The 143,717-nt window shown below is 42.5% G+C and overlaps 3 protein-coding genes across 19 annotated transcripts; 1 reads left to right on the forward strand and 2 right to left on the reverse strand.

Moving 5' to 3' along the window:
* Positions 1 to 8,329: 8,329 nt before the first annotated feature.
* Ppig (peptidylprolyl isomerase G) lies at positions 8,330 to 34,544 on the reverse strand. 9 transcript variants are annotated; one of them, XM_038336252.1, is made up of 15 exons: positions 34,351 to 34,544; positions 33,979 to 34,078; positions 25,963 to 25,991; positions 25,297 to 25,408; positions 25,133 to 25,207; positions 24,640 to 24,747; positions 22,797 to 22,841; positions 21,280 to 21,367; positions 19,855 to 19,884; positions 19,611 to 19,750; positions 17,193 to 17,400; positions 15,148 to 15,315; positions 13,456 to 13,543; positions 9,833 to 9,969; positions 8,330 to 9,668 (listed from the first exon to the last, which is right to left on the reverse strand). In XM_038336252.1, the coding sequence occupies exons 4-15, from the start codon at positions 25,355 to 25,357 to the stop codon at positions 8,567 to 8,569; spliced, it is 2,250 nt and encodes a 749-aa protein (XP_038192180.1). In that variant the 5' UTR covers positions 25,358 to 25,408; positions 25,963 to 25,991; positions 33,979 to 34,078; positions 34,351 to 34,544; the 3' UTR covers positions 8,330 to 8,566. The 9 variants fall into 9 exon arrangements, with proteins under 9 accessions (XP_038192180.1, XP_038192187.1, XP_038192181.1 ...); XM_038336259.1 differs by lacking the exon at positions 33,979 to 34,078 and having other exon boundaries at positions 25,297 to 25,374; XM_038336253.1 differs by lacking the exon at positions 33,979 to 34,078.
* A 6,495-nt stretch (positions 34,545 to 41,039) lies between these two features.
* Positions 41,040 to 63,997, forward strand: Fastkd1 (FAST kinase domains 1). 7 transcript variants are annotated; one of them, XM_038337828.1, is made up of 15 exons: positions 41,040 to 41,140; positions 41,980 to 42,390; positions 42,713 to 42,781; positions 47,190 to 47,315; positions 47,933 to 48,334; positions 49,887 to 49,997; positions 51,162 to 51,293; positions 52,422 to 52,908; positions 54,557 to 54,671; positions 58,098 to 58,226; positions 59,654 to 59,785; positions 60,306 to 60,419; positions 60,928 to 61,066; positions 62,165 to 62,279; positions 63,803 to 63,997. In XM_038337828.1, exons 2-15 carry the CDS (start codon positions 42,056 to 42,058, stop codon positions 63,896 to 63,898), a joined length of 2,502 nt encoding a protein of 833 aa, XP_038193756.1. In that variant the 5' UTR covers positions 41,040 to 41,140; positions 41,980 to 42,055; the 3' UTR covers positions 63,899 to 63,997. The 7 variants fall into 7 exon arrangements, with proteins under 7 accessions (XP_038193756.1, XP_038193753.1, XP_038193754.1 ...); XM_038337825.1 differs by having other exon boundaries at positions 41,046 to 41,140; positions 41,875 to 42,390; XM_038337826.1 differs by having other exon boundaries at positions 41,046 to 41,140; positions 41,886 to 42,390.
* A 3,033-nt stretch (positions 63,998 to 67,030) lies between these two features.
* Bbs5 (Bardet-Biedl syndrome 5) lies at positions 67,031 to 101,721 on the reverse strand. 3 transcript variants are annotated; one of them, XM_038338203.1, is made up of 18 exons: positions 101,592 to 101,714; positions 100,705 to 100,855; positions 98,762 to 98,844; positions 96,565 to 96,630; positions 96,173 to 96,222; positions 95,922 to 96,049; positions 93,963 to 94,098; positions 92,142 to 92,237; positions 88,655 to 88,717; positions 86,718 to 86,852; positions 86,005 to 86,088; positions 83,673 to 83,696; positions 79,242 to 80,363; positions 75,707 to 75,864; positions 75,492 to 75,599; positions 73,124 to 73,309; positions 71,241 to 71,387; positions 67,031 to 67,593 (listed from the first exon to the last, which is right to left on the reverse strand). In XM_038338203.1, the coding sequence occupies exons 3-18, from the start codon at positions 98,838 to 98,840 to the stop codon at positions 67,482 to 67,484; spliced, it is 2,694 nt and encodes an 897-aa protein (XP_038194131.1). In that variant the 5' UTR covers positions 98,841 to 98,844; positions 100,705 to 100,855; positions 101,592 to 101,714; the 3' UTR covers positions 67,031 to 67,481. The 3 variants fall into 3 exon arrangements, with proteins under 3 accessions (XP_038194131.1, XP_038194130.1, XP_038194133.1); XM_038338202.1 differs by lacking the exon at positions 100,705 to 100,855 and having other exon boundaries at positions 101,592 to 101,721; XM_038338205.1 differs by lacking the exons at positions 67,031 to 67,593; positions 71,241 to 71,387; positions 73,124 to 73,309; ... (2 more) ...; positions 79,242 to 80,363; positions 100,705 to 100,855 and adding an exon at positions 83,101 to 83,515 and having other exon boundaries at positions 101,592 to 101,721.
* Between the last annotated feature and the right edge of the window lie 41,996 nt (positions 101,722 to 143,717).

Here is a 143,717-nt window from a genome sequence, read left to right on the forward strand (position 1 = left end):
CTTCTGTGTTGGCTACCATATTGTCAGTACCTTGTCCTTATGGCTCAGTCAGAGATAGCTCTTTCCTTAACAGAAATTCATATGCTTATTTGATGTCATTCAGTTCTTAAAGGCCTTCAGAATTTCATTGTTACTAATATGATTACTATAGGGTTTGGATTTCTCTGTCATTTATTGTGTAGAGTATACTTCCTAGACATGAAATTATTTAAAATAATCCTATATGTAGTTTTGTCAACTTGATACACAAGTTCAATGGAATTTTTAGGAATTGTGGTAAAAAATAAAATAGAAGATGAGCTACCATTTTAGCCATTTCTAAGGATGACTTAATAGTGTTAAGTATATTTATGCCCAAGGCAGTGGTTGTGCATGCCATTAATCCCAGCACTCAGGAAGAATAGACAGGGGAATCTCTGTGAGTTAGAGGTTAGTCTGGCCTACAGAGTGAGTTCCAGGACATCCAGAGCTATACAGAGAAACCCTGTCTTGAAAAACAGAACAACAAAAAAGTGTTAAGTATATTTATATTGCTATGCAATTTCTGGACTTTTTCATTCTTTACAACTGAAACTCCATACCCACGTAAAGTGTGCTCCATCCCTCCTTCCCTCAACTCTGTGAACAATTGTTGTTTGCACCTACAAACCTGGCTAGATACCTAATATACCTCCTGTAAGTAGAATCCTACAGTATGTGCTTTTAAAAAGTGACTCAGTTTCCATCTGGAGTCATTTGAGTTTAAGCTTTCCTGCTCTGCCTGCTCCAGTATCTTTGAGTATGTTCTGGTTATGCCCACGAGAAAGAGCATTTTGTCCATGAGAAAGAACACATCTCCTAAGACACAGGGTGGTGAATGCCAGCCGAGGGCACATCCTGATAGAAAAAGAAACTGCTTGCTGCTAGCAGGACTCACATGATAGATGATGAGCCTGCTGCGCTTTCTCCCGAGCACAGTGCAGGGAGGTGTTTGACTGTACTGCCCTTTGTTGTGCCTTCTGCCTTTATATAAAACCAAGTCTGAGGGCTGGAGAGATGGCTCAGAGGTTAAGAGCAATGCCTGCTCTTCCAAAGGTCCTGAGTTCAATTCCCAGCAACCACATGGTGGCTCACAACCATCTGTAATGGGGTCTGGTGTACTCTTCTTGCCTGCAGGCATACACACAGACAGAATATTGTATACGTAATAAATAAATAAATAAATAATAAATATTAAAAAAAACCCAAGTCTGAAATAAACTCTGGGCTGTGCATTATGAGCTGGCAGTCCTCCCAAATCTATCTTGTTTTTTTTTTTATTTTTAAAACATTTTATTGAGCTATACATGTTTCTCTGGTCTCCTCCCTTCCTCTCCCTTCCCCTTCTACCCTCTCCCATGGCCTCCATGCTTCCAGTTTACTCAGGAGGTCTTGTCTTTTTCTACTTCCCATGTCAATTAGATCCATGTATGTCTCTCTTATGGTCCTCATTGTTGTCTAGGTTCTCTGGGATTGTGAATTGTAGGCTGGTTTTCTTTGCTTTATGTCTAAAAGCCATTTTCTCAATCCTCATGCTCCCTCCCAGGTACCCTAGCTGATTTGTTGGAGCAGGCTCTAACAGTGTATGTTTTGCCTGCATGTACATATATGTACAGTGCATGAGTTCTGCCCACAAAGGCTAGAAAATGGTGTTGGATTCCCTGGAACTGGAGTTACAGATAGTTGCAAACTACTGTGTGGGTGCTGGGAACCAAATCTGGGTCCTCTGCAAGAGCAGAAAGTGCTTTTAACGACCAAACCATGTTTCCAGTTCAGCATGTCTTGAAAACTTTTTTCTTATTCCTCTTGAGACAGTGACTATATAGCCATCTGTTCTCAAGCTCTAAACTCTCCTACCTCTCTCTCTTATGGATTACAAGTGTAGCCTAGCATGTCTGGCTGCCCTGCTTTCTGAAATGGTAGGACCATTTTGTATTCCCATTAAAGGTCCATGTTCTTACTATCTTTTTTTAAACAACATTCTGACTGTGAGGTTTTGTGTTTATGACTAGTATGTGCTGGAATTTAGCCCAGGACCTTGCAACCTTGGTGGTTGTTATTGCATGTGTGCACGTGTGTGATTTCCTTACGTGACTCAGGCTGGTCTCAAACCCATAGACCCTCCACCCAATCTCTTCAGCCTCCCAACCATGAGGATTATATTTGATGACCCTTTCATATTTTTGTATGTGTGTGCCAAAGCTGAACCTTAGATGTTCCTCAAGAGCACTTCAATTTTTTTTTGAGACATTGTCTCACTGGGACCTGGCCCTTCTCTCTTCATTCCTCCTCCTCCTGATGCTGGGATTACAAACACATGCCACCATGCTCAGCTTTTTAAATGGATGCTAGGGACTCAATGCAGGTCTTTATGCTCGTACAAGAAAGTACCTTACAGACTGAGCTATTTCTCCAGCACCTGTTTCTTTTTAAAATCAAAGGTGTATCGCCGGGCGGTGGTGGCGCACGCCTTTAATCCCAGCACTTGGGAGGCAGAGGCAGGCGATCTCTGAGTTCGAGGCCAGCCTGGTCTACAAGAGCTAGTTCCAGGACAGGCTCTAGAAACTACAGGGAAACCCTGTCTCGAAAAAACCAAAAAAAAAAAAAAAAAAAAAAAAAAAAAAAAAAAAAAAGGTGTATCATTTTTCCTTTTCTCCCTGACAGCCTCAGTTGTATGAGTGTCCCTAGTTCATTCAACAAAGGCATATTTGGGTGATTTCTTGTCCTTTGCTATTACAAATCTCTGCAATAGCTTTGTGAATGTTTCATGTTTTTGCCAGACTAATTGCTACAAAGGGGAAAATCCAGTAAAGATCTAAGTTATACATCATTCAGAGATAGAAATTTATAGCAAAAATTAATGTATATGGCAGTTTTGTGTGCATGTATGTCTGTGTACCACCTATGTGCCTGATGTCTTTGGAGGCCAGAAGAGGATGTTGGGACTCTTGGGACTGGAGTTACAGACAGTTGTGAGAGAACTATGTTCACGTCCTCTGGAAAGCAGCCAGTGCTTTTTATTTTTTTAAACTTTTTAATCTTCATTTTTTTTATCCTGACCAGTTCCCCCCCATCCACCTCCCTTCTGTACGCTGCCCCTACCACTTCTCTTCCTCCATTTCTTTCTTTTTTTGTTTTCTTTTTTTAAAAGATTTATTTATTAATCATGTATATAGCAACTGCCTGCATGTATCCTTGCAGGCCAGAAGGCACCAGATATCATTATAGATGGTTGTGAGCCACCATGTGGTTGCTGGGAATTGAACTCAGGACCTCTGGAAGAACAGTCAGTACTCAACCTCTGAGCCATCTCTCAGCCCTCCATTTCTCTTTCAAAAAGGGCAGGCCTCCCATGGATATCAACCAAACACAGCAGCCAGTGCTCTTAACTCCTGAGCCATCTTTCCAAACCCTGAAGCAAAATTTGATGTCACAATCTTCTGGGTGGCAGCAGGGGTGGGTGGGATTACACATCTTCTTTACCAGTAAAGCAAAGTAAGAAAATCTGCATGTATCAGGACTTCATAACATCCAGACTGCACAATACAGTAACTCCCATACTAAAGTCTCCAGTTCTGTGTATGTGGATGACAATAGCCACCTATATTGTGAAAAATGTTAGATTCACCTAGAATCACTGTGACGTTTATTGTAGTAATATTTATGTTTTAATAAAGCTTGCCTAGAGATCAGAAGGGCAAAGCCAAGCTAGTAGAGGTCAGGCATTGGTGACACACCTTTAATCAATCCCAGGCTTTGGGAGACAGAGGCAGGTAGACCTCTGTGAGTTCAAGGCCACCATGGGCTACACTAGATCAAAGCAGAAACAAATCTTACACCGTTATTCCCAGTACTAGGGAGTCATACACCCTTAATTTCAGCACTAGAGGAAATATAAAATGAGTTTAATCTGCTTAGTCTGCAGTTGCTCAGCCTTGGTAGAGGTAAACCTTCTCTAGTGGTTTGGCTACTTTGCTTTTCTTGTGTTTTGGCTTGAACTCCAATATCTGTCTCTGGGTTTTTATTATTTGTGCTATTTATCCCAAACTCGGCTAGGCATGGTGGCAGAAATCTTGGGAGCACTTGGGAGACAGAAGCAGAGGGTTCTTTGGGAGTTTAAAGTCTGTCTGATCTACATAGTGAATTCCAGGACACCCAGAGCTATTTGAGAGACCAGATTCTGCCACTAAATAAAAATTAAAATGCCTTAAAAATCTTTAAAAAAAGCAAACGGCATAATTTTAAGATAGTAATACAAATCCAAAATTTGTATTAAAACTGGCTAAAAGTTACTAAACTGAACCATTATGGTTAAACATCTGAACTAGAATTTACTTAGACTTGGAAATCACTACTGTTCACTAAATCCTATCTTTTGTTTATGTTTTGGTAAAGTACTTGTGTGCCTAAGACACCTGCAGGGATCAGTTCTCTCCTTGCACCATGTGGATCCCAGGAGTTCAGCTCAAATTTTCAGGTTTGGCAGCAATCACCTTTACTCACTGCGCCATCTTAAAACCCTGTAATTCTCAGGGTCTCAGTATTCAGCCCTGGCCGGCCTCGAATTCAGACATCCACTTGCTCCTGCCTCCCAAGTGCTGGACTTAAAAGTGTGAGCCACTATGTCCAATAAATTCTTAAAGATCCATTTTGCCAATTATCTGTTTTTCTCAAAAGACAAATGACTCTGCATTTCTATTATATAATATTTCATAGGCTGATTGTCATTTCATTTTTAATAAGATACTAACAATTAAAAATTAAAAAAATACGATTCTGAATTGTTTATTATAGTATACTTTATTTAATACAATGTTAACTATAAAAGTTAATACAGTTTTGAAGTTTAAATTTTGTAAAATGCAGTTTGCAGGAAACAGTCCAACATTTACTAGACTAATGCTAAGAGAAGCAGCATTTGTAAACTAATTTTACAATTGAGGAAACAAGTTTTCTAAATTCCATTAAAAAAATATACATCACAGTGACTTTGGAGCTAGGAAAAGAAGTGCATTAACTTAATTATGCTTTCCCCTTCCACAGAGAACAGCCACGACTTACGATCCCATAGAAATACCCAATTTATTTATCAATCTTTCAAAAATACTATAAACACAAGGGACATAGGGGGGAATCAGAGACTACAGGGCATGTGCTTTTAGTAACATGGAATTGTCTAAAAAGAGAAATAAAAGCAAACAAAAACAAACCAATACTCTTACACCCTCTGGCACTGGGGGAAAAAAGGAAGTGAACAAAGCCATTAACACTTCCCTCTATGGCCTGGACAGCCTTCTTGTTTTTAGTGTGATTTGTTGTTTGTCAGATAGCAGGTGAATCCCTTTAAGGCAGCTGATAACCCCCCTGCAGGCAGTGATGGCAACCAGCACTTGCCATATACTTTATTTTGTAAAACAAGAATTAGTTTAAAAAAATTTTAACAATGAAAGTTTATCAAACTACAGTTTGCCAACTATAAATGTATAAATCATACAAGGAATACTTACAGTGAATAGAAACAAAAGACATAAAAATGCTCATTTAGTTCTTTATATCTATCAATTACGTGTAAGTCCCTTCTGGGGAAATAAGAGAAACCCAACCAATTTCTACAGAGACCTGTTGTAAAAAGTTCAGTGATTAAAACTACCACCACGTGGAACAGATACGACCAATCACGATCATACTAACTGCTCAAAATATGCACTAGAAAATTAATGAGACTCATCAGTTAATACTATTACCCCAAATGCCAGAAACCCAGCAAGTGCCTATCCAGAACATGAAGCAGTCTTTTGTGGTTAGCTTAACACCTTCCATTAGGAAACAAGAAGCAAAGGCCACCTGGCAGAGCCAGTGAGCATCTGGACCACACTGGGGCAAACAAAGAGCCGACGGATTAATTCTTGACAAATTCTAAAGGTTCCAAATAAGGGATTTAAAAGAAACTAGTTCTGTTATAAGTCAATGTTTTTAAAACAACCAGTGGCTTCCTTCCTGACACAAATCTATTGTGGGTATCTGTTGAGACATTCAGATCGGTCTCATCCATTGGCACTACCCATTCAGTACCAGCTATGAGCAAAAACTATCTTTACTTTCACTAACAATCTCTTTGTAGTGTTAATTTCTGTAGTAGACAGTTTACCCAGAAAAATAATTCAAACAATAATCATTGAAGTCTTACATAGTGAAACAATTTCCTCAGCTTTGGAATCAAGCAATAAAAGCAACTACTTTTAAAAGGTATAAAGACAAAATTACAAATTAACTGTAAATTCGAATATTTCTATAAAGCAAATTTGACTGGAAAACAAAATAGGAAATAGTTTTGAGGAAACAATGTGTAAGAAAGAACTAAAAATCTACTAGCACAACTACTAAAACAAAGGCTTGCGCTTTGTGCAATCAGATTAACTGTGAATCTTGAGGTACAATTAATGATAGTTTTCTAAACGCTCTTTATATTCTGAAAATAAAGTCTAGATGATTGTCTTCTCAACTCACTTCTGTTCTATTGAAAAAAAAAAACCTAACTAAGCAGAGGTGGGGGAGCCCATAAATGCTCCGCATGGAGCCATTCTTTCTTTTTTTTCTTTTTTGCTCCTTGATCTTTCTCATTCCTTCGGAGCCATTCTTTTGATAACCCAAACAGCATGTTACAGACATTACTAATTTTCTCCCATGTCTTTTTTTTTTTTTTTTAAAGAACAGGAAAGTCCTTGTACATATATGCTAACAGATAAAAGCTCTAGGACCAGAAAAAAAAGTATTTTTACTTAGTATGCATTTTTAAATATTAGGAGAAATTTTCTTCTTAAAGATCAGATAGTTTGGGATGTATTTTAAAACACAACTGAATTTAAGACATAATCAACTCATTTTCAGACATGTAACACACACATATATATACTAGTTCTTCCCATCAGGAGAAACAATTTGTAAAGATGCCACCATGGGTATTTGTTTCAGAATATTCCAAAGAGCTTCAAAATCACCGCACCCTTCACTCTATACCAGCTACTCTGCCAGTACCTTACTGGAATAACAATGGGAAGTATATTAGGAATCGCTTTATTCAGTACAAATAGCATTGAGTAGCTACTGGGTTTACCAAGAAGCTACCTTGGTAAGAGTTGAGACTATACTGACAAATATTAAAGTACAAAACTTTCTAAAGGCTACTATTAATTGGAGTTTTGAAATACTTTTCAAATGAGGCAGGTTTTGTGTTTGCCGGATGTTCAATGTTTTATTTAGAAGGATGTTACAGAATAAAAGGCCACACATCACAAAAATAGCAAAATACAACACACAAAATTCTGAATGGACTTTGGATAGGTTTAGTGTTTAACTCTGTAAGGTATCATATTTTGCAACTTTCTACTCTACTCTATATGGCAATGTTATACATGCCAAGTTAAAATTATGTTAACAGTAAAGTGGTCTAAAGCCATCTGAACAGAAAGAAACCAGAGTTACAAACATGCTGCAGCCTATCGTGGTACATACACAGAAAGATGCATCTTCTTGACATTTCATAGTCACAGCTATGAGAATTAGAGAAGTTAGTCCAAGTTTAAAAAAACCCAAACCATGCAGAATTAACACTCAATGTGATATAGGCTAATAGCCAAAATAGTGAAATCTTATTTCCAATACTAACACTTTTTAGAATCAGTCTAGCTTAAGTACCTACACAAGTAGTGTTTTAATGAGAAATGTATTTTTTAAATTGTTAGAAAACGGTAATAACATGTTCTTAAAAAGCAACAATTTCAGTTCTTCACACCAAAAGCAACAAAGAATTGAAAACATAGTCTGATCTTCCAAGGTAAAATTTCTGTCAAATGCTGTATAACAGCAACTCAAGCTCAACCAGCACCTACACTGAAAACAGCATTCATCTCATTTTGATAGCTCAGAGACATGGACAGTACTAAGAAACACGCTACCGCTGGAATTGTAAAGTATAAGGTACAAAGCACAAGGAAACTAAATAAAGTACAAATAACTGTAAAATCAAGTGATGATTTACAATCCCATAAAGATCCTGCTTCTGTGTAATTGAAAGAAATTGCTGTAAGTCTATTATAAATGCAAAACAAAAACTATACAAAACTACTTCTAGTGGTTTCTCAAGGGATTTTTATTAAAAAGCAAACTTGTCTAACAATGTACTGCAACCAACAGATAAGCTTGTTTCCAAATGGCTGATTAAGCAAAGTAGGCTGCTATTGACTAATTGTTGCAACACAAAAATGAATACATAAAATAGTTTAACATAGCACACAATATTACACAAAAGTGGTTTGTTTTCATTTCAAGTTTATTAAAACTTTGCAGTACAAATTATCCAGGTAGCAGATTATCAAAAGATCATCAACTCAATGAAGTCCACATTTAAAAAAAAAAAGGGGGGAGACAAACATAAAAACCCCAAAACAATGAGAACAACAACAACAACAAAAAAAAAAAAAGAGATATAACAGTTAAGTCTCGAAAACTTAAAATTTGAGATAGGGAGGAAACAGTATACACAGCTCACTCATCCACTTTTGTCTTCATCTGTCCCGGGGCTTGACTCATGATCACACTTCTTAGTTTTGTCATGTACATGGTCATTTTCTTGACCCTTTGATTTTTGGTTTTCTTTTTCCACTGGAGATCTGGTCTTCTCATCATCCTGACTTTTCAATTCATTGTCTTGACTGCTCTGTTTTGGTTTCGACACTACTGGACTTTGATCTCTATCCGCCTTTTTTTCCCTGTTATTACTTGAGCTATTATGATCACGGTTTTTAGAGTACATTCTTTTTTCACCCTCAGAATTTTCTTTTCTGTGTGAACTTTTACTTTCTTGGCCTCTGTATTTTTCTTTGTTTCGGCTTTGACTTTCTTCTCTTTCTGAGCTCCGGGAATCCCTCCTCCTCCTCCTCCTGTCTTTACTTCTCGATCGTCCTGGAGTTCTTCGATCCCGGCTCCGCGATCTTCCTCTCCTCCTATGCTCCTGTTCTCTGTACCTGTGGTACTCCTTGCTTCTGCTGCGATCTCTGTCATGGCTTCTAGAGCGCACTCTTCTGCTCCTGTCCCTGCTTCTGCTTCGCTCCCTCGTTCTACTGTTGTAACTGTGTTTACTTTTAGTTAGGTCACGTTCTCTACTCCTAGACTGTGCACGTCTATCCTTTTCTTTACTTTTGCTATGATCATGCTCATTGCTTTTTGATTCTACCTGTTTAGAATTCTCCTTGCTTCTACTCCTTTCCTGATCTTTCCCTTTAGTAGAATCCAACTGTTTTTCTTTTTCTTTAATAGTCTCATGATCCCTGTCTTTACTTCTTGACCTCATCCTCTTGTCTTCGTGTCTGTTATGCTTTGATTCTCTTTCCTTACTCTTGGATCTCTCTTTGCTCTTACTCCTGCTTTTGGATTTGCCTCTTTTCTTCACTTTGTTTTTATTATATTTATCATCTTTTTCTGAATTTCTTCTGATCTCTCTCTCTTTGCTTTCAGATTTATGGTCTTTAACTTTCTTTTCCTTTTCTATTTTTCTGTTTGGACTCTCAGACATGTGTCTGTGATCCGTTACTTTTTTCTCTTTTACTCTAACTGGGCTCCTCTGATTTTCTTTTACTTCATTTAACTCGCTCCTAAAAAGTAAAGGAAGAAAAGATATTTGGAAATATTAGGAAAAGAACAGCATAATTATAAGCTACAATGCTACTGTGCTTTCTGTACAGTCTACAGAAATAAAAGTGCTCCTGTATTTGTACAGAAAAATAAGTCACTCATCTGAAACAACACTGAATCTTACTTATCCCCTTTGATCCATCTTTCGCCACTTGACACCCTCATTCTCTGAGCTCTCTGCATTTCTTGTCTCCAATGTGGAGGAGTCTCACTTCGTCTGAAACGATCCCTTGATCTGGATCTGGAAGGAGTTCGATAACGCTTAAGAAAATAAAAGGGGGGAAAAAGACCATATAAAAATTTAAACGATACCATAGCTAAGATACATACTTATTTCTAGGTTGAAATAAAACGAATGAGGTTTCTCTGCTTTCTGAAATTGTTAAAATTATGAATGAGGGCCGGGCGGTGGTGGCGCACACCTTTAATCCCAGCACTCGGGAGGCAGAGGCAGGCAGCTCTCTGTGAGTTTGAGGCCACCCTGGTTTACAGATTGAGTTCCAGGACAAGTCAGGACTGTTTCACAGAGAAACCCTGTCTCGAAAAACAAAAAAACAAAACAAAAATGAGGAATGTGTAAGAATGTGTGTTTAGTATACATCAGACTCTACAATCCAATCCTGAGCATAATCAACTGTCTCAGCTTTCAGGCAGAAAACAGGCAGAGAACCCTAAAATCGTCTTACCATAAATTCTAGGTTAGAAACATTACCACACCTTGCTAGGAACAGTCCCGCTCATCTAGGGCTAGAATACCAGGTATAATAACTCCTACAAATTCCCAAGTTCCTATTTGAATGTTACTTTCCAAGGCAAATATCACGAGAAGTAGAATAAACACAAAAGTCCCCTTTTACAAACCAACATTTACTCAGTTCTTTCAATGGCTAACCACATTACCAAAGAAATAACAGTGAGCCAAGATATAGCAGATTTTGACCTCTGGGAACTTATAGAGTAACAGGAACAAATTAGTGGATACATAATCACATACATTAAACTACAACAGAATGATTACAGAAGGAGAAATGGTGCTTAAATAATTGAAGAGAGACCTGACACAGTTATAGGAATGAAGGATTGTGATCATGTAAAATAATAAAACCTGAAAAATGAAGGAATGTTTTTGCTAAGTTACCTAGTATGAAAATGAAACAAAACATGGAAAATTATAAAAAACCCTCTATACTAAAAGTTCTGGGACAGAAACAAACAGCATTATTTTAGAAATGATCACAAGACAGGTGAAGTACGGCTAAAGAGAACAATGCCAAGAGAAAGTAAAACTAGATCATACTGATATAAAGTAAACAAAGGTCGATTTGTGAGGACTCAGTCCGTGGTTGACTAGTTTTTATTTATCCTAAAGTCAATACTACATCAGTAACAGACTTGCCCAATGCTCAAAGTGCTAGAAGAGATTAAACTTAAGGCCTTCCGCATACTAGGCAAATACGCTACCACTGGAACTACACCACAGCCCAGATGTGCACTTTCTGACTAACCTGACCTGATTAAATACACCATATGCCTTTTCCACTTCTGCCTCTTCATGATCATCCAGTACGATCACTCAGAAACCAAAAAACACACTTTTTGATTGAACTACTTTCTCTTTTATTTCCGAGACAGGGTTTCTCTGTAACTTTGGAGCCTGTCCTGGAACTAGCTCTTGTAGACCAGGCTGGCCTTGAACTCACAGAGATCCACCTGCCTCTGCCTCCCGAGTGCTGGGATTAAAGGCGTGCGCCACCACCGCCTGGCTGGCACACGCTTTTAATCCCAGCACACGCTTTTAATCCCAGCACTCGGGAGGCAGAGGCAGGTGGATCTCTCTGAGTTCGAGGCCAGCCTGGTCTACAAGAGCTAGTTCCAGGACAGGCTCTAGAAACTACAGGGAAACCCTGTCTCAAAAAACAAAAACAAAAACAACAACAACAAAAAAAGTGTGTGCCACCATGGCCTGGCTGATTTAACTACTTTCATAGCTTATACTTGTGATGAGTATTTTGTAGTTTTAATTATTTATTTATTTATTATTTATTTATTATGTATACAATATTCTGTCTGTGTGTATGCCTGCAGGCCAGAAGAGGGCACCAGACCTCATTACAGATGGTTGTGAGCCACCATGTGGTTGCCGGGAATTGAACTCAGGACCTTTGGAACAGCAGGCAATGCTCTTAACCACTGAGCCATCTCTCCAGCCCCTGTAGTTTTAATTTCTAAAAGAACTAATATTGGTGAATATAACTCATGAACAGAAGTACTTTAGGATCTGCAATCATTTAAGCTTTAAGTTTAAACTAGTACTGATGAATAAAACAAAAACAAAACAAAACCTACCAAATATAAGTTTGGAAGCCATTTATGTTTGAGACAGCATTACGAGTAAAGTTTTATATAAGCACATGCATACAAGAGTAGTGAGGGAAAGAAATGACAGGTGCTGGCATAAAAAGTTATATAAAATATAAAAGGAAGGAGAATGTCAATGATTTTGGGCTTTTGGGTGAAACAGGCAAACAGGCGGTGGTCCTAGTCACTGTGAACAACAGCCTAAAAGAGACACAAGATCTGAAGAGTAAATGTTTGTGCTGAGATTTCTTGATGGTAAGTCTGAGGTGCTCGTTAGCCAAATAGACCTTTGGTGCCAAGAACAGATGGAACTATGAATTATCTGCCACCCATGAGACTAAAGAGCCTGTCCAAGAAGTATGCATTTTAAAATGAGCTAGAGCCTTGACACTAATTTATAAAGGTCATGCACATGTAGTCTGAATTTAAGATAGATTGAGAGATAGGAAAAGACAAGATTAAAACATTATGGAGAGAATATTAGAAGGTGAGATTAAGTAATAACTGAAAAGATTCAATGGACTTTGTAAATAGAACCAACCAGAAAAGAGGTGCTGTTTTCAACAGACTACAAAAGCTGGGTGGGCGGGGAGACGGAGGACAGGACGGGACTGGGTAAGAAGCAAAGATCTAAGATATAAAGTATAGCCAAACTTCTAAAAAAAGTTGTGAAAGTTATTTAAATCCCAATGGGAAAATTCATAGTTAAAAAAAAAAAAGAATTGCAACGGTCAATTTTTATTTAGTGAGAGATAAGAAAGAAGAAAGGAAGGAAACAAAAATGCAACAATCAATTTTTACTTGAGAGAGAGGGGGGGAGGAAAGAAGGATGGAGGGAGGAGGGAAGACGGAGGAAGGAGAAAGGAAGAAAGAAATGCAACGATTAATTTTTAGTTTTTGGCAAGAATAGACATATGATAGGTAAGAATTATCAAAAAGACCCTTAATGTTCTGATTTCATTTTAATGTTATACATTTCTGAGACAGGGTCTCATGCTGCATCCCAAGTTGGCCTGGAATTCACTATGCAGAGCAGGCTGGCCTCAAACAGACATAGTCGTCCTGCCTTAGTTTTCTAAGGTATAAGCCACCACACCCATTTCAATCCATTTTAAAATATGTCAATTTATAATCTTTTTTCAATTCAGAAGTACCAAGATATAAAAGTTACTGTAAGAAAGAGATATGATTCAAAACATGCATGTCTTCTATAGTTTTAGTAACTTAAATAGTAACTATATTTTTTAAAACATTCAATTTCTTTTCCCTTGTCGTGCTAGAGATCTGAAACTCAGCGCTGTAAACATGTTCTGTAAGCACTCCAGCACTGAGCACTCTAAATTCTAAGAAAGGTAAATGCAGTATTATTTTTGACAAAGAATCACCTACCCTTGGTCCTCTTCCTTTAATTTTCCTGCCAGATCTAGTAACTAAGAATCGTCGCTGGTATGAAGCAGGCTGGGAGTTAGGTGGATTACTAGAAGCAAGCAAAGGGAAACATATTACTTTTATAAAGAGGATATCCTAAAAACATAGCTTTACTGATCTAAATGAATATTTAATTTATAACTGAAAATGCTATCAGATCCCAGTAAGCATTACCAACCTGAATGTTAATGTTCTTGGAAAGAAACAATTATTACTAAAGTGAAACTAATTTGATAGTGCTAAGGAAACTAATATATAATATCCCAGAGGGGTTCCAAAAGAGAGAAATTAAGACTATTTTATTCCAAAATGCTTTAAAATCTCCTATGAGCAGTTGTGCATTAGTAAGATAACTTTGGAGAAATTAAACAATGTAAATTAGGCCGAGACAAGTTGGTCTGAATTGGCCAAATATTACAGTTCTGTAAACTGAACTGATTTTAAATTATATATAGAATCAGCTCATTAATAATATCCATGTAAGTGATACTTGAAAGGTTGAACTTTAGTCATTCAAATAGTTTTTCTTTACTCTTTGTTTCCTTAAAATCACTCAGCACTCGGGAGGCAGAGGCAGGCAGATCTCAAGGCCAGCCTGTTATACAGAGTAAGCTCCAAGACAGCCAGGACGGTTACATAGAGAAACCAAAACAAAAATTCTCTTCCTAACTAGTAAAAAAAAACTCAACGAATCAAAATTATCTCAGCTTCCAAACTTTTATTTTTGTATACTATGAAAAGCATGGCATATTTTTGTACCATACTTGGAATTTTGTTATTTTAAAATTGTCTTACTCATCATGATTAAGAAAGATTTCAATTTCTTTTTAATTTTTACATGTAATTATTTAAATGACTCATAAAAACCAATAGAATTGGTAATAAGATAGATTTATGTAGAAAAATATTCAAAATACTTGAACTTCCCAACGAAAGTATAAAGTCAGTATAAATTACAGTATAAAGTCAGGTTAGAAAAAACAAGCCTTTCCCCTTTAGACAAATTTATAAAACAAAGCTAATTTTTCTTTTTCAGTGTGTTTGTCAATGCATGTGCATGTAAATTCAGTTGCACCCATTTGTGTGGGTAGGTCTGAGGTCAACCTTGGGAGACATTCAACTTGTTTTTTGAAAGAGGGTCTCTAATTGACCAGTAGTTTAGCAAGTATGCTAAGTTGATTGGTAAGCAAAACCCAAGGGTTCATCCACCTTCACCTCCTCACAACTGGCATCACAAGCATGCTTCTGTAACCAGCTTTTTTGTGGAGGTGTCGGTGACGACACTAAGCTTCTCATGCCTATACGACTTGCAGGAGTCAATCTCTCCTTAAGCCAGAAAGGCCCAGGAGAAAACACTCACAACCACTCTCCTTCTGTTTCCTTTTCCTTGTCAAGAGCTTCAGGAAAGTCTTTACTTGTAGAACTTATTTCCTCAAAATCTACCAGAGTCTTTTTTTTAAAATTTATGTATGGATTTGGAAAAAAAAAAAAAAAAAAAAAAAAAAAAAAAAAAAAAAATGAGCTTTGCTAGCATCTTTTTTTCCTAATTAAAAGAGGATTTCATTGGGATAAGGCCACCATTTCAATACTGTCAAAAAAGAAAACTTGTATGATACTGTATAACAATACTATAAAATAGACACATTCACATACCACTCTCGTTCCCTTTCTCTCTCTCTGTTTTTTCTTTCCTTGTCATCAGCTTTAGGAGGGCTTTTTCTCATTAGGAATCTATTTTCTGGTATGGGAGGGATCTCTTCTGGACGGACGGTAGACTGGGGCTGTGCATCAAGATTTTCCGCTTCACTTTCACTAGATGGGCTTAACAGGTAAAATCAAAGTAAGTTACATTTGGCCATTATGAACCTACCTAAAATTTCCAGTTGTTAGCATTTCTCCTTTACAATTACATTTTCAGTTAGTGTGTGTATAAGCATGCATGTCATGGTGCCCACATGGAGTTGAAAACAACCTGCAGGAGTCAGTCCTCCCTTTCACTCTGAGTCCAGAATAAATTCAGGTCAACAGGTTTGGTGGCAAATGCTTTAACATAAGCCATCTCATCAGTCCAGCAGTTCTTTAATATCAAAATATGTATATCTGCCCCTCAAAATAAATAAATAAAAAAATTCTTCCTCATTCCCCAACAAATCAACCAGCAAACTCAACTGAACAAAAACCCATTTGCTATCAAACTCTATCTTTCTAAAAGAAAGATCTAAACTATGGGACCCTGTAGGCAATATATTCTTTTTTTTATATTTATTTATTATATACACAATACTCTCTCTGCATGTATGCCTGAAGGCCAGAAGAGGGCACCAGACCTCATTACAGATGGTTGTGAGCCACCATGTGGTTGCTGGGAATTGAACTCAGGACCTTTGGAAAGCAGGCAATGCTCTTAACCGCTGAGCCATCTCTCCAGCCCCTAGGCAATATATTCTGATAAATTTAAAACACAGGGTAGGGGCTGGTCATGTGGTTCAGTGGTGAACAGCACTGGCTGCTCTTCTAGAGGGCACAGGTTCAATAGGCAGTACCCACATGGCAATTCATAACCATCTGTAACTCTAGTTCCAGGGGATCTGAGCCCCTCTCCTGACATTCATGGGCACAGCATGCAAACACCTACAGACATACAAATAACAAAATTTTTTATATAAAATAATACAGGCTAAAGAAATCAGTCACTTTAGAAATAACAGGTATAATTAAGTTTTAATATAAACACATTTCAAACAAAGCAGAAAATAAAGTAGTGACGGAGTCATCCGCTCTCAATCTATATACACTGCTATTAGGACAGAGATATAAAAAGGACCTGTATATGTACTGCTACAAAGTAAGGGACATAACTGCTGGTTTACTGTAATTCAAAACTAGCTCACAAACCTCTTCAAAATAAAAAATCCAAACCCAGAATGATGTTGTGCATCTGCCACCATTGCTACTTGGGAGGATGGAGTGTAACAGTTTCCTCTGAGATTCAAACATTCCATCCTGTGGGAAGCTCCTTAAGCAGGAAAGTAACCACCAACTCAAAATAGCTTCAGGAAGTCTCTGAAACTGACAAGATTGCCTGGGCCCTCCCTGCATGAGTAAGCAGAGCCTTGCTACAAGGAAGACTCTGAGAAAAGACAAGTTACAAAAGATTCTCAGACCATACCAGCTGCCACAAGCAGCAAAAACTGGCCGAGAGGCCTGATGAGGTTAGATCAACTGAGGCACCTGGAAAGGACGCTCTCCATTACTGAGCTGCCTGCAGGCTGTGCAGTGTGCTTCACATCCCCAGCTTTGGGAACTGTCACCTACGCTGGGGTGGGTTTTGGGGATATGGCTGTCTCTAGGTAATTTCTGCTTAAGTAACCGCAACACCACTCACTAGTTCACCAAGTTGGTCTGCTGTGGGCTCCCTATGTGGGGTGTGCAGGTGTTCGTGTTGCATCTCCCCAGGAAAGTTCTTTCACACAACAGTGGAGAGGAGAAGGTAGAGGACTATGAATTTGAGGCCAGACTAAAATAAAAAATAAAAGCCCTGTAACAAAAAAAACAAAAGCTTCATTCCACTGGGAGAACATAAAATTAACTGAGAGCTATTGCTGCATGATCTCATGACACTGGTATAAAACCTATTTTCATGCTCTTATATAAAATAACCTAAAAATCTTTATAGACAATATTAGCATTGTAAAGACCTCTTCTTGCTTTTCTTTCGCTTCTTCTTTTCCTTCTTATGTTTTCGGGAGTTTTTCCTATGTTTCTTTTTTCTTTTTCGGGATTTTTCTTCAGAAGCGCTTTCAGAATCTGAAGACTCCGAGGAGGACTGAGCATCACTTGAGCTATCTGAATCACTGGATGACGACGACGACGACGACTTATGCCTTTTCTTTTCTTCTTTCTTAACTTTAAAAACAAGAATATTCCACTGAGTAACTTTTAGGCAAACTTACTAAAAAAAGTTTTCTACAGATTTTTATTAAGGCCAATATTAGGTTATTCTGTTCATCCAGTCTTCTCAACTCAGTCAGGACTCAGTGTTAGAATCCAGATTTTCAGATTCATGAGCCAAAATTCTATTAAGCCAAAGTATTTCTGAAAATAAACAAGCTCCAAAGTCAAAACCAAGCTAATTTTAAGAAACATCTGAATAGAAAATGTTTCGGCAGAGTAACGCCCAAGACCCCAGTTTCTAATGTTATCGTTTTCCACTTCCGTTTGGAGACTGGAGGTACCAGAAAAACACCACTGTGTCAGCATAGGAAGGGGCGTTTCACTGGCACTAGGCTTTTAGAAACATCCATGACTGAAAATTCCTCAAATAAATAGAAACACAACTTCAAATGAAGCACAATCTTATAATCAGAAATAATTTATCAATAAAAAAAATATGTTTTAAAAGTCTCTACAAAAAAGTCTCAAGTTGAAATTTTAATTTAATTAGGGAATCTTTTTTTTTTTTTGAGACACTACATAGTCCTGGAACTCACTATGTAGACCAGGCTGGCCTCAATCACAGAAATCTACCCACTTCTACCTCTGTACTGGGATTAAAGGTGTGTGCCATTACACCTGGCTAGAATGGATAAGGAAAACGTGGTACATTTACACAATGGAGTACTACACAGCAGAAAAAAAATGACATCTTGAATTCTGCAGAAAAATGGATGAAGCTAGAAAACATTATTTTGAGTGAGGTAACCCAGACACAGAAAGACAAGTATCACATGTACTCACTCATAAGTGGTTTTTAAACATAAAACAAAGAAAACCAGACCACAAATTATAATCCCAGAGAATTTAAGACAACAATGAGGACACTAAGAGAGATATACATAGATCTAATCTACATGTAGTAGAAAAAACCAAGATCTCCTGAATAAATTGGGAGCATGGGGACCTTGGGATAGGGTTGAAGGGGGAAGGGGAGAGGCAGGAGGGGAGCAGAGAGAAATGTAGAGCTCAATAAATATCAATTTTAAAAAAGTTAAAAAAAAAAAAAAGAAAGAAAACCACATGAGAAAAAAAGGCAGAACGAGGATAGGAAGATAACAAATTTTAGGCCAATCTGACTGCAGAGTGAGTCCTCATCTCAAAAAACAGAGCAAAACATGGCCAAAGGGAAATACCAACACTCAAACTTTCATTGGTGATATATCAAAAAAGAAAACCAAAGTGGTGATTTTTACTTAGACTAAATTGTTAAGAAATAAAAAATAAGTACTAACACTGAAAAATACCAGGAGTTTGCTCATGAAAATACCAGGAGTTTTTGCTCATGAAATTATCAGAAGTAGTATAGCTTATACTTTTTGTATGTGCCTATAAAGGTATTCAGTCAAGTAAGGTTCACTTAGTATGCAGACAAGATTACGCATAAGCAAAATTTCCTAAAACATCACGTGCACTAGAACAAATGCACATTTTTAAAACAAGCATTCTAGCAGATGTGACCTATATTAGAATGTAAAACAGAGGTTGAACAGGGCGTGTTGATGCTTATCCTTAAACCCATCACCTGTGTGTGTAAATCTCTGTGAATTACAGGCCAGCCAGGGCTACACAGAGAGATCTAACCTCAACCCCACACACACCCAAAGAGGTTGAAGAAAGTAGTAGAGAGGGGCTGGAGAGATGGCTCAGTGGTTAAGAGCACTGCCTGCTCTTCCAAAAGGTCCTGAGTTCAATTCCCGGCAACCACATGGTGGCTCACAACCATCTGTAATGAGGTCTGCTGCCCTCTTCTGGCCTGCAGAATATTGTATACATGACAAATAAAAAAAAAAGAAAGTAGTAGAGAATAATTATCTGCAGAGCACATACAAAATGATAAACATTGTGCAAAATTCTTTCCAAGTATAATGTACTTACTGTATACTGTGGTTATGGTACCTTGTATACGGCTTCTGAGGAATCATAACTGAAGTTGTGCTGACATAGACACATATGTGCAGGAACACACGCACACAAATTAGAAAAAAGTAACAGCACAAAATATAACTAATCCCACAAAACCTTCATGCTTTATATACACTTCATTAAAAATTTTATGCCGAAGATTTAGAATCTTTCTGCTTATTTGAACAAGAATTCCTTAAAAATGGACCTGCTCTTACCTTTAGACTTCGGGATCAGCTCCCCACAGCTGAGTATCCGCACCTCAGCAAACGGTTTGCTAGCAGCGTCTGTCTTCTGGTTTTCAATCTCTCTGACAACTTCTTGACCAGAGATTACTTGCCCAAAAACAACATGATGCCTAGAGTGGTAAGTAAAGATGTCTAAATAAAAACTTCTTACTTTAATAGCAACAAAGTTGTTGTGAAATATTAAAATTTGTAAAATATTAAAAAAAAACTTTACCCATCTAAATGAGGAGTTGGTTTCGTTGTTCTTTCGGAAGTCATCAGATATAAGAATAAAAAACAGAGAGACAAAGTTAGCATCTCTAAAAAGAAAAACTGCATGGAAACAAGAAATTGTGTAGAACCTCATGAGTGCAAAGGATTTTCCACACAATTAAAAAAAACACTTGTTTTGAATATAAAAGCGGTGACTACTTATTATTAACCTGCATGTAGTTAACATTTGGTATTATTTTCTTCCACCCACATTTCTTAAATATAACTGGGTTTCTTAAATATTCCTGGTTTATTTATGATGTTCTACTGTTATTACCAAAATTTACCAGATCATTCTACTAGCTTGCGGGTTTAACAACAGTGCTTTTCACCCTAACATTTAAACAGTTAAAGGGGAGGGTATTAGAGGAATTAAGATGAACAGTCACTGTTTGTGGCCCTGAAATGTATCTGTTGAACTGGTATAGAAGCAGTCCACTTAAGTCTTAACTGCCAATATTTAACTGTGGATTCTTTTGCATGAAAACCCGAGTTCCAGACCTCTTGGAGTACCTAAAAATCCAACAGAGTAAGTGACTAGTGCTCAGTGTTCCTGCTTAGAGTCCATGTGCAAACAAGTTTACTTATGGAACTTGCCTTCACCAGGCAATCTGTGATATAAAGAAAAATTCTGTGTTGAAGAAAAGTAGCGTTAAAACAGGTCAGGTCCAAATAAGAACATAATGGTACATGTACTGGGGGAAGCTAAGATGGAGGATAAATTGAACCCAGAAGTTCAAAGAGCCTTGAGCATGAGATTCTTTCAAACCAAACTCACCTAAAACTAAAGCATTTTTTGTTCAATAAAATTTTTGTAAGCACTGACCTCAGCTCCTTTTTATTCCCAAAGTCAATCTTAAAATGATGTATTTAGAAGCCTGGTATGTGGTTATGTACCAAAGACGTGGCACAAAATCTCTCACAACTACAGAAAGTCCTTGGTGTACAGCATGAGTTTGATCCCTAGCACCCATACAAAAAGCTGGGTATAGCTGGGTGGTAGTGACGCACACCTGGGGGGCAGAGAGAGGCTGAATTCTGTGAGTTTGAGGCCAGGCTGGTCTACAGAGCGAGTTCCAGGACAGCAGGGCTACACAGAGAAACCCTGTCTTAAAAAACAAAACAAAACAAAAAACCCCAAAACAACAAAACAAAACAAATGAAAGCCAGGTACAGTGGTAGATGGTGCCCAAGAGACCCAAGTTTGTCCTCTGACAGGAGAAATGCCGTTAAGCCACCTCTCCTACTTTCTTGGCAAGCTCTACCATCTGAGATCTTTAGCAACTGGTTCTACTATCCCCCTTAGTAATGCTTTGTTTCACCTCTCTTACAATCTTTCTCTTATAAGGGCAACGGGGAAGGTTAGAAGGGATATTTTAATACTCACATGAAGAACTGTGAGCCATTTGTATCCTTCCCTCTGTTGGCCATTGATAAGAGAAATTCTTTGTTGTGTTTAACAGCAAAGCTTTCATCTACAGAAAAGAAAAATGTTCAGTTATGTTAGAAGCATAAGCTCCAAAACACTTTAGAGGCTGGCGAGATGGCTCAGTGGTTAAGAGGTTTGTTGTACAAACATGAGGACCCAACTTCAGATCTCAGGACCCAACCATGTAGAAAACCAAACTGACTATCGAACACCTATAACCTCAGTGCTGTTGAGGCAGTAATAGAACTGCTGGGCTTGCTGGCTGGTAGTTTAGCTAAGTGACAGACCCTGTCTAAAGGAATAAGGCAGAATGACAGCACCTGATGTCTTCCTCTATTCTGTATACATGTGCAAATGTTCCTATTTGTTACACTTGTACACATACATCACACTCAAAAAAATTCATTTCTCAGGGCTGGAGAGATGGTTCAGTGGTTAAGAGCATTGCCTGCTCTTCCAAAGGTCCTGAGTTCAATTCCCAGCAACCACATGGTGGCTCACAACCATCTGTAATTAGGTCTGGTGCCCTTTTCTGGCCTGCAGGAATACACACAGACAGAATATTGTATACATAATAAATAAATATTTTTAAAAAATTCATTTTTCACTCCTGTTCACAATAGAAATGTTCCTGTTTATTTGATACAAGGTCTTGTTATTTAAGCCAATTTGGTCTCCAAATCCTTCCTCAGCCTCCCCAGTGCTGGTATTACAACCATTGCTACCATGCCTGGCTGGAAGTGTTCATTACTGTCAAACACAACACAAACAACAAAGGTTACGAAGGAAGAAAGAACCAATTATGAACCTAAGCTTTTCCTCTATATATTTTTAGATTTAATACTAATTTTCCCTCCCTGGCATAAAGGACTGAACTCAGTGTCCCATGCATGCTAATCAAGCACACTATCACTGAGTCTAAAGTACTTAAAATTTCTATGCCTTGCTTGCCTATCATGCACAAGGCCTGGGATTTGATCCCAGCACTGTACTAAAAATAAACAGCAATACAGTAAGAGAGTCCAGATAGGAGTCCTTTACAGTTTATCCATTTCATTGTGAGCATGGATAAACATCAGTCTAGACTCATTAACTTCAACTTCACCACAGTATTATTTACTTCAATGGAAGGAATTTGTCTTCCAATCCCTGATTAGAGAATGCAAAAACGTAAGCGAAATTAGAGACAATATGGTCTCCCGAATGAATACCAAAAGTGAAACATAAAACCATTAAGTTATTTCTATTTATGTGCCTTTAGTCATATGAAAACTCAAGCTCCAGACCTACTGTAACTTATAATGAGTGAAAAATACTAAAAACAATTTAGTGCTCTTCCAGAGGACCCAGGTTCAATTCCCAGCACCCATATGGCAGCTCACAACTGCCTGTTACAGGGGATCTGACAACTTCACACCAAATCACATAAAATAAAAGTTAAATAAAAGAAAAAAATTTAGATGTAAAAATTTTACCTTCAAAGAATCCTCCATAAATAGATTCTCCTCCTCTTCCATTCCCTAGAAATGAAAAGAAAAATCACTCTTAGATCTCAGGATAGTAAATTCAGTCAAATACTTCTCATCAATTCTGAATCAACAACACTCAAAGGACTACAACAAATTATAAGACATCAATATAATGTCAATAACAAGATTGGAAACTGCCTTTCTCCTATGATACTACCGTAAGAATGTGACAAGTTGCCAGGCTGTGGTGGTAACACCTTCAGTAAGTTCCAGGACCCCTACAGAGAAACCCTGCTCCCCCCCACAAAAAAAAGTCAGGTGGTGGTAGCACACGCCTTTAATTCCAGCACTCAGGAGGCAGAGGCAGGAGGATCTCTGTGAATTCAGAGGCCAGTCTGGTCTACAAGAGCTAGTATCCAGGGCAAGCTCCAAAGCCACAGAGAAACCCTGTCTCAAAAACTGAGGGGAAAAAGGGGGACTGCTGAAGAGAGAGCTCCAGTGGTTAAGAGCACTGGGTTCAATCCCCAGCACCCACATGGCAGTTTATAACTGCCTTTTTAACACCAGTTCCAGGGGATCTGACACCCTCACAAAGACATGCAGGAAAAAAACAATGTACATAAATAAAAATTTAAAAAAAATAGTATGTTCTTTAAAACAAACCAAAACTGATAAGCCTATTAAGAGTCATGGGCAAAGACCAGGGAGATGGCTCAGGGTAAAGGTGCCTACCATCAATCTGACAGTCAGAGTTCAGTCTGTGGAACCCACATGGTAGAAGGAGAAACTTTACCCTGCAAACTGTTTTCTAATCCACACACCATAGCACACCAGCACCCACAATAAATAAATGTTAAAAAAAAAAAAAAAAAAAACCTATGGGGAAAAGATCTGTCAAGTGAGTATACAAGTCTCTTAATAAAATGACACTTTTTCAAAGTGACCTTAAAAATAATATTGTTTTTCCAGGTGATGGTGGTGCACACCAGGACACAGGAGGCAGAGGCAGGCAGATCTTCATGAGTTCAAGGCCAGTCTGGTCTACAGAGCTAGTTCCAGGACAGGCTCCAAAGCTACAGAGAAACATAAATAAAATTAAAAAAAAAAAAAAAAAAAAACAAACAAAAAACTAGAGAGAGTACTTCAAGCTGTGTAAAAGTTAAATCCATGACAGATTTAGAGACTATAATGTTTGTTTTGTGTTCAGAAGCAAACCAGTGAAATTAATTCATGCACAGATAAAACTGGTCCCGAGGCACAGCTGAACGGCACCTAACTAGTACGGACAAGGCCCTGGGCTTATTCCCTAGCACTGGAGTAAAAGGTGAAATTCCCTTCTCTTTCATCTTTTCTGTATTTCTGTGAGTATTCCTACGTACTTCACCAAAGACTTCAATGGAGTAAGAAGAAAAACAAACTAAAACTTCCATATGGAGCTGAAAAAATTGGCTTGGCAGTTAAAAGCATACTGTTTTCACAGAATCCCTGAGTTCGGTTCCCGGCTCCCATGTCAGGCACCTTACAGCAGTCTATAACGCCTTTGGTCACTTGCACTCAGGTGCACATGCCACCTGTACAAACACAGTTAAAAACTAGTAAAGAAGTCATAAAAATAAAGATCCTTTATGGGCTGCAAAACTGCTTAGTGGGTAAAGGGCACTCACACTTCCAAGTACGACAACCTGAGTTCGATCCTTAGAACCCATATAGTGGAGAGAACTGACTCTTAATATAAATTGTTTCCTGATTTCCATGTCCTGTTCAACATGCACAACAAAAAAACACCCAAAACCTTTATGTTAACCAAAACATAAACATGTCTTTTCTTCTGTGGGACTCAAAGTCTCACCTTCACTGAAGTCACCACCCTGAACCATGAAATCCTTGACAACTCTGTGGAAGAGACAGCTCTTGTAATGTAATGGCTTCTGAGTTGATTTCCCTGTCCCCTTTTCACCTGGAGAAAGAAACATTCATAGGTCAACGAGAAGAAAAGACTGAAGTACTACAAAAGCTTATATTTTTCTGGAGAACACAGAAATCAATCACAAATAAATCCTATTACAGCTAATATTTATTTTTAATTGGTTAGTTAACTTGGATTTTTGAACCCAGGTCTCAGTATATAACTCAAGCTGGCATTACACTCACAACACTCATCTCAGCTTCCCAAGGGCTGGGTCTACAGGAGCACAAATCACACCTTGCATATGGCCTAGACTGGCCTTGAATTCATGCTCTTGATTCAGCCTGGGTTCTGGCATTTTATGTATTCGTCCACATGCAGGTCTCACAGCTAATATTTCTAGGAATTATTAGGGCAATTGAAAATGAGAACAAACCTGTACAAAGACAACGAAAATTCTCACACGTTTTGGGACATACATCAGAAAATAATTCAAAGACAACTCTTCCAGCTGAAAGAGAAGGTAATTGGTTTAAATTTCTTGATTACAATTTTAAAGACTAGTATGAAAATGTTAATTAAAAACATTAATATTCTTACCAGGTTGATTATTAATGGCAATGTCAAAAAAACATCGAGGACGCTGGACCTTTATTCCCATGGTTCCAACACTTCAGTCTGTAAGTGTATATGATAGTTTCAGGCAAGCAGACTAAAATAGCAAAGATTTTCCATTAATATATAAAAGTCAATTCTACTGCACATAAGTTACAAATGTTATCTGAATTTATTTTCCATTTGTTTCCATTGAGTAACTCATGACTTTTAGAGATTAGACTGTACTTTGAGGAAAATAAAAAAGACTTTAAAAGATTAAGGCATAGTAATTACTGGACAGGAGTCATGCTAATCTCTATTATTCCAATTTTAGTAAATGTGCTCCTGAAGAGAGTCATTATAATATAATAAATTTCTTTTTTTGGTTTTTCAAGACAGTTTCTCTGTAGCTTTGGAGCCTGTCCTGGAACTCTGTAGACCAAACTGGTCTCAAACTCACAGATATCCATCTGCCTTTGCCTCATGAGTGCTGGGATTAAAGGCGTGTGTCACTACCACTAGCCATCATTATAATAAATCTCTATTTTACCAACCAAAGCAAGAGTGACACCCCATAGAGAAAACTGTATTAAGTATGTATAACTCGTGAACAGAATATGAACATTGCCTTTAGGTTGGGGGAAGCAAACAATAAAAAACAAAACCCACCAAGGACAATTGAGTCAATCCTTTTGCTCCTAGGAAACAAAAAATGAGAGCTCTAATTAAAATGTGAGATATTAAGGAAAAATATTCAAATTTCCCAACAAAACCAAAATAAATCCTCTACGACGAAAAGGAAGGTTTTTGTTTCTGAGGCAAAATCTTACTCTGTAGCTCTGGCTAACTTGGTACTCACTATGTAGTTCAGGCTGGCCTCAAATTTGAGGCAATCCACCTGCCTCAGTCTCCCCAGTGCTGGGATGACAGGTATGCACCACTACACCTGATCTGGAAGGGTAGTATTTCAATGATACTAATATATGGTAGATAAAATTCTGACCAAAAGCACATTAAATTTTACATGAGGCAACTTGTGGTCAAGAGGAACAAACAGCCTATGACAGGTACATACTAATGTGTGAGATACCATGTAGAAGCTTTACCTACATAGCAGGTACATTTTACTTGACATTCTTCTTGTAAACCATTGATGTTAAGGACTTAAAATGTCCAAATATATATAATATTTGGTGGGGAATGACACAGTAAGGTGAAGAGCAGATAAAACAAAGCCAGCAAGTACTGAATAACAGCCAAGCACACAGACCACAAAACGACCATTTCATCTGCTCAAAAAAGACTAAAACACATTTGCTTTTATTTAAATTATCACAACTAGATTTCTAAGGTGCCTCAGCAAACAATCTATTACAATTCATAGTAAGCAGAACCCTGAAAGATCTGTATTCTTCACTATGATTTTCTTCTTTTTTTTTTTTTTTTTTTTTTTTTTTTTTTTTTTTTTTTGGTGCTAGGTACATGCAACCCAGGGCCTCACACATAGTACTTGTATTCTACCACTGAGTTATACCTCTGCATACCTTGGCTGAAATTTTTAATTGAGACAATAGTAGATTCACATCTATTACAGAAAATAACTGAAGGATGGGCATGCATGGTGACACAAGCCTTTAGTCCAAACACTGGGGGACTAAAGTCAGGATAACATAGTGATAGTCTTTTTACTATCCTATAATTCCAGAACTCAGGAGGAAAAGACACGTGGATCTCTGTGAGTTTAGGGCTAGCATAGTCTACATGGTTTTGCAAGACACCCAAAGCTACATAATGAGACCATTTCTCAAAATAAGACAAAAACACTTAATGAACAATGGTGACACAAAAGATGGCTTATATCCTATGTCTCTAAAGTTATTAAATGGAGTTGAGAGATGGTACAGTGGTTAAGAGCACTTAGTTACTTTTCAAGAGAACCAACATTTGAATTCCAGAATTCATATGGTGGCTCACGACCACCTGTTAACTCCAGTTCAAGGGGACCTAATGCCCTCTGTGACCTCTACGGACACTGCACACACATGGTGAACACACATATTTGCAGGCAAAACACCCACACATATAAAATAATGTTTAAAATAAATAAAATTACTAAGACGCTATTACTAATCATCACTAAAGACTTAACAATTGCTAGACATAAATAGGATATGTTTCCTCTATATTTATGACTCTCAAATATTAATTAATAACACCTACAGTCTGAAACAGTAAGACAAATATTTAATCAATATCTCATTTATTCGAGAAAAAGATGACTAAGATAGAAATTTTAAATTAAATTAGAAATTAAAGAAAAGTTGAGTCTATAAAAATTTCAAAAATTGGTTATTCATTCCTATGCTCCCGGCATTCCAGAGGGTCTTCCGTCTAAACAAATAGCAAGATCCATTTCAGGAGGGAACAACTGTCACCAGTTGTCTCAGAATATGATCAAATCTTTTGTGAATATATATTTGCCACAAATTTGCTTAGCCTAAATGAATTATAGCTAATATCATAAACCCAGATTTGAATTTTTCTGAAAAATAATTATCACACCTGGCACAGTGTCCCATTTTTGTACAGCAGTCAGCATATACTGTTCCCATTAGATGGAATGGATGTTCTAGTTTCACCTTGTTTCCATTATTGCTTATGAACTGTAACCATTTATCATCTACTTGATGTTATAAACTCACTTCGCCTACCTGACTTCCACAGAAACTTGAGTAACACTGAATTTACTTATTTATTTTCTAATTAGAGATTTTTTTTTTTCTTAAGGCAGGGTCTCCCAATGAAGCTCAGGCTAAACTTCAACTTTCAATCCTCCTGCTTCCACCTCCTGAGTACTGTGATTACAAGAGTGCACCATGAGACCTGGCATGGAAATACTTTTAAAATAAAAAAAAAGTCAGTAAGCTCACACACACACAAAACCTAGTTATACAAATACAAGCAAAATCCTAACTATAACTGCTACCATTTGTTTTACACTTTACTTTCCATGCAAATGATTAAAATATTAGTGTTTATTAATCATTTTGCATGTCACCAATAAATATTTATAAAACAAAATGCTAAACTTCCTCAAATATATTTCAGAAAAATCAGTGAGTGATCACAAATTCATTTTGCAGTTTCATATGCAAACAGATTCCCATATTCACCCTAATGGGTCTTTAAGCTGAAAGTATATAGACAACCAATTATTAACCAGTATTTTAATTAGGTAATAAGTAATGTAGTGAGTCAGCATTACATTGAGTCACACTCTTTAAAGGATCAGACAGTGGATTTTCTAAAATGATTAGTATGTCAACCAAGTCTTTCTTTGCACCTTCTCATTCTTCTGGTTATGTGTTCCTTAAGATTCAATTTGGCGGGGCTGGAGAGATGGCTCAGTAGCTAAGAGCACCAGCTGCTCTTCCAGAAGACCTGGGTTCAATCCCCAGCACCCACAAGGCAGCTGACAACTGTCTGTAACTCTAGTTCCAGGGGATCTGGCATCCTCACACAAACATATGCAAGCAAAATACCAATGCACATTAAAAAAAAAAGATTCAGTTCAGCCACAGTACGCTGGAAACTCACTCTACAAGTTGAATTGAATGGTCCTTCCTCGGTGAAAATTATAAACTCATCTATAAATTCCACTAAATCAAAATTTTCTTTTTTTTGGACTGGTTTCACAAATTTTTTTTCTTAAAAATTTTGAGACACAATCTCCCATAGTTGTCAAAGATGGCCTGGAATACACTCTTTGGCCTATGCAAGCCACAAACTTAGAATCCTCCTGACTCAGTTTTTCAAGTACTTGAAATTATAGGCTTGTGCTACAAGTCCCTGCTAAAACTTTGTCTTCTAAACAAAGCACAATGCCTGGGCCAGGAACTTCATCATCAAATAAATGTTAGTTAATGCAAATATACCTGAAAGCACTTGTGTTCTGTTGTTAGCTTTTACTTTTTGTTTTCATTTTTAAAAATAATTTATTTAATTTTATGTGCATTATTGTGAGGGTATCAGATTCCCTGGAGCTGAGTTACAGACAGGTATGAGCCATGTGGGTGCTAGGAATGCTTGAACCCGGGTCCTCTGGAAAGACAGCCAGTGCTCTTAACCACTGAGCCATCTCTCCAGCCTTTTGTTTTTATTTTTTATTTTATTTTTTATTTTTTGGTTTTTTGAGACAGGGTTTCCCTGTAGTTTCTAGGGCCTGTCCTGGAACTAGCTCTTGTAGACCAGGCTGGCCTCGAACTCAGAGATCTGCCTGCCTCTGCCTCCCGAGTGCTGGGATTAAAGGCGTGCGCCATTGTTTTTATTTTTTAAAGATCGTTTTATGTAACCTGGGCTGGCATCTAATTTACTATGTAGCTTGAGAATGACTTTCAACTCTTGATCCTCCTGCCTCCACCTCTTAACTGCTGGAGGGACAAGTGTGTACCAAAACACCCAGACAGAGGTTGTGTTTTCTATAGCCTGCACTGCTTTCTCCTTATACGTGCGCTTCTCACAAGAGGTACCGCTATTACTGACTCCCCAGGGTCCACCAGTAATAGCGCTATCCGTCTGCTCCCTGCACCTTCTATCGGGATGTCTCTGTTAACGTGCTTTGTTGTTGTTTTACCATTTCTTTCCTTTTTCATTTCTTCAGCTCAAACCTGATAATAAGAAAAATAATATGTTTTTTATCAGATAGGCTTATTTTTTTAAATTTATTATTTGTTGTTGTTTTGAGACAGGGTCTCTTTATGCAACTCTGACTATCCTGGAACTTGAGTTGACCCACATGCCTCTGTTGGGATTAAAGGTGTGCAACAGCACACCTGCATCTGCTATGTTTGTTGACAAGTAACAACTTTCTTATAGGACTCAGGTAAGTTAAATTAATTAAAACTATTTCAGATCTTTAAGACGGTGTCTCTTATATATGCACTTTTTAAAAATTATGGCACTTTAGAAACCAAAAAGAAAAACAACACACTATTTCATTTACAATGACAATATAATTGTGGAAGTGCAACCACTCTGTTACCACGTTCTGTAAGCCCTTAATGGCATACAACATTGCATTTACAAGCAGTACACTTAAAACTACTATCTCCTTTTTTTTTTGACATTCTAAAAGAAAAATATGTTAAATGTGGTGGGTGGGATACATGAAAATGAAATGTCATTCATAGAAAAATTCCGGATATCAATGTAATGACCTAGAAATTTTTAATGTTTTTAAAGTAAAATTTAAAATAACTTAAATAACTCACTAAAATAACTCACTAAAAATAACTGAACAACTTTTTAACTGTAGCACCTTTAAAGAACTTTATCTTGTTTAATCTATAGTGTATAAATTATGGTATTTGTGAAAAATATGTACAGGGACTTCTTGTGGGATAATAGTCTTGTACACTGCAAAGATTTGTCACTCATATTGGTTTAATAAAACGTTGATTGTCCAGTAGCCAGGCAGGGAGTACGGGCAGGGCAACCAGACTAAGAATTCTGGGAAGAGGAAAGACAGAGACACAGACACAACACAGATGCAGAGGACACAAGAAGAAAATGTTTTACTGAGAAAAGGTACCAAGCCACATGACTAAACATAGACAAGCATTATGGGTGAATTTAAGTCATAAGAGTTAGCTAGTAATAAGCCTGAGCAATAGGATTAATATAAGCCTCTGTGTGTTTACTTGGGACTGAACGGCTGCAGGACCGGGTGGAACAGAAACTTCTGTCTATAGGGACTAGTGAGTTGACTCAGCCATTACGGGCACTTGTTGCTCTTACAGGAGGACTAGGTTCAATTCGCAGCACCCACATGGTGGTTGATCCAGGGGATCTGGAGTGCCAGGTAACCTGATATACTCTTCTGGGGCACACATATATACATGCAGGCAAAACACTCAAAGCACATAAAAATTCTAAAAAAGAAAATTATGTGCATATAAACATAAAGCCAATACTGTAACTGCTGATTAGTGCCACGTTGTAAACGAGTTTTCAGAAACATTAACATCTAGTAATGAGTACCATTATTTTGTGTTTTCCACATTGATTTGACATTTTTACTGCATTTATTTGTTTAGTAGGGGGAGGGCACATGCCACACACGTGTGTAGATCAGAGGACAACTTAAGGGAATTGGTTTTTCTCCTTCTACTATGTAGGTCCCAGGGATAGAACTCAGGTCCTTAGATTTGGAGGTTTTTACCTGCTGAACCATTTTCAGTCTTCTAAATTACTTCTAGGATTACTTCCAAGGAGGATTAAGTTTTGAATACAAAGAGAAGGGAACCTTTGGTACAGTTTTGATATTTTTTAAAAATTTAACTAATTTTTTTGAGAATCCTATACGTAAGTATTGTATTTAAAAGTTTCTATCTCTCCCTTTCCATGTCCTCCCAAAATTTCTCTCAAACCATAACTTCTGTATTATTGTTTGTACACACATACACACACCTCACTGAGTACGTTCAGCGTCGCTCATACGTGCATATGTTTCAGGACTATTTGGGGCTCATCTCTGAGGACAACTTACTCTCCCTCTCTCAGCAGTCATCAATTGTTAGTAATTCTTCATCTAGGGTTAGTCTTCTGAAATTTCCCATCCACACTGGCATGTCAGTTGGTGCTGCTACTATGCAGGTCTTAGTTAGACAGTAATACTGGAGATTTCTTGTTGTTTCTTGCATTAATCTTTCCTATCAGGTCTAGAAGACACTATCTTAAATTAAATATTAATTGTCCTCCAAAGACCAAATGTTAAAGGTTTAGTTGCCAGTCTTTAGGATTACTGGGAGATGGTGGATCTTTTAGGAGATTGGGACTAACAAAATAAAGTTGGGTAACTGGAAGGGAGTCCCTGAAAGTAGTATTGGGACAGCCCCTTCACCCTCTGTTTCCTGGACTCCAAGAGGAAGACATTTTGCTCTACTGTGTATTCCCCCACCATGTAATGCCTTGTCACAAGCCCAAAAACAATCGGTCAGCCATGGACTGAAACCTCCACAACTGGGTAAAAATATATCTCTTTCTTAAAAAGGATACCTGCAAGGGAATTAATCTATCATCATATTGGCTTCTTTAGCTCCCTCTTAAAGTATTTACATGGATCAAATAATAAATGAAAATTAACTCAAAACATTTGCATACACTTATGAATGTATGCAAGGCTGATGAATTAAGTAAAACAAGTCAACAACTTGTCAGAAAAGACATCTATGTTCTTCCAAATAGTACTGCTCTCTTTAATGTCTTTGTTATACTCAAACCACTGGCAGTTGAAACACAACACTTAAACAGGCATCTAGAAACTGGGGGCTTAGTGTGTGGCCAGTGATCCTGCACTTGCCTCACTGATGGTTATTGGATCCGTACACACAAACACAAGGACAAGGGCTAGGAATACAGCTCAGTGTGGCAGAGTACGTGCCAACAATGCCACCAATCCAAAACAAAGCACGAAATTTTCCCTATCAGTAAAACACAAAGTTCCAATTAAAGTAGCTTTCTCTGAATATTTAAGTACAAAATACTGCCTGCAAATCTCAAGGTACAAATTTTGGCTTATAGGAAGAAAAGCAGTTTTTGCAGAAGCCACATTCACCCCAACCCAACAAGGGAGCAAGTGCGACAATCCAATCAATTCAAATAAGCATTAAAGCAACTGGTAAGCCATTAAACAGGAACGTAAACTCTTGCAGAAATAATTACAACCCACGTATTAAAATTAAAGAGTGGGGTCCCTCAGTCCCTAAGAAAATGATTTGTTTGTCTGAGGTAAGAGTCTCATCAAGTTGTTCAGGCTGGCCTTGAATGATGACCCCTTTCATCTTGAGGGTGGAATTATGGGCATTTTGACGCTCTATCTCAGAAGTTAAACTTTTTAAGTTTTTTTTTTAAGAGAAAAAAAAAAACTATAGAAGCAGCAGCCATTCTAAGTATCTGTGCAATTTCTGGATTTGATGGCAGTCTTTTAAAACTTGTAAGACGTTTACTCTTCCAGTAACTCTTACAAAAGGGCAATTACTCGTCAGCATTCTTTACACAATGCGGGTGACACAAACGCAAGCATGTATTTTATCCTTTCCTATTTTAGCTTCTAAAAGTTAATATGGAACTTCCGTAGTTCCAAAACATTCTATTATTTTTTTAAACACAAGGGTGACCAACACAAACAAAAAGACCCTCGCAGTGCACCGAATGCGCTCGTGCTAAGAGGGGAAAGCAAGCGGGGTGCGCAAGGTCGTGCTTGTCAGGTTCCCCAAAACGATCAGACACGGCCGGTGGCTAACGTTGCCTCTCTTCGACATCAGAGTGAAAAACAGCAGGACGTTTCTCCGAAAGGCGAAGCGGCTCAGAAACCATCTTCTAAACGGAACGCTCCTCCCCAAAGGCCCGGCCGCTGCCAGCTGCTCGGGAACGTGGGAAAACTTCTAGAGAGCCCAGGTTAAGAGCCCGCGCTTGAGTTTTAGGAAAATCCTTAACATCAGGGGCCTGTGTCACTTAGGCACGCACGACCGCCGCTGTCCCTACCGGAGGAGAAGGTCGGAGGACGGCAGCTCGCTGTCGATTTTATTCCCGGGGACTCTGGCTCTGCTCCCGTCCCTCCCTAACCCTAACCTGACAGGCCCTCGCGCGGCGCCTCCCCGTCCCCCACGCAGATGTCCCACCTACCGTAGCGCAGCAGCGCTCAGTCTCCCGGTGGGGAAGCAGCATCCAAAACGCACCTAGCTCCCGGGAGCCGAGGCCGCCGTCGCTGCCGCCATATTACAGCCTGTGCGGCAAAATGCGTCAGGGAGGAGGTGTGCGCCGGGCGGGGAGGGCGGGGGCTGGAGAGGAAGAGCGCTTTCTTGCGTCCCCGGGGCTCGACTGCCAGTCGTCCCGGGCGCCACGGGACCGCAGGCCGCGCCGCTGTCCCCGGGGCCACCCCTCGGCGCCCCAACAGCCCGGAGTCCTCGGCGGAAAGACGGTTACCTCGGCCCGGCCGCCCGCCCGCCCGCCCGCCGCGGCTCCGCCCCTCGCCCTGGGCCCTTCCCGCTCTCGTACCCGGGGACCGCCGCGAGTGACGCCACGCCGACGGACGCCTTCACGCCTCTCACCCGCACCGCCACCGACGTCTCGTTTCCCGGCCCGGCCCCCGTAAAGCGCTTCAAATCTACCGCCGTCAGGAAAGGCGCTAAAGCCCACTAACCGCCTCCCTCCCCCACGGCCCAGTCCAGGCGTGGAGGGAAAGCGTCGCGCCGGAAGTGCGTCAGGGGTGGGTTGAAGGCGTCTCCCGGCGTTCCCTGCCTTACGTCACCATCTTCTCCTTGAGAGTGTAGGCTCTTTCTGCCTTTTTAAATACATCATCCCTGACAGGTAGCATAAGGTTCTCTGCGAGTTGATTGGGTAAGTGTGTCTCCGTCAGACTGTCACAGCGCTCTCGAAATGAAGCACTTCACTTTATAAACCTTGGCATGCGCTGTCAGGTTATTTAGAAAGACGGTCTGCCTTCCAGGAGCTTCCGATTTTCACTTTCAGCAAGTGCTCAAAAGCCAGTAACAAAAAAGAGCTACTTTCGGGGCGTGGTAGCGCACACCTTTAATCCCAGCTCTCGGGGAATTGTATTTTCTGAGACAGTGTCTTACCATATAGCCTTGGCTGGCCTGGACCTCTATGTAGATCATCTGACTTCAAACTCACAGAGCTTCGCATGTCTCCGCCTCTGATCCCAGATTCTGGGATTATAGATGTGCGCCATATCGCCTGGTTTTTTTTTTTTTTTTTTTTTTTTTTTTTTTTTTTGTATATATGTGTTTTTGCCTGTCTGTATGCACCGTGTGTGTAGCTGTCTGCAGAGAAGTCAGAAGAGGGTTTCAAATAACCCTTGAAATGGAATGAAAAGTGGTTATGAGCTACCCAATATGGTGCTCCTTCAAGATCCGCAAGTGTTCTTAATGACTAAACCATCTAGCCAGCCCTTGACCATTTGATTTAGTTCTCGATGATGGAATTAAGAATCAAAGTGGCATACTGGTTCAGGCCTTAAAACATTACCTCTTGCTGGGCAGTGGTGGCGCACGCCTTTAATCCCAGCACTCGAGAGGCAGGCGGATCTCTGCGAGTTCGAGGCCAGCCTGGTCTACAAGCGCTAGTTCCAGGACAGGCTCTAAAACTACAGCGAAATCCTGTCTCAAAAAATAAAACAAACACTTTACCTCTTATTTTCATCTACCATCTGTAATCCAGTGCATCATATTCTAATCATCCAACGACATGGACCTGGCAGATGTTAGAATAACATGATAGAAAGAATTCAGATTCCTGACTAATTAAAAGACTTGCCTTTCAACAGACCCATTCACCTAAAATCTTACTTTGTAACAGAAATATATCCTTAGTACATATACCATAGTACTAGGACAAAAAGGAAGAAAGAAATTCCAGTGGAAAAAGTTAAGTCTAGGAAGCTGGGAGATGGTAGTACATGCCTTTAATTCCAGCATTTGGGAGGCAGAGGCCAACTGGGTCTACAGAGTGAGTTCTAGGATTGCCAGGCTGTTACACAGAGAAACCCTGTCTTGAAAAAAACAAACAAAAAAAAGATGTGTCCTCTACTAGATTGAGAGCAAGAACATGTCAGGATTCCAGAAGCTATATCCTTTCCTACTAATTCTGTCACCTCACCCCATTGTGTGACTAAACTATTCCTGGGAGATGCAACACACATGCCTACTCACCTCAGATAGGGAGCCCACGACAGACCAGAGTCTGGAAACCACCAGAGTCCAACTTGGTGAACCAATGAGTATTACTGGGGTTGTTTACAGGAGCAGAATGTACCCAAGGGCAGCTATATCACCAAAGCCCACCCCAGCATGAGTGACAGCTCCCAAAATCTGGGAACGTGAAGTACAGCCTACAGGCTGCTCAACAGTTGGGAGAGTGTCCTTTCCAGGTGCCTTGGTTGGTTTAAACCTCTTCCAGGCAGCTTGACTGGTCTCTGCATCTTCAAAAGTAGGCAGCTGGTCTGGTCTCAGAGCGACTTGGCTGAAAGTCCCCAAGTCATCTTTGCAGCTTGGCTTCCCTTCCTGTTTGAGGCAATCTCTTTTATTGCTGACTCTGGCAGCAAGGGGGGGGGGGGTTAGTGAATCTGATCACTTTCAGGAACTTCCTGAAGCTATTTTGAGTTAGTTCCTCTCCTGTTAAGGAACTTTCTGTTCAGGATGGGATGTTTAAATCTTGGAGGAAATTCTTGCCCTGCTTCTGTCCCAGCTCAGGGCTTTGTCCTGCAGCCCTGGTCGATCAGCGACTCTGCTTATGTGGTGAGTTATTAAAGTCTTTGGAACCCATACGTGCTGTCTCTCTCCTTCCTTGTGGCGCACAATGGATCAGGTGTAACACTGACTTACTCCATGTCCTTCCTATGTGTGTATAGTAAGGCATGTGTACCTGTGTGCATGTTTATGGTGCTGGACAGTGATTCAGGATCTTGTTCTTGCTAGTCAGGTCATCTACCACTGAGCATTGTCTCCAGGCAGTGTTTAATTTTTAGTGTGTTTTACATTATTGGTAGCATACTACTGGGAGTTGAGTAAGTATTAAAGAAAGGGACTTTATTTTGGCTTATGGTTCTGTACGTCTTATCTTCTCACAGGTCCTCACAGTCTCTTTGACTCTTGGCCCACCCTTCACCTCTCCTCTTTCTTGTCACTGGAGCTTGGACCATACAGTTTCCTAGGATGGTCTCAAGTTCATGGGCTCAAGAGATCCTCATGCCTCAGAGACAAGCAGCTATGGCTAACAATACCTAACTAATTGTAAAAATTTGAACATTCTGTACAGGATTTTTGTTTTTTGAGACAGGGTCTCATATAACCCAGACTGGCCTCATCACTATATAGCCAAGGATACAGTCAAATACCTGGTTCTCCTCTTGTACCCCCCAAATTCTGGAATCACAGGCATACACCAGTACACCTGGCCCCTTAAAGGTCTTGTTATTTTGGTTTGATTCTTATAGCATTAAGAATTGAGCCCAAGGCTTCATACATGATAGACAAATGTTCTAGCATTGGACTATATCCCCAGCACTCCATAGATGTCTAAAGTCTAACAACTTCAAGAAAACCAGCCTACAAATCACAATCCCAGAGAACCTAGACAACAATGAGAACCCTAAGAGAGACATACATGGATCTAATCTACATGGGAAGTAGAAAAGACAAGATCTCCTGAGTAAATTGGAAGCATGGGGACCACAGGAGAGGGTTGAAGGGGAGGGGAGAGGAAGGGAGGAGAGCAGAGAAAAATTTATAGCTCAATAAATTCAATAAAAAATTTTATTCAAATCCACAAAAAAGAAAAAGAAAATCTAACAACTTTCCAATCCCTCCCAATCCCATGTATCCTAAAGTATAAATTTGCTGTGAGTGCTACCACTAAAATAGGTTTTTAACTTTGGTGACTACACAGACCTATATAGAACTCAGAAGATTGAAGTAAGGGAGAGTGTTGTGTAGTTATTTCATCTGGATGGGAAAACATTCCATCCTGGAGGGAAGTGAGGAACAGACTCACAGGCAGGTTAAGAACTTGGGGGCTGGAGAGAGAGCTCAGCAAACTGGAGCTCGTGCTGTGCCGCCCTGAGGTCAGAGTGCAGATCCTGACATCACATGACAAGAGAGAGACTTCCTGGGTAAGCCTGTATGCCCAGCTCTGAGTAGAGGGTAGAGATAGGAAAGTTTTTGGGACTCACTACTGGCTTCCAGCCTAACTGAGAAAATACAAACTCCAAATACAAACTTACACACGTAGACATAGGCACACACAAATAAACATTTTTTTCCTGTTTTAAATTTTTTTTTTGAGATAGGGTTTCTCTATGTAACAGTCCTGGCTGTCCTAGAACCAGCACAATTCACATATGCTATTGTAACCCCATTCATCAGTGAGGCTTGCCATCCTATACCACATAAGAAAGCCATTATGAAAGTCTCTCCACAAGAATGCACCACCCTCAGATGGCTCAGCCTCAGTTGCTCATCTTATCATCCACAACAGGGAGCATGCAACCGCTCCTCTCAAACACATCCTTGGTTCTTTCAGACCCTACCTTGGCTCCTAGAGTGTTGTTCCTTTTCCTGGGGATACCTGAAGAAATGTCTATCCACTTCAGTGAGGACATTGAGCAAAGGAACAGTTCCACTCACGTCTACCTTAGTGAACCCATGAGTTTGCTGGGGTTACATAAAGGATAATGAGTGCCTCACCAAGCAACTCCCTCAGCCTAGGTGACAACTTGCAAAAGCTGCTTTGGGGCAGCTCAGCGGTCTCCTCTCCCCCAGCAGCTGTTTAGCTCATCTAACCTCAGAGAGCGGTCCTGTAAGTTTCATAGCTCTCTTACCAATCTTTGCAATTTTTAAAAGATGTATTTGAAGTCGAGCAGTGATGGCGCACGCCTTTAATCCCAGCACTTGGTAGGCAGAGGCAGGCGGATCCCTGTGAGTTCGAGACCAGCCTGGTCTACAGTTCTAGGATAGGCTCCAAAGCTATGTAGAGAAACCCTGTCTTTAACCCCCCCCCCCCCACACACACACAAAGAATCCAAGGAATTTGCATGGGACAAGAAGCGAGCCTGTGGCAGATCTGAATGATTTAGACTAGTATATATGTTGGGTTCGTGATGCACTAAAGCATTCAGGAGAGAATGAGGAGAAAGGTGGGGGGGAGGGTGGAAAGCAGTTGGGAACTGTCTGAATCACTCAAAAGCAAATGTGGCAGAATTGGTTTTAGCTGGAGTTCCGAGGGGAAAGAAGTGACAAGAAGCCAAATTCAGTGCTTCTAATCAGTAGGAAGATAACCAAGACTGAGGGCTGTCCAAGAGATCCCAAACATTATAGGCTATTGCTGCCCTACTTGGCTGCCCCCGAGAGGTGGAAAGTAAGTGTCTATTGTTGATATACCTTCGCTTCAGACAAAGGATTCAGAGGCCCTTGACCTGAAAGCCTCTTCTCTGGGGACTAGCCAAAAGGCCCCATGCCAGTTTCCAAAGGCAGGAAGGAAGCAAACACATCCTACCCACCTGTGATGCCTATGAGCCACAAGAAGTTGGTGTAGCAGTAGCATGCTTATCTTGGTGGTGTCCAACAGCTCTCTAATTGGACTTAAAACCCGTCAGGTGCCTGTACAGGTCAGAAGAGGGCATCAGATTCCCTGGAACCAGAGTGACAAGTGGTTATAAGGGGCCATGTGCGTGCTGGGAATTGAGCCCTGATCCTCTGGAAAACAGCTCATGATCTTAACTGCTGAGCCTTCTCTCCAGCCCCCATAACAGCCTTAAAAAAAATAAAACAGCCGGGCGGTGGTGGCGCACGCCTTTAATCCCAGCACTCGGGAGGCAGAGGCAGGCGGATCTCTTTGAGTTCGAGACCAGCCTGGTCTACAAGAGCTAGCTCCAGGACAGGCTCTAAAGCTGCAGAGAAACCCTGTCTCGAAAAACCAATAAATAAATAAATAAATAAATAAATAAATAAATAAAACAGATTTATACAACATTTCATAGTATGTAATTCTGATGCGGCGGTCGGAGGAGATTGGAAATAACCAAAATAGCCTTTTTTTTTTTTAAATGAATCAGTTTTATTAAAAGGAGAAAGCGGGGGACACTTACAAAGCTGAGGTTCCAGCGACGCAGAGAACCAAGCGGAAGAAGCAGGGTTCGGCCTATCCCAAACCCCGTTCTTTTAAAGGTATCTTTTGCCCCTGAAGCGGCCACGCCCCTCAGACAAGGGATTGGTCAGCCGCCCCAACATAATTCTGTTTCATTCTTTCAAAAATATATACATATGTTGGCCAAGGAATGCTTTTTGTGAAATTACCAGTATTAAATTTGCTGGGCTGCAGTGGCACATGCCTTTAATCCCAGCACTCAGGAGGCAGAGGCAGGCGGATTTCTGTGAGTTCGAGACCAGCTTGGTCTACAAGAGCTAGTTCCAGGACAGGCTCCAAAGCTACAGAGAAACCCTGTCTTGAAAAACCATAAATAAATAAATAAATAAATAAATAAATAGATTTGCTTAACCACCAGGTACAGATAATCAAAGTAGTTATTAATTTGTAAGCATTTTAAAAAGTAAAACATATATTGTGCACATAAGGGAAATGTTTGATGAACATGTAAAACTATGTATATACATCTGTATATGTGTGTACATGGGGTCAAAGGATAAACTGAAAGATTGGCTTCCTTCTTACATGTAGGTCCCTGGTAGGGAACTCACACCATCAGGCTTGGTAGCAAGCGCATTTACCTCTTAAGACATCTAGAATCATCAAATGTGTGTGTGTGTGTGTGTGTGTGTGTGTGTGCGTATATATATATATATATATATATATATATATATATATATGCCAGGCCTTTAATCCCAGCACTCAGGAGGCAGAGGCAGGCGGATCTCTGTGAGTTCGAGGCCAGCCAGGTCTACAGGAGCTAGTTCCAGGACAGAGGCTCCAAAGCCAAGGAGAAACCCAGTCTTGAAAACAAAACCAAAAAAAAATATTTCGTTGTGTATATTACAAATATGTCAGTGCTTAAGAAACTTCGTCGTAGAGATGCACTTAAGGGACACGTGTTTCCTCCAATCACTAAGAACGCCTCAGTCAGTGTGAATGAAACTACCAAGCCCAGAATTCTCTGTGCACATAGATCCGCCTGTGCCTCTCGCGGTGCCCTTTGGGACATGTAGTTTAAACTTCTGTGGTGCATGCCGCCTTGGGGCTGCGTTTCTTCCGCTCTGGGACACTCTTAAACAAAGATGTCTCACCAGGAAAGGCTAAACACCCCAGGACGCGACTGGTGAGCTTAAGACGCCAGCCTCCTCCTGCTGCTGTCGGGGCCTTTGATGATCCCTGCCTTCTGAGCCGTCGGGAGCAGCCCTGTCGGGTCCGTGGAAGGCGTGGGGAAGGACTTGCGGGTTTGTCAGCGGTTCTGCCTTCCGCACCCGGCATGGTTCCGCCCGGGACGCCTGGTTTAGTTTAGCAGTCGCGGTCTCCTTGTGGGTTTGGGTCTCCGCAGGAGACCGGGGCAGGCCGAGCCCATTGCCGTCTGGTGCTGGCCACCTAGGCTCAGGGTCAGCTCTCCTGCCGGCCAGGTGCACGGGTTACCTGTCACCTGTGGACCGTGTGCCGCTCACGCCTGCTCACCGCAAAGCCAACCTGTCACACTCTCCCGGCCTCTCCTACAGTTAAATGGTTTCCTCAAGGTCACCTTTTTGTAATCGTGGATCGGCTACTCGGTGAGACCCTATCTCCACAAACAAGCAAGCAAACACCCTTAAACAAACACACAAAAAACGATTTTGATTTTTTTTCTTCTTCTGCCGCGTTTGTGGTCAGAATTGAACCTTTTAAAAATCGGGGGCCGGAAGAAACCCCTTTTTCCTTGATGTTTCATTTTGGATCAAATCTAGCTGGTTCAGATCAAGAACAAAGTTTGTAGTCCAAACAGAAAAAGGAAAATCCTTGTTGATTGAAGTTTGACGTTAGGGGGGTAATTTGATATTAATGAAATGAGTAACCGAGGTAAGCCAGTTGTTTTGCAGATTCTATTGGAATGGATTTAGAGCCATCAGGATGGAAATAAAACACATTAGTGAAAGCCAGTTTTTATGCCATCACATAATACCCGACTTCTAGCTGCAGATGGACCAAAGAAAATCTGTGCTAACAAAGGAACAGAAGCCTGTATTTTGGAGACCCATCCGTTATAAATATGTTCTGTCTCAGAGGCCTCGCTCTACTCTCTCGGAGAGCGGTTCAGTTCCGCCCCTTCAGTTGTGAGCCATTAATTATTCAAATGCAGAACTGTACAGATGAAGAACAAGTCTTTGATCTTATCGAAAGAAGCTCGGCCACGCTTTCAGAGCCGCAAGTGGGTTGTGCGTTTAATATGCTCCGGCAGTTTCAGAAGCAGAAGACTAACTTGGAAAAAAACACCGAGTTTGTTAGAAACCATCCCCAGTTTCTTAGTCTTTGCAACACAACGGCGAATCACATCCAAGCAATGGGTGATGCCACCCTGGTGGATGTGCTATACAGCGTAAGACAGTAAGTTGCTTTTCAATTTATGAAAACAATTCTAGTTCATATCTTACTTTGCTGAGAATCTCTTAAATAGAAAAACCATTCTTCCAGAAAACAGTTTTTCTTATACTATAGTATCTTAAGAATATTTGAAGACTATTTATTTGGTACCAGTTAGTGATATAGTTTAGAAAGCTAGGAAAGTACAAATGCTGGCTTTCTGTATGTGAGAAGTCAGATTAATGTCTGCCAACAAGCCAGCAGTTACTGAGTTCTATTTTTATTGATCCATTTGCAGTCTCTTGGCTTTCATAATTAAAAATTGCTTTGCCTTGTTTTTATTGAGGTTTGGTGTTGAATCCCATCACCCTCTGGTTGAAGCACTGGTTACAGAAGCATGGAAAAGGCTGGAAAGGCAAGTACTCTGGGCTTATCATATAAGATCAGGGTTATCTGGTGGGGGGATGTATCAAAACGAAATAGAGGAAAAGAATGAAGTTTCATAGGGAAAGAATGCACTGGGCCTGGGGATGTAGCTGACTTGATAGAATGTGTGTGCACATACACGAGGCTGAGGACTCCATCCCCAGCGCCACAGCACTGGGCACAGGGCACTGTAGGGGTGGAGGCTTCTCTTAGTTAGGGCTCCTGTTGCTCTGAAGAGACACGGTGACCCTGGTAACTCTTACAAAGGGAGACATTTAATTGGGGGTGACATAAAATTTCAGAGGTGAAGCCGGGCGGTGGTGTCGCACGCCTTTAATCCCAGCACTCGGGAGACAGAGGCAGGCGGATCTCTGTGAGTTCGAGACCAGCCTGGTCTGTAAGAGCTAGTTCCAGGAAAGGCTCCAAAGCTACAGAGAAACCCTGTCTCGAAAAACAAAAAAAAAAAACAAAAAAAAAATTTCAGAGGTATACTCCATTATTATCATAGGAGACCCACACCCACAGTGACACACTTCTTCCAATAAAGTCACACCTACTCCAACAGAGCCACACCTCCTAATAGTGCCACTCTCTATAGGGGCCTGTAGCACAAATAATAAAAACCCAGAGACAGATATTAGGATTCAAGATGAAGATCAGAAAAGCAAAGTGGTCAGCCACTGGTTCTTACCTCTACCTCAAACCGAAGTGGGCGACCCTGCCTCCACGAATCCTCAGGCTGAGACTAAGTATGAGACCTGTCTCCCTGGTTTTATATTCTTCTCTAGTGCTAGGATTAAAGGCGTGTACCACCACTGCCCGGCCTCTAAGGCTAACTAGTGTGGCTGCTGGGATTTAAGGTGTGTGCCTCCACTGCCTGGCCTGTATGGCTGACTAGTGTGGCTGCTTTGCACTCTGATCTTCAGGCAAGCTTTATTTATTAAAACACTAAGTAGTACACCACTATAAACGCCATTTTCTTTCATACCACCACAAGGCTGAGGATCAGAAATTCAAAATCACCCTTGGCTTCACAGCATGTTTGAGGCCAGCCTGGGCTACATGAAACCCTGTCTCAAAAGAAAAGAAAAAAAGTTTGAAATTCAATTCATTTGAGGATTTTTAATTGTGTAAAAAACATTCTTTCTTTAATAAAGAAAGGGAACTATTTCAACTGTTCCCTATTTCATTCAGAGCAGGCTTCAGTATGCTTTTCCATAGACATATTAATCAGAACGTAAGTGTGGCAGAGTCACAGGTAGTCACTAGTTGCTTGCACTCTTGAAGAGTTCTGCTTTAGAAACAGAAGATTCTGACTGACTCCAGAAAACAAACAAGCAAATGAGTAAACTTAAATTTCGGGGCTTGGGAGATGGCCTGGCAGTGGATCCCTAGCGCCCATCTGGATGCTCATGTTATCTGTCGCTCCAGTTCCAGAGAGTCTCCTCTGGCCTCCAGGCCATGGGTGCAACACGTGGTACGCAGACATACACTCAGACGAAAACACCCATACACGTTAAATAAAAGCAACAACAACAACAAAATACCCCTAGATTGCAAGGGCTATGAAAGGAAATAAAGGAAGACACGAGTTTGGTGGACCCGGAGGGCTGTGTGACGCTTGAGCATGTCTGGCTTTCCTGCTCCTCCATTTCTGTGAGACAGCAGTGGCCGCACGTTACAGTTGGCTTCAAAGCTTCTGGAAGAGTGAGCTTTACACCAGTAACTGTATTCGTTAGATGGCACCTTTCAGTCTTAGCTTGCTTTGTGTTGCTGTCAATCAATTTTGACTTCACCCAAAAGAAGGATAGAAAAGAAAGGAAGCTTCAGGTCCACCGCTGTTGACGGTGGACAACTGTGTTTTCATGTGACCGTAACCGATTGTTATCAAGAGGAATGTGAACTCTGTTCAGGATTTTCTTGTGATTATACAGCATGCTCTGCAAGCATGTGTAGGAAGTCCTCCGTGTATGAGAGCCGAGGCAGGAACAGAACCAGTTTAGGAACAGAACCAGTTTAGGACGTCTTTCTACCCAGGAATCTGTGGTAGCCAAAGCCACTGCTAGTGGGATTAAGGCAGATGGAAGTCAAGGGAAGAAAACTCAAAGTAGAGAGATGAAGGATTCTGAAAGCAACCCCAAGGACCAGCAAGATGCTCTGTGTTGATGAAGATGGCTGTCCCTAAGCCTGGTTGAGAAACAGGACTGATGTCTCAGAGGTTAAGAGCACTGACTGCTCTTCCAAAGGTCCTGAGTTCAATTCCCAGCAACCACATGGTGGCTCCCAACTATTTGTAATGAGATCTGGCATCCTCTTCTGGCCTGCAGGCAGAACACTATACATAACAAAAAAAATAATTTGAGAAACAGTATCATGCTAGGCAGTTTATGCTTGGAATCCCTGCACTGGGAAGGTCTGAGGCAAGAGGATTTCTATGCATTCTAGGCCAACCTGAGCTACATAGTGAATTCCAGGCTATCCAGGTCTGCAGAGGAAGACCTTGTCTCAAAAAAACAAAACAAAACAAAACAAAACAAAAAACCACCACAGGCACTATCACCACTTCCCCTAAATTCTCCTTATAATTGCCAACTCCACTTTGTTATCCCCAAAGACTTCTTAGTTGTTCCCCCTCCCACCCCGTGTTTATTTATTCGTTTTGTTGGGGCCATGGGAAGGGTGGGGCATGCACGGGTCACTGGTTGTGGAGGTCAGAACAACTAGCAGCAGTTGTATGGGATCAAGGTCATTGAACCTACTCACTGAGCAATCTTGTGGTCCTGCTAAAGGATTTTCACCCTCGCCAGAAGTTAGGGTTTTTTGTTTTGTTTTGTTTTGTTTTTGTTTCTCAAGACAGGGTTTCTCTGTAGCTTTGGAGCCTGTCCTGGAACTAGCTCTTGTAGACCAGGCTGGCCTCAAACTCACAGAGATCCGTCTGCCTCTGCCTCCTGAGTGCTGTGATTAAAGATGTGTGCCACCACCGCCTGGCTAATTTAGGAGTTTTTCGTTATTGCTGTTGTTTGTTTTTTATAAAAATGAATTCTTATAGTACATACCCATGTATCTAGTTCTCATTGTGTTTTGAGGAGTCTTCCATAATATATGATTCAGTGGCTCTTTATAATTTATTTTTGGGCTTTTAATTTTTTGAGACAGGGTTTCCCTGTGTAACAAGAGAAATCTGGCTGTCCTGGAATTTACTTTGTAGACCAGGATGGCCTTGAACTCATAGAAATCTGCCTCCTGAGTGCTGGGGTTAAAGGTATTTGTTACCACCACCCAGCTCAGTGGTTTCTTCTGTTTATTGCTCTGTTATGTTGTTCAGTGGCTATGTGGGATTTATCCATAATACTGGAAATTTTGGCTCTTATGTGTTGTGCTGCTATGAACTTCCTTAGGCTTAAAAATAGATTTTTTTGTTTTATTTTTTTAAAAAATTATGTGTATATGTATGTGTCCAGTGGGGGGATGTGTGTGCTCGTGCGCAGGTGCCTGCAGAGGCCAGAGGAGGGTGCTGAATTCTGGTGCTATCCCTAGCTGCAAGCCGCCTGATGTAAGTGTGAGGCAGCCCACTGGGGTCCTCTGGAAGAGCAGTATACACTCTTAACCACTGAGCCGTCTCTCTAGCCCCAACCCTGATGCTTTTAATAAACAAAACAAACAATAGTAACAAATTAAAATGCAGTGACTGGGGAGGTAGCTCAGTGGTAGTGTGCTAGCAAGGATAGTGTATTCAAGCCCTGTTGGATCTCCAGAACTAACAAAAAAGAGAAGAAAGGGAAAGGAAAGCATTGAACTGTGTAACAGTTCCTTTTTGTCTTGCCAGTCACTTGAAATTGGATCGTTTTTCCTATCTAGAGATTTTTACTCATTGGCTAATATGCAAATGAATCAACATTCCATGTTACCTCAAAAAGTTAGTAAGTGAAACTCAAATTGAGTGATTCTCTTTTAAATCTTTCTGCAGTACTGGACTTTAAAAGTCTGATCATTTGGTACTTTTGTAATAATAAATAATCAGCTCACCTTGGAAAATTTGATGGGTTTTAGTTTTTTGTTTGTCTGTTTTGAGACAGGGTTTCTCTGTGTAGCCCTGGCTGTCCAGGACCTTGCTCTGTAGACCAGGCTGGCCTAGAACTCAGAGAGCTCTGACTGCCTCTGCCTCCCACGTGTTGGGATTAAAGGTGTGCACCTGGCTTGAAATTACTTGGTTTTTTTGTTTTGTTTAGTTTTGTTTTTAGTGTTGAGGAGCAAACCCAGAACCAGGGCCTGACACATGCTGGGCACGCAACCAACCGCTGAGTTATTGACCAGTCCTTGAAAAACCTTCATCTTATTTTATAACTACATCATGTTTTCTAATGGATTAATGATCTAATTTGAATTTCTTTTAACAGGTTTGATACTAATGTGCTCTCAATATTTTCTACTTGCCTGGCCGATCAGCATTTGCATTTCAGTCCATTAATGGGAAAAATAGCTGATATTGTAAATAGGAACTTTGAAACCATACAGGACTTAAGGTACATTTATTTGGGGCCTGTGGGGGTGCGAGGATGCCGGGCTTTGGGTACAGATAGAGATGTGTCAGGTGTCACTATAACCGCATCTCTTGTGAGGTTGTCATCCTCATCTACACAACAGCGACGGCAAGAGCTGCCTGGTGCTGTGGAGTTCTCTGAGGAGCTAAGAGTTTTAACTTGCCGAGTTTGCCTGCTGTGTCCGCAGACATCTGTCACGTTCTCACGTGTGGCGGCAGATAATGTGGGATTGCCAAGTCAGAGCCAGAGGATTGTTTCTCACGATGCTAGAAAAAAAGTAAAATAGGGGGCTGGAGAGATGGCTCAGAGGTTAAGAGCACTGACTGCTCTTCCAGAGGACCTGAGTTCAATTCCCAGCATCCACATGCTGGCTCACAGCCATCTGTAATGAGATCTGGTGCCCTCTTCTGTCAAGCATACATGGAAGGAGTGATGTATACATAATAAATAAATCTTTAAAAAGAAAAAAAAGTAAAATAAGTGAAACAATTTATGGCCTGAAGCAGTATGCTTGTCAACTTCTTTCCATATCTAGTCATTTAATTTAGAACTGGTTTGCTAGGAGTATAAAAATCTGTGTATCTTCTTTTCTCCTTCAGGGCCTTGTCTGTCTTGATGGTCAGCATTTCTTCTGTAATATCCCACTGTTTCCAAGAAAGACTTGTGAACAAAACAGAACTGCTTTTTGACGGTGTCGACTCTTCCAAGGTCAACAGTGCTAGACGGATATTACTGTTCCTCCGCAATGTCAAGTGGAGTTCTTACCCGCTCTTGGAGCGGTGTAACAGAGTGTTTATAAGCAGTATGAGCGATCTTGACTTGGAGGCCATCTGTAGAATCTTCAGCCTGTATCAGTCTCTGCAGTTCCACAGTTTTGAATTTATTGAAGTGGCTCGAAGGAGGCTAGTCGAGATGATCCCCTGGTCATCTGGCCACCCCGCAAGTTTTGTCAGATTGTTTGCCATGTTGGGACCGGTGGCAGGGCCTGAAATAAGGAAACAGTAAGTTTACTTTCAAATGTTCTATTTTTATGTTGGATTCTTCATGCTTAGCTCTCCTTGGAGTTCGTAAACTCACCAGAATTACCCCACTCGGCTATGGAAAGGAAATAATCTGTTACAGTCTGTTTCTTCAGATGACTGGTATCCTCCACAGTGGACTAGACAGAAGATGAGGGGCCCCACCTAAGTATTTTCATTAGCCCTTCCTGGGTTTGCACAGAGGCATGAGACTCCTGTTTAGGTTGCGGTAGTCTAAACATTGGGTTCTCTATCCCATTATCTTCATCCCACTCACGTGATGTCAAAATTCCCAGGTTGCTTCTGGTCATGCTGTTTTATCACAGAAAAAGAAAACCTAATTAAGACAATGTTAATGATAATTATGTGTTACAGATATTTATTCCAATTTCAGAACAAATAGTTCTGTTATTAAAATTGATTTTACACACACAAAAAAAGATTGGTGGTAATTAAAAATAAATAAGAAAGCACACTCTGTGTTGGGTACAATGGTGCCTGGCTGTGATCCCAGCCTTGGAGGGAGTATAGTGAGTTTGAGGCCACTTTGGGTTACACATGGAGTCCCAGCCTAACCCGAACTGCGACTCCTCCCCTCAGAACACTCAGATGCACAGGAACAGGTGCACCTACAGCTTGAGTGAGTTTGGTCTTGCTCATCTTTTTTAAGAAGTTCTGATTTCATAGACTATTGATATAGATATAAATATCTGGAATGGTGAGTTGTATTTTTTGTTATTTTGTTGTGAGTTGAACACAAAAAGGGTCTTTCATAAATTAGACAAGAGCTCTTATTTATTTACTTTTTATTTGGAGACAATCTCACTCAGTTTCTCAGGTGAGTCTTGAACACTTGCAATTCTGTATCAGCCTCTCAAACTGCTGAATTATGGGTCAGTACCTGGCATTTGGTTAGATATGATATATATATATATATATATATATATATATATATATATATGTTAGATCTTGCTCCATTTAAAATATTTAGGTATTTCTAGGAGATATGTAAATATTAAATTAATACACAAATATCATTTGGTTATCTCTTCCTAGACTATGAGGCTAGAGTTCTGCAATAATAACTCTAATCCCTAATCAGCGTAACTATATGGAATATTCAGAATTATAGTAGTCTTTTTAAAATATTTATTTTAAATTATTTGTATATGTGTGTGCATGAGTGTGCGTGTGTGCATGTTTGCGTATGAGTGCAGGTGCCCTGGGAGTTCTGTAGAGTGTTGGAGTCCTTGGAGCTGGAGTTTCAGGTGGCTGTAAACCACCTGAAATGGATGCTGGAAACCAAACTCAGGTCTTCTGCAAGAGTAGTACACATTCTTACCTGCTGAGCCATTTCTTCAGCCCAGGAATTCATAGTAATCTGTAGATGCGTGGTGAAGAGTTTTCTTTAAGCAGGATTTCCAAGAACTCCATAGTAGAGAGATGTGTAGTTTTCTGTTACCCAAAAACTGTTCATTAAAACAAATTGAAAGCCAGTTTTCCAACATTAAAAAACCTATATTTTTGTTTCTAGGCTTAAATCAACTCTGCTGTTGATGTCAGAGGAGCTGTCCAGCCAGCAAGTGCTGACAGTGTTGACAGCCATGGAAGATATGGAGAGCAGAAACGCACGCTTGATTAAAAAGTAGTCTTTCCTGAAGTTCATGGCGCTGAGTTTAGTTGTCACTCATAAGTATCTGCTTTTTTTTCTGACAAATACTTGTGTCTAATTGCTTTGAAGTAATAAAAAATGAACATTGTTTATGTTCCCAAATGTTTGTGACTTCAGGACAGAGATGGGGTTCTTTACAGAGGTTTTCATTTCCTTTCCTGCTACTGCTAGACCAAAGCAGAGCATCGTAGTGCAGGCATCGTAGCGCAGGCACGTAGTGCAGGCATCGTAGCGCAGGCACGTAGTGCAGGCATCCTAGCGCAGGCATCGTAGTGCAGGCATCGTAGGGCAGGCATCGTAGCGAAGGCATCATAGGGCAGGCATCGTAGCGCAGGCATCGTAGCGCAGGCATTGTAGTGCAGGCATCGTAGTGCATGCGTAGAGCAAGGGCTGTGCTTTCCAGAACACTTGGCTTCCATAAGGACTTGTCTCACTGTTGCCTCTAACTTATTGATAGTGTGAGATTTAAGATGGGAAAAAAAGCCATTCAAATTGCATATGCTTAATTTTTCTTTATCGTATGTTCCTTTAGTTAAGGTTCCACTGTCTCATTTCTCATTATGTTTCCCTCTTTCTCCTTTTCTTTCAATTGCTTTTAGCTTATCCCCCTGAGGGCCAGAAGGTTATGGGAGAAAATGAGATTAGTTTTGCTAATTGCTAGTAATTTATATAAAAACTATTCTTGGCAACAGGATGTTGCCAGGGAATTTGATGTCTGCTCCATGAACGTTCTTTCTGTTTTTCTGTTTTGTAATTTGGGAAGTAAAGCTATGCCCTTCTTTAGAAAAATATTCTGTAAAAAATGTATTTCTGAGTATTTATCCTGCATTTATGTATTTGTACCATGTGCCCACCTGGTACCTGCAGACACCAGAAGAGGTTGTTGGGCTCCTCGGAACTGGAGTCACAGATGTGGGTGCTCCTCACTGATGAGTGACCTTTCCAGCCCCTAAAGCCATGCTTTTCTTCCCCTTTCAGATTCACACTTCATGATTTCCCCTTAGTTATGTTTCTGTCGGAAGAGAGGAGGAGGCGTTTTTACTGATCCTCCACAAAGCAGTGTGTGTGGCCTGCAGTCTGTCTAGTGATTGTTCAATAAACAAGGGAATGACCGCGCTATAACAATGTTCTTTTTAGGATTGCTTCGGTGCTGTATAAACATTTGGATAACTATAAATCGATAGAGCTATTGAAGATAACACAAGCCTTGAGTTGTCTACATTTCCAAAATAAGGAGCTTTTTATGAAACTTCGAGAATTAATTCTCAGGTAAGATTTAAGTATTTAAAGAATAAAATTTTCAATTAGTGTTTCATTTAGAAATCTATCCTTGTTTGCTTTATAGTGTATAAAATAGCTAGAATTTTCTAGACAAACCTGAATGGCTTATTATTGTCGTTCTGAGACCTGGGTTTTATCTACTGTGCCGTACTACCGTGTGCCCCTCATGTGATCCCAGTACCACTAAACAACTAGGCAAACATATACACAGTTTTCCCTTTATCTTAATAACTGAAAATTACTGTATTTTCTCTGGATATGTAACATGCGTTCTCAGTTCTCCATTGATTTGGTTGAGCTAAAATGAAGTGTTACTAATTTTACTTTAAGTTTGCTAATAGCGGATGACCAATGCACTGTGGCTAGCATGGAACAGTAAGATTATCTTATTTCCCAAGCAATCAGTGGGGTTTGTGTTTGTGTTTGTTCTTTGTTCTTTTTTATATAGGAACTCAGAACTCCAAAAACAACAAATAATAAAATCACAGCAACTCAGTTTTGTATTTAATGTAGATTAAATCATTTCTTCCACACTTCTAAAGCTAAAGGTGTCTTCAAATAGCCAGTCCTTAATTTGTTGTTTAAGAATTACTTGTCCTCATGGTGGGGTAGTTACTGCACAGATTTAGAAAACGGGTGTCTGTCTGTCTGCTTGTGAGCATGTGTCTGTCTGCCAATGTTTTAAGACTGTATTTCTGGTATTCATAACTAAGAAGGGAATTGGTATTATTGAGGGTTGTCCTGTGCCAGGGCCTATTCAGCATCACAGCAGCTCCTGGTGGCCATGCAGACACTGAGCTCACATTCTTGCAGCAGCAGCAGTGGCGGAGGCAGTATCAGGCTCTCTTCTGATGCTGACCTTTTCCCCATTGATGGTGGTTTTCTTACTGCGTGAAGTGTGGAGCATGGTTGTCACCTTCGCCTTTCCTTAGTGACCCCTAATCATTTGTCCCTTGTGAATTAATTTTAAATGAACCTGACTTTCTAAGGCCACCTCACCTTTTTTAACAATTATATAACAATATTTAAATTCACATATTTTGTGTGTTTTTTGGTTGTTGCTGGCGTGTTGGCTATATTCTTTCTGTTTTTTTCCCCTTTTCCTTTATGTAACAGTCATTTGGAAGCTAGCATCATGCCGAGTGAGATTTGTATTCTGGTCTCTGCTCTATCCATGCTTCCTTCCTCTCGCCTTGACCAGACAGTGCTGTCCCGCATTGAAGCCATTTTACCCCAGTGTGACTTCAAGGAGCTGAGTGATATTGTAGTGTCTCTCCTGAGGTGGATCCAGAATGATCACACGTGTTTGGCCGGCACTGCTAGACAGCAACTGAATCTCCTTCGGAAATTAGATCACTGGGGCCATCACCGACTACAGCAAAGCACCAGTTTGGATCTCCTGTGGGAGGAGCTTAAAGCTTTGAAAGGGGAATGGCTTCATGAGTCGTTGGTTGAAGAATCAGTTGCTGCTTTGGAGCACTTTGTGGATGAAATCGATGGCACCAACGTTGCAAAGATCGCGTCTTTTCTTTCCAAAACTAACTACCTCAGCACCATAATACTTGATAGGATAGCTTCTGTGGTTGTCCAGCAGATTGAAAAGGTGAGATTTAAGTGTTAGACATGACTTTTACACTGTTCAGCTTCCAGAAAGCGCATACACACATACATACATGGATACATAAATTATAAATACTTAAATACTTTCTAAACTTAGATGAGAGTGAAGTTCAAAAATTCAGCTCTGGCTTCTGGCTCATCGGTTTGTTCTTTTTCACTTTAAAACCACTTTGGAGCAGGGTGTGATGGCACACTTGAGATCTCGGTGTTTGGGAGGCTGAGGCAAGAGATTGCCAAGAGTTTAAGGTCAAAGTAGACACACAGACAGACCTTGTCTCAGACAAAAGAAAGCACCTGCCTTGTTCCACTCACCATGGATTTGGAGAGAATGGTGGTCATCCTTTGATTCCTTCAGCCCTTAAGATCAGAAGCCAGAGGGGCTTTGGCTTCGTTTCATTTTTAAGAGACAGAGTCTTATTATGTAGCTCACAGTCTAGAACTCCCAGAATTTTCCTACCTCTGCCTCCCAAGTGCTGGGATAAAGCATGCACCATATACCCAGCTAAGATCAGAAGTCAGAATTTTTTAATTGGAAGGCAATGTTTAAAATATTAGGCAGATTTTCATGGTAGCAAATAATTGATTTTTAATTTTCTTTTTTTTCTCTGTAATCCTGGGTATCACTATTAAACAATTACAGACTGGCAAAATGGCTTAGCAAACAAACACTCTTGCCTCCCAACAATGCGGGTCTGATGGACCCGAGTTTGCTGCCAAAATCCTTGTGATAAACATGGAAGGGAAAGCCAACTACACAAAGCTGTCCTCTGACTTACACTTGTGGATATGGCACACACACTCGTGCACATCTCTCTCTCTCTCTCTCTCTCTCTCTCTCACACACACACACACACACACACACATTAGAAATCAAGGGAAGCGTGAAGACTGAGAAAATAAGGCATCTGCTGATACTCGCCTTCTTAGGTTGTCAGTGTATACTTGTTTCTGAAATTACGTTGGCCAAGCTGCCTTGTGGATCAGATGAGAAGACCCGTTCTTACAAAATCATTGTCTGTATGTTAGGATGAGGTCTTTCTTCAGAAGTTAGTGCTTTTCACAGTGAACATAAAAATGTCTAACTTGCTTAGCTTTGTGCCCGACAGGTGCTTAGATGAGTGATGTGTAATCAGGGAACAACGAAGTGGCTATAGATCAGTGATCGCTAGCTTGGCCTTGGGTCCAGCCCTCCGTACGGCCAGGCAGCATAGTTCACTCCTGGGATCTCAGCAACTGACCTTGAGCTTGGGCTGTAGAGTGAGACCCTGTCTCAAAAATACAAAAGGATGAAAGTGTGCGGAAGAAAGATGCTAGTGGCTATAAATTAAGGGACTTCCTTGGCTGTAGAAGGATGTTACTCTGTTCAGTGCACTGGTGACATAGAAATAATTGGGGCTTCTTCCAGTTCATTTCCAGTGAGGGGTGGATCCCACAACAGGGTTTTCACCTGGCTGCTTTGCTGTTCTGTACTAACATTTTCACAGTCACTAATAGTTACAGATTTAAATAGATCAGGATGCAAAAGTTAATGAGTGATACATTTGTAATTTCATTATAAGCATGTTAGAAAGACTTCGTCTAAAATGGTAGCTTCGCTGAAGCCAATGCTAAATTTTTGTTTGTTCATACAGATCCATCCCTTTTCCATCCTCGCTATTATTCTTCCATTCAGCGTTTTGAACTATGATCCACCTCAAAGGGATGAGTTTTTCGGAGCGTGTGTCCAGTGCCTTAATTCTTATGAAGGTAGGTAAAATGTTTGGCAGTATAATGGGTGAGCAGTTCTTGTACTTATGACCTAAGAGCTGTTACAATGGCCTGCAATAACTGGGTATGCATACTAGCTGGAAACTCTGTGCTACAGATGTTTAAAGCAGGGTGTGGTGGTGTATATCAGCCCTTTGGTGAGGCAGGAAGGTTGCTTGTTTGAGACCAGCTTGGGCTGGGATGGACTTCTGTCTGCCTGTCCGTCCATCCATCCACCTGTCTCCCTACCTGTTGTGTCTTGAAAGAACCTGTCTCAAGAGAAGTATCCATTTCTCTGAAGCCTTTTCAGTATGAAAATGTGAGACTTGTGTAAGAATTGAGCAAGGAACACCAATATAGCCACGACGTAGACTGGATGATGTTACTGTTTTGTTATGCTTGCTTTATCTCTTGCTCGCTACCCCACCCCATCTGTTTTAAAGCGTGCTGTGCTGTATTGCTGAACACCCCTGCCCAGAAAGATGAACCTCTTATATCAGCACACACTGTGAGCATGCTAAGAAACCCCAGTGGTCTCTGCATACTTAAAGAGTCTCTGTTTAATGTCTTCCTAATCTGAACCCCAATAACCATTCCAATGTTTACCTGTTGCTTTTGGTGGTTACCTATTTCATCTCTCATAGTCTAGAGTACCACCCCCATATACTTTTAATTTAGTGTTGACATCTGGGGAGAAGCTTTCGATTCTTTCCTTTTTGTTAACAAAGTTTTCAAGAACCTATTAAAATTGAAGGGACAAATATCTGTGTAGTATATTCCCAGTCTAGCTTGAACTATAGCATCCTCCTGCATATGACGAGCCTTTGAATTATCCTCTCTACATGCTTCAGGGAAAGGGAACATTCTCCATGTAGCCACTATGCCAGCATTATAACCAGGATAATCAACAGTGCCATCTATTACCTAGACCATCATCAAAGTTTCTCATTTGTTACCGATTTTTTGTTTCCCATATAGGGAGGTTATGTGTGCGTGTGTGCATACTGTGTATGTGTGTGCACGCGTGCGCGCGCTCTGGTATATGAGTGGCAGAAGACAATCTCAGGGGACTTTCAGGTACTTGGCTTTCCCCTTGTGAGTGTCATTTGTTTGTCACTCTGAGGGCTTCACTGACTGGAAAAGCACTTGTCCAGCATGGATGAGACCCAGGTTCAATTCTGGTACTGTAAGAAACAAATGAACAAACAAATAAACCCAACGGAGTGATGATTTTCCTCATTTTGAATGAAGAGTAGGTTTTATAAAAAATAGTTTTTATTTTAGATTTATTTATTTTATGGTGGGGGCATATGCCACAGTCTGGGTACCATGTGTGTGTGTCAGTCAGAGGACAACTTGTAGGAGTCAATTCTCCCCTTCTACCATGTATGACACAGAGCGTGGAACTCAGGTCATGAGGCTTGATGGCAAGTTCAGAGCCCTCTTATTGACCCTAAGCAGTGGTTTTGACAAGGTAGTTTTGATGGTGGAAATATTAGTGCTAGCTGCAGTGTATGTGTTTGATACAGAATCTCGGGTAGACAGGGTGGTCTCAAACTTGGTTTGTAGCATGCATTTGAAGTAGCCTTGAACTCCTGATCCTCCTGTCTTCTCCCAAGGGCTGAGATTACAGCTACTGTGCCTAGCTATTTGCTTTGCTCATGATTTGGTCTTCTTTGTAAAAATAAAATCAGCAAAGAAATCCAGAAGGAAAGATTTTTGCTTGGTTGGTTTTGGAGACAGGGTCTCACATGAGCCTAGGCAGACCTGCAACTGTAATATAGCCACGCTGGTCTCAAACTTGTGCAGTCCTCCTGCCTCAGCCTCCCAAGGACTAGGATTATAGTGGTGTGCTACCACACCTGTGAAGATTTTGGGTTCGCCTTTTCTGTCCTTCATAAGAATTCTTGTGTCAGTGAATCATGGTAATTTTCCCTTCTCCTGTGTAAGAAGTGTCTCTCAAGTGAGGCAAATCTGGCAAAGAACATTCAACCACAGCCCCCGCTCCTGTCTAAGTGTCAGGTGAAGGAGGGAAGGTGAGGTCTGAGCATCAGGTGTGTCATTTAGCCTGGTCTGGAGAACCCCAGGAAGTAGCATGGTTGCTGGCACTGCGCATTCCGAGTTAAACCCCGCCCTTCAGTTGGTTGCTAACTCTGTGGCTTGGACAGTTTCTCTCCTCAGCGCCTCCCTACCCTGTGCTCATTTGTAAGACGGAGCTAGGACCTGGTCCTGCTGTAGACAGAGATGAGGTTAAACGCGTTAATACAAAAGAAATGTTCAGCCCAGGACTTATCCTATTCTGAGAAAGACTATTATTGTCGCCAGAGACTGGGATTATTGTTACAGATCACTGTTTTTGTGTGTTGAATTCTTTCTGTTTTCTAGGTAGTTTTGAAAACCTTTAAAGTATAATAAACGTAATATTCATAGTGTAAGAGTTGAATTACATTGGTTGAATTGCTAAGGGAAAATACTGAGATATCAAGAAACAGTATTGCCACAGTACCCCACACACTCTATTTTGTTTTATTTTATTTTGCTTTTTAAATTATTTATTTATCTTTTTTTTTAGACAGGGTTTCTCTAGTAGCCCTGGTTGCCCTGGAACTCACTCTGTAGATCAGGCTGGCCTCAAACTCATAGAGATCTGCCTGCTTCTGCCTCCTGAGTGCTGGGATTAAAGGTGTGTGCCACCACTACCTGGCTTGCTTTATTTTTTGATTTTTTTTTTTTTTTTTTTTTTGGTTTTTCGAGACAGCTTTGGAGCCTGTCCTGGAACTAGCTCTTGTAGACCAGGTTGGCCTCAAACTCACAGAGATCCACCCGCCTCTGCCTCCCGAGTGCTGGGATTAAAGGCGTGCGCCACCACCGCCCAGCTGCTTTATTTTTTGAGACAGGGTCTCACAGTGTAGCCCTGGCTGGTCTGGAACTCAATATATAGCCAAGCTGGCCTCAGAGATTCACCTGCCTCTGCCTCCTGAGTGCTGATCAAGAAGGATCAAAGGTATATGCCACCATGCTAGGTTAACTGTACTTTTCTCTTGTTCATCTTTCTTACTCTGTCCCTCCCCAAGAATTACTGTTGATTTGTAATCATACAAATTTTGTAAGTGCTGTGTTGATACAATTTATTTTATTTTTTAAAATTATTTTTATTTTATGTACATTGGTGTTTTATTTCCATGTATGTCTGTGTGGGGGTGTTGGGTCCCCTAGAACTAGATATAGATAGTTGTGAGCCTCCATGTGGGTGCTGGAAATTGAACCCGGGTCCTCTAGAAGAGCAGCCAGTGCTCTCTTAGCCTCTGAGCCATCTCTCCAGCCCCCTTTCTTTTTATCATAAAAAGCCTTAGCTTTATCTGAACTGCTTATCTATATGTATATGTGAAACAGCTGTATGTTATAATTTTAAACTCATTTTTTTAGGTAAATTGGATCCTGTTATGTTAGTGTTTATTGGTTTTTCTTTGGCCACGCTTGAATATTTTCCAGAAGATCTGCTAAAGAAAATGTTCACCATCGAGTTCTTAGCCAGATTAGATTCCCAACTTGAAAGTATGTATCTGCTCTTTACTTTTAGAATTTACTAAATGTACCTTATATGCAAGTGTCATTTGTGTCCATACTGAAGCATTTAAAGGCTAATAATATTATTTCCTGTTAATAAAAGCATTTTATGATTAGCTGGGCGCAGTTTAATGGTAGAATGCTTGCTTAGCATTTGTTAAGCCCTAGGTTTTATCTCCAGGACTGGGAAGGTGGGGATGTGTGTATGCATATATGCAGATATACTTGTAAATATATGTAATATACAATAGGTATATAACACACACACACACACACACACACACACACACACACACATTATACCCACGGTTTCAGCATTTGGGAGGCTGAGGCAAGAGGCTGATTGAAAGTTTGAAGCTGATCGAGCCACCCAGGGCCTTGTATTGAGATCCTGTCTTTAAAAAAATAAAAAAAAATATGAATATAATGGAAACTTTGGTAAACACATAAACCATCAGAGTTAGATTCTTCCACCAAGTAAAACCAACTTTAATAGGGTGGTGCTTTCTTTTCCTTTTTTTGTTTGGAGAGGATTGAGCCCAGGGCATCTTACATGCTAACCACACACTCTACCATTAGGATGTACCCCAAGTGCTTAAAATGTTTCTTTTGGGTCTTCCTTTTGGTCCCATATAAATACTTAAGTATCAAAGTATGTTTTTAAATGGATGGAGATCTTAAATTGCTTTTTAAGCTGCTGTTTTCATTGAAGTATAATCTGAAAGTCATAAAATATTTTTCATGTCATATTTTTACTGGATTCATGGCATACCATTATATAATTATAGTGAAACTTCTGTCATTTAAAACCAGGAACCCCTTTTTAAAAAAGGGCGGTGCTGTGGATCAACTCCAGAGCCCTGTGCACGCGCTGCAGGCATGCGCTATAGTTGTATCCTGGAACTCATTTCTCATTTTACAGGTTGTTTCCAATTCATTACAACTAATAAATATTACACATGACCATGGATTGGTTTCTTAGGATAAATTCTAAAATTGGAAGGAAGTCAATGAAAATTCTTTGTGGCATTTTTTTAAAATGTAGCAATGTAGCTTTAAAATTCACAAAGTGTAGAAATTGGTCTTGCTGTTGTTGTTTGAGACGGTATTTCTCTGTGTAACAGCCCTAGCTGTCCTGGAACTCAATTTTTAGACCAGGCTGGCCTCGGACTCAGAGTTCTGTCTGCCTCTGCTTCCTGGGTGCTGGGACTAAAGACGTGCACCACTACTGCCTGGCAGAATCAGTCTTAATCATGTTACCAAATGTATCAACTTAAAGATATGAAGCATTCACAAATAAAGTGACTTTCTCAAGTAAGAGCTCAAGTATCAACCAACAGTGGGGGTCATGGTGTGAAGAAATGAAGTTTCTGTTAGGTCTAAGCCATCCATCAGTAATTTGTTTTGAATTTCAGTTTTACCTTCAACTCTAAGTACAAGGGTCCAGTTCCGCCTCATGGAGTTGAATAGAGCCGTCTGTCTGGAATGCCCCGAGTTTCAGACCCCGTGGTTTCACGATCGCTTTTGTCAAAGACATTATAACAAAGGTTTGTTTTCTTTTGGTAAGAGAGTATAGTTAATTTCAGAACAGTTTATTAGGTAATACATTCTTATTATCACCATTAAATCTAAATATGGCGAGAGTTTCCAGAAGGGCCTATGGCTTGTTAAATAGTTTTGTAAGTGGGTTTCATTTTGCAGGAATTTCTTAACTAGGATCCTGACCACCTGAGAGCAGGTACTTACCTCCTACTGTATTTAGTGTTATCTCACATGGATCGCATTAGGTTCTTACTGTATTTATGTATTTATTTGCTTCTCGCGTGTGCCTGCGGTTGCACACCCAAGTGTGTGTGTGGAGGTCAGAGGACAGCTTTCTGCAGTCAGCTCTCTCCTTCCACCTTTATCTGGGCTCTGGGGCTCAAACTCAGCTCCTTAGGCTTGGGAAGCGAGCCCTTTTACAAAACTGCTGAGCCTCCTGGCCAGCCCTGAGGCTCTTGGTTAAGAATTTTTACTTTTTGATTTGTAGAATAAGGATGGCTTTTAATTTTCTTATTTTTCCTAAAGATGTTGGTGTTATGACTGGAGCACAACAGCAGATCTATAAGATGCTAGCAGAAGTCCTCGGAGGACACAGATGTGTAAAGGCTTCGACTCTTTCACCGTATTACCACACAGTGGGTGAGTCGCCGGACACAGCCAGCTCCTTTTGGACCAGACTCACTGGTCATATGCATGATGTTTATATAGGAAGGCTTGCCCATGTTTTACAGATGTGTTGTCTTAGTACATCTTTTCTGAGACAGTCTGGCTATGTAGCTTGCTGACCCTAACTTGTCCTTCTTCTGCCTCAGCCTCTGAGTTGCTGAGACTACAGGCATGCATCACTGTGCCTGGCTTAAAGCAAAACTCTCTCATATGACTTGATTTAGCTCAGTGCTAATGTAGCCAGCTATGTACTGTAGTTCATTAATATTTGCTTGGTATTTATTGATTTTCAAAGAAAAGTATCAATTGGACATTACCTTACAAAATGAGTTGGAAAGTCAGGGAGCTATGTTCTTTTTGTTCTTTTAAATATATGTGTGAATATACATGTATATGTAAATATGTTTAAAATTTACTTAAACTTTTGACTGCTAGCATTTACCTAATTTATACTATTGATTCTTTTTATTTTTAAAATAAGATTTTGAATGCATTTTGGATAAACGAAAAAAACCTCTTCCTTATGGAAGCCACAGCCTACTTCCAGGGAAATCACCGGGAATATACTGGGAGTCAAATACTTCAAGAGTTGAGTCAAGGCTTCCACCAGAATCTGAGAGGTAATTTATATGCTAGTTTTAGGGTATTTTTTGAATGGTTATATCCAGCATTATATCATAACCTCCTGTGTTAGGGGTTGGTTTTAGCACCTGCTACTCAAACATCCCACACCATACTTTGTCTCCATACTTTGGCCTGTCCTGTGCCTTCTGCCAGTGACTTTCCTTCAGCTTCCATGGCCAGCAGTCTGTGTAACCAAGTGGTGACCTGGTCATCCTCAGCCAGGTGTGCATTGTTTTCTTCTTAGCACCCCATGCTTCTCCACTTGGGGGAGCACTTAGTCACCTCTTTCTCATTGCTGCTGTACTTACAGATCTACTTGGACCATAGCTATGCTGCTTGACTTATGGGTAAATTCTTCATGGAAGTCTCCACCTCATAGGTGCCTGCTGGACAAAGAAACTCATGAGTGTTAGATGTTTTGTTTTATAGTTTCTTGAAATGAAAAGGTTTGACTTTAGTCACTAATTTCTTAAGTAGAAAAATAATTTGGAGCTGGGTGTGGCGTGCCTGTCGTCCCAGCACTTGGGTGGTAGAAGCAAGAGGTAGTTCAAGGCTAGCCTATATTGGTCACTTTTCCATTCCATGTGCAAGGCTCCTTAGACGAGGAAGAATTTTTTTGGGGCTTATGGTTCCAGAGTGAGAAGAGTCTATCACCATCGAGGCGGGGAAGCATGGCAGCAGGCGGGCATGGCCACCGGAGCAGCTAGCTCACATCCTGAACCACAGGCAGAGACAGGGGGAGCAAGTTGGGAATGGCATGTGGCTCTTGAAACCTCAGAGCCCACCCTTAGTGACATACTTTCTCCATCAAGGCCACGCCTCCCCAAGACTCTCCAAATACAGCCATCAAATGGGGACTAAATATTCAAATTTGAGAGACTGGGGACAGTCATTCAAACCACCACAGTGGTGGTGATACTCTGTCTCAGAGAATGAACAAGATTTAAAAAAAAACCTTTTGATTATACTGATTTAAAGTCATTGAGCCTTTGTTAGTTTATATGAATGCTTTCTTTTTCCTGACAGGCTTGTGGTTTCTGGTTATTTACATTCTCATTTTGAGTTTGGAAGTAAGCATTTTTTATATTTTGTAGGATTGCTTTAGAATTTTTGGATGTAAGAGCCTTTTGTTCAAACATTCCTCACTTAAAAGGAAAATCTGCTATGAAAAAACGACATCTGGAAATTTTGGGCTATCGTGTTATTCAGGTATGAAACAGTCATGCAATCCATCCTCTAAACAGACATGGTGGAGTGGGTAGGGCCAGGCGTGTCTATGATCCCAGACATGGGTGGTCGGCTGGAGGCTTTACCAGCCTAGCTGTGGCATCTGTGGAGCCTGTCGGCTCCGTGCCCAGCTTTCTTCATTTTTTTTAGCACAAAACAATCAACAACTACAAATACTGGGTGGCAAATCATGTACACACTCTTAGCTCATAGCCTTAGAGACCAATAAAATCATGTACACACTCTTAGCTCATAGCCTTAGAGACCAATAAAATCATGTACACACTCTTAGCTCATAGCCTTAGAGACCAATAAAATAATTTCTGCATTTGATAAAATTTGATAAACCTCTGAAGCTATCATTAGAAACCTTATATATCCCCTTATTAAAAGGAGTTGGCTCTGCCCTGCCGCGCACCGTGCCCCCCTGTCTGCACTCTATGTGCTAGAACCCAGTTTGCAAGCTTCGGGCAAGGGGCTGGCGGTTGAGGAAACACACGCAGAGACAGACCAACACACAGATCTCCAATCACTGGTACAAAAGCCCCTCTTTAATAGCACCATGGAGGCTTAAATACCCTGCAGTCAATGGCCAACAGGTGAAAATCCCATCCTCTGATCCTCTAGGCTAGGTACAGCTTCTAGTAACTTCAATTAGAAGGCTCTAGACAGGAAGAGCAGCTGAAGGCCAGGACTCAATTGGTCCCAACACTGCCCCTCATGGGAGAGCTCTCTTCCCCTACCCCATACTAAGGAGAGATGAGATGGTCCCACCCCTCACCACTGCTGTGGGAGAGCTGGCCCTAATGGCAATGGCATGGGTGTAGGAAAGCTGGCTCCACCCCTCGCCTAAGGTTGATGGCTCCAGTGCCCCCAACTGACCAGCTCTGCTACCACCCAGGACCTGGAGTGCATGAAGGGACCGGTCCTGCAAAATGATAGCCACAGAATCTCCATGACTGGGGCAACAGCAGGATATCTGAGAGGAGTTTTGGTGAGGGTCCAGTGATGATGGTTTACCAGAGGCCTTGAACCAGCCCAAGGACTCATTGCAATGAACATTTGTGGGTGGGGCCGATTGGACAAAAGGGTGTACACTGTGACACACCACAGCTCCCAATGCCACTAGGACAAATGAAGAGGTGCTGGAGGCAGGAAAATTGGAGGAGTGAGGTAGTTTTTGTTCATTTTGTTTTGTTTTGCTTTTAATTAATGGGGTGGTGGTGGTGTTTCTTTTGCGGAGGATGCTGCAGATATGGAAGGACTGGTAGGTGAGCTGGTTTGGGTTCATGATGTGAAATTCCCAAAGAATCAATAAAGAATTAGATTATGAAAATAATTTCTGCATTTTACAATATTTTATAAATCTCTGAAGCTATCATTAGAAAGCTTATATATCCCCTCACTAGACCGATATGGAGATCTACCTAATGGTGGGGAAGTCAAATTAAAAACACTCATAGTTGCTTTACAACTTGTATTCAAACGAATGGCTTTCTTTGCAGGTCCCTTACTTTGACTGGAACTCTATGGCACTGTCCACACAGGATGCAAGGATGGACTACCTGAGACAACATATATTTGGAGCAGGAAAATCATGATTGAGTTTCCACTTAAAATGACCATGACGTACCACGTCTGTATTTCCTTCACTTAAGTGGTCTGACTCAATTAAACAATGCTAAGTGCAAATACTCTGAGTTGGGAACACGCCTGATGTGTTTGGGATTAACGAGCTCAGCTGTGGTTAGAGCAGATCAAGCGGGAAGGGGTTGGGAGTAGAGTAAAAAGTCAAGAGGAAACAGTGGCAGCATACGACCTCATGGCTCCCCTGAGTGAGGTGAGAAGCCAGTGTAGAGCTTTAAGCAAGGAATGCTAAGAACATACACAGTTCGTATTTTTAAAGTATCTGAAGTAGTCCTTGCTGGTCTTAACCTTGTGCAGTCCTCCTGCCTCTGCTTCTTGAGTGCTGGGATTACAGGTATGTGCCATCATGTCCAGCTAAGAACTCTTTTCATAAGTGAGTTAATCCCAATGCTCTGCAGGGAGAGGTAGGAAGTCTGCTGTGGGTTCGAGGCCAGCTTGTGGGACATAGTGAGTTCCAGGCCAGCCTAGGCCATAGTGTGAGACACTGTCTCAAAATATCCACCCCAAAACCCCAAAAAGAAAAAAAAAAACATAAGGCACAATTTCAAATGTTTATATTTTTTCCTTCATGCATGAATGTGTTTTATTTAGATCAAATCCAAGTCTACCTTTCCCTCCCCTCCCCAGCTCCTTCTGTGTCCCTCTCCCTATCCCTGTTCTACCTTCATGTTTGTATGTGTAACCTAGTGAATTCATTTAGTGAGGTACATGCATATGGGTGGAGGGTTGTCCTCCCTAGCCTGGCCTGGCCTGGCCCTGACGAAAGACAACTTGCTCCCCTGCAGCTGCTATGTGTGAGCCCCCACTATCTATGCTTGAATGTTGACCAGCTTGATCTCGTGCAGGTCTTGAGTAGGCGACTCTAGCTGCTGAGAGTTCATAGATACAAGTGCCTGTAGCTCTAGAAGACACTGACTCTTGCAGTCTTCCCGCCACCACGTCTGGGACATCCTGAGTCTTAGGTGAGAGGGTGAGACACAAATCCATTCCTCTCACCAAGATGGGGGTCCATGGGAAGAGGTAGGTGAGAGTGGGCTGCTGTTGAGACAAATCCTAAATCTGTTCAGACGTGTTGAATTCATGGCCCTCTTCCAGCATATAAGTGGAGAAGTCCACTCAGGGATTTTAGAGGTCACGGAGAGGTGTAGGCCCCAGAAAGAAATGTGGAAGTCGTCGCTGGTATTTAATACCACGTGGCTCCATGAAATCACTTTAAGATGCTGTTGGAGAAGACTGGGAATGGAGGGGAGATGTGTGACTGTCCCTTCAGGCACTTTAGCATGAAGAGACCAGAAAGAAGAGCCAGCAAAGGAGGCCCATGATGACCCATCATCCACAGGGATCCTGCAGGGAGATCTCAGCTGACTCACCAGAACGAATGTGTTCTGGTGGAGGCAAACCCAGTTCGCAAAGTGCTGGGTGGTAGCCATTTGTATGTGGGCTGGTCTTACAGCAGATCTCCACGAAGCCATCAGCCCTCTTCCTTGGTGCAAGATTCAGCAGAGTATGGATCATTGGACCCAATTCTTTCCCATGTACTGGTATATTGGGTCACACACACACACACACACACACACACACACACACACGCGCGCGCGTACTCTGTGGAACTCCAGTAGCAAGTTTAGTCACGCAGTCAATAACTTTGGTTCCCACAGTCTAATCTTCGCTTCGTTCCCTGAGGTACATTAGAAGCCATCTCCTGCAACTTTCTTCCATTTGGCAGGCATGCAGTCAGGAAAAGAGTCTTTCATACGGATCACATTTGGGACCTTCACAGATAAAGGGACGTCCAAGCTTGGGAATTGCTTTTGTTTTGCTTGTGTATATAGACTGAAAACTTTACAGAGCCGGAGGAGAGCAGCAGGAGAAGAATAAAGAAACTGGTGCAGAAAAGTACCTAGTGGAGAGTTTATTCTCGCTCTGAGATCTAAGTCCTGTGCTTGCTGTGAGTCTTCTTCTGAACCCTGAGGAGTCGCTGAGGCTGGCACTCAGAGGTCTCTGGTATCCATCCATAAACAGATGTGTGGTGGGGTCCAGGTGATGGCTAGTTCATGACTTACATGGTTGAATCTGATTATGGTAGATTGAGGAGTCTGTCTAGACACCAAGAAAAATAGTGGGTGTAGAGCCTCCCAACTCTCCTCGTGGAGTCTCTCTCTGTCTCCCAAGCTGGGCTCACACTTGTGTGTCCCAACAGTCAGCCTCTGAAGAAGCCAGGGTTTCAGACGTGTGCCACCAAACCTGGCTCAGTCATCTCTCTTGCTGTTGGAAATATGCCAAAGAAGTGACCTTTTTATAGAACATAAAGCTATAAATCAAACCAGTGACTGTCTACCCTCCTTCATATTGTCTTCTACCTCAGAAGTCTAAAGATCGCTCCCCGTTATAGCTGCTGTGGTTGATGTTGTGAAGGCTATGATTTACTAGGTTTTTAACAAGCATTTTATATTTGGGGCTGGAGAGATGGGTCAGCTGGTAAGCATGCTCACCTCAAACGCTGAGAAATAGAATTCAGATCCTAGAACCCACAGAAAAAGAATGGCACGTAGCATGAGTGCCCTTCCAGGAAGATGGGATGCAGGCAGGGGTGTACACAGGAGCATGCAGACCAGCTAGCCTGCGGTCCACAGTGGAGAAGCGGCAAGGAGACCGTGTCTCTGAAAGGTGGGGAGGGAAGACTGACACTTGAGCTTGCCCTCTGACCTCCACACATGCACGGTGGTACATGGAAGCATGCATACGTTGCATTCAGATACACACAAAAATACTACATTTTGATTTGGGAATAACTAATATGCCAGTGTTACAGAAAGGAGAAAGGGACTGGAGAGATGGCTCAGCAGTCAAGAGCACTTGCTGTTCTTCCAGAGGACAGGGGATTGGTTCCCAGCGCCTATATGGCAGCACACAACTGTTTCTAATTCCAGTCACCAGGGATCTGATGCCCTCTGGTCTCTGTGGGCACCCGGCAGACATGCGGTGGTGTACAGACATACACTCAGGTAAAACACCCATACACATAAAAATAAAAATTTAAAAGGGGTGGAGGGGAGGCCGTTTGGATTTGATTAGACACTTTGCCCTTCAGATGAAACTCATTTATTATTTTTCTTAAACAGCATTTCCAGTCATCTTCGTTATAATGCACAAGATCCCCGTCATAGCTCACAATGTGAGGAAAGGGTTCTGTTACTCAAACATTTCTTTAGAATGTAGACATATGCATTTCTTTGACAATAGAAAATGAGTGTAAATGTACCTTAAGAATACAAAGGCTTAGTAAACAGTTCAGATTTAGAAAGCCCACGTCTCTGAGTAAAGTTTAGCAAAAGTACATTGTTCAACTGAACACTAAAGCTCTTAGCAAATGGTTTTATACTCGGCATTGGAACAAGCAGTGACTCTGAGATCTGGCTACACTGTCAACCTCAGAGACTCTACATGAATCATTGTACAGGTTTAAAGAAAGACAATAAATTATAGGCCTCTTGTCCCAACAAGCCACTTCTCAAACGATTATTTTTGTCACCTTGTTTATAGTTTAGACAGTTTGAACAGATTTAAGCGTGTTGCTAGGCAACTAGCTCCGGAAGCATAACGTATTTCCTTCAACATCCCAGCCCATTCTTTTTTATCATCTTCATACCTGTTGGAAGAAAAAACAAAGAAACAATAAGCAGCCTTTAATGAGAGCAGTTTGTAAGTTTCTTTGTAGTCAGTATAAAAATGGGGTCTCCGGGGGAAAAAACCCCACTGCCTCCTGCCAGACAAGGTGCCTCACCTGGTAACAGTTGAATCCCTTTCAATGTATGCACGTGTGAGTGAGCATATACCTGCACCATGGCCATTGTATTGGAATCGGACCGTCCAGAAAAAGTCATGGACGAATCACCCATGTGGGACTGAAGAAGATTGCTGGGGAAGAGTCAGGACGTGGACTCTAATGAGGGAGAACTCAGAGAGGCAGGACTTAGCCTGTAGCCTGAATTGCGAGTTCAGGAGTTCCCACCCACTCGTGTGGCACCTCGTACAGTGTAGACCCCTTCTCCTCATCGTCTGAGGACGGCTCTTAGATTATGTATGCCCTTGCCTCTCACTAAAAACTGGTGCTCTTCATCTCTGAGCATTCAAGGCTACAGAGACAATTTGCTTTGCCTTAAATGTGTGCTTGGCTTCTCACTGGAATTTGAGAGCAGCCTGGGCGGTGCATAAGGACTTTGAGGCCAGCCTGGGCTATGAGTGCCTGTCTCCAAATACAATGGAAATGTATTGCACATCACAATAGAAGGGTTGATGGGTTTAGAGTGTGGGAGGCTGAGGCGGGATTGTTTGGTTTTGTTTTGTCCCTTTGTCCACTGGGAAGAGTGGCCCTGTTCTCTTAACCTCTGAGCCATCTCTCCAGCTCTGAGAATATATTAATACTACTTTGAGAACTTTTACAGAAATCATGAGTTCTCAAATTTGACTACACAATGGAACCACTTGGAGAATGCTAAAAACCACTCCTGTCTGTTCCCTCCCCAGAGACTGCGTTGGTCTGACATATGACCTAGGGATGTGGATTTTTTTTGAACACTTGGAAAGTACTACTACAAACCTTAAAGATTACCACTCTAGACCTTACCCCAAGTTAGAAAACAACAGAATCATCCAAATTTACATTTCTATTGTTAAGCAGGACAGAGATGAATACCCCATTTTCAACCCCCAGCCTAGTGGTTTTCAATCTTTTCTGCACATATATAATCATTTTGGGGATCTGTCAAATTTCTAAAATCCATACCACATCCCCCAGACCAGCTAAATCACCACCAGTAGGGGTGGGAGAGTGGCCCTGGTGCCTCTGGAGGATCTATAGTGACTCCACTGTGCAAACAAGTTCGGGAACTACGGCCCAAACAGAAAGATGAACCACAGGAGGGGATCCCTCTTTGAGGTTCTCATGGCGAAGGTCAGGGCCCAGTTTAGCAGGAGATGCTGCACCTTTCTTCCCTTTGCTGGGGCAGGATGGCTTTAGATGACATCTGAACCTAGTGACCATGGTTCAGATAATAGATGCCACAGTTTCTCCCCAGCAGCGTATATCAGGCTCATCTGCAAATCAGATCACCTGAGGTTTTAGGAAATAATAATCCTTGGGTCCTCTCTCCAGAATCTGGGCATAATCCATGTGTTCAGGCCTGGCTCTGGTATATTTTAGAAGTGCTGCAGGGGACTGTTGTATGGTCAGGATTGGGGATCACTGCTAATTCTAGCCTCCTCCATCCTTGTAAATTTCCAGGGTTTTTTTTTTTCTTTTTCCCCCTCCTCTTCAGGTACCCTGGTACCCTCTCTTGAGCTGTCTTCCCATCAGGAAATGCCCAAGGCCCAGAAGCGTGGTTTGGTGAAACTAGCCTTTCTGCCCTGCAGCTCCCCACCAGGGAATAAAGCACCCACTGGTCTGGGTCTAGAGCAAATGATACCCACTTTCTAGTCTCAAGTGGATGGTTCTGCCTTCACTATCTGATTGGGCGCAAACATAAGTGTGCCAACAGAGCAACTAGGAGTCTTGTTAAAATGCCATTTCTGATTCAGGAGATCTGAGGCAGAGTCTGGGATTCCGTGTCTCCAAGCAGCTCCAAGGGATGCCAGTACCACTGGTGTTCTACAGGCCATACTGTGGGAGCAGGGCACTGGTCTGAGAATAGCTCACTTGAAGACCTCTGTCTGGCCTTGGGAGTGGGTCTGGCCTTGAAGTTGATGGGAGAGCATGAACGTGGCTGTTTCTAGAAGAGTATGCAGCCTGGACTCATTTAGGCTCTCCGCAGGCACCCAGAAGCCCCCTCCTGTCCATCAGAGGTCAAGCAACCTGGGTTGGCCGCAGGAACCATTATGGAGTGGTATCCTGATGGTGGCCTGTCAATCACTAGACACCCTGCACAGGACTATGGTCTACAGATGGAACTTACGCTCCTGTGACCTCTGGGATATATCTTGTTTTCCATTAGATGTTTACTGTATCTGACACTGTGGTCAAAGTGTTCCCCGCCCTTTAGAAAGCATTCTTTGACTAAAATAGTTGAGTAGCTGCTGCATTCTTAGGAGAATGACCTAGCAGCTGTCTGGGTGGGAAAATGGATAGCTACTTTCACCTTTTTCTTTTTAAATAATCATTTGCTATCTGAATCATCAAACAATTGAAAGAATAAGTTAGATTTAATGAACTCATGAAAAACTGAATAGGTCATGCCGGGCGTTGGTGGCGCATGCCTTTAATCCAAGCACTCGGAAGGCAGAGGCAGGTGGATATCTGTTAGTTTGAGGCCAGCCTGGTCCACAAGAGCTAGTTCCAGGACAGGCTCCAAAAGCTACAGAGAAACCCTGTCTCAAAAAACGAAAAAAAAAAAAAAAAAAAAAAAAAAAAAAAAAAAAAAAAAAAAAAAAAAGAAAAACTGGTCAAACATTTCTTAAGTGCTGTTTTCTTTCTTTTTTAAAATAATTTAAAAGTTATTATATTTTTAATGTACATTGGTGTTTTGCCTGCATGTATGTCTGTTAGAGGGTATTAGATCCCCTGGCACTGGAGTTACAGACAGTTGTGAGTGCTGGGAATTGAACCCGGGTCCTCTGGAAGAGCAGCCAGTGCTCCAGCCTTAAATGCTGTGTTTTCTTAGGAAATGAACTACTCTGAAGGAAAATAAGACATTCTGCCTTGACAGATCTCGATGAGTTCAAGGCCAGCCTGCTCTACAAGAGCTAGTTCCAGGACAGGCTCCAAAGCCTTAATGAGTCACTCTTAAAGCTAGAATTGGGCAGAAAAACTCAGCTGTCCTAACTCATTTTAACAATTAAAGAAACCTGCCTAGGACTGGAGAGACGGCTTAGCAGTTAAGAGCACTGGCTGTTCTTCCAGGATACTCAGGTTTGATTCCCAGTACCCACATGGTGGTTCACAGTTGATAATAACTCTAGCTCCAGGGGAATCCAGTGCCCTCTTCTGACCTCCAAATGCATAAGACATTCACATATGCAAAACACCATATATATAGTAAAATTTTTTAAAAAATTAAAATAACAACAACAAAACCAACCAAAGGGATTCTGGACGAGTTCTTTCCTTAATCTCACAGCTAACCAATCACAAGTAGTACTTGATCAATAAGTACCATATTCAAAAGTTCAGTTAGGCTTGAAGTGTATAGTTTACCACTGGGAAGTGGCATGATGGGAAAATCTGGCTTATTTACTGCAAACTTGCTTCCCAGTTAACTGGCTTAATACTTGGTTCAAAGAATTAGACTGAGGAAAACTTACTTCCATATGTCATTGACTTCAGTGGGTGCAAACTCTTTCGATTCCAGTTGGATCATTGCAAAACCACCGATGGCGTACAGGGATCCAGCCAAGCTGACCAGACTGATGGAGCTTCTTTCTTGGGGAAATTCCGTCATCACTTCCCATCTAGGTATTTTATTGAAAATGCAGTCAACATAAAATGCACAGAAATACACCATTTTGGTGTAATTTTGTTCATTTTAAAGGATATGTGTGTGTGTGTTCATGCACACGTGCATGGTGTATACACACGTCCATAAATAGGTCTAAAACTAAAACCACAGAGGGTTTGTAGTTTTGTGTGCAGGTTTACACTTTTTGTTTTTATTTATTTTTATTTTTTTTAAATATTTATTTATTATCTATACAATATTCTGTCTGTACATATGCCTGCAGGCCAGAAGAGGGCATCAGACCTCATTAGAGATGGTTGTGAGCCACCATGTGGTTGCTGAGAACTGAACTCAGGACCTTTGGAAGAGCAGGCAATGCTCTTAACCTCTGAGCCATCTCTCCAGTCCCACTTTTTTTATTTTAGACAGGGTTTCACTATGTAGCTCTGGACTGGAATTCAAGAGATCTGACTGCCCTGCCTCCCAGGCACTGCCAATCAAAGGTGTGGCCCACAATGTCCAGTAGTGTTAAACTTTTTTTTTGAGCATTTACCTCTATTCTCCAATCTTCAAGAACATCACTTTAAATTATCGTTTAAATCTAGCTTTATGAAAATTCTTTGTGATTTGCAAATATCAAAATTATTTTGTAATCATATATATTTGGTTTCTCAAAAAAGCAGCAACATTGCTCTAAGTTTTTCAACACTATTGTAGGAATTTCAATATATGTACTCACCTAGTTTGTGTAAGCTCAAAAATTTAGAAAGATTATTTTTATATAAAAATAGCAGTCAAGTCAGTTGGTGGTGGTGCATGCCTTTAATCCCAGCGCTCGGAAGGCAGAAGTAGGTGGATCTCTGTGAGTTCGAGGCCAGCCTGGTCTACAGAGCGAGTTCCAGGACAGTTAGGGCTACACAGAGAAACCCTGTCTTAAAAATAAATAATAAATAATAAATAAATAAATAAATAACAAAAATTACTCAAGTATTTTTTCACATTAATTTAATAAAAACTTTAAAGTAAAATTAAGAAAGTTATAAAGCACTCATAGTTTATGAGTGTTAGTGTTAACAATAGAAAATATTTTAAATTTTTTGTTTGGTTTTTTTTTTGAGACAGGGTTTCTCTGTGTAATCCCTGCTCTCCTGGAACTCATCCTGCAGATCATGCAGGCCTCTATCTCAGAGATCCACCTGCCTCTGCCTTCCAAGTGCTGGGGCTAAAGACTAACACCACTTCGCCAAAAATATCTTTTAATCTTTTTCTTTTCTTTTTTGAAACAGAGTTTCTCTGTAGCTTTGGAGTCTGTCCTGAAACTCACTCTGTAGACAAGGCTGGCCTCGAAGTTACCAAGATCCGCCTGTCTCTGCCTCCTGAGTGCTGGGATTAAAGGCGTACACCACCACTGCCCCACAATATCCTTTAATTTTTAAACTACGTGTTCCTCATTAATTCTTTTAAGACATGTGTACTTATCTTTGTTCATACAACTTTTCAGAGATAAATAAGCCTTTGCGAAATGACTGACTGTGTAAAATTAGCCCAGAGTCAGGCAAACAGTGTATCAACATTAATTCATGACTCCTACATTTCAAATGACAAACACACGGTGTGGGGAGTTGGAAATGCTTTCTCTTAACCTAAGGTTCTTGACTCGCCCCGCCTCCCCCATGCCTTAGAAGGCGTAACTACCACCCAAATACAACGAAATGGACAGGACTCATTTGCTACAGCAGAGCAGCTCACTTATTGGTCTTCAGGTCGAAAGCTTCAACTGAAGCAGAGAGACCGTCCTCGGTGACACCCCCTGCGATTACAATTTTGCCTTTATGGATTGCCACTCCAAACATGGAACGAGGGGTCTTCATCGGAGCCAGATCTTTCCAGTCTCCCTTTTTGGGGTTGTAGATAAACATTCTGTTGGTACACTTTCTGTGAACAGAAAAAGACAACAAATGTTCCTTTTAGAATCTCTTTTTTTGTGAAAGCAACTTTAATAATTTGGTTTTGTTTCTGATGGAGTACAGAGTATTTCATTTAAAGGATTCTGGGACTGTCGGGGCAAGGGGTGTAGTTTAGTGGCAGAGCGCTAATGAAGATTGTGTGAGGCCCTGAGTTCAAACCCTGAAAAAGTTTGTTTCCACTGAGTCCAGTCTTGTCTATGTAAGATCCAGTATTAAAAATCCATTGTGACTATAAATTACATAATAATCACATAGGGCAATTAATTATGGAAATGGCTTTATGTTGAACTCATCCAAATTATTCTCAGGATTGATCTTAGGGTTTCTTTTTCTTTCTTTCTCTTTTTTCTTTCTTTCTTTTTCTTTCTTCCTTCCTTCCTTTCATTCTCTCTTTCTTTCTTTCTCTCTCTCTTTCTTTCTTTCTCTCTTTCTTTCTGTTTGTTGTTGTTGCTTTGAGACAGGGTTTCTCTTGTGTATCCCTGGCTGTCCTGGAACCCACTCTGTACACCAGGCTTGCCTCAAACTAGAGATCCACCTGCCTCTGCCTCCCGAGTGCTGGGATTAAAGACATGGGCCACCACACCTGGCTTGTACTTTAGGGTTAAAGTTGTTAATAACGGGATAGTTCATTCTGGATTCCAAGTAGTAACCAAGTAGTAACCAAGAACTAAACAAAAATTTTTTTGTGAGACTAAGTTTTCTTTATCGAAAAAAGATCAGACATAGGCATTTCCTCGAAGACTTGACTATGGTGGAGCTGGAGAGGTGGATGCTCAGGGGTAAGATCACTTCTGCTCCTGCAGGGGACCTGGGTCCAATCACAGCACCCACATTGTGGATCACAACCATCTGTAACTCTAGTTCTGGGGAACCTAATGCCCTTCTGGTCTCCAAGGGTACCAGACACATACATGGTACACAGACATATATGACATAAAACACACAATTCATAATTTTGGTTAGCTTTTCAGCTCTATTAATCATTAGCCTGGATAAATGATAAACCAAGGAAGGCAGCATTTTCTGGGATGGGAGATGTCACTGTAAGCTGAAAGTGATTATTTTACTAGATGGGTTACTGGCTTAACTGACCTTGGGAGCACTCTGAGATCTAAGATCTCTTTCCTAACCAAAGACTGCCTAGAAGCTGAGATGAGTTAATACCTGAACTGTAGCCTGGTCTTCTCACAAGGGACTAGACAGAAGCAGTGAGGGGACCTGAGGAGTCAGTCACCAACATGTTGCTGGAGAAATAAACCACACTCTTGTCAATGACTGTGCTTTTCAGTTTCAAACTGACAGAGATTCTCTCCTAGGCACATAAAGTACAAATCTACATTACTGTGGACGATTTTGCTAATGGATATACTTCAACGCCATGCTAAAGAGCATGTTGAAGCTGGGTGGTGGTGGCGCACGCCTTTAATCCTCGCACACAGGAGGCAGAGGCAGGTGGGTCTGTGAGCTCGAGGCCAGCCTGGTCTAAAAGAGCTAGTTCCAGGACAGCCAGGACTACCCAGAGAAATGCTAGAAGAATACATTGGATATTTTTTTTTATCAGTTTGGGCTGGAGAGATGGCTCAGCAGGTAAAGGCACCTGCCCCTTCAGCCTGATGACCTGAGTTCAGTCCCCAGATCCCACCTGATGGAAGGAGAACCAGCTCATCAAAGTTGCCTTCCGACCTCCACATGTCCTGTGGGAAATGTACCCTCCACATTCTACAGATACGTGCACTAATAATAACAAAATAAAAAATAATGTTTTCTACTTATGCTTAATTGAAAAAGAGAGCCTATTGGTCTCAATGTAGTACAATAGTTCTAAAGCAGCTAAATAAAGGACTGACTCTGCTCCTGGATGCTGCTTTTCTCCTGTTAGGATGCTTATGGTTGAGGTATGTGCTCATCTGGCAGGGTGCAACCTTCCTATCTATTTGGTCTAGTGACTTTAAAACATCTTTTTTTTTCAAAAATAATTACATTTTCCTCTAATAACATCAAAACTATATTTGCAACTTTTACCTGCAAAATATAATGTGAGAGCCAAGTCCCACTTCAGTATGTAGTCTCAAAACAAACACACACACAAAGGCAGAAGCTCTTTCAGCACTCACTCAGATGTCAATCATAAGGAAACCGTGGGCACTTACTTGTCGTCTGTCTTTCCGCCTAGACAGTAGATCATCCCGTTATGGGAAATCACATTATGGCCATAAACTTTAATAGGAAGATTTTTCACTTCACTCCATTTTGCAGCCCTAAAATCAGATGACAATACAATTCATGTTCCAGCTTGTGAAAATAGGAATTTGTTGTCGGCATGCTTAGGGAACAGGAATAGGCTAGGAGTATTTCGTCAACTTACGCGGGGTCATAGCATAGGACGGAGTCTAGCGAAGCTTCTGTTTGGAGGTCTTTGCCGGCAACCACATAGATTTTGTCGTCCACCTCTCCCAAACCAAAGAGACACCTGGCTGATGGTAGAGGAGGAAGTCCGACCCATTCAGACGTTATGCTATCAAGCTGAAGAAAAGATGAGTTATGGAGATTGGTGACTAAAAAGTACACAATATTTCATGGACTGTTGAAAATTTACAGAGACAGTCTAAGATCTTGTAAAACTACAATCCCAAAAGTATCACATTTTACCTGAGAATTACTAAAAAGAATGAGAAAATCTACTTGGCCTATGAAAAAATACTGCCTCCCCCCAATAAAACAAAACAAGACATCAAGAAAGGAAAGACAATACAATAGAATTGCTAGGTTAGCTAGAAATCTGAGTCTCTTGTTAAATTTTCTTCTGAAGTTGCCCTGTTCAGGTTTGAAAAAAGGAATCTTAATACTTTGGGGACACTGGGAAAGACGTGTCTGTGGCAGGGGTCACAGTATGCGGATGACCCCTGGATGCTATATTTAACACACTCCCACAGCCAGCACCGGCGGCAGCTGGACCTGTCGCTCAAGTCCGCAGACAACTGAGAATCTGGGCAGTATCTTTTCTGTCTTTTAAACATGGCTAGGTTCCCTGTATATTATTTTTGATACAGGAAAAATACTTATCTCAATACACCCATTTTGGGTGGGGCCACCTTAAATAGCCTGTTTCTGGTTTATGCTAAGAAGTAACCTGGCTTGTCACCAGCCCTGCGATGGTCCCATTAGTGCTGCGTTCTGGTGATTCTGGCCTGGCTGGCTTTCGTTTTGGTATTTACTTTCCAAACTCCTGACATATTCCCTTTTGCGTTTTAGAGCAACACCACCAAGGAAACTCCTTCCGAGGGGTGCAGTTGTACTCCGTGTGGCACTTGCGGGTAGCAGAAGAGAAGGCCATCAGAGATTCACTGCAAACTTCATGTAGCCAGGAATGGGGAAGACCGTGGTAGCGATGGCAGTGACGTGGCATCTGTGGAAGCCCTTTTGTTTCTGATCTAGTAGTGCCAGTCAAACAATGTACTAAGAGCAAATAACATTTCGTGACGTGGGTTTAATCCCTGTGTGCACCGTGTTGGCTTTGCAGTCACTCACTGCAGCATCTAGATGGTGATTATATGATGTTTAACTTCTTGGAAAAAAAAAAAAAACTCTGGTAAAGAAGGTACCATGGGGCTCAGAGTACATCACTCAGCGGGGGTGGAGATTCCATGTGCAAGAGCCTGGGTTTGATTTCTAGCCCAGCCGCGGATGGGGTGGGGCAAGTACTATGCATAGAGTGGAAATCACAGCAAGTGTTTATGGGAGTCCGCCTGTGAGAGTTCTGTACGCAGTGCTCAGACAGAAAATCTCATTTGGTCTTCCAGGATAGGTGTTTTCTCGTCTGTATTACAGGTGAGAGGAAACGGCCACAGAGAGATTAAATCACTTGCCCAATTTCACATGGCTTTTCAGGTGGTTTTTAATACCACGTTGTCTAAATATATAGTTGTTTTGCTGTCTCTTTGAGACTGGGTGTCATTATAAAGCTTGGGTACTATTTTTTTTTAAATGGATCAACAGCTATCACAGTTCCAGACCCGAGGGCCCAGTTCCCATACAGACTCTGCAGTACCCACCTTCACCTCTTCTCCTGGGAGCGCTTTCTCTAGCACATGATCAGCAGGTTGCCAGCCCCTTCAGTGGATGAGCGCCCAAGCTCTTTAACCCTTCCGCATCCCACTTTCTCATTGTTAAACTTAAGGTTTATACCTAGACTATCTCAAAGCTTAGTGCAGTCTAGGACTTGGTGAATCTGTTAATTCTGTGGAGGGGAAAACATATCTTAAAAAGGTCCCTAATTCCACAGTCTATTTGCAGCATATACCAAATAGCAATTCGCTCTGAACTTAGCACACCTCACACGGGCAGCCAAGCAGAAAAACACGAAACCTGAGATTCTCATACAAGGCTCTTGCATATGGCTTTAATTCAGGCATCTTGTTCTAGGTTCGTGGCTTTATAGAAATGACAAGGGGGTCGCCCTTCCAACTCTACAAATGTTTCAGTGGCTTGTGCTGAGACGGGTAACCTCACTTGAAAACAGAAGCATGATAAAGGTAAAAGGAAGTAATAGGATGGAGAAAATAAAGGTTAGAATGAGTACTCAAAAATCAGGAGAGTGTGGGCTCTGGGTATATTTTCAAAAGGTGTGTGTGTGTGTTTGTGTGTGTGTGTGCGCGCACGCGCGCACAAACTCTAACAATGAGCTAGGTCCTCAGCCTTATAATCCATATAGTAATATGAAGTGGAACAAAGCCTGCAGGAGTGTTGGAGGATTATTCTCTGCTGTAATTGTCCCTTGAATCTATATATAGATATATCTATATATAATTATATATCGGTCTGCCTGCCTACCAATCCATTCAAATACGTTTGCTGGTGTCTTTCGCTGGAACTTAGACAATTAAGAAACATGATTAATATACATTATTACTCCATTTTGTTGAGATTAGATGACTGGCAAAAGGCAGGGATTTGTGAAAGCATGGTATGTCGTGTACTTTGAGAGCACACAGTAACTGTGGTTTGATATTCCACACTTGCTTAATTCTGGCCTTTCCACCCTAGGCCACGATTAGCTATGACCTATACAGATTCTTACTGAGCTAACCACAAGCTATGAAGTATTGATACTGGCAATACTGGAGGTACCCATGAAGTCACCGAGTGAGTCAGAAGCTGCTAGGGACAGCCTACTGTTGTTATAAAACAAACTGTCCCCAAATAAACTAGGGAGAGTCAGTTAGATGAGGAAGATTTGCTTTCCTGGAAGTTTATGGTTACACTAAACGGATGATTAAGTTATAATAATACCTACCTCTAATTCTGATAAAATAAAGGTAATATCATGAATAATACCTTCTAAATGCAATTCAAATAGAGATACTTGTGGAGGCAGGGTTTTTTTTCCCCTCATACAGTTCAAAGTGTACAGAATATGTAAAGAGTCCTTTTTCATTAAAATATTTTATACAGTAACAATAAGTAAGATATGAATGTTGCTTCCCCAAGCATCCTATTAAAGGAGAAAAGCACAAAAGCTGACCAAGTCCCACTTCTTGCAGTATGTCAGGCACGTTGGTAAAGGAGAATAACTTTGTTTGGAAAAGATCCTGACCTATTTATTGGGCAATAGTGTTAAATATGATAAATTTAGTCTCTACTAAAATACAGAGCTTTGAAGAATTACAGTTATCAGCGGTTGTACAGCATTTGGAATCAAAGAATGGCAAGAAAATCCTGAGCTGTGAGTAACATATAAGGACTTCCTTTCCTGTACCTTTTACTAAATATTAAGTCAAATTGAGTATTTCTGCCAGACCTCTGTAGGTATCAAGGTGTATGAGGGTACAGGAGGAGAGCAAGTTGAGCAATATGTAAGCAGCCCCTAAATTCACTAACTGGCTAATACATGGTTTCCGTACCTGGAAGAAGTAGGACTGTAGGGGTTGATCCTTATTTTCTTCATCCACATACAGCCCTCCGACGACGTAGATCTGATTTTGTTGGGTAACGATACTGGAATGATTTCTGGGGATCTGCTCTGCTAAGGCGGTAAGGTAACACTCGTTTTCCATGGGGTCGTAAGCCACTGCAGCTGTGTCATTGACCAAGAGAATGAGATCTTTAACGAACATTCCATGTCTGGGAATATCATTGAGGTAACCAGGAAGTAAGTCTTCATCCCCGACATCGCCGTTCACCTCGCCAGTCCCTGCCTTCTCAGCGTTTTTGCTAGGTTCCGGGAGTTTGCCTGCAAAAGCATCTTTTAGAACTTTAATTTTCTTCTGGACTTCGGGGTTGCTTTTAATTATGTCATCTTTCTCGACGTGATCTTTGAAGTATTTTTCTGCCATAAGGCGGAAACGAATACAATCAAACACTTCGCTAAGACTTTTCGCCCTGTTTTCTTTGTCTGTCCGCACCCATTTCATAACGGCCTCAAACACCACTTCCTCCTTTTCTACGTTGAGACCGTCATTTGAAATGACGGAGATCAGCTCCTGCGGAGACAGCTGCATGAAGTCTTCCTCCTTACAAATCTGCACAAAACGATCTGAGACAAACTCCCGGGCAGAAATGGCGAGTCTTGGGCAGTCAAGGAGAAGACCCAATCTTAGGATGGCCAGACAGTTACCCGGAGCCAGTCGTTTCTGAAGGTAAGACACACAGACGGTGAAGACTGAGGGGATCTGGAAGCGGCTGGACAGGGCGAAGATGTCTTGCACGTTTGCATCATTGAGATCGATACTGGCAGAGTACAGGTATTTGATGATCAAATCAAGGATAGCAGGATCCACGTTATCTAGCGCGACCTCCTTTTTTTTCTCCTCTTCAATTTCAGATAAGAAATACTCACGGAAGTAAGGACTACAAGCCGACAATATCAGTCTGTGGCAAGGAAGACTTCTGTCACCTGCTTTGAGGGTGCAATCGATGAATTTTTTCTCTTCCAGGAGATCTTTTAGACCATCCTGAAGAAGGGTGGACTGGTAAAGCCGGAGTTCCTCTGCAAGCTCCCGCTGGGAATCCATTCTGTGAGGAACCTGGGTAAGGAAGGGGACACTGAGGGTCTTCGCTCCTTGCTGCACACGGGTCTAGCTGTAAAAAGGCGGATCACTCTGCGCCGCGCAGCCTGGAGCCTTTGCAATTTAATCCCACCGGCTAAATATAGACACCAGCTCTAACGACGAGAATTTAAGAGAGCTGGCTTGGAACGGAGAGTTGTTCAGCTGTCTGAGATTGAAAGGAACAACTGGAACTTCTGGTCACCAAGGAAACGGCTAAGAAACAAGACATTCAGGTGAGGTGGAAAACTTTGAAATGTAGAAAGCCTTGGAACGCTAAGTTAAGGGGCATCCACAAGAAAATGCTTACTAAACTAACAGAAAAACGGATCATAAAAATGAGTCACTCCTCTAAAAATGGCCTAGTGGCAAGCCGCTTGGCTTGAATTAGTGATACCAAGGTCAAGACTATGAGGTGAGTTCATTTCAATTCTCATAAGCCATGAGTCCAGTGGTTTAAAATGTTAACGCGCAAACTGGTAGTTTCTACGCAAAGCCGATAGGATTTTCTTTTTCAAGTAGGAAGCATAAAGTTGTTTATGTACTTAATAGTTTTATATAACCTTTTAAATGGCACCTCCATCATGACTGAAATAACAAATGCAGAGAGACTTAACTTACTAAAATATTCTAAATTATCTTTATTTTTTTAGGTAGGAAAACTGTAATTACTACTGAATTACCAAATCCATTCACACTCTGGCTTGCCATACAGGGGATATAAAGTGACAATAATACAAAAAAATAAGATAAAGAGAGAAGTTTAAAAGGAATCAAGACCAGAGAAAAATAGTTAAGCCTTTGGGAAAGAAAAGACCCATACACATAAGAATATTTTGTAACTTTAAGTGCTAAAAAGAACCTTCCATGAAATAAAAATATTTCTATTTTTATTTCTATTATTTAAAAAAATAGAACAGCTATAACTCTATGAGAAAAATGCTGTCCCTAGAGACACAAAGTCACCGTGAGCTACTGCACCATCCGTGACATTTAGAAAGCAGGCCTTGTTTAAGAAAACACGATACTGGAGTCATACTTTACGGTGCTGATGAGAGTGGAGCACCATATGAACAAAGATGTGATTTAAAGAGCCCAGCCAGGCCTAGCGGCACAAACCTGTAATCCCAGCATCTGTGAGGTGGAGGCAGGAAAATTATCAACTAACTACATAGTGAGTTCAAGGCCAGCCTGGGCTGTATGAGACCCTGTTACTTCTCCCAAGTGTTCCTTTGTTTCTATCGAGATGATATTATAAATTTCTTCATGAAGTACTTTATTACACAATCATGATCACGTTCTAAACTCAGTAAAGCCACAGAGAAGCTCAAGTTTCAATGGCTGGGGTTCTTACATGTGCCCCCCATGTAAGCTCAGTGAAGACTGGGCTTTTGTGCTGCAGGTCTGTGTGTTCAGTCTATATAGTCCCTAGGCCTCACAGATGGTCCTTGAGTATCTGGTAAAGGAGCAAACACTCCAGCATCAGGGAATTACATAGTTTCAAGCTTTAAGTTGTCTCTCCATGAAGAGCATTTTATTTTATTTTATATCACAGTGAGTTGGCGGTCCTGCCAGCTGCCAGGATGACAGCTGAAGGGAGAGCTCAATGGTTCTCTTTCCATTTATAGATGTCATTAAAGGTTTAACGCGCTGGACAAAGCTAACAGCTGCTCCTCTTCTTTAAACAAGAAATGATTCATTTCTCTCCACACGTAACACCTAACATTTGAAAAGATTAGTGAGTCAGGTGTAAGCACCAGGGTATGACGTTTGGGGTGATTCCTTGCTTGTGGACCATTTTTAGTCCCGTTTGCTTGAAGAGCAGTGAACAATGTTTATGGAAGCATTTTATTTGTGATCTCTAAATATGGATATTATGACTCCGTTTGGTCCTTTAAGTATGTAGAAATCCTTTTCCATTTAGAAGAACAAACACATATGTAGCATTTTTCACCAATTTTTAATGAATCAGGGAAGCACTAGGTTGTAATGTATGTTTGTCTATGATTATATATATTATTGCATCTTATTTTAAATCTATTTATGTGCTCATTTCTTTCTCACTAGTGAGAAAGGCTGCTTTTGGCTAAGTACAATTATTTGTTGAAAGATTCCATAAATTTTCTTTAGACTGCCACTGTATCCAAAACAACAGAATGATGTCAATGAGATCCAAAAAATGTTATCTGAGAAATGTTCAAAGGTGGGGCTGGAGAGGTGGCTCAGCAGTTAAGAGAAATGTTCAAAGGTGGGGCTGGAGAGGTGGCTCAGCAGTTAAGAGAAATGTTCAAAGGCGTCTTACTGAATACAAACGAGATGGTCAATGAACAAACAAAACAATTTACGAATGAACAATTCCCTTATAAAGCAAATAATTTCTTGTTGAAACCATCATACCATTATTTACAGATTAGCATTTCTTAGTAATATACACAATTGTTAAAACGATTAGTTTTTACAAAAATGAGACCCTAAAAATGATGTGTTTAAGAACTATAATTTGGGAGGCTTCAGGCAGATCTTTGTGAGTTCTGGAACAGCCAGAGCTGCATAGTAAGGCCCTGTCTCAAAAACAAACAAACAAACGAACAGAATTATATTTGTATTAGAGTTTTACATTTAGAGTCCTGTGATAATATATTTAAACACGATTTGTAGTATTTGCTTATTTTTTAAGAATGATCTTTTTTTAAAATAATACTTTCAAAACATTAAGTGGTGCTAAATAAAAAACTTTATTAAATCCAACATGATATAGTCACTTAATATCTATAAATTGCTATTTTACAAGCATTAGGTACAATATAAACATTTACAAAGCAGGTACATGTCAATTACAATTTTGAATATAATTTTTAGAAAACTAGCAGTTTTCTAAGATCCAGGAGTTTTTCCTTAATTATTAAAAACTTTTCGTAAAATATAAAATATAAATCTATAAATATAAAAATTATTCCATGCCTAGAGCAGGCAAGTGGTATCTTTTAATCTTGAGATATATTTAAACAGAAATCCAGTTCAACTCAAGCTCAACTCATTACTTCCCAAAGTCCCTGCAGTGTGAATCCATCCTTCAGTTTCTCTATTGCAAGCCCCAGTTCTTCTGAAAATACAGGTTCACGGTCTTGTTGCTTTGGGGAAGGTAAGAAGATGATGTGGGAATGGAAGGCAGGCAAGGAAGAGGAAAAACAAAAAGTGTTTCACTAAGTTAGTGAATGCTAAATGCTGTAATATTGAAACTCAAAAAAAAAAAAGACCAACAAAAAACTAAAGGTTAAATGTCCTTACCTTATTTCCATCAGCAAAATAAGCCTGTAAGAGAAAGAAAATGATATTTTACATGCTCATACAAAATAAATCAGGGGTCTAAAGAACAGGCAGTTAATTTTCAGAAAGATTTAATAACTAAGTAGTATATTTCACATTTGGTTACTGTGCAGTTGATAGTTTCTCCACCTATAATGTTGCTTATTTCTTGTGGTGGTACAGGCCCTTAACCCCAGCATTGGAGGAGGCAGAGGCCAGTTAGAACTTCCTAAGTGTGAAGCCAGACTTGTCTACACAGCTAGTTCCCCAGCAAGGGCTACACTGTGAGACCTCATCTTAAAAACAAAACAACAAACATTTTAAAATTTCCCATGCCAGTATTAATGTCTGTAAGAGCTGCACTCTATGCTCTAAGCAAACTGGTTTTCTAATTGATGTACAGCACTGTTAGCCAGAAAGGAAATGTTTTTGGAGCTTTAAGATGACTTCTCTACTTCTGCTTCAGAAGATGATGGGAGAGGGACTACAGAGATGGCTCAGCGGTTAAGAGCACTGGTTGTTCTTCTAGAGGACCTGGGTTCAATCCCCAGAACCCACAGGGCAGCTCACAACTATCTGTAACTCCAGTTCCAGGGGATCCAAAATCCATGGCAAAACAGCAATACACAGGGGCTGGAGTGATGGCTCAGAGGTTAAGAGCACTGGCTATTTATAATGGGATCTGGTTCCCTCTTCTGTACAGAACACTATATTCTTTTTTAAAAAGATTTATTTATTTATTATGTAAACAACATTCTGCCTTGATGTATGCCCGCACGCCAGAGGAGGGCGCCAGATCTCAGTACAGATGGTTGTGAGCCACCATGTGGTTGCTGGGAATTGAACTCAGGACCTCTGGAAGAGCAGCCAGTGCTCTTAACCTCTGAGCCATCCCTCCAGCCCAGAACACTGTATTCTTAATAAATAAATAAAATCTTAAAAAAGACAGCAATGCACATAAAAACAGACATAACCCAGCACCCACATGGCAGTTGTAATCCATCTCCCAAGTGATCTGACACCTTCATACAGACAAACGTGCAGACCGAACACCAATAAATACATCATTTAAAAAAGGGTGTATGCCTTTAATCCCAGCACTCTGGAGACAGAGGCAAGGCGGGCGGATCTGAGTTCAAGGCCAGCCTGGTCTACAAAGTCAGTTCCAGGACAGCCAGGGCTACACAGAGAAACTTTGTCTCAAAAACTAAAAACACACAAAAATACCAACAAAATCAACCAACCAAGCAAAAAAGCACGGTGGCTGCGACACCAGCACGTGGATCTGGAAGCAGGGTCAGGAGTTCTTCAAGGCCGGGGCTGGGAAAATGGCGCAGCAGTGACGAGCATGTAGTTTAATCCCCAAATCATATCAGCCAGCTCACAACCACCTCTGACTCTAGTTCCAGTAGATTTGAGGCCTCCGCCTCCAAGAGCCCCTGCACTTATGTGCACACTCATACACAAACATGATTCAATGTAAAACAAACCACCACAACAAAACAAGATCAACAAACAAACAAACCCTGAAACAAATCAAAATACCACTTCACAGTGTCAGTATACAATTTGAGGGTGGTTTGTGCCAATTTCACATCTTTATTTGAAACTTTTTGTTGCTGAAGGGAAGGTATGTGCTATGGTCAGAATCATAAGCCTGTGGGTATGGAAACACTAGAAAGCATCACTTTATTTTCTGAGACAGAGTCTCTCACTAGGTGGCCTTGAGCTCACAGAGATCCACCTGCCTCCACCTCCTGAGTGCTGGGATTAAAGGCTTGTATTAACACACCCAGCCCAACATTATTAGTATGTTGGCTAGTTAAATAATACATATTTGGAAACAGGAAAGTATTTTTTTTCAAATATATATCCTTCTAAAATAATGTAAATTAAAAAATCATTTTATAAAGATGAATTCTGTAAAGACTTTAAATTAATTATCATAAATCAAATCCTCTAGCTGTTCTCAAACTATTTCCTAGGTTGCTTGGGAATTTGTTTTGTTTTTAGGGTTTTTTTTTTTTTTGCTTGTTTGTTTGTTTTGCTTTTTCAAGACAGGGTTTCTCTCTGTTGTGCTGACTGGTCTTGAACTCACAGAGATCCGCCATCTCTGCCTCCTCCCTAAATTGGGAATTTAAAAGTCTTCTCACAAAAGAAATTCTCTCACTTAAAAAATTTCCTCAAACGCATGTCAAAAGTCTCACGTTTTACAACACTGTACATAGTTACACCATTATTCATGAGACATTATTCATTAAACATGACTCAGATAAACATCACAAGAAATCTACTGATTCTTTCTGGTGCTCACCACAAAAGCATCCGTGTGATCATCAGAGTCTATTTCCACATCATCTGGAATCTGTTCAACTGTCAGAGCTTCAAGTGGCTGTGGCTAAAAATTAAGATGTCAGAGTCAATATGAAACAAGTTCTTTTAGAAAAATGCACTGTGAGAAGTGCAGATACTTGTAAAGGTAACAATGAAGACCACTCAAGTCAGTCCATAGTTCATAGCCTTATATGAAAACTAACATGAGTTGTAAAGGTTAGTTAAGCAAAGTTAAGCAAAAAGTTTTAAACCTGAATTCAACATCATCAAAATAATTAAAACTAGAAATGTGTACATATATTGTACATAAATGTGTACATATTTAGAGATTTTCTTTTTCTCCTTGAGACAGGGTTTCCTTAGTGTAACAGCCCTGGTTGTCCTAGAACCCACTTTGTAGACCAAGCTGGCCTCAAACTCACAGAGATCCTCTTGCCTCTGCCTCCCGAGTGCTGGGATTAAAGGTTGTGCCTGAACAGGCTGCTTACCTAGGCTGGGCAAGAGGAATGAATGATGGCAATCAACCAGAAAACAGTAAAGTCACCAGTTAAGAGATGGCCAGTCTGAGGCCATGCTCACTTGACCATGGTCTACATAGATGGTTAAGTTGGTACACAGTGAGTTTAGTTTTGTATATAGGTATGTATGAAATCAATTCAGCAAACTCTATATCCACAATATTGAACACATTACCTTTTCTTCCATTTCATAATTCACTCCAAATATCGGGCTGGCAGAATAGACTTTGTGAAGTGAGTTGATCTCCTTAACTGATTCATGTAGTTTTTCCAGAGGGTCTATTTTAAAGCCAAGAACATATCCTCCACTCTATGAGAAAAAAAAAACAACGAAAAAACAAAAACCAAGTGTGAGGAGCAATAGCTACAGAATGCGATGAGAGAAGGCTAACTGCCCTTGCTCTGGAGCAGCACAGCTAAGCGGCTCCAAAGAAATTACACTCTATGCTCTGAAAATGGCAAACACAAGAGCACAGCAAGTCTCCAGGATGTCATGGAAGGGCTGCTGATGGCAGCAACACAGGAGCGGCTCATCTTCCGACTTCTCTCCCTAAATGCCTGCCTTCCTCATATTCTGAAGTATGTCCAGATCATCTTTAAACACAAGCCCATCTTCCCAGGTGAAAAATATGCACAGTGGAGTGTGATGGCCAAAGGAACTAAGTTTTGCTAGGTCTTGAGAAGGAACAGACTATCCATTAAAGAATGCTCCATCTGAAGCTATTTCCTTGAAGGGTTTGCAAACCATCTTAACTATGATTGACCACAGGTTGGTAGAAAGTGTGTTTTGTTTTAAAGTACCATACTATAAGAGATAAGAGCATATTTTGTGTTAAACGCACATACTTTTTTTGGGTTCAATTCTGGTTCAACAACTAATATTGTACAGTATTCTTTCCTTCCTGTTTCTAGCCCCATTTTTTTTTTAAAAAAAAAAACTATGGAATGGTTATCAAGTGGTTGTATTAAACAGAATAAAGTATATCCTGTTGGTACACTTCCTGGGATACAGTACTTAGTAATGGCAGTAATAGGCCATGGAAAAGAGAGAATAGACATTCACTTTTAAATTTAGAATTGATTTTATAACTTTGCCCCTTGTGTTGTTGAGTACACTGTGAGGGAGCAGAGGGCTGGGCAGTAACTAGAACAGTCCTCTAATAGCTCACTTAAACAATGGATTTGGGGGTGTGGTTGCACACGCCCTGTTATCTCAGACTCAGGAGGGAGACACAGGAGAACCACAAGGTCAAGACCAGCCTTATCTACACAGAGTTCAAGACCATAAGTAAAGTATTTTAAAAGTTTCAAATGAGCCGGGCGGTGGTGGCGCACGCCTTTAATCCCAGCACTCGGGAGGCAGAGGCAGGCGGATCTCTGTGAGGTCGAGACCAGCCTGGTCTACAAGAGCTAGCTCCAGGACAGGCTCTAAAGCTGCAGAGAAACCCTGTCTCGAAAAACCAAAAAAAAAAAAAAAGTTTCAAATGTGCTTTTGCAAAAACACCACATAAGGAGTAGACAGCAGTTCATAATCTGATACTGTTCAGTCTGTGGGAATATAAAATCTCGGCGTATATATGCTTCTCTACACATTCCTGTTTCTCAAAGCAAGTGTGGGTCAAACAAACCCAGGATGAAAATACAGCTCCATTCTTATGAGCTTCAAGATTCTGGAGAAGGTGCTTAACCCCTGTGGGCCTCGGGATCCTGGACGGTAAGAAGGGAAAACAGCCATTTCATGGAGTTATTAGATTGAGAGAATGTATGAAATATGTTGACCTAGCACAGTGATTTCCCTCATAATTTCATTAATATAATGATGATAATGATTTTATCCACCTGAAGAGGAAACTGGCAGAGAGTAAAACGGTGCCCACACCTACAATCCTAGCACTTAGAAGGCTGATGCTGAAGTTCCTGAGGTTGTGGTCGCAAACACATAGGAAAAATTTTTTCGATGGAGACAATTACTGTAAGATTTCAAACACTTCATAGATCTCCATGTTATAGCTGATATTCTTGCAAGTAAACTGGTTACTATAGACTAACAACTAAAAACCTAGCCACACAGTTAAAAATGTATCAGTTTAATAAAAATGTAAAATATCTTACCTGCTGAGAGCTTTCTATGACAAGAGCCAAACCAAATTTTGAATCTCTAATCTTTATTGAACGCTATATGAAATGAAAAAGAAAAAACACACATTTTTATTATCTAATAGCAGTGACTCTTTAATACACATCTATTTTAATTACGTATTGTGCTGCAGCCCTGGCTTCTGAAAAAGGGTCTTATACCTCAGGCTGGCCTGGAATTCTGGGAAATCCTCCTACCTTAACTTACCTTAGTGTGAGCTAGCACATCTACTTTTGCCAAAGAATTATTCTTTATCGACTAAAAGGCAGACGCCCCTCTACCACAGGGGTCAGAAAACGACAAGACTCCTAGTGAAGACAGATGGCCAGTCGACAAAACCCTGTACAGAAGACAACCATGGAGAGCCACCCGATTCCGATATTCCTGACTGCTACTGTCGATGGGTTGTCTGAATATTTTACACAAAAGGCCAGCGATTTTCAGTTATTAGGAGCCAGTGACTTTCCTGGCTCCTAAAACAAGGTTAAAGTTATATATGCCATTCTGTTTCTCACACCTTGCTCTGGTTAGGTTTTTTTTTTTTTATTTTGTTTTTGTTTTTTGTGTTTTCCGAGACAGGGTTTTTCTGTAGCATTGGGGCCTGTCCTGGAACTAATTTTGTAGACCAGGCTGGCCTCAAACTCACAGAGATCCACTTGTTTCTGCCTGCCTCCCAAGTGCTGGGATTAAAGGCCTGCGCCACCACCACCACCCGGCTCTGGTTAGTTTTTTGTCAAACCGACAAAAGTTTGGGTCATCTGGGAAGAGACCACCTGAACTGAGAGATCATACCGGCCTGCTGCCAAGCCTGTATGGCATTCCCATAATCCATGATTGGTATGAGAGGGCCCTGCTCATTGTGCATGGTGCTATCGGGGCAGGCGGTCCTGGATTCTACAAGAAACCAGGCTGAGCCAGCTATGAGGGTTCTAGCCCGTAAGCCGCAGCCCCCATGGCCTTTGTATCAGCTCCTGCCTCCAGGTTCCTGTCTTGTTTGAGTTCCTGCCCTCACTTCCCTCAGGGATGGACTGTGCTGTAGAACCATAAGCTAAAACAAACCCCTTCCTCCCGAAGTTGATTTTGGTCAGGGTGTTTTAACAGCAACAGAATCCCTAACTTGGATTTGTGCCAACCTATGGGGTACTGCTGTGACAGACCTGACCATGTGTCTTTGGGAGGACTACGGTGGCATTTGGACTTTGGGCTAGAAAAGCCACCAAGTGCTCAAAGCGTAACGGACTGTTTTCTCTGGGAGCAAGTGAAGTGATGTGGGCACAAATCCTTTGCTCCCCAAGTTGCTTTTGGTCACGGTGTTTCATCCCAGCGACAGAAAACTAAGACAAACGTTAATCTCGACCTGTCTATCTAAACAAGTGACAAAGGCTGGTCAGACGGTGCGCACGCACGCACACACAAACACACACACAGCGCTGGGACTGTGGAGCCATGGCTGAGGCTGGAGCTGAAGCTGGGGTATGACTCCTAAGTGACAAGCTGCAATGTATCATATTGCAAGCTGTTTGGTTCAGGCTGAACTCATTCCAGAAGTCGCATTTGGCAACTCTATTCTTAAACAACAACAACAAAATTCCATCTGAAGACCAGAAAGCACAAGGTTGTTCACTACTCAGTAAATATTCAGCACAACAGGGGTCAGGCTAGGTAAGCTGCAGCCACATAAAGGAGCAGAGAGCAGCAGCAAACAATGCATGGGGGCGTGACTCTGTAACCCCGACACTTGGGTGGGTGTAGCACGAGGATTGCTGTGAATTTGAGGCCCTTCCTGGACGGCATGGTGAGTTCCATCAGTGAGGACTATAGAGTCTCTGCCTCAAAAAACATCCCACACTAAACAAAACCAAGCAATAAACAATACAGCCATCAATTTATCAAGCATCCGTATGTTGACACCCAGCCTTGACAATTGACTATTTCTGTCTGGAGACGCAGCTCAGTGGTGTAGTACTTGTCTACTTTGTACAAGGCCCTGGGTTTGATCTGCAATACTGCAAACAAAACAGATGATCGTGTTTCTTTAGATTTCCTTCCTATCAAACTCTATGACTATCCATTTAATGTGCTGCTTCCTCTGCCAGAATGATGCTCCTCAACAGCAGGGCTGTGTGCTAGCTCACGGTCTTGACTGTTGATCACGGAGCACAAAGTGATACTGTTTTAGTGAGGGCTTATGCTGTGATAAACACCATGACCAAAAGCAAGCTCGGGAGGAAAGGGTTATTTCAGTTCCTGTGTCCTGATCGTAGTCCATCACGAAGGGAAGCCAGGGCAGGAGCTGGAGGCAGGACTAAAGCACAGGCCAAGGAGGACTGTTGCTTAGTGGCTAACTCCTTTTTTCCTAATCTTTATTTACGTGTATGATCATCTATCTGTGTGTATGCCATGTATGTGCCTTTGGAGGGTGTCGGATCCCCAGAAGCTGGAGTAATAGGCGATTGTGAGCTAACTGCTATTAGGACTAGGAACTGAACTGGGGTCCTCAGAAAGAGCAGCAAGCACTCTTAACCACTGAAGCCGTTTGTTGTGGAATAATCCTTCTGTACACTGTGAAAATGTGTTGCTCCCATTGTTAATTAAAAAGCTGACTGCCTGATAGGCAGGATTTGGGGGGGCAAAGAGAATGCTGGGAAGAAGGGCAGAGTCTGAGGAGTTTCGAGCTAGATGCAGCGGGAACAGGATGTGTAGAAAATGAGATGATGGGTTCATTTAAGTTGTAAGAGCCGGCTGGAGACAGGCCTAAGCTGTCTGCTGAGCATTTATTTAAGTCTCTGAGTGGTTATTTGGAACTGGTAGGACAGAAAACTCTGCCTACAGATGTTCTTTTTCTTTCAGCGTTGGGGACTGAACCCAGGGTTTTGAACATAATAGCAAGAAGGTACTATCAGTGAGTTACACCCCCAGTCCTTCAGTCCTTTCTCTTTCCTTTTCTGTTTTTGAAACATGGTCTCACTATGTCACCTTGGTTGGTCTGGAATTTGCTAGGTATACTAGGCCTGAACTTGGGGAAATCCTACCTTTGTTGTTCTAGTGTTGGAACTAAAAATATCTACTCTGCCTGATTTATAAATACCTTAAGCCTTTTCTCTGTTAAAATAACAAAATCAACATTTTAAAAATTTGCTTTTATTTACTTATTTTAACTATACTTTAAAATTATATTTATTTCCTTTTTATTTATCTGGGGAGGGACACTTGTGTATGCCAAAGTTTGTAAGAGTACGGAGATCAGAAAACAACCCACAGAGTTGGCTGTCCTTCCGCCATGTGGGTCATCGGGACTGAACTCGGGTTTGGTGGCAAGCACCTCAACCTGTGCCATCTTACTAGCCCCCAAAGCATGCTAAAAAGGAAAAAAACCCAGAACTCATATAACTCCAAACATCCAGTTATTAACTATACTAATACTCTAAATTTAAAGGCGGTAACCAAAATGCAGGAACTTACAATCTGCAGATATGGTATGCTGACATTAAAACTGTCGTTCATGTTTGCATGCCACACAATCCTCACGTTGGTAATAAAAAAAGTTCCTAAATTTCCCTGCAGAAGAGAGAGGCACATCAATGACTGTTTGTATTCCCAGTCTGTTTTCTAAGACCCAGAATAATTCTGATTATCCCAGCAGTAGATTAACACAAGAAGTTAGTATTATGGACTATATATTATATTATATAGTGACTCTACTATTTATAGGCTGGCACAATTAGATGAGTGAATGCCTGGACCCTGGTATCATTAAGCAATAGAACACAAGTACAATTAAAACATCAAAGTTAGTATATCTGTCTGAGAACAAAGTTCTTTTTAAAATTTTAAAAATTTATTGTGTGTGTGCATATGTGTGGAGTTCACAGGACACTCTCTGGAGTGAGGTTTTTCTGGCCACCTTACGGGATCTGGGAATCAAATTCAGGATATCAAGGCTGTACGCAAGCATCTCTATCCACTGAGCCATTTCAATGACCAAAAAAAAAATTCTATTTGGTATATTTTGTCAAATGTAAATAGGGAATTTGAATAAATAACCCATGTTTTTGCTTTTTTTTTAAACACACCTTAGCCAGGTGGTGATGGCCCATGCACTTTAATCCCAGCACTCAGGAGGCAGTGGTAGGCATCTATCTTTGGGAGTCTGAGGCTAGCCTGGTCTACAGAGTAAGTTCCAGGACAGCCAGGGCTACAAAGAGAAACTCTGTCTTGAAAAATATCAATTAAACAAGTAAACAAAAAGCAACCTCTGCCTCTTGAGTGTTGGAGGTAGGCTGTGGCACCAACCTATACAACTGCGTACATGTGGATATGCACAAGTGAGCGTTAGTGTCCATGGGGGCCAGAGGGACTGATCTCCCTGGAGCTAGTGGCTGTGAGTTAGGGGATCTGAAGCCCAGTACTCAGCTGAAGAAGCCGAGTTCTTGGGCAGACTGGATTATATAATAAGACCGTGTCTCAAAGCTAAGCACACACACAGGATAAAAGGTCTTTGTGGAGCCAGGTGGTGGTGTGGCGCACGCCTTTATTCTCAGCACTCAGGAGGCAGAGACAGGTGGATCTCTGTGAGTTCAAGGCCAGCCTGGTCTACAGAGCTAGTTCCAGGACAGGCTACAAAGCTATACAGAGAAACCCTGTCTTGCAAAAACCAATAAACAAACAAACAAACAAACAAAATAATAAATAAATAAGGTCTCAGTGGAACTGGGTGTATGCTTATAAACCCTGAGACTCAGAGAACAGAACTAGGTGGGTTCTCCACACATGGTGAGTGCCAGGGGTACTTCTGTCAGTCCACACCAGGGCTCGCCTCTGCCCGTGTGTCAGAGTGATGAATTGGTGCATGGACAAGTATGACTCCGTGTTTCTCACCCATGGAGAGAGCAGCCTGAACAAGATCATGGCTGAGGCCCACTGCCCTTGTCGGTTCTCTACAGAACAGAAGCCGATATAAAGACCACGAAGGTGGTGGCGCACGCCTTTAATCCCTGCACTCGGGAGGCAGAGGCAGGCGGATCTCTGAGTTCGAGGCCAGCCTGGTCTACAAGAGCTAGTTCCAGGACAGGCTCTAGAAACTACAGGGAAACCCTGTCTCGAAAAACAAAAAAAAAACAAAAAAAAAACAAACAAAAAAAAAAAGATCACGAAAGTTAGAATATAACTTAAAGCTGTAGTGTATCCACATCTCTAATGCTGACTTTAACAATTACACCCACCCAACGATGAGTGGGAAGTGGCTGCTGAGACAGCCCCAGAAGTCATCCCTTTACACAGTACCTGGTCGCTGGATAAATTCCAAACACCGTTGATCTTATCGTACACGTGCTCTTGTGGTAACAGCCTCAGCTGCTTGTTTTGAATGACTGCACTTCTCAGTTTAAAGTCACGGTACATTTTAGATGTCTCATATGCTCTACAGAAAAGGCGAAAACAAAGACCCATGACTCCAAACAGAAGCTGCGGAGCTGCGAGGATACGTTTACTCGTCTACTAGAGACATCGTGGTTAATGCTCCAAGATTTCACTCAGTCATTATGCTGAATTCAAACAGTCTCCACCTGGCTGTTGTAGCACATGCCTATTAGCTCATCACCTGGGAGGCTGAGGCAGGAGAACTGTCTGTTGACAGTTTGAGGCCATCCTGGACAACCTACTGAGTTCTAGTCCAGCCTGGGCTATAGAGACCATTTCAAAAAACAAAACAAAACTCCAAAGAACAAAACAATAGTTTCCCTTTCAGTGAGGATGAGCAGTTCTAGCTTCCCATCCCGGAGGCAGGACGACACTGACACATTTACTGCAGTGCCCACTCCTTCATTTCCCAGTGTTAGTCAAAGTTGCCAGTGCTCTCTGGACACAGGCAAAGGTCCAGTTAGTATTTTCACTATGACCTGAAAATATTATGCTTGTATCTATCCATGTATAGAAAACTCTATGTCAATGCTAAAGAGCATCGAGGGCAGAGAGGTAAAGGGAGAAAAAAAACCCAAAATCTGTTTTTCCCTTAGTTAGGATTCTGTTCCATTGTTAAGCAGTAGAGTTTGAGCATCCTGTCTATATATCTTAATTTCATTTAGGTCATTATCATCAAGACATAGCCAGTTAAAGAACAGAACTGCTTACACTATTCATTTAGGAAGCAACAAAGTGTTTTTGTTTTATTTTTCACATTTGTGTGTGTGTGTGTGTGTGTGTGTGTGTGTGTATGCACGCACGCGCGCGCGTGCATACCACAGTACATGTGCAGAGACCAGAAGCAACTTGTGGCAGTTGGTTTTCTCTTGCCATGTCGGTTCTGGACACAGAACTTGGGTCATCAGGCTTGGCAGGAAGCACATTTACCTGCTGAGCCATCTTGCAGGCCCAGAACACAATATTTTTATATTATTAATAGAAAGCAGCTTCTATGCTCCCTTCATAAACCACTTCAAGCTTTTCATTTTATCGTATTCTTAAAAATTAGATGTCGGCTTTGAACTTACTATGTATTCTAGTCTTGGTCACAGTACTTATTAAAACAAACAAAGAACTATGATTTAAGCGTTTGACTATAAAAATTGAAAACTATATGTTGTTACTATAGTGCTGGGGATGGCACCCAAGACCTTGACTATGCTAGGCAGGTGCTCAGCATCGAGCTGTCCCTCACATAAACTGAGACAAACACTTGTACATAGATGGCCAGAGAAGCATGACTAATAATCCGAATAATTATAAAGAAAAATTGCTTAGGGAAAACACCTGAATGTCTATTTGTATTTCTCAAAATCTTTTAAACTCACTACATGAAATTTTTTATCTTTGTAAATAATTTAGTAAAATCTTTCCAATAGTCTTCCATTTTACAAAGAGTAGCAATATGTAGTCCAGGATGGCCCGAACCCCCCAATCTCCCTGCTTTACCCTCTAGAGCGCTGGGATTACAAGTGTGCACCACTACGCCTGGGACCTTACACACTTTATTCTTTCAAGGTGCTCTATATATGATAATGCAGTGTATTGTTCTAAATAACTGGGATATATGATAATAAAGTATATTATTCTAAATACCTGGGATATATGATAACGAAGTGTATTATTCTAAATACCTGAGATATAAGATAATGAAGTGTATTATTCTAAATACCTTGGATATTTGCAACTAGAAGATATTGTTGTACATCTAAATTTCATCCTTTATACCATTTACATCAAAATAATTTGACATATTCAAAAATCTGTGAGGGGCTTCTGTACCTGTGCACAGCGATCACAGAAGTAAAAAGTCTAGGGCTTCCAGGAACCAGATTTGTGAAAATAAACTCAAATCGGGTGGCGTTACATTTTGTCAGCATATAAAGAGCTTCAGTTTGGCCTCGTAGTTTCTGTAAGGACAAATTTATCAAAAAGTTCAGAGTTAAAGCGCAAGTTTCCATTTAAGATGGAAGCAAGCCTTAACTTTAATGTTTTCCACCATACATCACTTCACTGGGACTTTTCAGACTTACGGAGTTAGTAGTTCTTGTTGTAATATTCAATATGCAGTTGTAACCAATAGCTAAAATTGAAAACAAGACAAAGAATATAAGGAGTATGATATTGTAAATGGACAAACATAATACAGTAAAAAAAAATTTAAACCTAAAACTTTAAAGCTTTGAAAATTAAACATGAGCAAAAGTACAACTTTTAAAGTTCTTATGAGAGAAGTTCAAATTGAAGTTAGGGATAGAGCTCAGTGGACAGAGCTCTCGGCAAAAATGAAGCTTACCACTGAGCTTCGTCGTCAGAACTTTAGATTTTTGTGTTTTTGTCTGTTTTAAATACAAAATCCACCATCAACACTCCTGAAAAATTAATTTTTTTCCCCTTTAGCATCTTATTTAAGAAGAATACTTACAAAGATTGACTCTGGGTAATGCCAAGGAATGCCAGATGATTCTTAAGTTTGTTACTAAGAGTCGACCTAAAGGCAAAGCAAGGAAGAAGAGATTAGCTGAAGGCCCTTTTCAGAGCACAGAGTGAGGCGGGAATGGGAGCTGTGGCTCAACAGCCTGAGGGTTGATGCCCAACACTTGTTTCAGCTGCATCCTGCGATCCAGATGCTCAGACTGAGCCTGGTGTTGCTGCATCCTATGATCCAAGAGCTCAAGGGACTGAAGCTCAAGGCCAATACTAGCTGCACACCAACTCTGAGGTCAGTCTGGTTTAGATGATTTAAAAAAACATGAGTACAGGTTGGGCAAGGTAGCACCTGCTACCATGACTTGCCTGTTACGATGAACTCTACCCTGGAACTGAGAGATGGAAGAGACCCTTCCTTCCCTAAGTTCCTTTTGTCCCGTTCATTGCCACAGAAACGAGAAATGCAATACACAAGTGCCATATGAGCGGCTCTTAGCGGTCTCATTTTGTGTGCCTGTGTTTTTGTGTTTGTGGATGCACACATTTGCAGAGAACATGGGGGAGCATCAGGTGGCCTCCTCTACCACTCTCCAAGCCCCACTGATGCTCCTATGCCAGCCTGCCCCAGTGCATAGGAAGCACTCTTAAGTGCTGAGCCATTGCTCCATCCCAACAGTGCTCACTCAAACATGCACTTATACAGCAATCCTGCTAGTGGTACAGGCAAGAAAGGTTGACTGCAAAGTAGAAGTTCTTTGGTGCTAGACCAAGAAGTTCAGAGTTAATCCTACTAGCAATAAAACTGAGTTGGGGGGGCTGGAGAGATGGCTCAGCGGTTAAGAGCACTGGCTGTTCTTCCAGAGGACCTGGGTTCAATTCCCAGCACCCACATGACAGCTAGCAACTCTCTGTAACTCCAGTTTCTGGGGATCTGATACCTTCACACCAATCCACATAAAATAAAGTTAAATAAATTATTAAAGTGAATAAATAAAACATTTTAAATTACATTTATTATTTTCAAAAACTGAGTTGGAGTTTAGGCTTAAAATAAATTTTAAGAAGAGTTGGCGTAGTAGCGCATGCCTCTATTTAATCCAGCACTGTGGAGGCTAAGAGCAAGACAGGTAGATCTTCATGAGTTCCAGGCCACCACCAGACATGGCTACATAGTGAGACACTATCTCAAAAGGAGAGAGAAGGCCTGGCATGGTGCGGCACACCTTTAATACTAGTACTCGATACTTTAGTACTTGGTACTTGATACTCTAGTACTTTATACTTAATACTTCAGTACTTGAGAAGCAGTTTTATCTCTTGAGTTTGAGGTTAGCCTGGCCTACAACAAGAGTCCCAGGACAGCCAGGGCTATAGAGAGAGACCTTTCTCAGAAGAATCAAAAACAAGAAAAAGAAAGGAAGGAAGGAAGGAAGGAAGGAAGGAAGGAAGAAAGAAAGGAAGGAAGGAAAGAAAAAAGAAAAGAGAGGATGTTGTGGTTTAAATAGGTATGGACCTCTTAGATTCATGTGTTTGAATGCTTAGCCTATAGAACAGTAATGAGATTTTAGGTCCAGTTGGTTGCACACTGACCACTGGCTGTTTTGTTTTTAGCTTCAGGCAATTTGATTTGGGAAGGATGCTAGAGTCCAGCCATAGCTGTTTCTCAGTGGCCCTGGGGGGGTGGTGGTTTCCCACAGGACTTTCTGCTACTTGACAGACAGACAGACTTCTCAGTGTAGCACTAATGTTTGTTCTCTTTGTACATGTCTACTTCTATCTTCAATCTGAGGGGGCTATGCAGTACTTCAGGATTAAGGTGAACTGTGGCTACAGATTCTACAGCCAAGAATATTTAATGGTCATCACTCTGCATTCTTTTAGTGGGAGGTAGATCCAAGGGCAGGAACTAGTCTATGATGCTTACAAACAAGGTTGCTGGAGCTTTAACCATTATACTAAAAAAATCTCATGTCATGGGAATCCAGACTCATTAATGACGGGCTAATGCTGAGGGAGAATCGGTGTTTCCTATCTGTAGGATTAATACCTACCTTTTCCTCTGTTGGAGAAAATCTGTGGACTTCACTGTTTTCTTCTCACAATTGCATTTAAATATGATGCTTTTTCTCCAGCTAATGTGAATCAACACATATAAATTAAACTACAAATAAATAAAACTCAAATCTACTCACCTCTATCCCCATTATTTCCTTTTGTGTCTTCAATCGAATCTAAACAGTCAATAAGGACTTCTCCGGGTCTTGTTTTCATCTGTCTAAAATAAACATAAAAGAGTGCCGGTTATAATTTCACCTCTGTTAGCAATCTACTCAGGGAAGAGAGGCGTAGGGCAGACAATAGTGTAATGAACGCAACACTGAGTGCTCATGCAGTTGAAAATAACTTCCAGACCCTGGGGTATCGAGGGCCTTTGGGGGGGTCCAGCTCCAGGGTCCTCTTCAGAGTCCAGATGAGATGCTACAGGAAATGAAAGAAACTTTCTGTCTCTGAGGGCGAATGAATTCTCTCACACTGTGCTGTTCCAAACAAGTCTCTTTTATTCTTCTGCTTCTACTCTAATTCTCATGTCCTAATTCTAATTCTAGCTTCTTCTCTATCCTAGGAACTCTCTCTCTCTCACTTGGGCCTTGAAGCAATGACAAAAATTACAAGAGTTACCTCTCATTGGTCAAAAGCACATTCGTAGGGTAAATGATAAGGAGCTAAGCCATTTACCATGGCAACACAAGGCTCCAAGGTTTGAGGAGTAAGACTGTGACCAGACCAAGGGTGGGGCACAATGCCCAGTGACAAACTTTGCGATGAAGGTCTATTGTCGGCAGTCTTGGAAAGCGAAGAACTGGCATGCTTTCCTTAGGGTGCTTTGTGTAGCAACCTTGGTTAGACATCTGTAACTCTGACCTTGTGCACAGCTGTAAAGTTTTAAACTTATGATCTGTTTACAAAAAGCCTTTAGTCTAGTTTGAATTTGTGCTGAGGTAAAAAATGTGCTAATTGTGTGCAGTTAGTCTGAGCCAAAGGAACAAAGCAGGCTCATAAGTGTCTACAGTCCTCCTGGGACAATGGATCTAGTTATAAAGCATGCCCTAGTATATTTTCTATATATCAAAATTATACAGATAAATGAAAAGTCATCCTCTTGACCACTCACAGACATATGTGTGCCCAATTGATGTAATGTTTTCACAAGATAAATACACAAGCAGTGGGAAAACACCGAAAGCTGTTCTTAGGGAAGAAATGAAGTGGCACATGAGAGGAATTACAGATACAGGCAACGGTTTTCAGAGTCAGTGGTTCTGTAAGCCTTGCTAGACAGGATTATCTCCATCAGAGTCTGGTGGGTTGACACCTGAAATGCCAACTGCCATATGCTGTATACCTCCACGGCCTCTGACACTGGGAGTCAGTGAGACCTCAACTGACCAGGGCCACTTGGGAGTCAGCTAGGTCCAGAACTGGAGTCTTGGATAACTAAAAGAAAAAGAGTAAAGAGTACATGACTGAAAAACAGGCGCAAGAAAGGTAAGAGAGTTGGCCAGGGCCAGGTGGTGGTGGCGCATGCCTTTAATCCCAGCACTCAGGAGACAGAGGCAGGCAGATCTCTGTGAGTTCGAGGCCAGCCTGGTCTACAGAGTGAGTTCCAGGAGAGCCAGGGCTGTTGCACAGAGAAATCCTGTCTTGAAAAACAAAAGAGAGAGAGAGAGAGAGAGAGAGAGAGAGAGAGAGAGAGAGAGAGAGAGCGAGAGAGAGAGCAGGCAACAAAGAGAACTGAGTTGTTAGAGAAGTACAGTTGGGTGACTGAGGAGACAAGCTATCGAAGAATCCGGAACTCCACGATAGAATGATATGATAGGATGTTGTCTGTGGACAACAGACAACTCCCAAGAGGCTTCTAGGTAGAGGAAGGACACCAGGCAGTTATGAAAGGAACGATTTTAAACGGAAGCACCCTCAGGGGCAAGGGATGTAGCTCAGCAAGTAAAGGTGGCTGCCACCAAGACCGATGACCTGAGTTTGATCCCTGGGACCCTAACAAAGGAGAGAACTGACTTCTGCAAGTTAACTTCTGACCAACACACACCTGCACGGGGCACACAAAAAGGACTCTTACTGAGCTATCTCCACGATTCCTTTTGCTCATTTGTCTTGTCACCGCAACTCATCTTCTGCATCCAGAACGAGGACGGATGTGTGATTAGTACTCTCTCTTATTTTTTTGTCTCCATCAGCAAAGTAACCAGCACGTCATAACTGTCTGGTAACTGAAAATGTTTATGAAAAATGGAGTTTTGTTTGGATTAAGAGACACACCCCAACCCACCCCCAGAACTATAGAAAAGCCATAAAGGCTGTGTAACGAGTTACTGTGGGTTGTAATTTTACAAATATTCCTTCCCTTGACTTCATAAAGGAACTAATAACCATGTTAGGCATCCAATTGCCACAAAAACTGAGAAATGTACCAGTATTTCATTTTTCCATTCAAGGACGTACTGTTCATGATAAAACACCATTAGGAAGTTGCTGAGTCGCCACGTATCTATTGATCCTAGAACGTCAGCTTTCATGTTTTCCAACGTTTATTATCTCAGCGCCCCCCACCCCCCGACATCTGGGCAGGAAGGTTTTTAACCATCTTCTCTTTAAAGCATACTCCCCACGAACAGGGCTTCTGTTTAACAGGCACGAAAAGATTTAGATGGAAGCTCAGCCCGGACACAAGGTTTGTGTGGTCGGAAGTTTTGGAGAATTCTCACCCCCACCGCCCTCATTTCACAGTCACACTAGGCGTTCAGAGGCAAGGCTATTCCAGATTTTTGTCCTAGAACCCCGCTTTCGGAAATCCCTGCCCTACGTCCCCTCCACCGCCGGACGCGGAGGGTCACAGCCTGGATGGCTCCCACTCGGGATGGGCAGCGGGCCAGGGCAAGGCCGAGGGCCGCAGGGGACCGCAACTGCGGGGTCTCAGCGGGGTCCCAGCGCGTCGCGGAGACTCACTGCGAGGACACGTCGAAGCGCACGTCGCGGTCCTCCCACAACACGTCCAGCACAGACATAGCGACCGAGGTTCCCCGCCGACGCTGTCCACTGCGGAGGTTCTGCGGCGTCTTGTGGGTTCTAGGGCAACGCGCTGATCTCATCACCGCTTCTACGGCGGGCGCCGAGGCCCAAGGTTCCACCAGGTAGTGCACGCTTTTCCCCCTACTGTCTTGCGTCACTGGATCGGTTTGAGGCGGGAGTCTGAGAGGGTGCTTGAGTTCTGAACCACCTCTCTGGTCTCCGTGCATATTTTTAGCCATTTCAACCTTCCCGCTATTTTTCTACACCATCCAGAAATCTTCATCAAATTACGTTCCTGGTTTGGTGGGAGTCTCACCCTGCCCACCCCGCAGACCCTGGAGGTCCTGACTCTCTTTGGCCACACATTCCAGCCCGAGGCTCAGAGGTCCTACTCTGGTATGGATCACTGCTTCCCCAGATGTGTGCACCCCCAGCCCTTAAGTCTTATTTTACAAGTCAGCTCTGGGGTCCCTCTATTGTGAGCAAACAAAAGACGAGCTCTTTAAACAACGCGCTGTACAGAGCCAGCACGGTATAAACATTTTTGTTTGGCTTTTTTTTTTTTTTTTTTTCTAAAGAGACAAGGTTTCCCTTTGTGGCCTTCCATGCTGGCCTGGAAATAGAACAACTAGCTTCCCTAGTTGGGAATTACAAACATGCATGTTGCCTGGTTTAGAAATACTTTTTTAAAAAGGAATCAAAGTGCTTTCTTTCAGCATGTGACAATTCTTTTTTTTTTTTTTTTTTTTTTTTTTTTTTTTTTTTTTTTTGGTTTTTCGAGACAGGGTTTCTCTATGGCTTTGGAGCCTGTCCTGGAACTAGCTCTGTAGACCAGGCTAGTCTCGAACTCACAGAGATCCGCCTGCCTCTGCCTCCCGAGTGCTGGGATTAAAGGCGTGCGCCACCATGGCCCAGCTGCATGTGACAATTCTTAGTAAACAAAATATTACATAAATTACATATTCACAGAGAGTGGTCTAGGGTTTCCTGGTGTACTTGAGATTTTTCATGGCCACATATGTATAATAATGTGAAAACAGTTGCCTTTTAAATTCTGGTGGGGTCATGGATGCACACTGTGTGTAATTGCGGATGGACGCAGAGAGAAGACTCCAGTTGCTGTTTGCTTTCTCCCAGACAGCGTTTCAGGGTGTATGCCACATTGATTGTCCTGGAACTTACTATGGCGACCAGAGTGGCTGTGAACTCACATCAACCCTCCTACTTTAACTTCAGAATGTTGTTATTAGACATGGGGGCCATTCTACCCGTTGTTTAATGGGCTAGGGCGTTTTGGCTTTAGGATTTATTATCCTTCAAATCCTATTAACATTGTTCATGTCTCTGCCTCAGCCTCCTGGATACTGGGATTATGGTGTGAACCACCATGCTCACCTTTTCAAAGTTAAAAGAGAGAGCGGGTGGGAGGATCTTGCTGTGCAGTCCAGACAGTCTTTGTGGTCCTCATGGTCCTGACTTCAGTGTCCTGGAGTTACAGCCTTGTGCTATCACGCTGGCTGCAGCAGCCTGTTACTAAGCGAGATTTGAAGCAGTTTTGTAAGAGGGGCTGGTTACATGGCTCAGGGTTAAGAGCATCAGCAGCTCTTCCAGAGACACAGGGTTTGGTTCCCAGCACCCATGTGGTGGCTCACAACTGCCTGGAACTCCGGTTCCAAGGGATCTGATGTCCTCTTATGAACACCACAGGCACCAGGCACACCCACGGGACACAGACATCCATGCAAGCAAAACACTCATACTCATAAAATAAAATAAACACAAAATTTTAAAGTTGTGCAAGAATGCAAGATCAATGTTAGTCTCATAAATTTTGAAGAGTATAATTATTTAAAAAGTTACAGCTGGGCAGTGGTGGCTCACGCCTTTAATCTCAGCACTTGGGAGGCAGAGACAGGCGGATCTCTGTGAGTTTGGGGCCAGCCTGGTCTACAAGAGCTAGTTCCAGGACAGGCTCCAAAGCTACAGAGAAACTCTGTCTCAAAAAACAAAACAAAACCCACAACAACAACAACAAAAACCCAAAAAACAAACAAACAAATAAAAAAGTTATGTATATTGCTGGGAGTGGTGGCACACACCTTTAATACTAGCATTTGGGAAGTAGAGACAGGCGGATCTTTGTGAATTCACAAAGCTAACCTGGTCTACATAGTGAGTTCTAGGCCAGGCACTAACTAGTACTAGTTAGTAGTAAAACTCTATCTCAAAAAAAATATTTTTTTGCTCTGTTCAATAATGTGAGTCAATACTGATTGAAATATTTTATCGAAGTATAAATGACATAAGAAATTGAAAATACTTAGTGCATATAATTTGGTGAGTTGGAACATATGTACACCTATGTGTTATCACCACCACAATCAAGATAATAAACAAATTCATTATCTCCAAATGTTTCTCTGTTTCTCTTTGTGAGTTTTGTCTGTTTGATGGTAAGAACACCGAGTATGAACCGTACTCAACAACAATAAGCTTTTGTCTTGTTGGCAGTGACCCAGGGCTTTAGACCTGCTAGGCAAGCGTTCTACCATTGTGCCGTGCTCCTGATCCATGACTTCAACAATGTTTGAGGTGCACAATATCCTTTGGTGGCATGTTGCCTAGCAGCTCTCTGGAACACACTTAGGTTGTTAGATATTTTTGATGTGTGTCTTAACTACGATATAGTCATTAGCATCTATGTGCAAACAACTAATAAATACACATCACGGATACCCGAATAACGCCTTAGTGAAAATTGTTTTAAACTACAGAAGACTAGAGGCGTTGCTCAGTGGTGGAGCATTTCTTTAGCATCACACTGGTACGTGCATGCACACAGTGGTCCCCATTTCACACCTTCAAGTTTAGGCAAAAATAAAATGAAAGATTATAGTTTATATGTAAAAGTTCTGTGGGGGATGATCCTGCTTCGTGGAGGCAGGATTAAGAAACGCTGACTTCTTATTGGTTTGTTTACTTGAAACTCACAGAGATCCACCTGCCCTGGCCTCCTGGGATTAAAGTTGAGTCCCACCACACCTAGAAAATGAGGACTTCTTATTTCACTAAAAAAGGGAATGTGCTGGAGCTGGAGAGATGGCTCAGCGGTTAAGAGCTCTGGCTGCTCTTCCAGAAGACACGAGTTCAATTCCCGGAACCCACATGGTGGCTCACAACCATCTGTAACATGTAACAGCACTTCTAGGGGATCTGACACCCTCTTCTGGTCTCCAAGAGCACGTGGCACACAGGTGGTGCATAGAGACACATCCAGGCAAAACACTCATACATGATAAATAATAATAGAAAAAAATTAAAGCTAAATAAATAAATGCTGAATTTAACAGACGAATTCTCTGTCTCTGATGAAGGTCGTCGGCAATTGCCTTTGCTGTACGTTGTTCAGAGGAGGGTGAGATCGTGCTTATGATCATGCTCTTGCCTGGGTGAACTGAGCTGATGCTAAGGGTGGGTGGTGGCTGTAGAGGTAGAGCCCAGGTTTGCTGGGGACAGACACTGAGGAAGGCTGTGGACTCCTCCCCTCACACTGTCCTCTCCTGATGTCTGTCGGTGGCTGTGGCAGCTCTGCTCTGCCGGGAACTGGTTGTGAGAGGAATCAAGCCACTGCTCTACCTAATGGCAGAAGCTCTGTGGACTTCCAGTTTGATCAGACCAGAAACAACCGATGAGTCTAATTCTATTTCTCATACTTCAAGTCTCCTCCCTAGCTTGCTTGCTTGTCTGCTTGCCTGCTTTTTATTTATTTATGAACCAAGTTCTTGCTTTGTGAGGTTGGCACAGAACTCATTAGGTAGCCCAGGTGGTCAAACTCCTCATCTGCCCCAGGCTCCTAAACTTCTGGAATTACTTGCATGTACATCACACTTAGCTTCTACCTTAGCCGTCATTCATTCATTCATTCATTCATTCATTCAGAAACAGGTCTCTCCTTGCATCCTTGGCTAGCCTGGAGTTTACTGTGTAGTCCAGGCTGGCTTAAAATTCATAGAGATCTACCTGCCTCTGCCTTCCAAGTGCTGAGATTAAAGTTGCATGCTGCCTCCTTTCCTTCGCCTTTTAAAGGCAGACTTCCCTGTCTCTATCTTTATCCTTGCCCTTGTCAAGCCAGATTATCCCAGAATTCCAGTTTGACATCTTCCTCTTCATCAGTAGCCACGCACTAAACCCAGCCCTCAGCGCATGCCCCAAACCTCTGCTTTTTGCTTCTTCTCTTTCTGGATACATTGCTTTTCATCTAAACCTATCAGATTCCCAAGTTACTTCTATTCCTAAATTCATACTTAGGATGTTATGCTAACCGCCATTTAGAAGACAGGCAGGCCATTCTATGTTCACCTTCACTGACAAAGTGATGGGCATTTCTGGGGCAACCACCCAGCCAAAACTTAGAACAGTCATCGATTATGGTACCATTGCGCTATGTAGGGAGTGGCCTTAGTTGAAGCCAATCTTCATGATTGCTCCTGTGTAATCTCTGTTTAAAAAAAAAAAAAAAAGTCAAGGAGGGTCTGGAGAGATGGCTCAGTTAAGAGCACTGACTGCTTTTCCAGAGGACCTGGGTTCAATTCCCAGCACCCACATGGCGGCTCACAACTTGCCTGGAACTCCAGTTTCAGGGAATCCGGCACCCTCACACAGACATCCACGCATGCGAAACACTGATGCACATGAAAATAAATAAATCTTAAAAGAAAAGGATGGAGAAAATACCTGTAATTATTTGTTGCCCATTCTTAGTCATTTTTATAGAACATTTTACAAACATTTTCAACTCACACTTCAAGGAGAAATGCACTACGATAGCGCCTAGTTATTTTGATAACCTTCCACTCATAGCTCCTAACAACAGACTTCAAAGGATATTATTTTGTCTTACACCATGATTTGAGCACTCATATTGACTCTCAGTGCTCACTGGGCTGATAAAAGCACAGCTCCTCCCAGCATTAAGCGTAAACCCCCCCCCCCCCCCCCCTGAACAGAACGAGTTTGATTGCTAGTATATTTTCATGCAAATTCAGAACACGGAAACAAGCCGATGACGACGGAGCTGTTTACAGCACATTAACCAGGATGCGTTTTATAATTAAGGCGGCTGCAGGAAGGAGAGAAAGTTGTTTTCCTTAGAATTTGTTACCTACTGATTATGACACAGCTGGCAAGGCTACAAAATCCATTTTTATAAACGCCGATAGCATCTGGGCCGAACACTAAGGAAAACTGCTTTCTAGAAGTTTTTCAAGGATACTTGTACTGTGAAGAGGGGAGAGAAGGAAGAGGTAAAGGTGAGCCAAATGGCCTCGAGAGATGATGAAGTAGAAACTCATTTGAATGGAACAGACCGCTGAGCGACAGGATTTTGTTTTGTTTTGAACTTGCTATGCTGACCAAAGGCATGGGGCTCTCTGGGGCATAGACTGGGAGACAGTGTTTTGTTCTTTTTGTTGGCTTTTCGAGACATGGTTTCTGTGTATTCCTGGATGTCCTAGAACTCACTCTGTAGTCCAGGCTGGTCTCGAACTCACAGAGATCTGCCTACCCCTGCCTCCTAAGTGCTGGAATTAAAGGCGTGCGTCACCGCTGCCCGGGCTGAGCCAGTGGTTTTTAAAGCTCCCCACATGGTTCTAAGGCATAGCCTAAGTTGAGAATTTCTGGGAGAAGGACAGAGAGAGCTTGGTCATGGTATTAGGTACTGCCACGTGGGTATTGGGGTGGCGGATGAGCTTCTGCTAGTGGGGTCAACTCCAGCCAGTACCCCCAAGGGCACAGGCAGCAAGGGATCTGTTTATTCCCTGACTTTCAGTTCTTCTCCAAAACAATTCCAGGGAGGCAAGCAGGAAATTACACAATGTCAAGTACTTAGACTTGTACCAAGAACACTTAAAAGTTGTTTGCCCTTTGTTTGCGAGAGCAAATTTTCCTTTTCTCCCCTGGAGTGATTCCTCCAAGAAACTTAGGCAGGCTTGTGGGACCAAATGGTACCAGTACTCTTCAAGACGTGGCTGACCAAGCCTGGTCTGAGCAGTAATGAGAACGGCAACGTCCTCATCCACCCATCAATCAGCCTGATTGCCCGAGCGCTTGGAAACAGCAGGAGCACACCTGCCTGGTCGGTAGTTCTGCTTATTACTTCCTTAGCCTAGATTCACTCCATTACTGTCTCTGCAGGAATGGGCCAAAGCCGCTGCAGGAAGGAAAATGGTCCCGAGTCTCCTTCAAGGCAGTGGGAGCTCGTCATGCTTGGCACACACGCGTCTGTACATAGGGGCTGGGGAAATGGTGTGCAATGGACACGCCTTGGTGTCTGGATTAGGTAGCGCCACCAGTGTTTGCCCATGCCAGACGCTATTTCTTTCATTAAAGATTTGCGTGTGTGTGTGTGTGTGTGTGTGTGTGTGTGTGTGTGTGTATGAGCACATGTGTGTTAGGTTGGGAGTAATCCCACGCATCTATCCCAGCCCCCCAGGCCTGGTCTGGACTTCAAATCCCAGCAGGCCAGGTCCTGACCCCTCCCTGGGGGTGGGGTCAGGATCACTCCCCAAGGTACTTAAGTGACCCCCCCCCCACAAAGAAAAACACGTGGTCTCTCTTTCTCCTTCCCGGGGGTTGCTGTCCCGTGGCTTCCTGGTTTCCCCCTGGGGCCACCCGAGAGTGCAGATCTCCCATTAAACTTGGTTATTTCTTAACTTGGCTTGTTTTGATTTGGCTTGATTGGGAATTTTTGCATCATCAGAGAGCTCGCTTAGGAAATATTCCTAACAATATGTGTATGCACCTGTGCACACATGGAGGCCAGCAGCAGGCACTGGACTCCTCAGACCTGGAGTTACAGACATCTGTAAGACGCCCAAGTTGTTATGTGTTATGTGGGTGCCGAGATCCAAACACCAGTCCTCATGATTTAGACAGAAAACACTCTTAACCACTGAACCATCTCTCCAACACCCCTTCAGGAGCTAGTTTCTCAGTAGCTATGGAGCCAGTTCTGGAACTCTCTCTGTAAACCAGGCTGGCTTTGAACTCACAGAGATCCACCTGCCTCTGCCTCCCGAGTGCTTGGATTAAAGGTAGTGCCTGCCCTCTACCTTATTTCTTAAGCCTGGGTATCTCACTGCATCAAAGTTGACTAATGGGCTATACTGTTGAGTGAGCTCCAGGGAGCTTCCTGTCTCTGTCCTCTTTGTGTGCACACAGATGCACACCACCATGCTTGGTCCTTGAAATTTTTTCAGTGTGTGCACTGGGATGCTTGCACGGCAGGCACGTTACTTACCTATCCATTTTTTCCTGAATAGCACATTTTCTTCACCCTATCTGTTGATATGACAGTCACCATTCCATACTCTAGATGTTTACTTATCAGAACCTTACCAACCATGTAAGGTGGGCATTATTAGCATCCTTCCTTGTATAGTTAGTCTTCAGTACAGTGATGTTGAAGAATGCATCTAAAGTCACACAGAGAAGGACCGAGCTATTGCTTGGTTGGTTTAGTGCTTGTCTGACACTCATGAACCCTTGGGTTCCACCCCCAGCACCATATAAATGGGGTATGGTTGTGCACACACCTGCAATCTCAGCTCTTGGGAGTTGTAGGTGGGAGATGCATAGTTCAGAATCATACTTGGCTACATAGTGAGTTGGAAGGCAGCCTAGGTTCCAGGAGTCCCTGTCTCAGAGAACAAAACTAAGTCACTCTGGTAGTATGCTATTCTTTCAAGTTTTAGTTACTGCGGACAAAATGGTGAGTGTTCAGCCCTAAATGGGGCATCTATCTCACCCCTGCGTGGCTCAGGGGTGATCACAGAAGGAGCGGTAAGACTGTGAGATAAGCCTGGGAGGATGGGAGGGAGGATGGGAAGGTGAAACCCCGTCTTCTTGCCATGATGCCATGGTTGTTACACTGTGGACTCATCGCGCTCATGACTGCCTGCATAAGACCTTTGGTGGGACCAGTTACCGGTCCATCACGACAGGGAGGGGCTCCAAAGACCCCACCTCTTGTCGAGGAGCTATTGATAGTTAATGACTGCTGGAAGAGGAGGAGTCATTTCTTGTCTTCAGTGGTGTAGCCACTGACAAGTTGTCCAGGAAATGACCCCATACCCTTACACATTGCAAGCAAACCTGATTAAACTCAGTAGGTCATTTTTTTAAAAAAACGATATGAGGTAGTGGGGGAGGAATTGGGACTAAGGGGTTCAGAGGGAATGGGAGGGGCATGAAAGAGGATAATGGGGTGAATATGATAAAAAAAATACATTACATACATGCATGCAGTTGCCAAAGAATGTGCTGGTTGTTTTTCCATTTTGTTGTTAGTTTTTTTTTTTTAAAATCAACTTTACACAAACTAGAGCTACCTAGGAAGAGTAAACCTCAGTTGAAGAATTGTCTCTAGCAGGTTAGCCTGTCCATTACTAATATCCATGTGGGGCATTTTCTTAATTGCTGATGGATGCACACAGCTCCAATTCCTTGTGGTCAGTGCCATTCCGGGGCTCGTGGAACCTGAGAAGCACGATAGTAAACAGCATCTACCACGGCCTCTGCTTCAGCTCCTGCCTCCAGGTTCTTGCCTTGATGATGAACCTGTGAGCAGAGTTGGGTTTAGTCGCTGATAAAACACAGTCCCTGGAATCCATACGCTCCATAAAACTGTCATCTGAGCGCCACGCATGTCCCGTGGCACACACGGCCACCCCCACAACAATACTATAAAATTTTATTTTATATTATTGCACAACAATAAAATTGTTTAGAAAGAAGAAAGTTCACAGCAGCACAACTTAACAATAGCCAAAAGGGGAACCAAGCCAGTGTCCTCTAGCTTAATAAATGTAGGGCTCCTCCCCACCAAATTAAGCTCTGAGCACAGAAAACCTGGCTTCTCTGCTGCGCCTTAACTTTACTGTTTACCATTACTTAACATTTCCATGTTCAAAGGCTAAAACTGCTCTTGGCTGCACTGTGGAAACCCACTGAGTCTCCTCTCGTCCTGATAGTGCTTCTCTGGGCAAGGCTGGTGGGGCGCAAGTGTCCGCTCACTGGTTGGCGCTGTTTCTCCTCCGGGCTGGAAATTAGCTCTGTCTGCCTGGTGCACCTGGATAGAGAGCGCGTGTTGCTTATTCGGTGATTAATGAAGGTAGATGCGGGAGCCTGTGGTCTCTCTCTCTTGTTTCCAAATGACTCCACGGTCTGGCAGAACACACTTCAAAGGTAACTGTTGTCGAGGATCATGACTTTGGGTGGTTTTCTCCTGAGTGAGATGAACGTGAGGTTAGCTGTACTGTCTACCAAGTTCAGACACTCCCTATGGGGAGTTCATGGCTACCTGAGGCTGTGTTTGTACCACTGTGGAAGCCCTTTCCTGGGAGCACAGACAGGTCCACAGACCCTATGGCAGCTGCAGCAGACATGACGGTCACGTCCTTGGCCATTTGAAACAGCTCCTCTTCTCCGGTTTCCTTTCTAAGTCTCAGAGAAGCAAATCTTGAGGCTGGCAGTGGGTGGGTGGTTCCCGGGACCTCGAGAGGGTGGGAGTGAGTTTCAGGGTTGGTGTGAATGGGTAATAAACGGTGATGATGTTAGATATGGTGTTGATTTATGACTCCAAGACCCCACCACCACCCTGTGTACTTTAAAGGGTGAGCTTTCGGAAGATATATCAATCAGTATTAGATGCCCATGAATAAATATAATCAAAACACAATTTTTGAGTCATGGCTGCATTTGACCGTGACTCTCTATAAGCTGTTGTTGATCTGGCTGAGTGAGAACGTCTGGAAAACCCGGACACTGGAGTGGCTGGTACAGCACTGACCTAAGCCTGGTGACCACGAGGAGGTGAAGCACTCTGTGGTGGATGCTGTGAGATGCTGGTTGTGAGCTTGACCTGCTTCACCTTGGTGCAGGAAAGAAAGAAAGAAAGAAAGAAAGAAAGAAAGAAAGAAAGAAAGAAAGAAAGAAAGAAAGAAAGAAAGAAAGAGGGGGGAGGGAGGGAGGGACAGAGGGAAGGACGGAGGGAGGGAGGGAGGGAGGGAGGGAGGGAGGCAGGGAGGGAGGGAGGGAGGGAGGGAGGAAAGAAGGAAAACCCAACAATTGGATGCTCTGGACAGTGGTGGATGCAGCTGTGAAGATGGAGTTGAGGACAGAGGGTGGGGGCGGGGATGGGATGGGGAGCTGTCAGGATACCATGGAAGTGTTGGATGCTGTTGTGCAGATGCAGCTGAGAATGCGTGGTGGGGGAGCTTGTGAGATGCACTGTTGGGGGTTTAATCATACTCAATAAAGGAACTGTGAGGACCAGCCCGGTGAGATGCTCTTAGTGATGTCCCACCGCTTGTGATGGAGCCGGCCCACTCCTTCCACACAGTATTAGTAAGGCTGCAAGGGTGTAGGCCTCCCTGGGAATCAGCTGTCCTCTGAGGATCCGAAAGATCAGGAGTGCATGTGTTCGGGGGAGGGGGAGCATTATAATTATAGCCATGGCAACAGCCTTGCCGGCGTGGCTGAACATCAGAAGGGCTTCTAGAAGAGGACACTAGAATGGGACCAGCCAGCTGTCTCCCTTGTCTGTGAATGGACACAATTTCTAGTCATCTGGGCCTAGTGGCACTCAGGAGCCATAGGCAGGTGGATGTCTGTGAGACTGAGGCTAGCCTGGTCTACAGAGTGAGTTCCAAGCCATTCAGAGCTACACAGTGAGATCCTGTCTCAAAATAGTATCAGCAGCAACAAGGATGTTGAGCCCATGCAGTCCCTAGGGGTGAGGAGACGTTCTGTAAAACCGTGGGAGCTTGTGCCCAGACCAAGGCTGAGAAATGACAATGAGCAGGAGACTGCCTACTCCAGGACACTCCTTCCTGTTTGTTTGTGCTTCTGAGCCTCACTGACACTTGTCACAAGGGCATGTGTCTGCCAGACTCTCACCACAGGGAGGTCTGTATCTCTTGCAGCTTGCTTACCAGTGGCTCCCATTTTTGGGTTAGCATTTTGTCTCGTTGGTCTACTCCTATCATGGAATCCAGCAAGAGGAGCACCTCCTGGGGTGCAGGTGCTTGATCCCCAGGAGTGAAGATGTAGCACTACTAGTTCCCCCAGGGCTTTGCTTACTAAGGGGCTGCTTGGGAAGAGGCCAGGGAGAAAGGGAGTGAGCTGAGTAGGCTGAGCACACAGTTGATGTGGCATTCCCCTCTGTATGCTGTGACTATCATTGGTTAATAAAGAAGCTGTTTTGGGCCTATTGCAACACAGAATAGGGCAAGGCAGAAATTCCAAGCAGATAGAAGAGGAGAGAGTAGGCGGAGTCAATGAGAAGCCATGTAGCCACAGCAGGAGACAGATGTTGGACGCCAGATGGAACCTTACCGGTAGGCCACAACCACATTAATAGAGATGGGTTAATTAAGATACAAGAGCTAGCTAGCAATACACTTAAGCTAATTGGCTAAACAGTGTTTTAATTAATGCAGTTTCTGTGTGGTTATTTCAGGTCTGGGTGGCTGGGAACGAATGAGCAGCCTCCACCTGCACTCAGTGAGAAGTCAGAGTCCATTTTTTTTTTTGCCCCCAAGACTGTCCTATGTTCTTCTACAATCAGACCACTGAGGTAGCACTCATTCCAGTGGAAGATGAGTGTAACCTTCACTGTGGGAAAAAAAAAACCAAAAAAACAAAAATAAAAAAAGAAACAAAAAATTTTCTTCTCTGACCCCAAAGAAGCAAACTTCAGAAGGCTGGGATCACTCTTGCATTAATATTATGCGTTAGATTTACTTTTAAAATATGCACACACACAAACATATATGTATATATACACATGTATATAGACATACATATACATGTATATATACACACATTCTTATAGATGTGTAATACTAAATGAAACCTGCTCTAGGGTTTCTAGTGGCAGTTGAAAGAGTCCCATATGCAGTCACCATAAAACAAGCCATTCCTCACACACCAATATGAGATAAACTTGCTGTCTTCTAAGAGACAGGGGCCAACAGTGTGCTGTGCATGTTGAGTCTTTCTTCCTCTATGACTTGTGGCAGCAAACTGCCTCTTGATCATGCCCAAGCATGTCTTCTACCATGTCTGATTCAGAATCACGTTCCAGTTTTTTGACTGTGCCACGTGGTCCAGCACCCACCTGCTGCACATTGATTTTTCTAGATCAGTATAATAAAGGAGTGATATCAGAAAAAGAGAAAAGATACCAGAGAGACAAACGACACAATTTGCTTGCCACGTTTAATTTTTATATAGTATATGTGTATATACATAAACAAATATATACATATATATCACAATTAATAAAAATCTAGAGACAGAAATTGGGGTTCAACCTGAAGGTCAGAAAAGCAAAAGAGCCACTGTCTCTTACCTTTACCTCAGTCCGAAATGGTTATCCTGCCTTCAGAAATCTCAGAATGAGACTCTGAGAGCCGTTTCCTCCCGTCTTATATTACTCCATAGAGCTGGGATTAAAGGTGTGTGCCACTGCCACTCACTTTCTGTGGCAAACTAGCGTGGCTACTGGAATTAAAGGTGTTGTCACCAAGCTGGTCAGTGGTGGCGTTCGCTTTTAATCCCAGCACTTGGGAAGCAGAGACAGGCCGATCTCTGTGTGTCTGAGGCCAACCTGGTCTACAAGAGAGCTAGTTCCAGGACAGTCAGGGCTGTTACACTGAGAAATCCTGTCTTGAAAAACAAAAACGAAAAAGATGTGTGTCACCACTGCCACTGCCTGGCCTGTATGGATGATCAGTGAAGTTGTTTTACTCTCTGAACTTCAGGCAAGCTTTAGTTATTAAAATACAAATGAAATATCACTGAACACACACACACACACACACGTGTGTGTGTGTGCGTATGTGTCTATATAAGTGTATACCATGTGTGCGGTCGCCCTCAGAGGCCAGCTGGAGTTACAGACAATTGTGAACTCACAGTGCAGGTGCTGGGAGTTGAATTCAGTCCTCTAGAAGAGTAGCAAGCACTCTCAACTGCTGAGTCACCGCTCCAGCCCTGCTTGCCAGTCTTTAATCTACTAAACTGATAGAAGTGAGCAAGCTTGGTGTGTTTGCTCTGGCAGGTAGGAGGAAACAGCTGTTTCTCATGACACTGTTAGGGTCAGGGTGGGCCTGAGGGCTGGGATACAAAGCAAGTTCCAGGACAGGCCTTAAAGCTACACAGAGAAACCCTGTCTCGAAAAACCAAAACCAAAAGAACCCCCCAAAAACCAAAGACAAAAACAAAACAAAGAAAAAACAACAAAAGCAAACAAACAAACAAAAACCCTAAAACTGTTTTCATGAATGTTTCTGGGTTTTTGCTTGCACTTTGGTAGTGCCCGGGAGGAAGAATCAGGTGGAGGATTTGAATATGACTGTGGCTACTAACCTTAACGGTGGTAGATGGACATTACCCTCAGCAGTACTACAGACACAGGGTTATTATGACATTTTCCACACTGAATAACCACAAACTCTTGGGTGGGAGCGGGTCCTCTGTGGGGTCCTCAGTCACGTGCCTCTTTTGCCATCAGACTTGAGTAGCAAACACATGTTCTAAGCCATCTTTCCAGCCCTGTTTGCTTGTTTTTAGAGATGGGTGTCAGTGTTTTTCCCAGGCTTAGCCTTGAAGACTCAGATCAATGGATCCTCCTTGCTCCAGTTCCCATGTGGCATGCAGGTTCCTATGCCTTGCCTATGAATTATGTCAATATTGTGCCTATTAAAAAACCCACCCAACTCCTAGGATAAAATGTAGCGCTCCTTGACTGATGGAAAGGCTTATCGCGAAATACACTTGCTGCCAAGGTTGATGATAAGTTTGATATAGATACTCCCATGGTAGGAGAGAGCCAGCTACTGAAAATCATCCCCTGTACTGGCTGCTCTTCCAGAGGATCAGGGTTTGGTAACAATCACCCACATGGTGCCAAACAACTGTCTGTAACTCCAGTTTTAGAGGAACTGGTGCCCTCTTCTGGCCTCTTCAGGCATTACATGTATGCACGTGGTGCTCAGCTATACATGCAAGCATAATACAATACACATAAAATAAAAATAAATAAATTAATTAAAAATTAAGGAAACTCTGACACCCCCTTTTTACCTCATGGTCACTACTTAGTCTTTTAAAAAGGACTTTGGGGGTTGGTGTGTAAATGACATTTCCTGTCTCAACCTCCTGTTTCCAAACTCCCAGCAGTCACTTCCCAAATTACCACACAGAGACTTATATTAATTATAAATGCTCAGCCAATAACTCAGGCTTATTACTAACTAGCTCTTACATTTTAAGCTATCCCATGTTCCTTTATTTACACTCTGCAACATGGCAGTACTTTTATTAGCATGGCATGTTCACCTCCTGCGCCCTCTGCATCTGGCTGGTGACTCTCTGACTCTGTCCTTTCCCTTCCCATCATCCTTAGCTTGGTAGCCCCACCTATTCTTCCTGCCTGACTATTGGCCAATCAGCATTTTATTAAACCAATTCACGTGACAAATGTTTTCAGTGTACAAGAGGATTATTCCACAACTTTGATGAAATAGCTAAGTGGATTAAATACGCTTGCCTGGAAGCCTGGCCATCTAAAGTTGAAAGGACTCACAAAAAGGTGCCAACTCCACAGAGCTGTCCTCTGTGTCCCCATGCTGGGGCACAGAGGCAACACACATACATGCACACACACACATACACACACACCACGCACACACACACACTACACACCCCACACACGCACACACACACACACACACACACACACACACACACACACACACACATTTTATATGCATGAGATGTTTTTCCAGCATGTGTGTATATGTAACACATGTGTGAAGTTATGGATAATTGTGAGCCATTGTGTGGGTACTGGGAATCGAACTCAACTCCTATGCAATAGCAACAAGGGCTCTTAACCTCTAAGAGACCACTGCTATAAGTCATCTTGCTAGTCTCTCCCCTCCCCCTGCCCCCACAAATACTAATTTAAAAGAAAACAAAAACAAAACCAAAAAAAAAAAAAAACCCACTATGAAAGGGAAAAGGAGGGAAGCTCCCTGTCTGTCTTTTCCCTAGGACAATATTGCCACCGTGTGACCACTTCCTAGAACAGCAGCTACGAAGCCAAGTGGGTGTTGATTATCCCTCTTGAATGCAAAAATCACTGTTAACTACATCAATCAGACTGAATTGAAGTCAGAAAGTTTATGGAGACCTGCCATGCATGGGGACTATGCCATTTCTTTCACAGATGTTTTTTATTGTATTGTTCTATATTTTCCTCAGATGAATAGGGACTAAACCAGTTCTGCTGTGTTTGTTTTGTAAAACAACCCTGCCATTGTACGCAACTGTGTGTCAGTGTTTTCTGGGGAAATTGGCACTTCCATATGCATCCGTGCATCCACCCACCCATCCACCCACCCATCATCCATCCATCCATCCATCCATCCATCCATCCATCCATCCATCCATCCATTTATCTATCCATCCATCCATGGGCTATGGACTCTCATTCACTTACTAGCTCACTCATTCACTCCATAGATGGGCTATCATTCATTCACTCACTCACTCACTCACTCACTCAGTCATTTATTCCTTAGATGGGCTATCATTCATTCACTCCGTCGCTCCTTCTTTCACAGATGGGCTCTCACTCTAGCCCAGGATGCCTTGGAATTCATTATGTAGCCCATTTTTAATCTTCCTGCTTCATCCTCCCAAGTACTAAGATTACAGGCATGACCGACTGGACCTCCAGCTTTCATAACACAGTCCCCATCAGTTCTGGGTTCCCAAGGTCCTGGATGCTGTCTCTGACAGCACATTCTGACAATACCACAGGGACAGACGCTGTGCTAGCTTCAGTCATCCCCCCCCCCACTCCTTGGTAGTTGCTGTTTCTTCTAGTAAAGCTTATTCACCCAATTAAAATAATAACTTTAAAAGACAACAGTGGCCTTGAAGCACAGTATACACACCTGTAATCATCCCGGCACTGGGAGGTGAAGACAGGAGGATCTTGAGTTCAAGGCTGTCTTTATAAAAGGGGCAGGGGTGATAAAGAAAATGAGAGCAAGAAGAATAATCCCGGTGTCCAGCAAATGGAGGCAGGAGAATGAGAAATTAAGGGTCACCCTCAGATGCACAGGTAGTTTGAAGCTAGCCTGGGCTACGTAAGACCTATCTCAAAACAAGCAACAAACAGACAAACAAAAAAGAAAAACAAGCACCCAACCAGGGTAAAATATTCTATTCATCTGTCAGAAGTTTTAATGAGTTTTTTTTTGTTGTTGTGGACGTGTGCATGACATGTGTGTGGTCAAGTGTGCCACAGTACGTGTGTTGGAGTCAGAGGGCAGCTTTGTGGAGCTGGTCTTCTCCTTCTGCCTCACCCCAGGGATTGGACTCAGGTTGCCAGATTTGCTCAGCAATTGCCTTTCCTCCCTGAGTCACTGTTCCACCCTTCTCTGTACAACTTTAAACCTTTCCACCATCCGGCATGTCTTTTCCCTGGGGCTGGTTCTTTCTTTCTTCCTTTCTTTCTTTCTTTCTTCCTTCCTTCCTTCCTTCCTTTCTTTCTTTCTTTCTTTCTTTCTTTCTTTCTTTCTTTCTTTCTTTCTTTCTTTCTTTCTTTCCTTTGTTACATTTTTGTGACAAAACACCATGACCAAAACAACTTATAAACTTATAAATGAAGGACTTTAATTCGACTTACAGTTTCACAGGGTGAGAGTCCATGGTGGCAGGAACAGCTGAGTGCTTACGTCTTGATCAGCAAGCAGGCAGAGAGGACCCTAGGAATGGCACAAGTCTTTTGAAACCTCATATCCTGCCACCAGTGACGCACCTCCTCCAACGAGGCCACACACTCTAATCTGTCCCAAACATTTCTACCAACTGAGGACCAGGTAGTCAAACATTTGAGTCTATGGGGGCCATCCTTATTCAAACTGCCATAGGTGTGATCCTGGGTGGCTCTCTCCATGTAGACCAGGCAGGCCTCGAACTTTTGAAAATCCTTCTGTCTCTGCTTCCCAAGTGCTGGAATCATAGGCATGAGCCACCACGTCTGTCCCGGTGGTCTACGCGGTTTCAGAGCTTAATGTCCACTAGTTGGCAGAATCTAGAATCCAGTTTTTCCACTTTCAGAAACTCAAGCTATTTGTTTACCTTTTAATCTCTCCTCACTACCAACTTAAACTCCATCCAACCGGTTTCACCTGTTTGCAGATCCTCTGTCTTCTATAGTCCAGGTCCTCACGGATTTTTAGACTTGAGCCCTCCTTTTCCTTGAACTGCCTTCTCCTTCACCCCTCAGCAAAGAACCTCTAGCTCAGTGGTTCTCAACCTGCCTAATGCCGCCACCCTTTAATACAGCCCCCCCTGCTGTGGTGACCCCAACCATAAAATTGTTTTTGTTGTTATTTCATAACTGTAATTTTGCTACTGTTTCGAATCATAATGTAAATATCTGATATGCAGAATATCTGATATTCAACCCCCCCAAAGGATCTCAACCCACAGGGAGGCAGTGTTAACCGCAGTTATAGCAATTGACCTTAAGATAGAATAGAGAGAGGCAGAGAAAGAGTAACAAGATAAAAAAATAAACAAAATAAAAGAAATAGGGAAGAGGGGGAATCTCTCTCTCTCTCTCCCCCCCCTCTCTGTGTGTATATATATATATATATATATATATATATATATATATATATATATATATATATATATATCAGGCTGGCCTTGAACTTCTGATCCTCCTGCTTCTACCTCCACAGGACTGGATTGTGCACATGTGCTACCATGTCCAACACGTTCTTGGTTTGATCATGTTTTCTTTCTTTTTTCTTGTTTTTTAAATTTTAATTAAATTAATAATTAATTAATTAATTAATCAATTTATTATTATCAGCCAGGCAGTGTTGGTGCACTGTCTTTAATCTCAGCAATTGGGAGGCAGAGGCAGGTGGATCTCTGTGAGTTCAAGGCCAGCCTGGTCTACAAGAACTGGTCCTAGGACAGGTAGGACACAGAGAAACGCTGTCTCGATAAGCAAACAAACAAAAAAAGATTTTAGTTATCTCATTTTTATGTGTGTGGGTGTTTTGCCTGCGTGCAGGGGTGTGGAGCACATGCATGTGGTGCTGGCTGACAGAGGCCAGAAGGACTCAGATCCTCTGGAATTGGAATTCCAGACAGTTGTTAGCCACTGTCTGGGTGGTAGGAACTGTATCCAGGTTCTCTCCGAGCAAACTGCGCTTTTAGCCCCTAAGCCATTGTTTTGTTCTATAGGATCTTGCTATGCTACCCTGGCTGGTCTGGAGCTCACCATATCCACCAGGCCGACTGAAGCTTGACTCCAGTACGTCTGCATCAGCCTCCCAAGCGCTTTGATTGCAGCAGTTTCTGGGTTTCAAATCAATGAAAGTGGACGCGTTTGCAGGCACTGGTAGAGCTGATTTATTTTAGGACAGAAAAAAAAAATCGAAGGGGAATTAGATTTTTTTATAGCTATCCTTTCATGGACTCTTTTCAGCCTTGAAATCATGCAAAGGCTGGGTGTGCAGAACAGGTAATTACAGCTACAGAGCAAAGCGCCCCCCCTTCCTAGTAATGGTATGATGATAATCTCCTTCTACACAATGAGAACTGATTGATATCTTCTCCCTCTCGATTCCAGTGATAGCAACTTCAAAAGCTTCCAGTAAATCTTGTGTTTCCGGCTATCCTCCCACGACAGATTTAACTATCACCTTACTCCAAAATAGTTTGAAACAACACAAATAATAGCCATCAGAACAATAGCGGCCGTAACCAAAGCCGGTCTTGCAAAACCCCGATTCCACGGCAAAGCTGCGCAAGCGTCGAACGTTCAAGTGATTGCCCGGGCCAACCTCCCTTCTCTCGTTTCACAATGCAGGACTTTCCCACTAAAATCAATCACTCTTTTGTCTCAGCTCGTGTTTTCCTAGGTACAGGAGTTAGAATGGTCCTGGATGGTTAATTAGCCATAAATCCACCTCTAAAACACAGGGCACGTTAGCTGCTCTTGTGAAGCCCCATGTCCGTTTGGGTTCAGTGCTTTTCTTATGAGCTGACTGGCGCTAACGCACTGGCATATTTACCGCTCCCCTCTCACCCTGTCTGCTGATCCCTAGCTGTCCGTGGAGGGCTTTCAATGGATCAAAACCACAATCCCCTGGCAGAAAAAAGGTCGTGTTTACCCCGACAATGGAAACCCATGGTCATGTGTTGCCTCGGAATAGGCTGCTGGAGATCACATCAAAGCAGAAGCCAGAACGGACGGCTCTGAGCCTGTTCTTTCCCACTGTCACATATGGGCATATAGATTTTTTTTTTTTAAATTGTCACCTCAGACTCATTATGAGGTCTGGGAGGGGATGTAATATAGAAATTCCTTAATGAAAAGGGACATCTTGAAGGGGCAGGCATAGCGGAGCATGCCTTTAATACCAGCACTCGGGAGGCAGAGGCAGGTGAGTTTGAGGACAGCCTCATTTCCATACTGAGTTGTAGGAAAACCAGAACTATGTAGAAGACCATGTCTTAAAAAAAAAAAAATGCCGGGCGGTGGTGGCACACTTTAATCCCAGCTCTCGAGAGGCAGAGGCAGGCAGATCTCTGTGAGTTTGAGGCCAGCCTGCTCTACAGAGTGAGTTTCAGGACAATCAGGGCTACACAGAAAAATCCTTTCCTGTATCAAAAAACAAAAACAAGGGCTGGAGAGATGGCTCAGTGGTTAAGAGCACTGGTTGCTCTTCCAGAGGTCCTGAGTTCAATTCCCAGAAACCACATGATGACTCACAACCATCTGTAGTGAGATTTGGCGCATGTGGCATGTGGGCATACATGGCATGTGGGCATACATGGAGGCAGAATGTTGTATACATAATAAATAAATAAAGTCTTAAAAAACAAACAAACAAAAACAAACAAACAAAAAACAAACAAATAGGCAGGGGAGAGCCTTCCTTTCCTTGGTCAGCATCAGAAACTGTGTAGCTATATGTCTGCCTCTAAGACGGACAGAGAGTAATTTGGTCATTTGATGGCCACTGGTAGGTTGCTTTTCAGTGAAAGTAAGAGGCAGACTTATTTGCGGCAATAGACAAAGGGTGGTGAGAAGAGCCAAGATGGCTCAGTGGTTAAGAGCACTCACTGCTGGTCTAGAGGACTGGGGTTCAATTCCCAGCAACCACACAGATACAATCACTTTTGAGCACCAAGGGATCTCATCAGATCTCCCCTTCTGGCATCTAACGGCACTGCATGAATGGGTTCACATATATACATGCAGGCAGACACTCATACACATAAAATAAAAATTTCACAAAAAGAAAGAAAAGAAGGAAGAAATGAAGCATTATTAGGAGAAATAATGAACCTGAAATAAAATTCTGACTTAGCGGATGTGCTGCTTCCTGGCACCTTGGGAGACGCATTGGACCAGGTGTTCCTAGAAAAGATAAGCAGCCGGCACAGTTTAGAACGTACAAGTTCTGCATGAAGCTAACCGGGGACTGTGTGATATGGTTCTGCCTATTAACCTTTCCATCGCAAGTGCATGTTAGTTTTACTGACCCTATGTGATGTCACCAGGAGTGGAGGTAAGGACAACCGTGTCCATTTATGAAAGGAGGGACTCATGAACAGCTGCAAGATGTTCTTTTCTTTGCTCGTCCGAGGCCAGCCTGGTCCTACAAGTTTCTAGGACAGGTCCCAAAGCTACAGATAAATCCTGTCTCAAACAAAAACAAAAACCAAAAAACTCCCAAACCCCCCAAAACCAAAAACCCAAAAGAACCCCAAACCAAAAAAACCCACAAAAACCAAACCCCCCATATATATAGTCTTTTTTGGTATTGTTAGAGCAATACCTATGAGAGGAATGTTCAGGGGAGCCTCAGAACACTTCAGGATAGTCACACCGAAGTTTGCTTCTGTTCTGCTTGAAGACTTGGAAACTTTATTTCTACTCCACACAGTTACTCTTCCAGGTTAACGTTCTCTCCCTGGGAACCTGATATATCTCCTCCTGCAATTTCTCCTGTTTTTAGCTACCATTGACATGTAGCAAATCAATCCAAAAATGCAGTAATTTCAATAAACCATTTTATTGTGTGTTTGTGGACGTGTGAATTTCAGCATCCATAGTAAGACTTGTCTCTGCGCCCCACTTCCACCCCCCTTTCCCCACTGCCAACATCTGAGGCCTCTGGTGGGAGCCACAATAGCTGGAAGGCAGCTGAATCCCCAGGAGGTGTCTTCACTCTGTGCTCACTGGTGATGCTTGCTGCCAACCAAGACCTTAGCTGGGACTGAGAATCTAACTACGGCCTCTTCTGTGACTGGGGTTTCCTCACGGCACAGGGACACACATGGCAGCTGCCTTCCCTTCCTGACTTAGATTCAGAAGCCAGCAGCATTGCTTCTGCTACTTTCTATCGCTGATTGACTAAGAAGCCAGCTGAGATCAAAACAAAAGGCCATGATTCCTCTCTCACTCCTCTCCTTTTTCTTTTGTCTTTTCTCTTCCTCAGACAGGGTCTTCCCATGTAGTCTGGGCTGGCTTCAAACTCACAATCCTACTTGTACAACCTCCCATATTTGGGGGGTGACAGGCATGTACCACCACACTTCATAGAATCTCCAGGGTCACAAGTAACTCTGGCTAACAAGGGATTTACTAAGCAACCCAGGCAGGCCTTGAACCCTGTCCTCTGCCTCTGGAGTACTGGAATTACAGGCAAGTGCAGAGTCTTATCTTTTTGTCACAGGGGAAGGATGTGGACACCATGAAGTCTGCCCACAGAGCCAAGGAGAAAGGCCAAGGAAGACATTTCTAGCTCTTATTTAGTAAACGCAACAGAGTGTTCTATGTGTTTTTAGCAGATCGCGCAAGGATAGAGCAGGAATTTCAACCATGCTTCTAATTAACAAGAACTTGTGTGGTGCTGGCAGGGAGAAGAAAGATCCTAGAATGCTCCAGGGTTGTTAAGGTGGAGTGTGGAAATTCAGGAGTTCAAGGGCATCCCGAGCTAAGTGGGAACTGTCTCAGAAGCTCACAACCCCAAAAAATAGTGCCTGTCATAAATAGGCCATATTCATGTCATAAAGTCATAAATACACCTTTAATCCCAAAATCTGAGAATCAGAAGCAAGTAGGTCTCTGAGTTTGAGGCCAGCCAGGGTTATCTAGCGAGACCCAGTCTCAAAAACAATTGAGCAGAGGCTGTAGAGATGGCTCAGCAGTTAAGAGCACTAGCTGCACTTCCAGAGGTCCTGAATGCAATTCCCAGGAAGCACATGGTGGCTTACCACCATTGTAATGGGATCAGATGCCCTCTTTTGGCATGCAGGTGTACATAAAACATAACTAATTTTGGGAGGGGGACTGGAGAGATGGTTCAGTGTTTAAAAGCACTCACTGCTCTTCCACAGGACCTTGGTTCAACTCCTAGCACCCAATGGGGGCAGCTCACAGTTGCATGTAACTTCATTTCCAGGGAATCTGACATTCTTCTGACCTCCTCAGGTACCAGACATGCATGTACGCAGTCATACATGCAAGCAAAACACTCATATCCATAAAAGAAAATATTTCTTTTCTTCTCAGGGTGCCTATGAACTCAGAGACGGAAGCAGCAGGCACAGGTCCTACATGGGTCTGCACTAGGTCCTCTGTGGATATTTTATAGCTGTTATCTTAGAATTTTTATGGCACTCTTGACTATGAGAGCAAGTGGGTCTCCAGCTCTTGTTCCAGCCCTTAGGACTCTTTTCCTCCTTTTGGGTTGCCATGTCTAACTTTGGCGTGATAGTTTTTTCTGCATTTATTATATTTTATTTTGTTATGTTTTATTGTTATCTCTCAGAAGCCTGTTCTTTTCTAACGAGAGACAGAAAGGGAGTGGATCCAATGGGAGGGGAGGTGGGGAGGACCGGAGAGTCGTATAGGGGAAACTATAATCAGGATATATTGTATGAGAAAACAATCTATTTTCAATAAAAAATAAAAATAAAATAAAGCAAAATTCATTAATTAAATTAAAGGCTATGGTACATAGTCTAAAGACACTTTGAAAGATCCCCCAGTAGTGGCTACACACAGACTTAAAACCAGTTGTTTGTTTAGGATTGCATCCTTAAATAGAAAAAAAATAGGATTTTGTATTGTGTGTGAGTGTGGGTTTATTTGTCATGGAACACACATGGAGATCAGAGGATACGTTTATGAGGTTGGGTCTCCCTGTCCACCTTTACATGGCATCTGGGGGGTGGAACTCAGGTTTCCAGGTGTGGGCAGCAAGCACCATTACCCACTGAGCCAACTCGTCCCTTGTCCTCAATCTCAAGATTTATCAGATGCTTCCAGATTACAAAAATGTGGAGAGACAGAGCCCAGCCACCAAACATTAGGAAAAGAAATAAGGGAAAGAGGGATCAGGAGAAATGTTGGTGAAGGGCAAGAAAGAGAAGAACCAGACAGAAAGAATAGGTGCCTTGGAACCAATATTCTATGTGTAAGAAAATTAGAATCTGTGCTTCCAGCCAGGTGAGGTGGCACAGGTACACACAGTCACACTCAGGAGGCCGAGGTGAGGTGTGTGTGTCACGAGCCTAGGAGTTGATCCCAGCCTGGGCGACATACCAGACATACCAAGAGCCAGATTCTCAAAACATAAACATGAAAACAAATAAACAAGATCAATGTGTACTGTTTAAAAAAGAGAAGGGCAAGGGTCACAGAGTCTTCCCAGAAGGGGAGAGGGGAATGAGTGGGGGAGGCTGGAAAGGAAAATATAAGAAAATATGAAGATTAGTTCTGGGTATGGGGCATGTGGTGAGTGAGTTCCAGGAAGGGGAGCAAGATTAAATGAAAGCAAAATTGGTCATCCAAGAAATAATTCAAGCTGGGCCTGCTGGCCCAAGCCTGTGAGCCTAGCTCCTTAGGAGGCTGAGGCAGGAGGATCAAGATGGCTGTGATCCCGGTAATGGGAACTCATTGGTGAGGAAAGCAACCTTGTGCTCTTTAGTCTGAGGTCTCTGAGTGATCCTAACCAGCCAGATGTTTCCCTACACACTTAGTCTGGGTCTCCATCCCTGAAGATTTCCTTAGCAGTTTGTCTGTTGCCCACAGCAGCCAAGAGCTTTGGCTGTTGTTCCTTGTGTAGAGTATACTTGGCATCACAGTGTCCTTTGTTTCCCAGCCAGGCTGAGCTGCACTCCCAGCCTGCACATTCCCAGAATGTGTAATGCTGGGAATGGAGTCCCTAACTATTCACACTTGCTCTATAGGACACGGTCACATTCAGCTTTCAGTCTAGTTGCTGAAGCCACTTTGCTAAGGCCTGTGTCTATCTCCTGGCACTGGTCTGTGTTTTTGCTAGATTACTTACTTACTTACTTAATTAGTTATTCTTTGGTTTTTCGAGACATGGTTTCTCTGTGTAACAAGCCCTGGCTGTCCTGGAACTCACTCTGTAGACCAGGCTGGCCTCGAACTCACAGAGATCTGCCTGCCTCTGCCTCCCAAGTGCTGGGATTAAAGGCGTGCGCCACTACTACCTGGCCTAGTTTAGCTTTTTAAAGATTGTGTTGCGCCACAACCCCAGGTGCTGGGGATTGAATCTAGGGCCTCTCGCATGCTAGGTAATAGCTCTGTTGCTGAACTATATTCTCAGCCCCTAAGAAGGACAAAAAAAAGGACAATCTCCTTTCTCTTTCTTAATGGTGAATCCCAGTCACCTGTCCTAATGAAATACAGCATTCTCCAAGGCAGCAACCAATCTGACAGTTCATTAAGTTCCCGTGCTAAGGGCGCTTATGATTCTATGTAAGGGAACTGAGGCCAGCTCAAATATGAAGTGTGTTGGACCCTGGAGCAACGGCAAGCCTGACACAGGAAAGGCTGGGATCAAATGGAGAGAATGTGTGCAGGCTGGGAGGCCATGTCACACGATGCCCAGACCTAAAGCCTGGAACAGCAGGAGCTTGTCTCCAAGACAACCGTGAGTCAGCATGTTTAGTAGGGAAACGTGGAAACAGGAGATGGTGACAGATGCCAAGTCTACCTCCTACTCCGACCCTAAGGGAGGTTAGGCAGGAACAAGGTGGGATCAGGAGGAAAACTCTTTGGAAAGAGTCTGTGTTTCAGAGTCACTGACTTTTTTTTTCCAGTCCTGGAAAGCTGAATGTCAGTCACTGTGGTAGGGAGTAGGGGAACTTCCTAATACGATGCCTAACACAGCAATAGACCCATTGCATGGGTTCTGTTCTTAGGGATGACCTAACATGTAAAGGACCAGAGCCCCAAATTGGACACTTGTCCCCTCCCTTCATCCCTCCTATCTTCCCTTCCCCTGCCCTCCCTCTGTGTGTATGTGCGTGCTTCTGTATGTGTGTGTTGCTCCTCAGTTGCTTCTCTTCATTATTTTTGATATAGTCACTTGCTGAATCAAGCTCATTGATTCAGCTAGACTGCCTGCCCAGCGAGCCCCAACGTCCTTCTTTCACCCTTCCAGAGCACTGGGTCATTAGCATGTGTGGCCAATAACCACACATGGTCATTGTGGGCACAGGGCATCTGAATCCAGACATTCATGCTTGCATGGCACACATTTTACCCCTTTGCGTTATGAGCCACCTCCTCAGCCCCACTTGGGTCTAGACGACGTAGCTCAGGCTGGCCTTGAACACTCAGAGGTTCTGTCTAAGCTTCCATAGCGCTAGGGTGTTGGTGCACACCGCCATACCCAGTTATCTATTTTAAAGAATACTCCTAAGTCTATTTTTGCTTTTGTTTCCTTTTTCTGTGCTTGGGTTTATCTTTAGTTTGGCGTAGTGACTTCCTTAATGGCTAACGTGACTCCATCAGGGAGGGGTGAATAGGAGATGTTGTGACTGGCTACCTGGAATTCCAGGGCTGCTTTAAGCAGCCATTCCACCCTGGTGCAGGCCAGGAGCCCTGGGGCTGCTGATAAGGAATAGTTCTGTGACCAGGCCTAGGGCCAGTCCCTGTTAGGGTCAGAGAAGATGGAAAATGTCAAGTTGTTGACATTACCTGGTGGCTCAGAAGAGAGGTCCTTTGTCTCTTCTCCTCAGGAGTCAGGTCTTTTTGTGCTGGGAGGAAAGTGACTTCTCACGTGTGTGTGTGTGTGTGTGTGTGTGTGCACACGTGTGCATGTGTGTGTTCACTGTTGTTGGGGGACAGTGAGAACAATGATTGCTAAGTTCATTCTCAGCACCCACATGGAGACTCACAACTGTCTGTAGTTTAGAGTTCCAGGGGATCCTACATCCTCTTCTGGGTACTAGGCACATAAAAATGGTGCACAGGTATACATACAGGCAAAACAGCTATACACATAAAAATGAACAAATATTCCCCTCCCCCGAGACAGGGTCTCATCAAGTAGCTCAGGCTATCCGAGGACTCACTATGTGTAGACCAGGCTGGCCTCAAACTCACAGAGATCCATTTGCCTTTGCTTCCTGAGTACTGGGACTAACGGCGTATGCCACTATACTTGGCTAAAAATAAATACATCTTTAAAAAAATGAGAACAAAAGCAAGAACAGATTTAAGTATATTCTAAAGAATGGATAATTATATGGGTGTGGCGGTGGCGAATGCCTGTAATACCAGAAGTCAGGATGGAGATAGAGCCAAGTAGATTTGGAGAATCTGAAACTAGCCTTAGTTACGGGGTGAGTTCTAGACCAGCCTGGGCTACTGAGTGAGATCGTGTCTCAAAAACTCAAAGGGGGGAAAACATCAAAAGACATATTACACAGAAAGAAATTTCAATGAAAAAGACTGAACTCGGCCACTGGGTGTCAATCTTGATCCACAGTCGCGGTGCTTAGGGGCCACTTTCTGGCTCTCCCCTAATTGTCACTCCAGAGGCTTGGGGAGGGGTTTACTAACCGTGGATAGACCTTTCTCTTTCACAGCCTTTGCCATTTTTCTTTTGCCACTGTGGAAATTTTACTCATCAGAAATCAAAGGAGGAAGCTAGGCCTGGTGCTAGGCTCCTGTCGTCTCTGCACCCGGGAGCTGGAGACTGTTAATTCAGAGTCATCCCCAGCTGCATAATGAGTTTGAAACCAGTGTGGGCTACATAAGATTGTAATAGAAAAAAAAACACAAAATATCAACAACAATACAAAAACAAACAGGATTGGGAATGTGACTCAATTGACAGAGAGTGAGCAGAGCCCTGGGCTCCCTCTCCAGCACCAAATAGTCGGGTAGTGCACACCTATAATCCTAGCACTTAGAAGTGGAGACAGTAAGATCAGAAATTCATGGTCATTTCCCCCTACATAGTGAGTTCAAGGCTAGCCTGCGTCGCCTGAAACCCAGTCTCAAAAATCAAATCACTTCTCCCTAGGCAGAATCCAGACATGGTGGCTCAGGCTTGTCATCCCAGGCTTCAGAGGCTGTGGCAGGAGGGTTGTTGTAAGTTTGAGAGCAGCGTACATGGTGTGTTTTGGGGGTTAGCCTAAGCTACAAAATGAGATCCTGTCTCAAAAACAAAAATCTTCCTGGATGAAGCTCTGTCAACCATGTAAGATACCAGTGGATCACTTTCCATGTGTGTGGTCATTCTGCTATATAACATTTCAAAGTCCCACAGGTCAGATGTTAGCACTGAAAGTTTAGCTCTTGGAGCGCTATGGCGCCTTGTAGTTTCTGATTACCCTTTCAACCTGGGGAAAAGATAAAACCGTAAAATGCTGTGTAATGTAACGTGGGGGCTTCAGAGTCTCTCGGCTCCTCATCATTGGTTCTTCTGAGCATCCCCCTCTAGTTTGTAAACAAACTCCTGCAGGGACTAGCATTGATGTGCAAAAGGGCAGTCTCCAGCTGGAGGCTTTCCCATTGGAGTCTCTTGTTTAGGCATGGAGGTCTGTGTTTGCCAAGGCAGCTTTCAAAACTACTGGCCCAAGAAATTCTCCTGCCTCAGTCTCCACTGTAGTTGAGAATACAGGTTCATTCCCACTGTCTCTTTCTCTCTTTTAGAGACAAGGCCTTGCTGTGTAGCTTAGGTGAGTCCCCATTTTACAATCCTCACAAGGCCTCAGGTTCTGAGTGCTGGGATTACAGGGGTGTACCGCTTTATCTGTATCTGGTTCCCCTCTGTACATACACGCACATGCATGCACATGCATGCATGCACGCATACGCGTGCACATATGCACACACATTGCACACATTTTAAATTTAAAAAATGTTAAGTAAGTGTTGTGCACACTAGGTATTTGACATTGCGCCATCACTCCTGGCTTGGGCACTCCTTTCTGTCTGTAGTACAGATTTGCCTCCGTCTGAATGGAGACCATTTCTTTCAGAAGAGATCAAACAGAGCTTGGATGTGGGATGTGCTCATCTCCCAGGATTTTAGAAGCGGCACCAGAGGCAGGAATGTGGCCAGATATGCCCATCCAGATTGGAGGAAAGGGAAGTCAGTGGAGTTCGGTGCCCCCATCTCTGGCACTCTGTGAACCTTAGATACTCTTCTCCTCTTTCCACACCGCCCCCACCCCAAATCTGGATAGACTTCTGACTTCTGTTTATCTAAAATGTGCTGATAAGTCTCCTTACGCCAGGCCATGGCTGCACTGTGCCTCCCGAGACACACTGTGGAATTGTTACAGGTCCACAAAATTAGATAAGGCTGGATGTTCTGGGCAAATCCGAAAAATATCTCTCCTCTCACAGAGAGACCTCAAATGAAAGGCTATATATTCACCATGGTTACCGTGGTCCCCATCTCCCCCTTCCACGATGTTGACTGATATGGAAACTATTCTAGACGGAATGTCAGTAGTCTCTCCAAAGCCGATGTAATCACCATGTGCTGAGATGCAACTTCAACAGGTAGCCGAGGAGTCCCAATTTGTGGAGTCACTGAGCTGTTTTCTTAGGCTTCTTTCTTCTTTTCTCTAGCTACCTTCAAGGTTCTTGGACTATAAGCCTATGTGTTTTGAGATAAGATCTGCTGTGTAGCATTGCCTGGCATATCAATATATAGCCCAGATTGGCCTTAAACTCCCAGCAATCCTCTTGCCTCAGCGCCTGGAGTGCTGGAATTATAGCTGTGCATTACTGTGTCTGGTTTGCTGTAGCCTTCCTTCCCTTCCTCCCTCTCATAAAAGATTTTTCCCCTTTTTTTGGAGGGGGGAGATAGGGTTTCTTTGTGTATCCCTGGCTGTCCTGGAACTAGCTCCATAAAACAGACTGGCCTCAAATTCACAGAGATCTGCCTGCTTCTGCCTCCTGAGTGCTGGGATTAAAGGTGTGCTCCAACACCCAGCAAATATTTATTCTATTTATATGTATGAGTACCTACATGTGTGTCGTGCATACACACACACACACACACACACACACACACACCACAGTATAAACATCTCTTTGGAGCAGCTGGAACACTGATTTTGGAACAGTAGGAGATGTGACCAGCTTTGCCTGTGAGGACAGTATTGTACCTTATACTGGATGGCAAGTTTTGAGGTTGTCCTTGGTTTGCAGATGGAATCCTAGTTGGCCTCGGAAACTTCAGTGACATCACAGTCAGGCGTGACCGTGGGTTAGTCTGGCACTGACCCATGCTCTGTAGAACTTCCAGAGTTTTCTTTCATTGCATTTTGAGCTGGCATCTGGCAGGGTCCAGTAGAGAAGAGGAGGGAAGGAGTCAGGTGGCCTTGTCTCTCAGACCACCCCTACTGGTGATGCAGAATAATTATCCCCTGGAATAATAGTGGGGTTGCTCTGGGGTGCCATGGGTTCCAGTTTTGACTAGGAACCTCTATGATGGCCATGATCAGGCTGGCTAGTCAGAAGGCCACAGAGGAGGCTGGATGCTGTCTTTTCTTCTGTGGAAATAAAGATGAGAAGATGTTTCTGCAGGGCTTGGCATGACATTGGCTTGTAGTAAGTGCTCAGCAAATGGAGCCACATATACTGTGAGAGGGGGTGGCGTCATGGTTCCCTGATGGGATGGATTCTATTGCTCCTTGTCTAGAAAAGGATCTAGAGGATCCGCTGTCCTGACTCTCATATGTGACATCCTGTACCTGGAGACTGACTCCATCAAACCAAAAAGTCCTGGCAAGTGCAAGCATTTGCAGAACATTTGGGCTTCGTGGCCTTTTGCATATTAATGAGAATAGACATACTTAGTAACAGATTTTGATTTGGGCACGATAAGGTCCCACTGAGTTTGCGAAGAACTGGGACAAGCTTTCTTTACTTTGGTCTTTCTGCCCAGGCAGGTTGCCGTGTAAGGCAGGAATCAGCGAATGCCAATATTTCCTTGGATCTCTTTCGTTTGGGTTTTGAAGCAAGGGTTCTTTGTGTATCCCAGGCTGCCCTCTCTTTGTAGACCAGGCTGGCTGCAAACTCAGAGATCTGCCCGCCTCTGGCTCCCGAGTGCTGGGATTAAAGGCGTGCGCCACCATGCCTGGTTTTGTTATTCTAATGGCCCATACCTATTTAGCTCCCCACCCCACTGTTGCTTCTTTGGTAGCCTTAGCATGATGTTTGGAAGGACGGTCCCTTGCCGTCTTGCTTCCTTGAGTGGTCAACGTCGGGGGGGGGGGGGGAAGGAGGGGCTACCAGTTGGTACAGAGGATCTTTTCTATAACCTTCCATTTACACACAGAACTGAGCAGGCAAGGGCAGCATCACTATTGCAGTTAGAAGTTGGCAGCATGGGATGAGGAACAGGAGCATCTTTAACAAATACAGGATCCCCAAAACTGGGTGCCCAAAGAGGGAATTTGGCCTGTTTCAACCCAAGAGGATTCACAAAAGTTGTTTGTTGAGGGCCAGAACCATCAGGGGTGGATGGGGGAGGGTGGTCCAGGGGAGATGTTTGGTAATTGGGGTGAAAGCATTACCCTCTGCCTGCTGGGGTATCACAGGAAAGGGGCAGCCTGAAGCACCCAAGAGCAGATCTAAGTCTGCCAGATGCTATCGGGAAGGGTTTAGAGGTGGCTCACAGGCCTGCCCCCCACGGAGATGATGGTGCTGCCTGCTGCATAATTTTTCTGCCAGGATGCAGCGGTCCTTGACCTCCTCTTGGCAGGTTGTTCATAATTCATGTCCGATGCCTGTCAGTTTCTTGATGGCATTCTTAGAGCTGGCGTAGGTCATTTTGCCTTGAAGGGAAACACTCTCCGGGGTCCAGAAGATGAACATCAGGTCCTCCTTGTTCTCCTTGATCTCACAGTTTGCATCCCAGAGAGCAGAGACAGTCCCTGTCTGGCAGATCTTGACAAAGGCAGTGAATGTGTGGTTGTCCACAGTTTGCCCTGTATCACCTCCTGGAATCTCCACGCTCTCCCCCAGGATGGCCTCTCCTTGTCCTCAGGCAGAGCACTGCCTTTATGTGTCCTTCATTTCCTCTGGGAATTTAAGGACTTGTGCACCTTCAAGTCACTAAATACCTCGGTGATACCATCAGAGAAAGTCCACCCCTGAGGCCACGTTTCCACAAAGAAAGGGAGTTGAGGAGATCCTCCGAACTGCTGCAGGTTTGGGGATGTGATTGTCATTAATTGTTTGCTTAAATCAGATAGAATAAGTTGGACACTGTAGGGGGCAGAAGCAGGACAAAGCTCTTTTTTATTGACTTTTTTTTTTTATTGAGCTCTATATTTTTCTCTGCTCCCCTCCCTGCCTCTCCCTGTCCCTTCAACCCTCTCCCAAGATCCCCATGCTCCCAGTTTATCAGGAGATCTTGCAGGACAGAGCTCTTAATGATGCTTTGATTAAGTGTCTGCCTTCGGGGCTGGAGCTGTAGCTCCTCAGGTAGAGGGTTTGAAGTCCTGAATTCCATCCTCTTCACCACGTAGATGGGATATGGTGCTGTATGCTTGCAATCCTAGCAATCAGGAGGTAGGAATGATCAGAGGTTAAAGACACTGTGTGGTTCCATAGCCAGTTTGGGGTCCTTAAGACTGTCAGACAATGTCCCAGAAGGCCGAAAGAAGGCCAGGTGCGGTGCCTTTAACCCTAGCAGAGGTAGGTGGATCTCTGTGAACGTGAGACCAGTCTGGTGTTCCCAACAAATTCTAGGCTATTTAGGGCTATTTAGCGAGACTCCGTTTGCAATAAGTAAATAAATAGTGCGCTATGCTTTGTCATTGTTTTAGAGAGTACTCCTACTGACAAAGAAATCAGATATGTGATCGCCTTTACTTGTTATGATCGACTATATTTTTTCCTTAGACTACAAAAAAGTTTGTGCCGTGTGGGGTGGTGGCGCATGCCTTTAATCCCAGCACTCAGGAGGCAGAAGTAGGCAGATCTCTGTGAGTTCAAGGCCAGTCTGGACTACAGAGGGAGTTGGAGGACCGGCTCCAAAGCTACACAGAGAAACCCTGTCTCAAAAAATTGAAAAACAAAACAAAAAGCAAAACAAAATAAAAAAAAAAAGGTTGCTTAAATGTTTGCTGAGCTGGACAGGTGGCTCAGCAGTTAAGAGCACTGACTGCTCTTGCAGAGGCTCTGAATTTGGTTCCTGGTGCCCAACATGGCTGTTTGTAACCATATATAACTCCAGCTCCAGGGGATCTGATACCCTCTTTGGCTTTCAAGGGCACTGGACACACATATAGCACACACACGTACATACAAGAAAGCAAAACACTCATACACATAAAATAGGAACAAACCTTCGCTTTAATTATTTGCCTAAAATTATGGCTATTGTCTGTCTGGGTGTGGTGGCTCACATTTGCAGCCCCAGCACTGGGGAAACTGAGGCAAAAGGTTAGTTGAACTAGAGTAAGACCCTGTTTCGAAAAAATAAAATGAAAGGTGTGTGCACACCTTTAATCCCAGCACTCTGAAGGCTGAGGCAGGAAGATCTCTGAGTTCAAGGCTAGTCTGGTCTACAAAACAAGTTCCAGGGTTACACAGAGAAACCTTCTTGAGCCCCCCAGTCCCCTCAAAGAGCACATATGTTGGAGGGCCGAGGATGGAACTCAGTGGTGGAATTCTTCTTGTCTAGCATGCGGAAGTGTCTGGGTTCAGTTACCTGGGCTGTTGAGAAAGGCTGTATGTAAAGCCCGTTTTACCCCTATTGAAGGAAGGACGGAAGGAGAAGCAGTGGGACAGAGGCTCACAGTTTGGAACGGCCGCACGAATCCTGCACCTCCGTCTTTGCACTCTGCTTGGAAGTCCAGGTTCTCTAAATTAGTGAATTTACTTAAGATACCAAACAGATAAAAATGTAACCTTCTGGACTCCTCTTAGGACGTGTAGAAAAACAGGCTCACGGGGTTCTGTTTCTTGCCACCCATCCCACAGTGGATGCTTGTACTCCGTCTGGTCACCGCGTAACCTTTTCTGTGCCCTTATCTGATCTTTCATCCACCCCAGGCGGCGAAGGGGCCTTGAGAGGACTGCGCATAGGTGGGTGGAGGAGGGGCAGAGGTGCCAGAGATGCGCTGAACTCAGCAGAAAGGTTGCAGCTGCTCAGCCTGTTTCTGCACCTCTGCTCCTCGCAGTGTGAAAGGCATGCAGGCGCGAGGCAGGTCCAGGCATATTTTTCTTGAAGTGGATGTTAGCACAGGAGGGAGTTGGAATTAATGGGTTTTTATCAAGAAATAGGAGGAGTTGGCAGCTGCGTGCTATTGATGTAAAACCGACCACAGCTTACCACCTATTTCTCCTTCTTTGATCTTCTGCCATGATCTCCACCCTTTTAAAATTTTGATTAAACCTATGAATGACACGGGAAATACGCCATCCTTAAAGGCGAGTAGATTTTATAAAATCCAAATTAACTGTAGAAAATCTGACTTATTTTACATTTAAATAGCTGTGGGGCTGGCGAGAAGGCTCAGTGGGAAAAAAGTGCTTGCTGCCAAACATGGTGGCTGGAAAGGGACCCTGGGAAACCATGTGATGGAAGAAGAGATCCGATTCCCTCAAGTTGTCCTGACCTCCAGACCGGTACCCACGCACACATGCACATACAATGCGATTTAAAAATTAGAATAACAAAACGTTATAACTTCCTAGAAATATCCTTTGAGTTGACTCAGAGACTGACATTCCTGTTACTGGCCCTTGCCTTCCTCCACCCCTCTCTCTTTCTCTTCTTCCTTCTCCTGTTCTTTTTTTTAAAAAATTTACTTACTTACTGGTATGTACATGTGTGTGCCTGCATGGGTTTATGTATAGCACCTGCATGCAGAAACTAAAAGGAAAATAATCCAAAACAAAATAACAACAACCACACAAACCCTGATGAATGATTTTTATAAAACATGACAAGTTTTTTTTTTTTTTTTGGTTTTTTGAGACAGAGTTTCCCTGTAGTTTCTAGAGCCTGTCCTGGATCTAGCTCTTGTAGACCAGGCTGGTCTCGAACTCAGAGATCCGCCTGCCTCTGCCTCCTGAGTGCTGGGATTAAAGGCGTGCGCCACCACCGCCCAGCTGACAAGTTATTATATAAAGTGCTCTCTCTCTCTTTTTCCTCTACACACACACACACACACACACACACACACACACACACACACACACACAGAATTACTAAAAACAAAAGGGAAAAGCATACAGTTGTCTTTATCCATACAGCATGTTGTTCCCAAGGTCAGATGGAAATCTGTGAGACCCTACCTCAAAGTAACAGGGCTGGAGAGATGCACACTGGGTAAGGGCATGGTCCTGCTCTTGCAAAGAACCCAAACTTTGATCCCAGCATCCATAGTAGGTGGCTCATAACTGCCTGCAACTCCAGTTCCAGGGGATCTGATGCCTTCTTCTAGACTCCACAAGCACAGGTACTCACACGGAAATACATATATAATACACTTTATATACTATACGTGAATATATTTAAAATGTATGTATATACACTTTTATGAAACATGATAAATTATTATATAAAGCTTTGTTACACACACTGTCTCCACATACACATGCACACAAGCACACACACATACACTTTTTGTTTTGTTTTTGAGACAGAGTTTCTTATTGTAACAGTCCTAGCTGGTCTTGAACTTGCTCTGTAGATCAGTCTGGCCTTGAACTCACAGAGATCCACCTGCCTCTGCCTACTGAGTCCTGGGATTAAAGGTGTGAGCCACCACCACCCGGCTTACACACATATATTTAATTAAAAGTAAAAGAAGTACATTAAACAGCAACAATATCCCTGTGTGTGGGGGGGATAGCGCACAGAGGAGGGGTGTATTGGGCTCATAGGTTTCAGTGCCTTTGGCAGGGCCAAAAGTGCAGCTCCATGCTGTTGCCTACAGTAGCCCAAGGAATTCTTCCCCAGATAAAGTTAGATCTTTGGCTTCATCTCGGAAAAGAATTCAGGATGGGTCAGTATGAAACAGGTTTGGGGGCCTGGGGAAGTACCTCAGTACTAAAGTATCCGCTGCACAAGCGTGAAGCCCTGAGTTCGGGTCCCTGACACCCACGTGGAAGCCTCATACAGCAGCACATCTTTAGCTTCAGAGCGGGAGGCCAGAGTCGGACGGATCCCCTGAGCTCGCTGGCCAGCCAGTCTAGATAAATTGGTGAACTTTAGGTTCAGTGAAAGACACAACGCCAACAGCAACAACAACGCCAACAGGAGCAGCATAAGAAAAGGATGTTCCGTTGTGACTTATTTAAAAATAGTGCGCAGAGAAGTCATGCCACGCAACAAGGCCCACGTGGGAGGGGTGCCATTCAACTTCTGGTTTGTGGACTTTTTAGAAGATGGATAGCAGAAACCTGGCTGAGGCGTGGGAGCCGAGCCGGGAATCCAGTTGACTCACACATGAGGTGTCCATATGCCTCTCCATCCCAGACATATGACTGACGTGGTGCCCATCACACCCTCGTGTATGGCTTCCACGGCTATGTAAAGGAAAAGAACATAATAAGAAACCAGAGCAAAGCCGGGCCGTGGTGGCGCACGCTTTTAATCCCAGCACTCGGGAGGCAGAGACAGGACGATCTCTGTAAGTTCGAGGCCAGCCTGGTCTACAAGAGCTAGTTCCAGGACAGGCTCCAAAGCTACAGAGAAACCTTGTCTTGAAAAAAAGCAAAGAAAAAGAAAAACCAGAGAGTGAGACAGATGTTGGCTGCACTAAGTTTGGAATTTCTGGCCATCAAGATTTGGTGCGTATAATCAGTTTCTGTCCTTTGCTCCCTTGTGCAAGGCGTGGAAAGACTCTGAGGTCTCCCGTCTGTGCGGCTCAAGACAGACAGGAGACCTGAAATGGGACAGTTGCTTAGAGAACACACATTTGGACTTAACTCTGTTTAAAGATAGGTTTTACAGGATCTTTGCCGTACGTGTAGTTCAACCCCTTTCAGTCAGTGACCAGCTCACGGCAGATCTGGCTTCAACGTAGGCCGTACTCAGAATAATGACTCCTAAAGCTGCCCCAGTCGGAGCGTGGTTCTCCCTTCAGTTGAGAAGTTACTGTCTTAAACATCCATTGAACGATAAACTGACATCTCAAACTTTTCCTTCTTCGTTTTTTACTAGCTTGATCTTTCAGCGCACATATTTGAGACCCGAGTCTTTGCAGATATGATGAGGCACCTCCAAATGTTTAAGGAGCAACACTTAACAAAGCAATATAGAGCTGGGAGGAGAAACCAGACAACTCTATGGGGAATGCTATAGTTTCTAATGGGAATTAGATGCCGCCAATCAAACCAAGACACTAGGCTGTTTAGGACTGACTGAGGCCCAGAGGGTAAATGACAAACCGTTTCCACTGACTGACCTTGGGGGTTCTTTTACCGATCCTGAATTTAGCTGCCCAACCACTGAGTCGATTCCTAGCCTGTAGCCACATTCCAGCCCTATCTCCATGGCAGACTTCTGAGAGCCAGAGCTAAGGGAGAAGCTTAGAAAACTGGAATTTGTTTCTTTTTGCTGTAATTCAACCTGAGGCCTTTTCATTTAAATTATCATTTTGGGGAGTAAACAGAAAGCTATCTTCAATCCTGATAGTACTTCCTTAGTTTGCTATAGATAAGAGAAATTTGCCTTAAAGCAACAAGTTGATTTTATTTATTTATTTATTTACTTATTTATTTACTTATTTTGTTTTTATCGAGAGAGGGTTTTCTCTGTTGCTTTGGTGCCTGTCCTCTTTAGATCAGGCTGGCTTTGAACTCACAGAGACCTACCTGCCTCTGCCTCTTAAATGCTGGGATTAAAGGTGTGCATTACCACCACGTGGCCGAGTTGATTTTTTTTTTTTTTTTGAAACAGGTTTCTCTGTAGTTTTGGAGCCTGTCCTGGAACTTGCTCTGTAGAACAGGCTGGTCCCGAACTCACAGAAATCCGTCTGTCTGCCTGCCTCTGTCTCCCAAGTGCTGGAATTAAAGGCATGCACCACCGCCCAGTCCCTGAGTTGATTTTTTAGGATTATTTATTTTAGTAAAATTTTTGGACCAGGCACGTCTTTAATCCTAATGTCTGGGAAACAGAAGCAGGTGGATCTCTGTGAGTTTAAGGCCAGCCAGGACTACACAGTGAGACCTTTTCTAAAAAAAAGGAAAAGAAAATAAAAGAAAAGAAAAAAAGAAGAGAAAAAGAAGCCGTTTATTAGGTTAGAGGACAATCAGAGGGAGTTGCTTCCCTTTCTTCCTTGTGAATTGGAGGAATCAAACCCAGGTCCTCAGCCTGGGTGGCAGGCGCAATTATCAGCTGAGCCACTCCAATGGCAGCAATGAGTTGGTTTCAGTTTAGCTTTTCTTTGATAATGTGTTTGTTTGTTTCTGAGACAAGGTTTCTCTGTGTGTCCCTGGCTGTCCTGGAACTCACTCTGTAGACCAGGCTGGCCTCAAACTCATAGAGATCCATCCACCTGTCTCTGCCTCCTGAGTGCTGGCTGTGATTAAAGGTGTGAGCTACCACAGCAGGGCTATTTTTTCTTTTTTCTTTTGTTATTTTTGAATTGCTTTTTGTTCTGAGACAGTCTGGGCTTGAGGGCCAGGTTGGTTTCAAACTCTTGATCTTTCTGCCTTATTCTGTTAAAAATGTTGGAATTTTTTATTTATTTTTAAGGTGCTGATTGATGTGTTGTTAGAGGAGAGAGATGTGTAAGTTTCTCGTGTCTGTAACATCTTAGCACATTAAAGGCTGTCTTTTGCGGTATTTGAAATGATACTGATTAATAAATGACCGACTCCTTTTCTACTAGGGATTTTGTGGCCATTGTCCTTCCATCCAGTGTTATCTAGAAGTTCATTTACCCAGACCGAAGTCAAATGTTGTCTATCAGAAACCAAAAGATAAGAATATTGCAAGAGCACCCCCTTTCTTCTAACGTATATATATGATATAGTTTAGCTGCTCAGTGTTGTCTCATGTAACAGTTCTTAAAGACAAGTAAACTTATAAACATTTGAAAATGTGGTAGTTTCTGTCCAAGATAAAGATTTCTCTCTTTTTATACACAGCTAGGGAACCATAACCAGGGTGTTCAACAGTTGTCTAGCACACAGGAAGCCCTGCTTAGATCTCAGAACAACATAAACCTATTGTGGGATGCACACCTATAATCCCAATGCTTAGGAAGTAAACGCAGGAGACTCAGGGGTTAAATGTCATCTCAGTAACATAATTTTTTAAAAATATTTTTGTGCATTGGTGTTTTGCCTGCATGTATGTGTGTGTGAGGGTATCGGATCCACCAAAACTAGAGTTATAGAGAGTTGTGAGCTGCCATGTGGATGCTGGGAATTGAACCCGGATCCTCTGGAAGAGCAGCCAGTGCTCTTCTGAGCTATTTCTCCGGCTCTCAGTTACATAGTTTTAGACTAGCCTGGGCTACATGAAGATTGTCTCAAAAATGGACAAACATCCCCCAAAGGAGCAAAGTCAAAAGCAATGAGAGGAATTGGTAACTTGGGGGTTACTGTTTCCTGGACAAAGACGGGCTGCCGCTGAGTTAAATCTTACAGAGCAACGTTCTTTCTTAAGTATGCCCCGTGTTAACTAATTCATGCTGCCAACTGAGCCTTTAGCGTTGGAGAGTCCTGTCTGAGGATGAGATTTGGTTGAGTGAGGTAGAACTGTGAAGGTAGCCAAGATGTTTGGTGCGGTTGCCAGAGGTAGGAATGACCCTCGAACTTCATGGGGAGGAACCTAGACTTTGGATCATCCAGGTCTGGCTGCAATCCTTGTTTTGCCATTTACTCCATCTTGGAGTGTAGGGGGCATTGCGTAAATGGCCTTGAGCTCCTTCCTCTTGGGCGATGAGGCTACTCTGGGTTCCCTTAGAGGGGTGACAAGCTGAGTAGCAGAGGAATTGGCTTCAAAATGAAGTTTCTCTGGTTAAGAAATCCCCTAGCTACTCCATTGCACCCCAGCTGCTTTTAGTTAAACTGTTCGTGGGGCAGTTACTGAAATTCTAGGATGTTAGCTATTATTATCAACTGCTATAATCAATTAAGTAGCTCAAGATTGTTCACCAGGTCAGGTGGTGGTGGCGCACGCCTTCAACCCCAGCACTCGGGAGGCAGAGGCAGGTGGATCTCCATGAGTCTGAGGCCAGCTTGGTCTATAGAGCGAGTTCCAGGATAGGTTCCAAAGCTACACAGAGAAACTCTGTCTTGAAAAAACGAAAACCAAAAAAGCTTGTTCTCTTCGCCCCTAACTGTGTGCCCTTCAGACTAGTGCGTTACCAGTAAGCTATGCTCCTAGCTCTTCTGAACTTCAAATCATTTCTTCTTCAATAGAGTTCTTCCGAGAGAGATGTAGTGATGGCTTTCTGGCTGAATGAAGCTTTTCTGATGCTTGGCTAGATTTCTGTCTTCACTGTATCTACGCTTAAAACAATTAAAAAAAATACTTTCAAAACAAAAACAAGCCCAAACTAAACCACACGGGAAGATTAAAAATTCCTTTTTATTAATGTGTGGGCAAGAACAGAGTGAAGTCAATTTTTCGGCCATGGGAAAATTGACTTGACCTAGGAGAGCACATTTTACGAGTGAAACTGTTCCTAAGCCACCAGGAAGCTTATACTAATTGGCTATGAACACAACCGGCTTCAAACCCTTCCTTTAGTCATCTGGTCCGTATGGTTCTATGGAGTTGTTACTATGTCTTCTCCAGTCTCATCTTCTCCATCTGGCTGCCCAGTAGAACCATCTGTGCCGTATGCCCCACGTTCAGAGATCATGACTGAACTGGTTTGATGCAGAGCCCGGGTGTCGGTTTGAGTTTCTGTTTTCTGGTCTTTAATTTGGTGCTGAGAGCTGAACCCTGGCCCTTTACACATATGCTAGGCCAGTGCTCTCCCACTGAGATGTATCCCTCGACATTTTTCTAAAAATATTTGTTTTTATTTTATGTATGTAATGGATTTGCTTGCGTGTGTCTGTGTGTACTACATGCATGCAGTGCCCATGGAGGCCCCTGTCACACACGGGTCTTCATTGTTCAGCTCGAGGTGGACGACAGAGGTGTCCCTCACCATGGTCCTCTCTGATGTCTGCAATTCTAGGTGAATCCTTTCATTGGAAGAATAGAAGCCTTCGCCTAAACTGTTTTTTGGCTGTGCTGAGCTTTTCAAAGAGAGGGAGGGAGGGAGGGAGGGAGGGAGGGAGGGAGGGAGGGGAGGGGGAGTGAGGGGAATGTAGGGAAAGTGCGGGAGAGATCTTACGCGAGTCCCATTTGGTTCGCTCTCTCTTCCTCTCTCAGGGAGATAGATCTCAGACTCGCTCTCTCTCTCTCGAGATGCGATATAGCTCTCTCTCTTAGCGATGCATATTGCTTGACAAGACTGTTTTGGTCTTGAGGCACTGGTTGGAGATTATCATCTTTACAAGGCTCCCTCCTGAGCCCTCCCAGCTTGACAGTGGAGCCTTGCAGCCATGGTTGTCCACGAGTCTTACAGCCCTTCAAACTTGCAATGTGTACAAAGGCAGCCCTAGGAGCTAAACATTTCCTTCTCTAACTTCCTCCATGGTTTATCGTCAAGTAAAACAGTTACCTTAATCATCTCAGGGTCCAAGGGTTGAGGCTTTACTCCTTTTCAAGAGATGGTTTTCTGGAAAGATTTCTAAGAAAACACTTTGGCAAAGGGGTAAAAAATTGACTATTCAGTGACCATCAGACTGGGAGGCTCACGACCTTTGGACCACAGACTCAGGCCACCTACTTTGGCTGTCATGTAGGACTTATAGGGCCAGCACATTCTTATTAACAGAAAATACTAGAATTTAGTCATAAAGTAGGTTAGAGGTGGGTAGAGAGGCATGTCTTAGTAAAACTATAGATGTTTCTTTTTTTTGTGATTTGCTGGCGTATGGAACAAATAGAGCAAGTTCAGAGACTGGAACCAATCTTTTTTGTTTGTTTTTGTTTTTCAAGACAGGGTTTCTCTGTAGCTTTGGAGCCTGTCCTGGAACTAGCTCTTGTAGAGTAGGCTGGCCTCGAACTCACAGAGATCTGCCTCTCTGCCTCCTGAGTGCTGGGTGGGATTAAAGGCGTGCACTACCTCCGCCTAGCAACCATAGACATTTATATGCATTTTATTTAAACCACCAATAGTGTGACTATTGATCAGTCCAACTCAGATATATCCTCTTGAAAAATTGTGTTTTCTTTTCAGTACAGAGCCTCACTCTGTAGCCCAGGCTGGCTTCCAGCTTGGTAGTTCTCGGCCGTCCAAGAGTTCAGATTGTAGGTGTATGCCACCATGCCCCCTGCTGAAGTTTTGGCCTGAAGTTTTAGTTCTTGGGGTTCTGAGTAGTAAACCAAGCTCTTGCATATAACATGTACTCTATCTCTGAGTCATGCCCCAGTCTAGTTCTCTCTCTCTTTTTCTCTTGGGGTAGGGAGAAGGGAAGAGAGTTTTGGGATTTGGAGCCAGACCCTTGTCAGCCAGGGTCCTACTACTGAATCATGTCCTTAGCTGTTGTTGTACTTTTCATTCTGAGATAGAATCTCACCGAGTTGTCCTGGCTGGCTTTAACTCACCCTGTAACTGTGA

Source organism: Arvicola amphibius, chromosome 7 (assembly GCF_903992535.2).
Source record: "Arvicola amphibius chromosome 7, mArvAmp1.2, whole genome shotgun sequence".
NCBI lineage: Eukaryota > Metazoa > Chordata > Mammalia > Rodentia > Cricetidae > Arvicola > Arvicola amphibius.

Bases quoted from the DNA above. Each gene is read 5' to 3' on its own strand.
- Ppig (XM_038336256.1), bottom strand. From the start codon at position 25,357: ATGGGAATAAAGGTCCAGCGTCCTCGATGTTTTTTTGACATTGCCATT. The intron at 24,748-25,132 runs GTTTGTTCTCAT...TTCTTTCTCCAG, and splicing joins TTTTCGTTGTCTTTGTACAG to GTGAAAAGGGGACAGGGAAA. The intron at 21,368-22,796 runs GTAAAATTTTTA...TCTTTTCTGTAG, and splicing joins TTATGGAGGATTCTTTGAAG to ATGAAAGCTTTGCTGTTAAA.
- Fastkd1 (XM_038337828.1), top strand. From the start codon at position 42,056: ATGTTCTGTCTCAGAGGCCTCGCTCTACTCTCTCGGAGAGCGGTTCAG. The intron at 48,335-49,886 runs GTAAGTTTACTT...TTTTGTTTCTAG, and splicing joins GGGCCTGAAATAAGGAAACA to GCTTAAATCAACTCTGCTGT. The intron at 54,672-58,097 runs GTAGGTAAAATG...TCATTTTTTTAG, and splicing joins GTGCCTTAATTCTTATGAAG to GTAAATTGGATCCTGTTATG.
- Bbs5 (XM_038338202.1), bottom strand. From the start codon at position 101,650: ATGTCTGTGCTGGACGTGTTGTGGGAGGACCGCGACGTGCGCTTCGAC. The intron at 88,718-92,141 runs GTAAGTTCCTGC...CATTTCATATAG, and splicing joins GCATACCATATCTGCAGATT to CGTTCAATAAAGATTAGAGA. The intron at 80,364-83,672 runs GTAAGGACATTT...TTCCTTACCCAG, and splicing joins ATTTTGCTGATGGAAATAAG to GTTCCTCACAGAATGGATTC.